The sequence below is a fragment of the Heloderma suspectum genome, chromosome 10 (genome assembly GCF_057233095.1).
Source record: "Heloderma suspectum isolate Gila_16-S chromosome 10, 16-S_ref, whole genome shotgun sequence".
In the NCBI taxonomy this organism is placed as follows: Eukaryota; Metazoa; Chordata; class Lepidosauria; order Squamata; family Helodermatidae; genus Heloderma; species Heloderma suspectum.
The window spans coordinates 29,975,633-30,085,178 of record NC_139467.1 but is presented as its reverse complement, the minus strand read 5'-3'; the positions used below and the strand labels follow the sequence as shown (position 1 = coordinate 30,085,178).

General features: G+C 46.9%; 1 protein-coding gene across 3 annotated transcripts; it reads left to right on the top strand.

The window, feature by feature from the left end:
• Positions 1-24,578: 24,578 nt before the first annotated feature.
• On the top strand, positions 24,579-91,293 carry SESN2 (sestrin 2). 3 transcript variants are annotated; one of them, XM_084815737.1, is made up of 10 exons: positions 24,579-24,683; positions 59,196-59,261; positions 65,890-66,087; positions 67,691-67,873; positions 69,088-69,300; positions 70,955-71,105; positions 72,785-72,900; positions 77,304-77,494; positions 79,087-79,231; positions 81,131-91,293. In XM_084815737.1, the coding sequence occupies exons 1-10, from the start codon at positions 24,594-24,596 to the stop codon at positions 81,215-81,217; spliced, it is 1,440 nt and encodes a 479-aa protein (XP_084671863.1). In that variant the 5' UTR covers positions 24,579-24,593; the 3' UTR covers positions 81,218-91,293. The 3 variants fall into 3 exon arrangements, with proteins under 3 accessions (XP_084671863.1, XP_084671865.1, XP_084671864.1); XM_084815739.1 differs by having other exon boundaries at positions 24,582-24,683; positions 72,782-72,900; XM_084815738.1 differs by lacking the exon at positions 24,579-24,683 and adding an exon at positions 59,002-59,089 and having other exon boundaries at positions 72,782-72,900.
• Positions 91,294-109,546: the final 18,253 nt, after the last annotated feature.

The following is a 109,546-nucleotide window of genomic DNA, read 5'->3' as shown; positions in this document are numbered from 1 at the left end:
GGAGGCTGGACAACACATAGGAAGTGTCACACCAGTGCTTCCGAACTCCCTGCCCCAGCCCGCCCCGTTTCCCCTGGTCCACGCTGCTCTTATGAGCGCAGAGCATGGGACCAATCCGTGCTGCCTACAAGGTGGCATGGGAGGGGGTGGTGGTCGGTTCTCCAGGAACCGACCAATCCTATGGCTGTCTAGCTGCTGACTAGCGGCTTGTGTCCAGTGGCATGACATTCCTTATCCCTGTCCCATTCATGGGCAAGGCCAGCCCTACCACTAGGCAGAGTGGGGCAGCCACCTCAGCCGGTGGATGCTGAGGGGCAGGCAGTTGCAGCGAAGTGCTGGAAGACAGGTGTGCTACATGGCCTGCCTGTTGCTCTCAGGTGCTGTGGAGGACACTCTCTTATCAGTGTGGAAGTAAGATTCGACTGCCAGCCTAGCTGGTTTCTGCATACAGAATGAGACAGGGCACCAATTAGGGTGGCCACTTCCAAACTGCCAAAAAAGAAGAAATGCATCACTAAAAAAGAGAATACCAATCTGCAGAAAATGTGCATGTGTTAATTGAGATAGATAGATGATAGATAGATGATAGATAGATGATAGATAGATGATAGATAGATGATAGATAGATGATAGATAGATGATAGATAGATAGATGATGCAAATTTAGAAATAATTATAATTTAAATAGAAATACAGGACTTCTCACCGTAACTGTGGAAGACTGTGGCCTGCGTACCTGCCTGTTCAGTCTGCTGTCCAACTGCTGATGGGCCACAGTTCTTAATGGCTCTTTATCTTTAAACTGGAATTGGACAGGGCAGCCCTTCAAAGAGAGGACAGTCCTCTGGCAGCCCTTCAAATAGAGGATTGTTCTTTGTAAAAGAAGGCAAATGGCCACCCTACACATCTTGTCCTCTGCCTCAGGACAGGCAACAAGATATCATGGGCTGCTCCAGCTCGTGGGGTGCAATCGTGTGAGAGATGTTCCTGATTCAGGGGTAAAGGGAAACGCCGGACAGGGATGCTCTGACTTGGATTCCTGCATTGAGCAGGGGGTTGGACTCGATGGTCTTATAGGCCCCTTCCATCCCTACTATTCTAAGATTCTATGAAAAGGCCAGGAAGGGGTTGAAGGGAGGCAAAGCAGAACAGAGCTGGGGGAAGTTGCATTGACCCGTTATTCACCTTGCCAAGTTGTGAAGGTTAACTAAGATTTGGGTAACTAACAACCCAAGTAGGTAATGGCCTCCATCCAGAGCCACCATTTTGTGTCTGGCCCCTAGAATTATTTTGCACTTGGCTCTCATTGGTGGACCTCAGTGTTTGATTAAAAAAACAAGAAGGATCTCCCAAACCTGAAGTCTGCTCCCCTGTAGAAATCTGTTCCCTCCCAGGCACAGGTTCATAGCCTACAGTGGCAGTCCTATACACACTTACCTAGGAGTAAGCTCCATTGCACACGTTGGGCCTTATTTCTGAATAAACATGGAGAGGATTGGTCTGAATGTTCTCAGATTTTTATTTTTTAACCACCCGATAGCTGAAGCTCTCTCGGCAATTAAAAAAATTAAAACCACAAAGCACAGCATAAAACAATATAAAATATGAAAGCTCAAAACCACTGTATAACAGTACAACCAGAATAAAACCTAGCTGCAATGCAGAGGTTTAAAACACATATTTAAAACACCAAAGCTAAAAGACTAGGAAGCTAAAATGCTAAAATACTAGGAGACTAAAAAGGTCTTCACCTGGCACTAAAAGGAGTACAACGTAGGTGCTAGGTGAACCTCTCTAGGAAGCTCATTCCACAGCCAGGGTGCCACAGCAGAAAAGGCCCTCTTCCTGGTAGCCACCCGCCTCACTTCCTTTGGTGGGGGCTCACGGAGAAGGACCCCTGAAGATGATCTTAGGGTCTGGGCAGATACATATGGGAGGAGGCGATCCTTCAGATAACCTGGCCCCAAGCCGTTAAGGGCCTTGAATGTTAATACCAGCACTTTGAAGCGGGCTTGGAAACGGACTGGCAGCCGGTGCAGCTGGAAAAGTACCAGTGTAATGTGATCTCATTGGCCAGTCCCTGTTAACAATCTTGCTGCCCTGTTTTGAGCTAGCTGAAGTTCCCGGACTGTTTTCAAAGGCAGCTCCACATATAATGCATTGCAATAATCCAGACAAGAGGTTATCAGAGCATGCATAACTGCAGCTAGGCTATCTCTGTCCAAATAAGGGCATAGTTGGTATACCAGCCTAAGCTGATTACAGGTGCACTGTGCCACCAAGTCCACCTGTGCCTCAAGTGACAGTTCTGGGTCCAAGGCACCCCCAAACTACAAACCTGATCCTTTGGGGGGAGTGCAACCCCCTCCAAGACAGGTTGAACATCAACTAGCCAGGCAGACGAACCACCCACTAACAGAACCGCCACCTTGTCTGGATTGAGTTTCAGTTTATTGGCCCTCATCCAGTCAATTACCATGCCCAGGCACTGATTCAGAACAGCCACTGCCTCACCTGGGTGTGATGAAAAAGAGAGGTAGAGCTGTGTGTCATTTGCATACTGATGGCACTTCAGCCCACACCTCCGGATGACCTCCCCCAGCGGTTTCATGTAGATGTTAAACAGCACGGGGGATAAAATAGAGCCCTGTGGAACCCCATGGCAAAATTGCCATGGTACAGAGCAATAATCCCCCAGCACCACCTTCTGGAATCAACTATCCAGGTAGAGCAGAACCACTGAAGTACTGCCTCCAACTCCCAACCCAGACAACCTATCCAGAAGGATACCATGGTCGATGGTATCGAAAGCCGCTGAGAGGTCCAGGAGAATCAACAGGGTCGCACTCCCCCTGTCCCTCTCCCGGCAGAGGTCATCCCACAGGGCGACCAAGGCAGTTTCCGTTCCAAAACCAGGCCTGAAGCCCGACTGAAATGGATCTAGATAATCCATTAGATAATGCCTGGAGCTGTCCTACAACCACCCGCTCAAGCACCTTGCCCAGGAAGGGGATGTTGGCCACTGGCCTATAATTGTTAACATCCTCTGGGTCCAGGTTAGGCTTTTTCAGGAGTGGCCTGATTACTGCCTCTTTTAAAGAGGCCAGCACCACTCCCTCTCTCAAGGAGGAATTTATAACTTCCTGGACCCAGCCAGACATCCCCTCCTTGTTTGATGTGATAAGCCCAGAAGGGCAAGGGTTGAGCACACAGGTAGTCGACCGGACTTGGCCAAACACCTTGTCCACATCCTCAGGCTTCAATAACTGAAACTCATCCAATCAAACTGGACCAGGTGGTGCTCCGGACTGTCTCTTGGCCACCCTCCCCTCCATAGAGTAGGCTTGATAATAAGCTCTAACCTGTGTTCGATGTTGGATTTATTTCATAACTGTAGATCATTATTTCCCAATTTATTTATTTTTTCCTGAATAAGGGTGCAACCCTATGTATTTTTAAGCAGAAAAAAAGTCCTTCAACTCTCAGTATGCCCCAGCCAGCCATGGGGCATGCTGGGAGTTATAGGCTTTCTTTTCTGCCTAAACATGCACAGGACTGTGTCTTAAGTCTTTTAATAAACGGTCACATAAATACTACCTTTTCTTTTTTCTCCTCAGTGTGCTTTAAAAAAAGCACTTGTACACACCCTCGTTTCCCCCATCCATTCATTTCCAGTTAACGTTTGTGGTGGCCCTTTTAGGACACAATCTTATGCACATTGGGGGGGGGGGAGTCCTACAACTCCTAGCATTCCCCACCCAGCATGGCTGATGGGAATGCTGGGATGGTAGGACTTTTTTCTGTCTAAACATACATAGGATTGCACCCTTAGCAAACTTCTCCTTCACCATAATCCTGTAAAGAAAGACAGTCTGCCTTAATTATGTGCATGAGTTTGATATATATGGTGTAAGTACAGTTATTTGAAACAAGACAGAGATGAGAAAGGGAAGAGATTTTTAAAGGATCGTCCTTGACTAGATTTACTGCAAATTACGTTTATTGCACTACATATACATATGTTACTCCTTAAAATATGGACTTAAAAGGAGATGCAAGATATTTATTTGTTTGTTTGTTTATGGCATGTGCGTATGTGTGTTTGCTTTAGCAGTGTAACACAGCTACTCTGCCACCTCTCTCTCTCTCTCTCTCTCTCTCTCTCTGACATGCACTATATCTTGTGAACACACCTTGACCAGGGGTTTGCCTGCTGCTTCCTGCACATTCTGTACAAAGAAAAACTACAGCTCCCAGCATGCACCAGGGCTCATTCATCTAAGCTACAGTCTCCTTTACCTGTCAGGGCTTGCAGCTCTGCCTCTCTTTTCTCCAACTGCAGAGACAGATGGATTGCATCAGCCAGCCAGAGATGTGGTGTTTTTTTTGCAGCTTCCCTCCGAACAATAGCAAGGATTGGGGGACTTTGGGGCTCACTGTGGGAGGATTGGATGCATGCATGGTCATATCAGCCTGGTGGGTGAACTGCTAGACAGTCGTATCTGCTAACCAGCTTGTCCTATGGTAAGGAACCTGTTATGAGCAATTGCCCGAAGGCAGGGACAGCAGTGCAGAAAGTGGTCCCCTGCGATTCGAGAAAATGGCATGCCTGCCTGTTGCTGGGGTTTCTTTTCATTCCACCATTGATGGTGAAGAAGAAAGCCAGTCTGCCAGGGTTGCTCTGCAAAGCGCCACCCACCAGGACCTGGGAAAGCATCAGGCAATGACCCAGGGCCACCTGGACTCTGCGAAGTGGGTTGGACTCCATAGCCGAGGAGAGAAGACCCGAGGAGAAGCGATGGACACCTTGGCCCAGGCGCTGCTTAGCTGCCTGCCCCAGCACCCTTGCCCGCCCGGAAGCAGCCGGAAAAATCGAGAGTCGTCCGAAGTGACAGCATCAGAACTGCACCGAATGCTGGTGCTCCTGCTGAGGCTCTCCAGAAGTTGCCCTTTCGGAGACCTCCGAGAGCGATGCTTGCAAATGCTACAAGCCGCCCAGGTAAGGTTCCAGATAGGCTGGCTGGATACAGTTTAAAGGCAGCAGAAAGGCCAACATGCAACGACAGGATGAGGCCTTATAAACCATTGGTCTTCAGCTTGTGGGTCGGGAACAGCTACTCGGTCGCAGACTGACCAAAGTGAGTCATGACAGCAGGATTCTCATCATTCAAAGACGTAGTAAAAATTAAATAAAACTTGGGTCCCCAAATACATGTTTGGGCTAAAAGTGGGTTGCAGGTCTGAAAAGGCTGAAGATTACTGTTCTGAACGGTCTGTACAAAATGAGCTTCAGTCCTTTAGTTCACAGCACACGATTTCTGTAAAAATCACTACCCACATGAGAAAAACTGCTCCGAGGCAGAAGCCGGTCTGGAAATGGTGGCTTTAGAGCCAGAAACCTTGCCTCTTTATCTGAGATGTTGTGTTCGAGGTGGACAGTAGTTACTCAGTCCCATGAGGCACCCTGCACATGGTAAGAGGCACTCCAGTATTCGTTCTTGTTCCAAAATCTGACAGGGTTTGTAGCCTAGAACTGGGGGTTCTTCCAGTCCTCACTCAGAATTAAGCTTGCAAATCTTCTGTCCCTTCCTGCCAGCTTCAGCTGCACCATGTCACCACTGGAGATTATATTCTATATTTTAATGGGCATTGTCCACACACTGCTTATATTTGCCGCCAGCCATAAGGGCTAGAAATTTGCTTTTGAAAAAGAAAGAAAGAAAGAAAGAAAGAAAGAAAGAAAGAAAGAAAGAGTTTCTCAAAACGTTGACTGCTTTGGCCAGTATCAGTTTGTCTGTTTGCACAGTGTGCTCAAGAAATCACATAGTCCTTAATATCATAAATCTCCCAGGAGAATATCAGGACTTGGCCAAGAGAAAAAATAGGGGTGCTTTGGTTTTTTCCTCCTGATTGCAGATACGAGTGTCCAGGATCAGACCTGGAAACTTCTCTGCAATACTCCCACGCAGAGAAGAAAGCAGCAACTATTTCATATATCCCCTGTGCAAGGAAATGTGTAAACCAGTAACTAAACTGTGACTGCAAATGTCCTTACATAGCAGGGATAGTATTTTCTAATTCAGGCCTTCCCCAACCTGTTGCCCTTCAGCTGTGTTGGACTACAATCCCCATCAGTCCCAACCAGCATGGTCAATTTGGATGTGGATATGGGAATTGTAGTCCAACACATCTGGAGGGCACCAGACTGGGGAAGGCTGTTCTAGTGAAATAGTCCTGATACATCCGCTACTCCCTATTTTTGCCTGTTTATTTTATTTTCAACACTTATAGCCCGTCTCCCTATAAAGGCTATCCAAGGCAGGATGCTGTGTTAAAATGTTGTTAGGGTGAGTCACAGGAGCTGTCAGCCTTCAGTATTTAGCTCCTTCTGAAGGGTGTCAAGAAGTTAAACTACTTTCTATTTATTGATTAATTCCTTTCTTTATTAGTAATACTTATATACCAGAGAGCTTCAGCTATTGGGCGGTATAGAAATGAAATAAATAAATAAATACCGCTGAATATAATATAATATCTAAGGATGCAATTCTATGTTTAGACAGGGGAAAAAAGTCCTACAACTCCCAGCATTCCCCAGCCGGCACGGGATTGTGCCCTAAACAGTTCACATATTTCTAGTTCACACCAATGCAAATTCTAGTGGACATCACCAAATTCTAGTGGAACCAGGTACTCACAACTGCTCCATACTGTCGTTTCTGTTACCTATACCTGTCGGTCACTGTCTGCATTTTGTCCCTATTGCTATATGTTAAGATGTTGTTAGAGGGAGGTTTCATTCTTCAGTGTTCAGCCCCCTTCCTCAGGGACTTTTAGAAGTTCTATTTCAGGTTGGGATGGGGGGTAAATGCATCTTGACTCTATGTTCATGCAAAAAGCGCATGCATATGAACATGAAGGCCTCCTGCAGTGCACAGCCCACCATATTGAACATTGTGGCTTCCCAGGGGATAAATGAATAGACCATACAAGTAGCAGAACACTAAGTGATGCTTGGGAGGGGTACATCATTTACTTCTATACTGCTTAATATAATAACATCAACAAGATCAGCCTCGGATGGCCTTCTCTGTCCCATCAGCCAGGACAGCTAGGCTGGTGAGGACGAGGGAGAGGGCCTTCTCTGTGGTGGCCCCCACTCTGTGGAACTCCCTAGGGAACTCCGCCATGCCCCCTCTTTAATGAGCTTCTGCCACACGTTGAAAACGTGGTTGTTCAGGCAGGCATTTGGGGTGGTTTAGGGTAATTTTAGAAATATGATGTTTTAATGTGTAATTTTATTGTTTTAAACTGTTTGTATTGTTGTACATCGCCCAGAGTGGCCGGGTGACTGGCCAGTTGGGCGATTAAGAAATTTAATAAATAAATAAATAAAATCTCTAAGCTGCATACACTAAAATGCATATACAATACAAATACAATATCAAATAAGAAATAATTAAAAACACAGGGAAAGCAATAAAACAGAACAGTGTCAGAATCCATGACAGGTCAGGGAAAGCCTGCGTAAACAAATGTTTTCAGGAGGCGTTTGAAACATGCCACAGTTTCGACCTCTCGAAGCACACATGGGAGAGTGTTCCAGAGGGTGGGTGCCACAACTGAGAAGGCCCTCTTACGTGCTGTTACCTGATGACATTCCATTGGTTGTGGAATGATCAGTAAGGCCTCCTCTGAAGATCTCAGGGGTTGACAGGGTATATATAGCGGAAGGTAGTGAGCTAGGATCATCTGCCCCTTCCAAATCCATGCTGGCTCACACCAGCCAGGATGAGAGGTACGGCAATATTTTTCTACCGCGTCAAGCTTGGAACTTTGTTTTTCAAGACAGGCTGGTCATTTTAGTATGTGTTCATTCATTCATTCATTCATTGCATTTCTGTCCTGCTCTTCAGTCAAACGTTTCCCAGAGCAGCTTACAGAATTCGTTACTCAGGCAGTCCCTGACCCCAGACGTGTTTGTTGTTTATTCGTTCAGTTGCTTCCGACTCTTCGTGACTTCATGGACCAGCCCACACCAGAGCTTCCTGCCGGCCGTCACCACCCCCAGCTCCCCCAAGCTCGGGTCTGTCACCTCCAGAATATCCTCCATCCATCTTGCCCTTGGTCGGCCCCTCTTCCTTTTGCCTTCCACTTTCCCTAGCATCAGCATCTTCTCCAGGGTGTCCTGTCTTCTCATGATGTGGCCAAAATACTTCAGTTTTGCCTTTAATATCATTCCCTCAAGTGAGCAGTCTGGCTTTATTTCCTGGAGTATGGACTGGTTTGATCTTCTTGCAGTCCAAGGCACTCTCAGCATTTTCCTCCAGCACCACAGTTCAAAAGCACCTATCTTCCTTCGCTCAGCCTTCCTTATGGTCCAGCTCTCGCAGCCATAGGTTACTACAGGGAATACCATTGCTTTAACTATGCGGACCTTTGTTGTCAGTGTGATGTCTCTGCTCTGAACTATTTTATCAAGATTTGTCATTGCTCTCCTCCCAAGAAGTCAATGTCTTCTGATTTCCTGGCTGCAGTCAGCATCTGCAGTCATCTTTGCGCCTAGAAATATGAAGTCTGTCACTGCCTCCACGTTTTCTCCCTCTATTTGGGAGGGCGTCCCATCAGCAGCGTCTGTCACTCCCTCCAGTTATCAATCAAGCTGGTTGCCGTAATCTTGGTTTTTTTGACAGGAGACACAAGGAAAGTGATTAGGAGGGAGGAGGGAAAAAGCATGATGGTGATGCTCGATCCAGTTGCCCAGATGGAGGGGAATATACCTATTCCCGGAACCAACTGTACTCCGGTTTGCACTGCATCTATTGTCCTGCTGGGCTAGCATGTTCCCATTCCTCTTAGGCTATTGCAGGGTAAAGAAACACAGCAGGTGCACAGAGCCTCCAGCAATGTGCAGTAGTATGTAGGAGGAGTGCGGGTGGAAGGGAGTTTGGACAGTGGTCCTTAGAGTCAGATATTGGGGCAGCCTACCCCAACCTGGCGCCCTCCAGATGTGTTGGACCACAACTCCCATCAAGGGGAGGGGCCGTGGCTCCGATTGGTGGAGCCCCTGCTTTGCATGCACAAGGTCCCAGGTTCAATCCCCGGCATCTCCAGGTAGGGCTGGAAAAACTCCTACCTGAAACCCTGGAGAGCCGCTGCCAGTCAGTGTTGGCAATACTGGGCTAGATGGACCGAGCGTCTGACTCAGTACAAGGCAGCTCCCTATGCTCCTGTTCCCAGCCAGCACAGCTGTTGCAATCCAACAGAGCTGGAAGGCACCAGGCTAGGGAAGGTTATATCGCCTGTGGCAATGTTGGAAGGTATACGAAGATTCCACAATCCAGATAATAGATGTACATATACAGCAGGCCCTCAATTTGGCTGATGCCCTGTTCTATCATAGAGTTGTCCCTTTGCCTGACAAAACATTAGAACAAAAGAGCTGTACTGGATCAGACCAAAGGCCTATCTAGTTCAGCATTCTGTTCCCAAAGGGCTGGATCCAACGTTAGCCCTACTTAGAGCAGACCCACTGAAATCAATGGGACTTACATTAGTCAGGATTAACTTCAGTCCCATTCATTTAAATGGGTCTACTCTAAGTAAGACTACTGGATACAACCCAACGTGGCCAACCAGATTTTTATGCGAAGCCTACAAGTAGGACATGAGTGAAATAGCACATAAGAACACAAGACGAGCAATGCTGGATCAGACCAAGTGTCCATCTAGTCCAGCATTCTGTTCACACAGTGGCCAACCAGCTGCCCACGGGAAACCCACAAGTAGGACATGAGTGCAACAGCACCCTCCCACCCATGTTCCCCAGCAATTGGTGTACATAGGTATACTGCCTCAGTTACTGGAGGTAGCACATAGCCCTCAAGCTATATGCTACCTCCCACTTGCATTCCCCAGCAACTGGTATACTCAGGCATACTGCCTCTGATACTAGAGGTAATATATGGCCATCATGACTAATAGCCATTGATATCCTCTATGAATTTGTCTAATCCCGCTTTAAAGCTGTCCAAATTGGGAGCCATTACTACATCCCAGGTAGCAAATTCCATAGTTTAACTATGTGGTGTGTGAAGAAGTACTTCCTTTTACCTGTCCTGACTGTCCCACCAATCAGTTTTAATTGGATGACCTCGGCCCTTCTTTTATGAGTAGCCACTTAACACATAGCCAAAACAGAGGAAATGCCTCCCCAAGAAGAGGACAAAAGAGTGCACAGATTTGCATAAAATTTGCATGTCCTAATTTATAGGTAAGATGCAGACTTGGAAATAATGACCCTAATTTAAATAGCAGTGCTATACATCTCATCCTAGCAGGGTAGATTATGAGCAGGTGAGCTGTGGGCCTACCTGTTCAGTTTGTGTTCAGGCACTAAGTGTAGGTTGCCACTGCTGCTCTCCCTGCTTACGGATCTTTATCTTTAATCCAGGTTTGGACTGAGCATCCCTTAAAATGCAGGACACCTTCAAATAGAGGACTGTCCTCTGTAAAGTAGGCCACATGACCACCCTGGGGGGGGGAGAGAGAGAGAGAGAGGTCCCTCTCTCTACTTTCTCCACACCATGCATAATTTTATAAACAAACAATTGTGGGCCATTAGCAATTGCAGGCTGAAAGTCAGCAGATGCCCAGTGGAAGAGTACTGATGGGAGAAAAAACTTCAGCTTCCGGCTGTCATGCAACAGTTAAATATATGTGTGTGTGTGCACGCACATGTGCAGTCCGTGGCCACACAGCCAGGGGCCACATCTGGTCCTTGGGGCCAAAAAGATTGCCCATCCCTGGGTTTAAGCATAAAGCCTCTGGCAGGTGCAGGAGATGTCTTGCTTTCCCGTAAGACACTTAGGGAGCAGCCCTATGGCCGCTAGTCAGTGGCTAGATGGCCATAGGATACATTGGTTTCCAGGAACCAACCTCGGAGCTCGCGCTCTGAAGTCGGTTCCCTGAGAACCGATCTCCCGCCGCCCACACTGCCTTGCAGGCAGCTCAGAATAGCCCCGCATGCCGCACTCGGAAGAGGAGTGCGGAGTGGTGAAAATGAGGGCATTCTGGGGGGGTGTTCCAGGGCGGGGAAGGCGGAAATGCTGGTACGACACATCCTATGTGTCGTCTGGCAGCTGCTTCCCCCTCTCCGCCTTCCCGCAGCTAGGCAATCGAAATCGGCTGTCTAGCCGCAAATGCAGACAATCCCCTCCACACTTCTCCAGCCCTGCATTGGATAGGTGATTGCCTCCAAGTTTGGAAGCAACCACCTATCCCAATAGGATTACACCCTAAAGCATTATAACCATTTCCAGAGGGTAGCTGTGTGGTTGGCCTATTGCAGCAAAAACAAAGCATCTTGTCATGGCACCTTAAAGATGAACAAATTTGTTCTGGCATAAACATTCACAGACTGTAGCCCACCTTATCAGATGCATTTATTTTATTTATTTATTTATTGCATTTATACCCCGCCTTTCTCCCTCTCGCAAGGAACTCAAGGCGGCTTACATTATCCTCCTCCTCACCATTGTATCCTCACAACAACAACCCTGTGAGGTAGGTTGGGCTGAGAGTCTGTGACTGGCCCAAAGTCACCCAGTGAGCTTCCATGGCCAAGTGGGGACTAGAACCCAGATCTCCCGGCTCCCAGTCCGTCACTCTCACCACTACACTACACTGGCTCTCTATGCATGGAGTATTATGGAGAGTTTCAGGTTTTTATACAGTAGTTCAGGGGTTCCCAACCTTTTTGGACCCATGGGCACATTTGAGAATTTGAGAAGCTGCTGTGGGCACCACCACAAAATGCCTAATCAGTGGGTTACCACTTTGGTGTCTACCTTTCACGTCTATGGATCTTAGCCTGAGTCTTATTCAGCAAAAAAAAAAAAAAAGTTTGCATCTATTGGACATCACAACTTCTCTTTAATAAGGGGTTATCTAACTTGGCTAATTGCTGGTGGTGCAATACAGCTAATGCTTCTTTTAAACATACGTTTTGACAATGCCCAGAAGTTGCTTCTTTTTGCATGGTGGTTATTACACAGACAAATTTTGTGCTGGAACAGTCTTTAATATTCACTGATGTACATGCTTTGTTAAATTATTTACCTGCTCCATGGAAATTAACAAATAGTCAGTGTTAATGGATTCTCTGCGCCCTTTTGACAGCTAAAGGATTGATGTTACAACTTTGGAAGGATAAACACTCACCTCTTATAATGCAATAGATTGAGGACCTCACAACACTTTCAGTATTTGAACGGGTGGCATGTAGATGTCACCTTCAAATGGATACTTATTGAGATATTTGGTCTACTTTTGTTGCAGCCCATGTATAACTGCTGGAAAGTTGCATGCATTTCATACAAATCCATGTATGTATATCAAAAATTGAAAAGTTTTAAGTTTTTAAGTGGGTGCCTATGGGCACCACATTGGGGACTCACGGGTGCCATGGCAGGGGAGCAGGGGTGGGGGCCTGCATTGGGGACCCCTGCAGTAGGACATGTGGTGGTGGTGGGGACAGAACACTGAGGTCAGAAGGAGATTAAATGTAGAAAGAACGAAGGGTGGCAATCACCTTATTAACAGTGGTCATTTATAGTGCAGTTGTTGCTAAAAACACAAACATCCTGTCCCTAGGTAAACCAATTAACTCATGCAGTGTGATTAAAAAAACAACAACCCTCTATCCTGATTCAAGCCTCTGGCAATAGAATTAAACCTGTGGATGAATTCTAACTCCACCATCTCTCGCTCTAATCTCCCTTTGAAGAGGCTTTGCTTCACAATGGCCCAAACTATGCACAGTGCCTCAATAGAGAGCTCTTTCAGCAATTAGGGCAGCATCTCCCTTGTTCCAACGGGGATGGGGTGTGATGGGAGGCGTGGAGATGGCGTTGATAATGCATGTGGAAAAATCCACGTGCTTCTTTAAAATTCTCCACTGGACTCTTTTTTCTTTCTGTGTGGGTTGGAAAGATGAAAGGCTGAGCTGGCTCTGTGAGCCCCTGGTTCCAGCGAGTCTAGCCAATTCTTTTTGATACCTGATCCTTAACACGGACCGTCTCACACACCCCCTTGACCTGTTGTCCAAGAACAGCCTTTGACCCTAGCAAGGAGAGACAGAACTATGTGGGTGATGGAAAAGAATTCATGATGCTTCAGTTTCTGTGCTTTTAGATTGGTAGTGTTTGCCCTCTAAGAAGCCAGGGTATTTCTGTTCTGATTCAGTGGCATACCACAGCCAGGGCTTGCAGGGACGTGACACCAGCACTGTTTTATTAGCAGGGGAGCTGATGTCATCTGCCACCCACCATAGACTTCCCTGTTCCCTCCGAGCTTAGCTGCAATCCTCACATTAGCTGTGGGGAAATGAATTTTCCCAGCAACAATTTATTGTTCTCTGTTGTAATGCAAAGCATTTTGGGGTGGCTTGGTCTTGAAGGGGCAACCAACAGAACCAACAAAAGTCCTGCTCCCGGTGTAGAGGGAAACTGTTAGAACTGCTTTGTTGATATGGATCAACACAGCAGCCTGAATGTTTGGACTCTCCTTGGGAGTGTGGGGCTGTGGGGACTGTAATGATGACCATCTGCATGTCAACATTCATCACACACCATTGGTCGAGTTAATGGGCCATCAACTCAGTTGTCAAAGGTCTCTGTAAAGTTCATTCTGGTGCGCAGTGGGGGAAAAGCTATGCAGTGATAACAACGGGTTGAATCCAAATGTTGCCTTCCATGAGAGGAAGGGCTCCATTTGCGCAAGGTCCTTCTGCTCCATTTTTGGGGGTTCCCCTTTACCTCCCCAACACACCACAGCTCAGCCCATTCAGCAGGGTCTCCTGACTCTTTGTGTAGCATTTTCAGGGATCTGGAGGGAATGCCGTGTGAAGAAACCAAACCTGGAGCGACTGTGAAGCGTACGCTGCACAAGTCCCTGATTCACAACACCGTACACATGTGCACTGAAACAAGAATCGTGCCAGCAAAGCCTGGCCTTTATGAGTGTGACTGCAGAGAAGCTGTGCCAAAGTGGGATCCTCCCTGACGATCTTTTAGGAGTAGGATATTATTCCATTCCCAGACAAGAGTGGGATGGGCAGTGCTGCACAATGGAGTTTGGGTGGAAGTGACTCTCCCTTACGATGCCCGCTGAACTGTCTTTGTAAACAGTTGTCTCATTCCCCAAAACGTTTGACGTACCACTCCTTGCTTGCTTATTGGGATTAGAGAGTCTTCCAGTCACAACAACAGTGTTCAGAGAGGGCCAGTTGAATCAACACAAAGAAATGAAAGCAGGGGTACGCAACCTGGTGCTTTCTAGATGTTTTGGACTACAACTCCCATAATCCCTGACCATTAGACATGCTGGCTAGGTGTTATGGTGCCCTTCAGATTTTTTAGACTACAACTCCCATAATGCCTGATTATTGGCCATATTTGCCCAGGCTTACAGTGCCCTCCATGTTTTGGACTACAACTCCCATAATCCCTGACCATTAGCCATGCTGGCTAGGTGTTATGGTGCCCTTCAGATGTTTTAGACTACAACTCCCATAATGCCTGATTCTTGGCCATATTGGCCCAGGCTTACAGTGCCCTCCATATGTTTTGGACTACAACTCCCATAATCCCTGACCATTAGCCATGCTGGCTGGGGCTTACACTGCTTACATCTCCAAATGTTTTGGATTACAATGCCCATAATACCTTATCATTGGCCATGTTGGCTAGGGCTTATGGTGTGCTCCAGATGCTTTAGACTACAACTCCCACAATCCCTGGCTCCCACGTACCCTTCAGACATTTTGGACTACAACACCCAGCTGCAATTCTAGCGGTAATCCCTCTCTCAAAGCTGTTACTAGCTCCAAGAGGAAATCTTCCACTGGCACCAATGGGAACTTTCTCCTGAGACTAATAACAGCTCCCTGGGAGCAGGGGAGATTTTTACTGGGACCACGGGGCTGGGGAGGAAGAAAGGGTAACCCCCCCTCCTGGCCAGCCATGGTCCAGATCCTGATCAGCCCCACCCACCCATACCTGCTATTTACCTTTTTTAAAAAACACATGTACAACAAGTGATGCATTTTGCTCTCATTCCGACACTAACGTAAGGAGCACCTGCGCAGCTCCTAGTACAGCCACCAAGCCTCAAGCAAGAGTTTTAGTGGGAGAATGTGCTACATTTCCCCTCCCATTATTCCTCTTGCCTCACACAGGGGAGTTCTGGTTATACAGTCAGGGCCAGAAATATCGGAACAAGGATAACTGTTTTGGCTGTTGGCCTCTGTACACCACTGCATTGAAGTTGAAAGGAAACACACCCAGATGGGAGCGAAGTCAGAAATTTCAGCTGTAATTCAAGGGGTGTGACAAAAGTGGGGCACTAACCATTCAGGAAGTGCAGCGAGGGGCATACACACACCCCATCGTTGGTGGCTTAGAAGTAATGGAACAAACCAACATCATTTCAAACCTAAGGATCGCCTTTAATACCTGGATGAAAATCCTTTGCAGTCAATGACTGCCTGAAGTCTGGAACCCACGGGCATGACCAAATGCTGAGTGTCCTCCCTCGAGATGCTTTGCCAGGCCTTCACTGCAGCTGCCTTCAGCTGCTGCTTGTTTGTGGGTCTTTCTGCCTTCAGTCTTGTCTTCAGTAAGTGAAAAGCATGCTCTATTGGGTTGAGATCAGGTGAGAGACTTGGCCATTGAAGAACATCCCACTTCTTTGCCTTCAGAAACTCTTGGATAGCTTTTGCTGTATGTTTTGGGTCATGATCCATCTGCAATATGAAGCGGCATCCTATCAGTTTGTCAGCATTCGGCTGAATCTGAGCAGAAAGCATAGCCCTATACACTTCAGAATTCATCCTGCTGCTTTTATCAGCAGTCAGGTCATCAATAAACACCAGTGACCTGGTGCCATTGGCAGCCATACATGCCCATGCCATCTGCCTCCACCATGTTTGACAGATGATGTGGTCTGCTTTGGATCATGAGCTGTTCCTTTCCTTCTCCATACGTTTCTCTTCCCATCATTCTGGTACAAGTTAATCTTGGTTTCATCAGTCCAAAGACTCTTATTCCAGAACTGGGCAGGCTTTTTTAGGTATTTGCTGGCAAAGGCTAATCTGGCCTGTCGGTTCTTGAGCGTTACCAGTGGTTTGCACCTTGTTGTGAAGCCTCTGTATTTACATTCATAAAACCGTCTTTTGACTGTAGATGTTGACAATGACATGCCTACCTCCTCAAGAGCGTTCTTGACCTGGCTAGATGTTGTGAAAGGGTTCCTCTTCACCATGAGCAGAATTCTGTGGTCATCCACTTTAGTTGTCTTCTGTGGTCTTCCAGGCCTTTTGCTGTTGCTGAGCTTGCCAGTTAATTCCTTCTTTTTCAGGATGTTCCAGACTGTTGCATTGGCCAGTCCCACTGTTTTTGCTTTCTCTCTGATGGGTTTATTTTGTTTCCTCAGCCTAATGATGGCCTCCTTCACTCGCATGGACACCTCTTTGGACCTCATGTTGGGGGTTCCAGTGAACAGCTACCAAATGCAAATGTCACACTCAGAACCACCTCCAGGCCTTTTATCAGCTTGATTGGTCATGGGGTGCCCAGGAAACAGGCCACACCTGGCCATGCAGCTGCTTGTCAGCCATTCGTTCCATTACTTATGAGCCACCAATGATGGGGGGGCGGTGTATGCCACTGGCTGCACTTCCTGAATGGTTAGTGCCCCACTTTTGTCAAACCCCTTGCATTACAGCTGAAAATCCTGACCTGGCTCCCATCTGGGTGTGTTCCCTTTCAACTTCAATGTGGTGGTGTACAGAGGCCAACTGCCAAAACAGTTATCCTTGTTCCAATATTTCTGGCCCTGGCTGTATATCCCTTCTGCTTTCCTCTGCCCCTTGTAGCAGCAGGTTTAGCAGCAGAGTATGAGGGAATCCTTCTCACATTGTCCTCCTCACATTGGCTAGAATAGATTATGGGCAGGGTTCCCCCGGAGAGAGTGGAGTGGATTGGGAAAAGTTGGCTTTCTTTTTTTTCAAGCAAGCAGATGGGAAGAAGGGGATAATCTTAGACCCCTTTAAACTGCGTTAGATGCAAGGCTGGCCCTACCCTTAGAAAGAGTGAGGCGGCTGCCTCAGGCAGCAGGTGCTGGTGGGCGGCGAGCAGTCGTGAGCTGTAGGAGGACAGAGCTGTGTGGAAGCCATGCTTCCCGCCCTGTGTGCCCTAAGGTATCCTGCTGACCTCAGGTGTGCTGTTGTCAGTGTTGAAATAATGTCAGTGTTGAAATAATGTTCATCCACCAGAAAAAAGAATCAGTTAAGGAGGAAAAGATGGAATAGCTGCACAATGCCTTTTGATTGGTAGTGCTAGGAGGCATCCGTCTGGAAGCATCCCCAGTCAAAAGGGTAAAAAGACCCAGTGAGAGAGAGAGAGAGAGAGAGAGAGAGAGAGTAGGTGGGAGGGCAGGGTGAGCACGCAAATACTTCACGTGGCTCTGGCCCATTAAAAGCTTTGTGTGTCACAACTCTGAACATGCGGACAATGTGCCTTCGCCATCAAGTCTGTCATGGCCAGTGTCAGGGGTAGGCATGGTTGGGCCCCTGCCGAGGGCCCACACCCCAGCAGGGGCCCACTGACAAGAGCCCCCTGAACTTGCTCCTCCTCTTCACCACTGCAATCTGCTTGTTCACCTGCCTCTCGCTCTGGCCCAGAGGAGCAGGAGATGCCATGGCCTGCTTGCTCACTGCCTCTCTTCCTGTCACACAAACAAGTGGTAGCAATGGTGAAAAAGGATGCGACGAGCATGACCTCTGTTGACAATGGCAATGAGAAGGCGGCCCCTGCAAAGGAGCAGCCTGTTGAGAGTGTCTTGCCCAAGGGCCCTCAAGAACCTGGATGCAGCCCTGAAGTCAGTCCCCTCACCTCCTTCTATCCCCCCCCCCCCACACGTTTTTTATATTATCTTGCCCGATGAAGAGATCTGGAAATCTCAAAAGCTTGCACATTTTTTTGTGATTGTTTAGTTGGCCTAATAAAGGTATTACAGTCATATGGATTTTGGAACAATAAATGTGTTCGCTTTTAAGAAGCCACTGGACTCTTGGGTTTTTGTTTTTTTGCTGCGACAGCTTCAGGCAATTGGAAGGTTTCGCCACGACCATTCAGAGAGAGCGGTTGGAACTGGCAACAACAAAACCTTCCTAGCTAGCTTGGGCAAACCCTTGTTGTGCAATGGTGAAGGATGCTTAAAAATAGCTCTTAGGTGCGTGCGCCGTGTGCCCTGCTGCTAATAAGTCAATATGTGAGATGGGACAAGTCTAAGCCAGACCACAAGTTTCCTCTTCTCTCCCCTCCCCACTCTGCCATGTTATTTGCCCAGACTGGCCCAGGAGCCGCCTTTCTCAGCCAACCATGGCTCTGCCATCCGCCTCTCCTGCCTGTTCATTGGCTGTTCTGGGAAGTGCTCTAAGGCAGGGTGCAAAGACATGCTCCTCTCATTGGTAGGCTTCCCTCATTCACGCAGAAGGAGGCTGTTGCTGGGCAAAGCACAAAAAAAAAGGAAGGACCTGGGATGTTTTTTTTGCAGCTATTTCTGTTTTCTGGATTTTGCTGCACGGAACTCTTCAAATCCCAAAGCAGACATTGCTGTCTGATGCTCTTGTCCAGATTTTAACCCCCCCCCTTTCTTGCTGAACCGAAGTGGAAGCTGGAACCGCAGCACTGTGGGGTGTTTTTCTGACTGGATTTTTAAAAATTGAATTATTTCATCCATTAATAATTGGTAAGAGGCAGAACTGGGCTGTGGCACTTCAAGAGATGTGCGGCCCAGCCTCCGGCATGTTTTGTTGTTCAGTTGTTCAGTCGTGTCCGACTCTTCATGACCCCATGGACCGTAGCACGCCAGGCCTTCCTGTCCTGCGCTCTCTCCCGGAGCGTGCTCAAGTCCATATTCATTGCATCAGTGATGCTTTCTAGCCATCTCATCCTCTGCCGTCCCCTTCTCCTTTTGCCTTTGATCTTTCCCAGCATCAGGGTCTTTTCCAGGGAGTTTTCTCTTCGCATTAGGTGGCCAAAATATTTCAGCTTCAGCTTCAGTATCTGTCCTTCCAATGAGCACTCAGGGTTGATTTCCTTCAGGATTGACTGATTTGACCTCCTTGCAGTCCAGGGGACTCGTAAGAGTCTTCTCCAGCACCACAGTTCGAAAGCGTCGATTGTTCGGCGCTCAGCCTTCCTTATAGTCCAGCTCTCACAGCCATACATTGCTATTGGGAAAACCACAGCTTTGATTATACGGATCTTTGTCGGCAAGGTGATGTCTCTGCTTCATGTTTATGGGGAAGCAAACCTCGCTTGCTTTATACACTGGGGCTTACTCCCACGTGAGTGTCCGTACCTTTGCTGCCTGGCTTATACACGCTCACACTGGAATTCTGTCCCATTGAAATGAGTGGGAATGACCGTGGGGTAAACCTGCGCAGGACTGGGCCACACAGCTGCAATCTGATCCACATGTGCTCCAGAGTAACAGTTGCTTTCTGACGAAGGGCACCATCCTCTGCATGTTCAGACAGAAAAAAAAGTCCTACAACTCCTAGTATTCTCCATGCAGGCTGGATTGTGCCCCAGAAAATGCATGAGATAAGCGTTGCAGCTGCATAAATTACTGCTCTTTCTTTTTCTCACTGCATCAACAGGTTTGTCTGTGAACCCATCTTTTAGCCCCCCTTTATTCTTTCCCCTGCTCTCTCTGCACCCCTGTCTTTCAGTTCCTCCTTTTTCTTCCCCAGGTATCCTTTTTGCTCCACTTCTGTCCTCTTTCCCCTCCCCTTTCTCCTACTTCTCCTTGCTGAGTTTAGCATCAGCAAGAACACGCAAGGCTCTCGCTCTCCCAGCAACTGATCCAGGCTCTCGCTCTCCCAGCAACTGATCCAACCAACAGTCCCTCGCTCCCTGCACCACAATACACCCCATTCATCAGGCCCCCTGCCCCTCTGTGTAGCAGGTTGGGCTGGGGGGGCTGGAGGGTTTGCCATGTTATGTAACAACAAGAGACAGGGCTTTCAATTGGTGAAACTCAGGGTTCTAGGAAAAAACAACAATGTAGATCCCATAAGCCTGGGCACCTCAGCATGGGAACGGCTGCTGTAGCCAAATTCCTTCGCTTCCCTCCCCGTCTTTCTGGGTTTTTCTCTCTCTTTCCCCAGCAAATGTGGTGCTGCTGGTATGAACCACCATATTAGCCACATCCCAACATACTAATTGAAAATGAATGCTTTAGACTGCAATCCTATAGATAATTACCTGGGAATAACTTATTTCTCAGTAGACATGCATAGTATTGCACTGTTGAAGAGTATATTGGAGGAAGGGGAAACAGCTCAGTGAAAGAGTGCATGGTTTGCATGCAAAAAGTCCCAGGCTTAATCCTAGCATCCTCAACTAAAATGAACTTGGGTACAAGTGCCAGGAAAGACACCCCAGCCCCCCAGTCAATCCTGGGCAAGATTAATCATGGACTCACTCAATATAAAACAACTGTGGAGCAGAATATTTGATTGTACACCTATATAGAGCAGTTGAGCTATCAGGAAGACATCATCATTTGCACCCCTTCCTGGGGAAGGAGGAGTCATGCCTTAATCATGTCCTGTTTAGACTACTACAATACACCTTTGCATGGGACTGCCCTTGAAGAGTGTTCAGAAACTGTAGTTAGTGCAAAATGTGGCAGCCCAATTGCTTTCTGGTGTGCACTTTGTTGACTGTAGTACACGGATCCTGTATTAGCTGCACTGGTTTCTAATTTGTTTCCAGGTACATTTCAAGGTGCAGGCCCTTACCTATAAAGCCCTAAACAGTTTGGGGCTAGGCTGCCTGAAAGACCATCCCATAAGAACCTGCTGGTAGCTCAGTATCTACTTTGGAGGCCTGGCTATATGTCCCACACTGAGACACGCTAGTTTGTTGAGACCATGGGACAGGGCCTTTTCTGTGGCAGTACCCCAGTTGTAGAACTCCCTCCCTAGGTCAGTTAGACTGGCTCTGTCATTGAAGGGAACTCAGAGATCATCTAGTCCATCCCCCAGGCTCTGCAGTGCAGGGTGCATCTACAGCATCCTGACAGATGGCCATCCAGCCTCTGCTTAAACACCTCCAGCCACAGGTAACCCGCCACCTCCTAAGGAAATCTGTTCAGCTGCTGAACAGCTCTCGCTGTTAGCAAGTTTCTCCTAGTGTTTAGCCAAAATCTGCTTCCCTGCCATTTCCAGCCATTGGTTCCAGTCCTGTTTTGGAGCACAACACAGAACAAGTCTGCTCCATCTTCTGCATGACAGCCTTTCAGATATTTGAAGACAGCCCTCACGACTCTTTTTACTCTTCTCCAGGCTAAACATATCCAGCTCTTTCAACCGTTCCTCATAGGACTTGGTTTCCGGGCCCCTCACCATCCTGGTGAGCTCTAACTTCTCAATGTCCTTCTTAAAATGTTTGTCGCCTTGGGGGACTTTCTTAGGCCCAAAGGTGACTCATAAATAACTTCATAAATAAAAGTAAATGGTTTAGGAGTAGATTCAGAAGTGCCTTTTCAGCACTGTTTACTTTGATGGCAAATTTATGATTCTGGATCAGTGCTTAGAGCCTTCAAGGAACAAATCTTATTTGAACAGTGCTAATCTTCCCCACCCACTCCTACCCTTGTTTTTCCTCCACTGCAGTTGTTTTGCACATTCCAAAAAGAAGAGTGCTACTTGTTCAGTCTATGTTTGTTTTCTTAACTCATCTCAGGAGCTGAACAGAAGAATAGACACCTATGTTGTTTGTTACTCACTGAAAATTTATGTTCCTGGCTTAGTCATAGCAGTGAAATATGGGAAGGCAATTAACTCCCGATGCTTAAAGCAGCAGCTGTCCACCAGCCTTAACTGCAGTTCTAGCTGAGTTTGAATAGTTACAGCTCAGTGGTGTGCATGTTTACTCAGGAGTAAGTCCCACTATGTTCAGCAGGGCTTGCTACTAGGGAAGCATGCATAGGATTGCAGCTGTAGCTGCATAATGCTGCAATCCTATATACGAAGATCCAATGTAAATCAAACGACAAAGGAGTAATGTGGTCTCTATGATGGACACCAAAAACAGTCCAGCTGCAGCATTCTAGACGGTGGTACTTTCTGAATGCTTTTTAGGGGCAGCCCCGCACAGTGTGTGTTACGGTAGTCCATCCTGGATGTGGCCAAGTCATGGGTGACAGTGACGATGAGAACCGTCTAGTTTACATACAGATCCTTCACTGGTTTGTGCCTCACTCTACCTAGATCGCAATCTTAAAACCACATCCTTTGGTTTGTATTGCACATGGATTGAGAATTACGGCATTACCCATTTTAAGGTTATTTTTCTGTGGCTCTGGTCTGATTGTATGACAACTTGCACTGTACTAGTAAAACTACAGTTCTTTATATCTGAGCTGCCCTGAATACTTACATTATAAATAATGTTGGCTGCTTGAAACTGTGGAAATGTGTGCTTTCCCCAAAACACTGAAGATTTTCAATGCAATTCTGTGTACGCTTACTTGAGAATAAGCCCCTCTGAGGTCAAAAAGACTTATTTCTGAGTAACATGCATAGGATTGTGCTGTTATTAGGTAACCATCGCTGCTTTGTTTTAAATGGAGTTCTGTATCTTTTTCACCTTAACTGTCTTGCTTTAAAATCCCTGTAAAACGAAGAAAAGAAAAATGTTTTTCTAATGCCTTTGGCTTCAAAGGCTATTTTAATCCCTGTTGACCAGATTTTGAATTTGGCACAAATTGTGCAGAGATGTCAGATTCTTTCTGACTATGTCCACTGCTTGGGTCAGAGGCAATAACTTTTTCCTTTCTGTTTTCTCAGAAATCGTATATATTTCAGTGACATTTACTTTCAAGTATGTTTAGGACAGTGTTTCCTTCCCTCTTCTGTAACCTTGAGGAGACTGACAGCACAATCCTGTGCGTGTTTACTCAGACATAAGTGCCAGTGAATCCAATGGGGCTTACTCACAGGTAAGTGTGCATAGGATTGGGAGTAAATCCTGTTGGCTATAGTGGGACTTACTTCTGAGTAGACATGCACAGGAATGCACTGTATAAAAAAGAACTCGGGGAACAATCCTATGCAGGTTTAGACAGGACTTTTTTTCTGTCTAAACCTGCATAGGATTGCACTCTCAGTTACAGAGGAATCCTAGATAGGTCTACTCAGAACCAAGTCCCACTAAGTTGATGGGACTTAACTCCCAGGTATGCAGGGATAATTGTAAATTACACAGGGATAATTGTGTAAATGCATGCAAATGTTCCAGTTTCACGCAATCTCTCAACAGGCAGATTGCAAAGGTCTCGAATATATATATAACTGAGTAAGACTCCAATCCTAAACACACCCACCAGGAAGGAAGTCCCACTGAAGAGTGGAACTTACTCCTGAGTAAATGACAGGACTGAGTTACACAGGTCTATTTACAAAGCTGTCTGTTGGCAATGCTTTGCAAGATTATGGCTGCAATCCTATGCATGCATACTTGGGAGTAAGCCCCATTAACATAAATAGACCTTACTCCTGAGTAAACTTTCTTAGTATGGCTCTGCAAGGTTGCAGCCCTATACAGAAGTACCTGGAAGTAAGCCCCATCGAAATAAGTGGGGCTTACCCCCAACTAAACATGCACAGCATTGGGCTCCACACTCTACAAAGACCGCAGTCCGATACGTGGGAGTAAATCCCATTGCAGTCACTGGGACTTCCTCCTGCATAGACGCGCACATGGTTACGCTGTTTTCCAGCCACCTAGAAAAAGTGATCCATAACAGCAGAATCAATTGCTCCGAGTAGCGCGATAGAGCCGGGCCTCGGAAATCACTCCACCTCGTTTGCGCGAACCGGGCGCCGGTCCACCCCGGCAGAAGCAAACACGCCACCCTCTTTTCCACCCCTTTCTCGGGGCCTTAGGAGACAAACAACGTCGGCCGAGACTACACTTCCCATGATCCCAAGCCTGCTTTGTTTCTCTCTATTGGTGAGGAACGTCAGGAGGTGGACGCCTCAGTCTAGGGAAAACTCCGCCCGCTCCGAAGTGATTGGCTTCGTGGGGGGGGGGGCGTGTAGACGCCCCCTCCGGATTTGTCCACGCCCCCTCCCTGCTCCCATCACTATGAAATCAGCAGCTGTTAGGAGGCGGGATCCTTCGGGTTTTTTTTTCTTCTTTAATGTAATGCTCTTGAGAGCGATCACTCGGGAGGGAGCTCGACTCCGGCGCGCGGAAAGCCGCTTGAGCGTTCTAGAACCCTGACGCGCCTGGGCGTTCTAGAACGCTGCCACTTTTCGGGCGTTCTGCGGTGACACTTGCGGGCCCCTGGAGCTTCTGCCTGCGCCGGTTCCGTCGATTCCTCCTCTCTCCGTCCTCACCAGAAGAAGCTAAAAACTCGCCCAGCTTTGGGGGAGGGCAGAGAAAAAACGGCCTGTTTCTTCTCGCCTGCTCCCCCCCTCCCCAAATTGAAAACAACAACAACACGACACCATGATAGTCTCAGAGCCCGACAGTTGCGACCCCTCCGGAGTCCAAGGCTACTTACCGTGCGAGAGCTGCGGGACTTTGAGGAGGAAGGAGGTAACGTAACCGGGGCAGTAGTCGCGTGTCTCTTTTTGTAAAAAAACAACAACAAAAAACAACAAACCCCCCCCCCCGCAATTTTGGGGAGAGGGGGGCTTAAAAGACTCGATTGCCTTTTAGCTGCAGCCCTTAGCGCGGGTCATTTTGAGCCGGCCGATGCTGTTCGTTTTTCTTTTTCCGTCCCTTGCCATTTTAGAGGAGGGGCGGGGGGACCACTTCAGTTGCTGCTGCAGAGTTGCGTAAAGGGCGGTTGTTATGATGACCCTCGGAAGACGACACGTTTAAAGAATCTCGTTGCATCAGCCAGAGAGAGTGATAGAGACAGAGAGCAGTTGGGGCTGAAAAACCAAACCCGGGGCGGTGCGGGGGGAGAGCGCGACAGACAGCGTGGCCGCTTGGAGTACCGCGGCAGGTGCGGGCACTACCGAAGCGAGGTAAAATGATCAAGCGGGATAGGCGAGTTAGCCACCGGCGCGAGTGGAGATCCGGCGCCTCTCCTTCGGGACCGAGCAAAACGGTAAGCGGCTCGATTGCAGCGGGTTTAGTTAGCCGCGTTGGCCCGAACGCCCATGTACTGCGGCACCGCAACGACTAATGGACCTGTTGGGGACTAGACCCCGCTCGATCGGCAGATCCCTCCATAGGAAAGCCCGCTTCGCCCGTTTACCGCGAGGCAAATTGCGCTGACTTTCCGCGGGGTTTAGTTAATAGTTGTTTTCAAGTTCCGACTGACGCGTGGTGGACGATCGCGGCAGGCAGCCTGGGTTTTGGATCTCTTTGCGTGCAGGTCGTCAAGAACGGCTCGACCGGGGCCCCACCGGCTTAATCACAGCTCATCGCGGGAAGAAACGCACCAGTTCCTCTTTTGGCTAGGGTGCCGGTGGTGGGGCGTATGTGTGCGGGCATGCCCCACGGAATATCGGCTTTCCCCCCAACCTGGCGCCCTCCAAGAGGTGTCGGGCCACAACCCCCATTGTCCCCAGCTCTTGAAGGCAGCCAAGTTGGGGGGAAAGGCGCTGCAAGCGCCCTCTTCGGAGGTACCTGCGGGAGGAGAGGGGGCAGTTTAAGGACAGGGTTTGTACATACAAAGACATTGATTCCCAGGGCTAGTGACGCAAGCGTGGGCCACTTTTCTTTCACCAAAAGAAGGGACTGCTGCATTGGTGACCCCAAAACTGTCCTGTTCAGGATCCGCTCGAGTGACTTGCCCCTTTAAATGCACGGTAAGGGGTCTAAAACAGGAGTGAAAAGGGAATCTCTCCTCTTCCTGCCCTCCACCCTTTCTATGTATGCCAGTGGAAATTACAACTCTTTGTCAATATGTAGCGATGTAAAAAGTTCCGAAGGATTCCAGTATTTTAAAAGTGTGTGTAATGTCAGTCCGGTAGTGCGACCCTCCAGATGGTTTGGCCGTGCTGGCTGGGGATGTTGGGAGTTGTAGTAGTGGCTATGCTGTTTCACTCCACTCCCCCCCCCATCAGAATCACAAAGTAGCTCACTATGGATGCCATAAATACCTGATTGACAGGGGCTGTATTTTGAATTGCGCAAATGTTGAGCAAGGACAAGTCTTGGCTTTGCCCTGTTAAGCCCTGTTATGGGGATGGGGCAAAGGGCTCTTTAAAACCTCTGCTCTGTGCTGCAGAGCACTGCAGAGGTTTGGGGGTGAGCCTTCGCCTGGTAGTACAGCTCGAGTGTGGTGTAGTGGGTTGAGTGTTGGACTGGAAGCCGGGAGATCCGGGTTCTCGTCCCCACTTGGCCATGAAGCTCACTGGGTGACTTTGGGCCAGTCACAGACTCTCGGCTTAGCCTACCTCATCGAGTTGTTGTGAGGATAAAATGGAGAGGAGGAGGATAATGTAAGCCGCCTTGGGTTCCTTGCAAGAGGGGGAAAGGCAGGACAGCAATGTCATACTAAAATAAACAAAATAAAACAATAATAAAACTTTAAAGTCTTATTGCCTCTTTTACTTGCCATAGTGGGGAAAAAGAAAGGAAAGGTTCCTCCTGTACAAGCACCGGGTCATTACTGACCCCTAGAGGGACGCCGCTTGCGCTGGCGTTTTCATGGCAGACTATGGCAGGGTGGTTTGCCATTGCCTTCCCCAGTCGTGACTACCTTTCCCCCAGCAAGCTGGGTCCTCATTTTACCGACCTCGGAAGGATGGAAGGCTGAGTTGACCTGAGCTGGCTACCCGAGACCCAGCTTCCGCTGGGATCAAACTCAGGTCGTGGGGAGAGTTTTGGTTGCAATGCTGCCACCTACCACTCTGCACCACACGAGACAGTCCATCAATTCCCCTGGTGCTCCAGCAGATGATGTCATTGTTCCTGCTCTGAAAAGAGGTCCCAGAGCTGCGCTCCCCTGCTCCTCCCCCCCCCCACTAGTACACTACTGATTTATTGTATGCAATTTTACATGTTTTTACTTGTTGGGTAAGAAAGAATGAGATTGTTCGATATTTGCCCCCTTGAAACCACTATGGATCCCTGGTGACAGGAGAGAAATTAAATCAAGATGTGAACAAATAACAGAGTGGGCGTTCTCTTCAGTGGCCCCACACCTTTGGAACAAGTTGCCATTGGAGGCCCACTATACTCCATCACTGCAGGCCTTGAAAACTTATTATTTTACCGTGGCCTTCTCTTGATATGACAGCTGTTGTTGCTGTGGTTGTTGGTTTGATTGATGGCTTTTATTGTTGCTTTTATTGCTATTTTATTGTGTTTCTGTTTTGGGGGGGTTGGACTCGATGGCCTTGTAGGCCCCTTCCAACCCTACTATTCTATGATTGCTTTTAATATTTTAACTGTTTTTATGTATTTTATTGCTTTGAGATGCCTTTGGAGGGCTTCTGCACCCAAAGGCGGCCAAGAAATTTTTAAAATGAAAATAAAAAATAAAGCGCTTTCTAAGCCATTCATACTCTTCGACTCCCACTGACCCTCAACTGTAACAGAGGCTCTGACTGGGCTCAGGCGATCACAGCAAGGGAAGAGGCCATCGTGCTGCATTTGCATTATTCCCCACAATGCGGCGTGGGTTGGAGGGTTGTCCAAACCCGGCATGCGACGCAGCACGGGAGGTGTAGTACCCACCCTACAAACTACGCTGTGGGTTGGAGGGTGGGTACGATGCATGTGCCGTGCCCCAGGTTCAGACAACCTGCCAACCTGCGCTGCAGCACAGGGAATAATGCAAATGGCAGGTGCACGCACAGGGGCAGGGAAGCAGCCGCAATGGTTTCTTCCCTCACTGTGATTGTCTGAACGTGGCCCCTGTCAGAATCCACCCATGCATGTCAAAGAGGGCTGAGGTGCAATAAAAAAAAAGCTGCTGTTGCAGCTCATCCAACAAATATATGTGCCTGTGACAGTGGGTGGAGTGTTGAGCCTCTTGTATTTTTATTTATTTGTTGTTGCATTTATATCCCACCTTTTCTCCTCTTGCAAAGAACCCAAGGCAGCTTACGTAGTCACCCTCCTCTCTGTTATCCCCACTATTGCGAGGTAGTTTAGGCAGAGAGTTAGTAACTGGCCCAGAGTCACCCAGTGAGCTTCATTGTCGACTGGGGACCAGAACCCGGATCGCCGGAGTCCCAGTCCAGCATTCTAACCACTACACCACACTGGTTTGCAAACTGGTTCTCACACTGTTCATGACAGATTAGCATAGAGGAAATGAGAGAGGAAAACAACCAAGCAGCGGCTGGATAATTCTTTCCTTTTCTTTGTTGTGGTTCCTACTTCGTACTAGCAGTTTAGTTGGCAACACTTCTTTGCAAGGTTGTTTGCATTTCTTATTGAAAGCTAAAGGTTGCACTGCAGTGTGTTTTACAAGCTGAAGTCTATGCAATCAGAAGCTATGTGGAAGTAACCATAGTTCTCTGGGAATAAATTCAACAGAGTAAGTTCAATGGAGAAGCACCATAGTTATCTAGGAGTAAGTTCAATAGAACTTTACTCCCAGATAATAAACTATAGAATTTGCAATCACACTCCGTAAACCTAGTTGTGAGCTGTTATTAATTTGGTTTTTGGATGTCTGTTTTATGATGTTTTTAATCAGCGTATTGGTTCCTTTGAGTATACATAATAGAAAAGCAGGCATAAAATATATATCCTGGAGGTGTGACTATGGATTTTTGTTGAAGGCATAGCTATGAGGTGTCATGATGAGTTCCTGCATTTAAAATTTACCACTATACCACTTGTAGCAATAAAATACTAATCCATTTTTTTCATCAGTTGAACAGTCACTTTGTGTTTTAAAAAGTTCAGGCCAGGCTCCCAACTGTCTGTTGGAATAAATATTTTAAGTGCTTACTATTCTTTTATAAGAAAAAATTGAGCTGGCCTGATAAATGTTTCTGGGAAAGGAATTTCAAGACCCTGGTGCCACCACTAAGAAAGCCTAGTCTTTCATCCCAACTTGGAGAGGTGCCTCTTCTGCTAATTTTAGTACATTGGGGTGGGGGGTTGGCGTGGTAATGTAGCATTAGGTGCTCTTGGAGAGATCTTGGTCCCAGACCAGCTGGGGCTTTAAAAGTTGAACTGCACCGTGAAACACACTGGGACCCTGTGCAGTTCTTTCAGTACAACATTGTGATATACACTTTGAACTTCTGTTTATGGCGTTACATATATTGCACAATAAAGGAAAAAAGGGGTTGTTATCGCCATCACTGTGCGCTATGCTGTACAGGGTACAAGAGGACAGGTCTCTGCCCTGAGGAGCTTACAGTCTAAAAACTGTCATAGGATAAATGAAAGGGTCAGGAGAGGGAAGTGGAGGCAGGGGTAAACAGGGAAGCAAAATGTGTTTGCTTCAGTTGCACCTGCTTAGTCCAGATTACAGGCTGAGTTAAACGTAGAATGTGGAGTTTGTGCCAAGGGCTTCATGAAAAAGGTGGGTTTTAAAGAGGGAATTGAAAGATGTAAAAGGTGGCATTGCACAGCTGTTCTGGGAGGCAGTTCTAGGTATAAGGGGCAGCAAGGGAGAAAGGGCAGTGAACGGTGGTAGGGCCGGAGGAGGAAAGCTGGGTTTTCTTTTGTCAGTCATTTTGCTTTACTTGACTATGGTTGCTTTATTTTCCTGACCATTGGGTAGCCCTTTATTTTTCAGGTTTGCGAATAGCTTGGTGGGCTTTTCTTCTTGAATAATGTTGTTTTAAGATAACACCTTTAAGTTGAGCAATCGTCATTTCAACATCAGACTGCTTGCATTTGCAGTTTTGCCATTTCATATCGATTTAGCATTGTTTAAGCCGTCCCGTTCAACTTTTCTTGCCCTTTGCTCCTGTATGGTTAAAGAGGGAGGAAGGTTAAGATGAGGTTGGGAGGAAAGCTTAGGAACTGATATGGAATAGCAGGGCTTGAGCGGGAGAGATTAGCAGCAAAATCCTGGCCGCTTCAACGATGCCGGTGTGCCTGTCTAAAGTTATTCCAAGATGCATTTCAAGGATATTGTAATAATGGGGTGGGCAGACTTCAGGCTAATAGGATCTGCTTTGTTGTTCCTTACTATAACCCTGAGATTCACCAACCGGAGCCTGGTGCAAAAGACATAAGTGTAGAATTCAAGACCTGAGCCCAGGAATGTGTTTGGAGCTCCAGAAGTGAATGGAGCTCACAGTCCTTCAACACAAAAATCCATTCTGGGTCACTCCCCACCCCCAGGGTTCTTCATTTCAGCAGTATAATTTAGTGCTGGAGGAGGTCATTTTGTTGCTGCTGTTGTTAATCTGTAGGGAGTCAGAAATCCTTGCTGATTTATTGCAGATCCCCCAGAGTTGTCCGAGGACATCCTGACTTAGCTTCTGCACACTCGTGTTGTAAGTGTAACTAATACAAGGCAGTCAGCAAAGGCCTTTTTGAGGAGAAACTGATGGGGCAGGGGGGAATCAAGGCCTGAAGTTAATGATCAAGCAAACAAGCTAACTGTTCTTGCACCTCTTAAATCTGGCGGGCAACCTGCGCCCGCCCAGATATCGCTGGACTCCACCCCTGATGATTGGCCATGCTTGCTGGATCTGAGCTGGAGTTCTGGGCACTGCACTTTAAGAAGGATGCGGACATGCTGGAGAAGGTTCAGAGGAGGGCAACAAAGAAGATCAGGGGACTGGAAACAAAGCCCTATGAAGAGAGACTGAAAGAACGGGGCATGTTTAGCCTTGAGAAGAGAAGACTGAGGGGAGATAGGATAGCGCTCTTCAAGTACTTGAAAGGGTGTCACAGAGAGGAAAGCCAGGATCTCTTCTCAGTCATCCCAGAGTGCAGGACACGGAATAATGGGCTCAAGTGACAGGAAGCCAGATTCCGGCTGAACATCAGGAAAAACGTCCTGACTGTTAGAACAATACGACAATGGAACCCATTCCCTAGGGAGGTGGTGGGCTCTCCCACACTGGAGGCATTCAAGATGAGGCTGGACAGCCATCTGTCAGGGATGCTCTGACTTGGATTCCTGCATTGAGCATGGGGTTGGACTCAGTGGTCTTATAGGCCCCTTCCAACCCTACTATTCTATGATTCTATTATTCTATGACAGTTGTTGGAGTCCAATGATATCTAGAGCACCATAGCAATTTCTCCATGGACTGCTGCTAGGGGTGCTGGAGAAATCCACAACGGATTCAAATGAGTTTGGATTTCTATGACTCCAACCTGTGGATTCCACAGTGGACTGTTGTTTTCCGAGCTGTCAAGATTCTGCGGACGTATGGACCAGTTTTTCCCTTTTGGGGGGATTTGCACAAATGCATTCTTGTGCAAGTGTGCACTTGCATAAATGCGCTAATGCGCATTAGCAGAAGTAGAAGGAAGTTCTGATTTTTAAAAAAATGATTGCATCAATGAGCAGACAATGGAACAAAATATGCCTTACAATCACCAAGGCACAGACATCCCTATCTGCCAGTGTCTTAAATGGAGGGAGAGTGTGGTAGAGAATAAAACTGAAGAAGGTGTAACAGAATCAAAATAGTTTGGTTCTATTTACTGGGATGCAACTTCTACAGATGGTCTTAAAGGGAACTGTGGGGCTAAACATCTTTCTATATGGGAAGAGGGAAAAACAGGGAGAGAATTAAGATAAGATGGGGATGGGTGGAGCCCAACATACAAAAACAAAAAACAAACCCCAGGATATTGTAGCTTCAAGTCCTTACTGCCAGTACCTAAGCCATAGGAGAGTCATTTCAATCTTTTAGAATGGGGAAAAACTGTACAAAAATCAGGAAACCACCAAACTATCAGTGGCTTGGGGGAATGGGAGTGTGGCCAAGGGACAGGGGTGTGGTCGCCTGGGAAACATCAGATTTGGCTCCTAAGAGAGAGGGGTTTGGCGCCTGGCCCTGATGTTCCGCACCTCTCTTGTAGACAGAATCAACTGTCCAGCATTTCGCAGGGTCCTCAGTTTGTTTAGAACTCTTTCAACAGAACAGAGAGATCGTTTTCAATTCCTTATTTAAGAGTTCTCCACGGAATATAGTGGCATTATTCTATTTGCAGGGCATTTCTTGTTGTGGGGGAACCTTAAAATACTAGCAGGTTAATCACAATAAGGAGAGTTGATCAGCAGGGCATTGAAAGTGGAGCAACTGTGGAATGAATATGCCAAGGGAAAAGGGAGAACTTCTGTAAATATGATTGTAGCAAACCCCAGAAGATGCTTCAGCCAAGGGCTTCTGTGTCTCAAGCCCTGCATAGCAAAATCATTGTTTCTATTTTTTTTTTTAACCCAGAGCAAACCCTAGCTATCCTTATATCCACCTTCCCCAACCTGGCGCCCTCCAGGAGGGTTGGACTACAACTCCCAGCATCCCCAGCCAGTTGGAGGGTGCCAGGTTGGGTGGGGAAGGCTGCTTTTTGCATTCACTAACTATGCACAGTTGCAGTTGTCCTGCTGTGATCCTCAAACTGGTTTGCTCGGGACATTTTAAATTCAAGGAAGAAGAAGCACTGTCCAAGGCTCAATATTTACTTAAAACAACAACAAAGAAGCCAAAACAGGTATGTCCTTGCAGCTTTATGTGGGGGAAACAATCGTGAGCAGAAGCTTTTGTTTCTGCTTCATCTCTGAAGCCATGCATGTTTACTCACTTTTTCACTTTTATTACCCCAATTTTACAGAAAATTTCTGGTAGATCTGATGTATTTTTTTAATCATATCTTTTGTCTGATCAGGTTCCTCAGGTCACAGTGAAAGTGGCTGGTTTCTATACAGCTGCTATCGCTTGTCGGAGGAGGATCATAAAATAATAGTTTACCATTTTATCAAGTTTTTTATATTGGGGTTTGTACGTTCTTGTACTGTTTTGCCGTTATTTGGCCTCGATTCCTTGTATACTGTCTTTTTAGTACTTTGTATTTTACATGTGCTGGTCTATGACCAAAATAAACAATCTGAATGCAGATCACTGGTAAGTCCCTCTGAGTTCAATGGAGCTTACCCCCAAGTGTGCGTAGAGTTGCGGGCCCATAGTCAGAAAGCTTCTTCTCCGCTTGAGGCTTTTATAACTCAGCCAGTAATTTTTCCCATTCTGGAGTTGCTGCTTCTAAGGATTGTATTACCTGTTACGGCTTTATTGCAGCCTTCCAACCAAGTCTGCCAAAGTTAATAGCTCACAAATGTTTATTAGGCTGTCTTAGGCTACAGATACCTGTGTTAGTCATTTATGGCACATCAATGGCCTGAAAAAGAGTTGGGCCAGACTGGGTGTGAGGGGGTTGCTCCTTTCCACCTGTAAAAGCTTGTTGGCTTCGTTAGGAACATAGGAAGCTGCCTTATACTGAGTCAGGCCCTTGGTCCATCTTGCCCAGTATTGTCGACACTGACTGGCAGCGGCTGTCCAGGGATTCAGGCAGGATTCTTTCCACACCCTACCTGGAGAAGCCAGGGATCGAACCTGGGACCTTCTGTGTGCAAAGCGTGTGCTCTTTCACACTGAGCTATGTCCCTTCCTGCTTAGAAGTGTTTCTCATGTGCCACAGGTTAACCAGGGGAGGAAGTATTTACAAACCTGCTTAGTGGGCAGCTGCCTTCTACATTGCAGGTTACAGGGCTGACGTCAAGGGTAGGCATGGTTGGGCACCTGCCAAGGGCCCACGCCCCAAACAAGAGCCCACTAACAGGAGCCCCCTGGAGTTGTTCCTCCTCTCCATCCTTGCTTGTTCACCTGCCTCTCCCAGGTGGGCCAGACAATGGTGGCAGTGGTGAGCCCAGGAGATGTCGGTGCCTATTTGCTCACTGCCTGCCAAGCAAGCAAATGGGAGATGACCCATCGAGGGAGTCTTGCCCGAGGGCCCTCCAAAACCTGGAGTCAGCACTGGCAGGTTGCACACACTTTTGCTAGGTGTACAATGTAGGAACCTGCCATGGAACAAACTTTCCCCAACCTAGTACCCTCCAAATGTTTTGGACAGCAACTCCCAGCTTTCCTGAGCATTGGCCGTGCTGGCTTGGGGGGATAGGAGCTGAAGTCCAAAACATCTGGAGGGCACCAGGTTGGGGACTGCTGTTATAGAGAAATGTAGAGAAGAAAGGATCTGAAAGGTGCACTTGAAACAGTTCATTCAGGCCAGAATGCTTACTGAGTCTGGGGGGACTCTTGTAGGGAGGACCACTGACCCAGTTCCTGCAAGGGATGGATACGGCCATTTTGCAGGCTATCTGATGCTGTAAAGAAGACTTCATCAGATAGCTTGCAAAATGGCCGTTTCCATCCCTGGCAGAAGTCGATCTAGTCTTCCATCCAGCTCAAAACATGAAGCAGAGCTCACTGCATGGTTTTCAAGTTCGTCTCTGGAGGTGTCCTAGTTTCCTCATTCCTGCACTGGCATCTTCCCTCTTTCTTTTCTTTTTAATTTCCTCCTGTATTCAGCAGAGAGCCACAACTGGATGGTATCCAATGCTGCCCTTGCGCTAGCTGGAATGACCACTAGTGCAACAGGAAGCTAGCACCTCATAGTGCAACTAGGGATGGCGGAGAATTTCTCCCCGAAACTTCGGGGGGCCGAGCGCCAACGTGTTCGGCCCCCCGAACAAGTTTCGGGGAGAAATCCTCCCTGCCCCCCGCACCCCCCCCCCGGGACGGGACTTACCTTCGCCGAATGTCCCTCCCGGCGGTGGGTCCGGCTGGCGGTTCGGCGGGTGTTTGAGCGGGGTGGGAGCGGCAGCCGGTCTTTCGACCGGCTGCCGCCCCCGCCATTCCAATAAAAGAAAGAAAAAAAAAACCGCCCCCGTGATAGGCTACGTGACGATTAACGTAGCCTATCACAGCTAGATTTGCAAAGTCAGCCGTGATAGGCTACGTTAATCGTCACGTAGCCTATCACAGGTGACTTAAAAAAAAAAAAAGCGCGTACGGATAATGGCGGCCCCCATAGGGAGCCACCATTCCCGTTCCTTATTTGGTCGCTGTAGTCTACGTAAAGATTTACGTAGACTACGGCGAAAATAAGGGCAACGCTATTTGCGTTGCCCTTATTTTCGCCGTAGTCTACGTAAACATTTACGTAGACTACAGCGACCAAATAAGGAACGGGAATGGCGGCTCCCTATGGGGGCCGCCATTAGCGTACGTGCTTTTTTTTTTTTTTTTAAGTCACCCGTGATAGGCTACGTGACGATTAACGTAGCCTATCACGGCTGACTTTGCAGATCTAGCCGTGATAGGCTACGTTAATCGTCATGTAGCCTATCACGGGGGCGTTTTTTTTAAAAAAAAAAATGGAGTTCGCGGCCGGGCGAGGTGGGAAGCCTCCTCCCCGGCCTGAATTTCGGCCGGGCGAGGCGGGAAGCCTCCCCCCCAGCATGAATTTCGGCCGGGGCGAGGCGGGAAGCCTCCCCCCCGGCCTGAAGTTCGCGGGGGGAGCCACGAAGCGCCTCCCCCCCACCGCGAACAAGCTTCGACGAAAGGTAAGTGCCTTTCGTCCACCCCAAAGTGGCTCAGACTAGCACTTCCAGAATGGGACAAGTCAGCGGAGCTTGTAGAAGGAACTTTCACTGACTTCTCCCGTTCCACAAGCGCTAGTTTCCAGGGTTGCACTATGAAGTCCCAGCTTCCCTTTGTGCTAGTGGTACTTCCACGTAGTGCAGTGTGGTTGGTGCTGGTGGACTGCCCTGTGCTGTAAAGCAAGGGTGCAGAACGTCAGGCCTGGAGACCAAATCTGGCCCTCTGGGTATCCCAGGCTGGCTACATCCCTTCCCCTGGCCTCCCCCCCTTTCTCCCAACCCTCAACTGTTTGATGGTTACCCAGTTTTTGTTCAGTTTCTCCCCATCTAAAAGGTTGAAACGCCTCTCCTAAGGTTTTGTTACAGGCAGCAAGAACTTTAACCTAAAATATGTTGGCAGTTTTGTATTTCAGCCCTGCCCCTTTTGCCCCACCCACCACTGGAATGTGGCCCCAGAGAGCTTCTCTAAAATGCAGTTCGGTCCTCTGGCTGAAGGACGTTCTGCACCCCTGCTGTAACAGGTGAAGTGGCACGCGGGGGAGAGTGAATGGGAGGTAACCTGGTGTCCTCCGGATGTTTTGGAACACAACTGTCTGCCATAATTCTTGACCATTGGTTATGTTGGCTAGGGCTTATGGGAATTGTAGTCCAAAACATCAGGAGGATACCCAGTTGCCTAGTACCAGTGTAAGCCATATATAACAACTGGATTCTCTCCAATCTGGAAAGTGCATTTACCTCAGGTAGGATCACCTGAGAGTTGAGCTCTGGTGATGGGTTCTGCCAGTATGAAGCAGAAGCAGCTGTAAAGCACACTGATTGGCTGTGTATCTGCAACATCATGAAGTAGCCCCTCCCTGGAACAGGTTTTTTTCACATTATTATACCTGCCTTTCTCCTTTTGCGAAGAACCCGAGACAGCTTACAGAATCTTCCTCCTCTCCATTTTATTCTTACAACAGCTCTGTGACATAGGTTAGGCTGAGAGTCAGTGACTCACACAAAGTGGGCTTCATTGCCGAGTGGAGACTAGTTTCTTTTTTACATGAGACTTTTAATCTGTACCTTTACCGGGGCTTCTGCTGCCAAATTCTTTGCAAGATTGAGATCAGCTCTTTTATGCATGTTTTTTCCCCAAGGGGTTTCTTTCTATATGTTTCAGTACACAACCACTAGATGGTGCTGTGGTACAGCAGAATTACGCTATTACATGAGTCTCATTCCGCCATTTCTAAATAGTACCGCACTTTTCTTGATCTAAAAAAGCCAGGGAAATGTTTGCAAAGAGCAGGAGAGGCCCTGGAGGAGGAGGATGTCTTGTAAAGGACCTGCAAGCTACTATGAGTGAGCAAGCACAAGCACACAGTAACAGCATCATGCAGAAAGGCTCTAGAACCTGGGTCTCCAGAGTCCCACTTGAACATTCTAACCATTACAACACACTGGCTCTTAGAAGCAAAGGACTGGGTTAACATGTCAGGTGTCATATGAGTGTGTTGAAACATAGAAATAATACTTTAGGCCAAAGCGGTGGGTGGGAGGGAGAGGTGCAAAGTACATCAGAGGCATGGTGGGTGATAGAGCCCACTGGGGAGAAATGCCATGTTTCTTGTGGAGGCAGTAACGTGTGCCGTTGACAGAGAAAAGACAGATGGAAACCAGTCTCACCCCCACAGTGGTAACGAACTGTGCTGGCTCCTGGTTTCTCTACATCTGTGGGGGACCCAGCAGCTTTCCAAGGCAAGTGTGTAATATTGGTGGTGCTTCAGAACTGGGCAGGAGTTAAGCCTGCTTGGCCATCTCCTCCTTCCTTTGATGCATCCAATTTTGCAAGCGGGTCCTGGACTTCATTGGGTCATTTCCCTTCCCAATCTGGGTTCATCCCCCACTTCAGCCATTAGTCTAGTTTGGACAGCTTTTTCCAGCCTCCTGCCCTCCAGATGTGTTGGACTACACTTTCCATCATCCCCAGCCAACTTTCTGTCTGTAAAGGCTCATATTTACTAGACGTATATCCCACCCTTTCAGCTAACAGTTCCCTGAAAGTAGCAAGCTGAGTGGCTTTGGGTTAAGTCCTTTATCTGCCAATAGAGATTTATTAGGTCAAAGTTAGCCTCTCGGATAGCTTACCAGAATGCTTCTGGGACCAATGCAGTTGCGCAAGCACTGTTGGGGTATGTTGGCGCCTGGATTGCAGCATCCTGTACCTCTTGCAATTGCTGAACTGTCTTCATGTAGGGATGCTGGAGAAATTAGAGATGGACTAAAACGAGCTCGGATTTCCATGAATCCGACCTGCGGAATCCGCTGCGGAGCGCCGCCCTCAGGCCGCCTGGAGTCTGTGGACTTTCAGATGAATTTTTTACTTTCCCGAAATCTACGCATATGAATTTGTAAGAAAATCCGTAAGTTTCTGCTGAGGAAACGTTGACTGGAATAGGGGACAGTACGCTAAATGTTATGTACTAAGGTAAATTAAGTAAATACTTATGGAAATACTTACATAATTATTTATGTATTTTTCTGCATGACGAAAGAAAAAATTTGCATCCTCCTGTGAGCAGACACTGAAACAAAAGGCACCTGACAATCTGCGAAACACAGACGGAGCGGATTTTACACAGTTCGGTGTGGTGTAGTGGTTAGAGTGTTGGACTGGGAGCTGGGAGATCCGGGTTCCAGTCCCCACTCACCATGGAAGCTCACTAGGTGACTTTGGGCCCATCACAGACTCTCTCAGCCTAACCTACCTCACAGGGTTGTTGTTATGAGAATAAAATAGAGAGGAGGATAATGTAAGCCGCCTTGGGTTCCTTGCAAGAAGAAAAAAGGCAGGATATAAAGGCAAGAAATAAATCCCTGTCTTTATGGGCAAACCCACACAGAGTGCCTGAAATAGCTTAACCTAAGGCATGGAGAACGGTGGTCAGTTCTCCAAATTTCCAGCAGAGGGCACAGCTCTGAACATGGAGGTTCTATTTAGCTGCCATGTCTAATAGGCATAGACCAAGTGGACCTGCAATAAAACGTTGCTGTATGGTCTGCTTCTGTTCATGCCCCTTTCCGAGTGACTCCATTCCATCACCCCATACACACCTCCAACAGTTAAGTCAGCATTCAGTAGCCACTGAGCATGTTCAGTCCTTATTAGGCTGTGCGTGTGTTGCCTTGTCAGGTTTTTTTTTTTTTTTACTAGTTGTACTTCTGCAAACCTTGAGTTCCCCCGAGCCTACCAGTCCCTCCCTCTTGTGTGTGGGTGATGCCATTTCGGCTAAATAAGGCGCTCACAGCCTGAACATCGGAAATAGAAGGAAAGACAATATGAAAGAGACCTATTATAATGCATTCAAGTGCATTGACTACAGACCCCAGATACTTATTTTGCAGTGGTTAAATAACCAGCTCAATGGTTTAATTTTTTTTTTTTTAGATGGACAGCTCTTCTGAATAAAAAGTATTCATCTAACATGCAACTTTACATGGTATTTCTTTTGGGAGGGGCTGTAACTCAGTGTAGCGCACCTGCTTTGCATGCAAAAATTCAGTCCCTACCATCTCCAAGTAAGCCTGGCAAAGACCCCTGTCAGAAACACGGGAGAGTTGCTACCAGGCAGTGTAGAACAGGGATGGGCAGAAGGCAGATCTCCAAATGTTTTACACTTCAACTGCCAGAAGTTCCTGCCAGTATGGCCAATGATCAGGAATACTGGGAGCTGAAGTCCAAAACATCTGGAGATCTCCTTTCTATCCACCTCTGGTGTAGAAGACAGTACTGACCTAGATGGACCAAGGACCTGACTCCAAATAAGGCAGTTCCAAGCTCAAAATTTGGCTGTGCTTCTCAATATTGAGTAAAAGTGAAATCCTAAACACACTCAGGGTGCAATCCTATGCATTGTTGTTGTTCAGTCGTTCAGTCATGTCCGACTCTTCATGACCCCATGGACCATAGCACGCCAGGCCTTCCTGTCCTGCGCTCCCTCCTGGGGCGTGCTCAAGTCCATAAATCCTATGCATGCTTAGACAGAAAGAAGTTCTACAACTTCCAGCATTCCCCAGCCAGCATGACTGGCTGGGGAATGGTTGGTGTTGTCTTTTTTCTGTCTAAGCATGCATAGGATTGTGCCCAAAACTTGGGATGTAAGGGCACCTACTTCCAAGTAACATTGTGCTGCATGGCTGCAATTGTGTACATGGTTAAGAGTTAGTCCCACAGTACTGAGCATATTACATCAAAAATTTTAACAGCTTCACTGCCTCCCAATTGGGCCCAGTTCACAAAGTGCTAGTTCTTGACCTTTGTAGTTCTCCTAAATGGTCTGGGTCTTGCCTACTTGGAAAGATCATCTTCCACAGGAGCTTTGCCCCACACATTAAGAGCTGCCTTGGGGTGGCGGGTGGAGCTCTGCATCCCCACTCTGTCTGAAGTACAGTCTTTGACACGCAACGCAGGGCCTTCTCAGTGGTGGTGCTTTTACACTCTTCCTGTATGGGGATGCAGGCCTTCCATTTTCCCTGGCTGAGGGCTTAGATGGCTCTAAAAACAAATCCATGGGGGGAAAGTCTTATCAATTGCTACCAGTCATCATGACTGTCTGCAACCTCTAGGTCAGCCTTCTCCAAGATGTGTTAGACTGCAACTCTCATTATTCCCAGCCAGCAGGGCTGATCATGAGAGCTGTAGACCAAAACATCTGGAGGGCACCAGGTTGCCTACCCTTGCTCTAGGTTCAGGGGCTGGTATGCCACTGAGTGCCAGTTGCTGAGGAAGATGAAATAGCTGAGAAGGACCTTTCCTGTCACATCCTGCTTGTGGGCAGCCCTAGAAGCATCTGGTTGGCCACTGTTGGGAAACAGGATGCTGAACCAGGTGGGCATCTGAACCAGGTAGATGTCTTGTCTGAGCCAGTTGTCTGCAAGGCGGCTGGCTAAGACTGGCATGCTTTGGGACCAGTAAGACATCTACCATGGACCCATGTTAATTGCTGCAGTTCTGATGAGTGACTGTTGTTCTTGCTGTTGGCCAGTGCTGGCTGAAGATGATAGGAGTTGTAGTCCATTGGCCAACGATGATAAAGGTTGTAGTCCACTGGCAATGCTGGCTGAGAATGATCGGGGTTGTAGTCCAACAGATCTGGAAGGCACCTGGTTAGGGAAGGCTGTTGTAGGGTTCTATTGGCGTGTGTGTCTTGTTTTTAACGTTAGCTCCCTTGTAAATTTTTATTGCATTTTAACTGAAAGGCGGGATCTGGCTATTGGAATAAATAAAACGAAGTGTCCCTGGCAGATGGAAAGAGCTGGCTCAACTGATTCGCTTTCGCCATATCAGCTCCGACAGCTTGAGAAGAAGAAGCCTTTGGCCTCTCCGCGTTTGTGACGGTATAATAACCTTGTTTTTGTAGCGCGGCAGCTTGTAATTTACTTAACCTCTCCTGACTTGCTTATCAAGTATGCTTCTGCCAATTCCTGACTAAGCGTGAGCTGGTCGGCTGCAGCGTCACTACCTAGTCAGCACACTGGCTCTTGCTTGCTCACTTGGGTACCCGATACTGGCTCTTTCGGGGCAGATGGGGGGAGGATGGAGCCACTTCCCAGGCTCAAATCCGCACACTTAGATGTCAGATCGCCTGGCAGAGGCGTGCCCTGTGGGATTAGATATACTGACACAATAGCCCTCTACCTCAGTGCAGATATTGTAGCCAGAGGAGGATGTCGAGGAGGTTAATTAGTTTTAATAACCCTTAATTATTACTGAGGACTTATTTTCATAAACCTAACCACCATCCTTCGACGCTTTGCTGTGCAGTTTGTATACTGAGGGGTGGGAATATAATTGTACTTGACTTCAGGTGGCCTGTGATCCTGTGCTTTTAAAATAGTTAGTGGTTAAGACGCTGAACTGCAGACCGGAAGGTCGGCAGGACAGCAGTTTGAGACCCGAGTGCCGCGTGACGGAGTGAGCTCCCGTCTTCAGTCCCAGCTCCTGCCAACCTAGCAGTTCGAAAGCAAGAAATTGCAAGTAGATAAATAGGTACCGCCTCGGCGGGAAAGGTAACAGCGCTCCGTGCACCTCGGTGTTCAGTCATGCCGGCCACATGACCACGGAAGCGTCTTCGGACAGCGCTGGCTCTTCGGCTTAGAAACGGGGATGAGCACCGCACCCTAGAGTCGGACACGACTGGTTGGGGACACCTTTACCTTTTTAGAGATCTTAAAAACTTAAATGATGGGGGAAGGAATTCATTGTGCTAGTTTTCCAGCTTAATATTTACTATTATTTATTTGTTACATATATATCCCTCCTTTTTTCCTCTTGCAAGGAACCCAAGGTGGCTTACGTGGTCCTCCTCTCCAGTTTATCCTCACAACAACTCTGTGAGGTAGGTTAGGCTGAGAGTCAGTGACTGGCCCAAAGTCACCCAGTGAGCTTCATGGAAGAGATAATTGTTTTAAATTTTTGTACATTAAAGATTTTACATTATGTTTTTATTATGTTGGTTTTGCAGGGTTTTCATTTTTGTGAACTGCCCACAGAGCTTTGGCTACTGAGTGGTAGAGAAATGAAATGAAAAACGATGGAGATGTGAAATAAGAGGAAAGGGACAGGTTGCGAAGAGAGTGTTGAGGAAACGGAGAGGGTAAGATGGTCAGAACAATGGGCAAGGAAGAAAAGACAAGCAGCGGAATTAACAACAGACATGTTCAATGTATAAAGTGCTTTATGTTTGTTTTTTTTTAAAATTGGTAGACGCACGCCCAAGGCAATTGTAATCATTGTAATTGCTTTTTCAAACTGAAAGCGCAATCCTATGCATATTTAGGCAGGAAAAAAAGGCCCACAACTGCCAGCATGCCCCAGATCTGATTTTGGAAATACAAAAACAAATGTCAAAAATGACTGGGGGGAAAGGGGCATCTGCTTGAAGAGTCTTTCCCAAAATAAATGTATTTGTCTTTAAGGTGCTGCAAGATTCTTGTTTGTTTTTTCTGCAATAGACTGGCTGGCTGGGGCATGCTGGGAGTTGTGGGACTTTCTTCTGTCTATACATGCGCAGGATTGCACTCTCAGAGATGCTGTTCAAGTTGGCCTCTGTCTTTCCACCCTTTATTAATGCTAGATATTTATCAAGCCTGTATGGGTGGCCTTGGAAGACCAGGATGGCTATAGGATATGTGAGTGGGGTTTGTTTTTTCACAGAGAAGGTGGGGACATTTGGCTCTGCAGTTGTGTAAGTGGGAGGCTGCAGGATTACATTAATCAGACATGAAGAGAGGAGGTAAACGGTTAACTCCCTCCCTCCCACCCAGGGAATCTGCAGTCAGAGTGTTCTCCTTTTTGGAGAACCATCTGGTCCTGTTGTCTTGCCTGCTTTCTGGACCTGTTCTCTGTGCGTGTGTTTCAACACTTTTTTTCTCACTTGGTAGAAATGGGTTGCATCACAGAGAGCCAGTCTGTGACGTGAGGCACGTGTGGGCAGACAGAGACCTATTAAAAGATAGAGTGTGTTAGAACAGGAAGCTCAGCCGCCACTGAGGCTAGGAAGGGATCAGATCTAAGCTGTGCGTGTTGAAAGTGCCAGAAGGCAAAGGGAAACTTTTCTAAAGAGAGAGAGAAAGACGGTCCGAAATCAAGGTAGGTCTGTCTGACTGGGTTGTCGGGAGGGCGGGGAAGAAATATAACTCATCTGCTTTGCGTCGGGGATGCGAGTTCGAAAGGGAGAGACCTGGTTGGCTGGGGCTGGCCTCCATTGGGATAGAGATGCCGCAGCAATCCACTTAACTCTGAACTGGTTTATGAATTTGAATAGGAACACTCAGGAGTAAATGGGGGGTTGTGTAAGTTATGACTGGGGACCCTTCATCCGACAGGATGGAGAGACAACAAGAGGCACTGCAGAAGATGTCGTGATGGCCGTCAACTTGGACTGCTTTAAAAGGAGATGAGTCGAAATTGTGGAGGAGAAGGCTATCAATGGCTACTAGCCAGGATAACTGTATATGACCTCCAGTATCAGGGGCAGTGTGCCTCTGTATACCAGTTGCTGGGGGACGTGAGTGGGAGGAGGCTGTTGCGTGCAGGTCTTGCTTGTGGGCTTCCCATTGGGGCAGCTGGCTGGCCACTGTGGGAACAAAATGCTTTGTCAGAGAGGCCTTCGGTCTGGCCCAGCACAGCTGTTCTTACATTCAGCTCTGCAGGAGAGCGCTTTTCAGACTTGGGACACAGCTTTTAACCCTAACATGGGACACCCTTCTAACTTCTGACCCTTCTATGTCTGCATCTCTCCTCTTCCTCTATTCATTTTTTCCTTGTGTGTCTTTTTCTCCCTCTCAAACTGATAAGCAAAGGGAATCATGGTGGGACCACTAGCATGACCCACCTGAAGTCATGCTGTGACCAAATAGTGGGTCACAGCTCCACCACTGCCTTCCAGGGGATGGGGAGGACAAAGACAAAGGAAACGTTCGCTTAGGGTGCAAGCCTATGCACGTTTGTTGTTCAATCATTAAGTCGTATCCGACTCTTCGTGACCCCATGGACCATAGCATGCCGGGCCTTCCTGTCCTCCGCTCTCTCCCGGAGCGTGCTCAAGTTCATATTCATTGCATCCGTGATGCTATCTAGCCATCTCATCCTCTGCCGTCCCCTTCTCCTTTTGCCTTCGATCTTTCCCAGCATCAGGGTCTTTTCCAGGGAGTTTTCTCTTCGCATTAGGTGGCCAAAATATTGGAGCTTCACCTTCAGTATCTGTCCTTCCAATGAGCACTCAGGGTTGATTTCCTTTAGGATGGACTGATTTGACCTCCTTGCATTCCAGGGGACTCGTAAGAGTCTTCTCCAGAACCACAGTTAGAAAGCATCAATTCTTCGGCGCTCAGCCTTCCTTATAGTCCAGCTCTCACAGCCATATGTTACTACTGGGAAAACCATAGCTTTGATTATACGGACCTTTGTCGGCAAGGTGATGTCTCTGCTTCTTACTATGCTGTCTAGGTTTGCCATAGCTTTCCTCCCAAGGAGCAAGCGTCTTTTAATTTCATGGCTACAATCACCATCTGCGGTGATCTTGGAGCCGAAGAAAATAAAATCTGTCACTGCTTCCATTTCTTCCCCTTCTATATGCCAGGAAGTGATGGGGCCAGATGCCCTGATCTTAGTTTTTTTAAAGTTGAGTTTCAAACCAGCCTTTGCACTCTCCTCTTTCACCCTCAACAAGAGGCTCTTTCGATCCCCTTTGCTTTCTGCCATTAGGGTGGTATTGTCTGTGTATCTGAGGTTGTTGATAATTCTCCTGGTAATCTTAATTCCAACCTGTGATTCATCCAACCCGGCGTTTCTCATGAGGTACTCTGCATATAAATTAAATAAGCAGGGTGACAATATGCAGCCTTGTTGTATTCCTTTACCAATTTTGAACCACTCGGTTGTTCCATGTCCGGTTCTTACTGTTGCTTCTTGACCCTCGTACAGGTTTCTCAGGAGACAGGTAAGGTGGTCTGGTACTCGCATCTCTTTCAGAATTTGCCACAGTTTGTTGTGATCCACACAATCAAAGGCTTTAGCGTAGTCAATGAAGCAGAAATAGATGTTTTTCTGGAATTCTCTTGCTTTCTCCATGATCCAGCGAATGTTGGCGATTTGATCTCTAGTTCCTCTGCCTCTTCGAAACCCCGCTTGTACTTCCGGTAGTTCTCGGTTCGCATATTGCTGAAGCCTAGCTTGTAGGATTTTGAGCATCACCTTGTTGGCATGTGAAATGAGCGCAATTGTACGGTAGTTTGAACACTCTTTGGCATTGCCCTTCTTTGGAATTGGAATGTAAACTGACCTTTTCCAATCTTGTGGCCACTGTTGAGTGTTCCAAATTTGTTGGCATATTGAATGCAGCACTTTAACAGCATCATCTTTTAGGATCTTAAATAGCTCAGCTGGAATACTGTCATCTCCGCTAGCTTTGTTGTTACTAATGCTTCCTAAGGCCCACTTGACTTCACTCTCTAGGATGTCCGGCTCGAGTTCAGTGACCGCACTCTCAAGGCTATCAAGGACATTAAGATCTTTCCTGTGTAGTTCTTCTGTGTATTCTTTCCACCTCTTCTTAATCTCATCTGCTTCTTTTAGGTCCCTGCCTTCTTTGTCTAATGCTAAAGTAGGAAGTCAAGAAATCACCGGGATAACAGGCAGGCATGGCCTTGGTGTACAAAATGAAGCAGGACAAAAGCTAATAGAGTTTTGCCAACAGAACATGCTGATCATAGCAAACACTCTTTTCCAACAGCACAAGAGGCGACTCTACACATGGACGTCACCAGATGGTCAATATCGAAATCAGATTGATTATGTCCTTTGCAGCCAAAGATGGAGAAGCTCCATACAGTCAGTAAAAACAAGACCTGGAGCTGACTGTGGCTCAGATCATCAGCTGCTTCTTGCAAAATTTCGGCTTAAATTGAAGAACGTCGGGAAAACCACTAAACCGTTCAGGTATGACCTAAATCATATCCCTGATGAATATACAGTGGAGGTGAGGAATAGATTTCAGGGATTAGACCTGATAGACAGAGTGCCTGAAGAACTATGGACGGAGGTCCGTAACATTGTTCAGGAGGCAGCAACAAAATCCGTCCCAAAGAAAAAGAAATGCAAGAAAGCCAAGTGGCTGTCTGATGAGGCTTTACAAGTAGCTCACGAAAGAAGGGAAGCGAAAAGCAAGGGAGAAAGGGGAAGATATACCCAACTGAATGCAGAGTTCCAGAGAATAGCAAGGAGAGACAAGAAGGCCCTCTTAAATGAACAATGCAAAGAAATCGAGGAAAACAACAGAATGGGAAAGACTAGAGATCTCTTCAAGAAAATTGGAGATCTCAAGGGAACGTTTTGTGCAAAGACGGGCATGATAAAGGACAAAGAAGGCAGGGACCTAACAGAAGCAGATGAGATTAAGAAGAGGTGGCAAGAATACACAGAAGAACTATACAGGAACGATCTGGATGTCCCTGATAGCCATGAGAGTGCAGTCACTGAACTTGAGCTGGACATCCTCGAGAGTGAAGTCAAGTGGGCCTTAGGAAGCATTAGTAACAACAAAGCTAGCGGAGATGACAGTTTCCCAGCTGAGCTATTTAAAATCCTAAAAGATGATGCTGTTAAAGTGCTGCATTCAATATGCCAACAAATCTGGAACACTCAACAGTGGCCACAAGACTGGAAAAGGTCAGTTTACATTCCAATTCCAAAGAAGGGCAACGCCAAAGAGTGTTCAAACTACCGCACAATTGCGCTCATTTCACATGCCAGTAAGGTGATGCTCAAAATCCTACAAGCTAGGCTTCAGCAATATGCGAACCGAGAACTACCGGAAGTACAAGCGGGGTTTAGAAGAGGCAGAGGAACTAGAGATCAAATCGCCAACATTCGCTGGATCATGGAGAAAGCAAGAGAATTCCAGAAAAACGTCTATTTCTGCTTCATTGACTACGCTAAAGCCTTTGATTGTGTGGATCACAACAAACTATGGCAAATTCTTAAAGTGATGGGAGTACCAGACCACCTTACCTGTCTCCTGAGAAACCTGTACGAGGGTCAAGAAGCAACAGTAAGAACCAGACATGGAACAACCGAGTGGTTCAAAATTGGGAAAGGAATACAACAAGGCTGCATATTGTCACCCTGCTTATTTAACTTATATGCAGAGTACATCATGAGAAATGCCGGATTGGATGAATCAGAGGTCGGAATTAAGATTGCCGGGAGAATTATCAACAACCTCCGATATGCAGACGATACCACCCTAATGGCAGAAAGCGAAGAGGATCTCAAGAGCCTCTTGTTGAGGGTGAAAGAGGAGAGTGCAAAAGCTGGTTTGAAACTCAACATTAAAAAAACTAAGATCATGGCATCTGGCCCTATCACTTCCTGGCATATAGAAGGGGAAGAAATGGAAGCAGTGACAGATTTTACTTTCTTGGGCTCCAAGATCACCGCAGATGGTGACTGTAGCCATGAAATTAAAAGACGCTTGCTCCTTGGGAGGAAAGCTATGGCCAACCTAGACAGCATAGTAAGAAGCAGAGACATCACCTTGCCGACAAAGGTCCGTCTAATCAAAGCTATGGTTTTCCCAGTAGTAATGTATGGCTGTGAGAGCTGGACTATAAGGAAGGCTGAGCGCCGAAGAATTGATGCTTTCGAACTGTGGTTCTGGAGAAGACTCTTACGAGTGCCCTGGACTGCAAGGAGGTCAAATCAGTCCATCCTAAAGGAAATCAACCCTGAGTGCTCATTGGAAGGACAGATACTGAAGGTGAAGCTCCAATATTTTGGCCACCTAATGCGAAGAGAAAACTCCCTGGAAAAGACCCTGATGCTGGGAAAGACTGAAGGCAAAAGGAGAAGGGGACGGCAGAGGATGAGATGGCTAGATAGCATCACGGATGCAATGAATATGAACTTGAGCACACTCCGGGAGAGAGCGCAGGACAGGAAGGCCTGGCGTGCTATGGTCCATGGGGTCACGAAGAGTCGGACACGACTGAACGACTGAACAACAACAACAAGCAGTGGGCAAATTGTGGCTTTCTAGATGTTTTGGCCTACCGTTCCCATCAGCACTAGCCTGCATAACCTATGGTGAGAGGTGGGGGAAGATGTAGGCCAAAATATCTGGAGGGCCACAAGTTGCTCATCCTTGATTTATGATTTCAGAGCATTCATCCTATTGTTGAGAGAAGGTTGCTCTCTGCATCCCAGTGTCTGGTCAGTAACAGCTTGCTGTCAAGAACTAAATGCCCAGAAAGATCAGGACATCATTAATAGTCTGAGATTCTCTCTCAGTCATGACAAGTTTACCATTAATTTCGTAAGCGCCTAAAAGAAACTAGGCACGATGCAGCATTGAACAAGAGCAGGCAACTTGGTGTTCTCAAGATGTTTTGGACAACAACTCCCATAACCAGCATGCCCAACGGTCAGGGTAATGGGAATTGTAGTCCAAAACATCCAGAGGTCACCAGGTTGCTTACCCCTGGTATAAAACATAGAATTAACCATGGCAGAACCTATAGTGCAGGCGTTCAATGTGAGTGAACAGGCCCAGGAGGAAAAGGAAGGAAGAAGTGGATAAGGCAAGTAAAAAGACTTCTGAAATTGGATTAGAATATTGCAATGTATGTATCTGAATTCACGATTTTTCCTCTGAGAAGGGCACCTGTGGCAATCGGCTTTCATATAATGCCATCTGCTTATCTGGAGGAAAGATATGCAAACAACCAGTGTGGTGGAGTGGTTAGAGTGTTGGGCTGGGACTTGGGAGACCTGGGTTTTTGTCCTCATTCAGCCACAGAAGCTCACTGGGTGACTGCGGGCCAGTCATTGACTCTCAGCCTAACCTACCTCAGAGGGTTGTTGTGAAGATAAAGTGGAGAGGAGGACCATATAAACTGCCTTGGGTTCCTTCCAACATGAAGAAAGGCAGGATATAAATGTAATAAATAAATGCATACATACTCTTGTAAACTGCTGCATTTGCAGTCTTCAGGAGGGAAAGAATCTTGTCCATGATCTGTTGCACTGTCCAATATTATCCCTCTCCCCTAGACCAAGAAAATTTTGGCAGCATTTCTAGACAGAATGGCTAAAAAAAACCCCTCACTCTTCTTGCTGATGGGTACAAATATGTGGACTTGTGACATTTGGCTCTCTTTTCATTGGCAGAGCAAAAGCTTAGAAATGCAATCGCTTTGCAAACTGTGATCGGGTATTACCAGGACCAGCTTATCTAATGGCATAGAGGCCAGACTGTTGTCTGATGTTGTGATGATGTTTGTTTTTATACTGTAATCTTTATAAGCTGGTTCAGTGTTTTTTAAGGAGTGTTTGATATGCTGTATTGTAAGCCCAAGACTTATTTCCCTGTTTTGCAGTGGCCAAGGGTCACAAGCAAATGAACTAGTGACCGGCTAATCTGGAGTGGGTAATTTCCATGTTTTACCCTGGATGTAGAAAATGGGAGAGGGGGCAACACCAGCAATCACACCTAAAACACTGGAGAGGGGGCATATGACAAGTTTTAAAATGGAAGAGTAGACAATTTTAGTCACAATGATTGCTCCTGAAAAATTGAATATCTTGCTCTTTGAAAGTATATGGGCAGTTTCCCCCAAGCTGGTGCCCTCCAGGTGGTTTGGACTACATCTCCCATAAGCATCACATGGTATGGGCGATGGTCAGGGATGATGGGATTTGTAATGCAAAACATCTGGAGGGCACCAGTTTGGGGAAGGCTGACATACGGTTAAGACAGAAGTTTGTCCAACATTAAAAGTTGCTAGTTAAGTGATGCGTTTCACATATTTCCTGGCAGTTGCCAAACTACACCCTTACGGTTGCATCCTCTCTGTGGAGACTGCTCAAATGGCTTCTGCAAAACAATAAGGAGAGAAAGAGAGAGAGAGAGATGCTAGGTTCATGGTATGCGAAGCATTGCTTATTCTATCCCCATGAATTAATGTTCAAGTCTGCAAGATACCACCGTCCTAAACGTTTGTTTTGCAGTCTTAGCCCTATATAGCCCTGGACTATTGATTATGGTGAGAATGGCATTTTAGATGGAGTGATTGTGGCATGGAACATTATTCTGGAATAATAACATCTGCTAAAATAGTAGGGGCGTACCATAACTTTGAATTCATTTTTTTCTGTTCAGAAAAATAGCCCAGAAGCTCTGTAGATTAATCTGTAAGGAGCTTCTAGTGATCTCCTGATCCATCTTGGCCCTCAATGCGCTTATAGTCCAGATCGCTTAAACAGCTTATTTACCCCTGGATATCCCCAAATAGCTCTGAAGTATATGAAGCAGAGTGGTTGGAAGATGTTAAGAGGTAAAGAATGGGGAAAGGGTGGACGGCTTTCCCAGTTCTTATCCATACCTGTTGGTCAGGAGGGGATTGACATGATAAATGTGAATTGCGCATATATAACTAGTGGGAGGGGTGGCAGTTATTTCAGGTAGAATGTACAGAGCAGAAGAGTACGATCTTGGGACATGTCTGTGGTGATTGCAATCTGAGACTGCTGAGGCATTTGCGCCCTTGGTCTTAACGTTGCCTTTGCACCCTTGGTCTTAACGCTGCCGTCAGCCATTCAACACAGCCGAGTCACGCTTGAGCAAGGATGTGGACAGCGCTGGGCCAAGACATTTTGCTACCTGTGGTGAAGAACAAGATGGTGTCCACTCCTAGGCCATGTACAAAAGCCAGCTTGACTAGCAGATGAATCTTACTTTAATACAGGGGATGGAACATCCTCCTCCACGGCATGTGAAGACAACTGGCTAGCTGAGGGGGTTCAGGGAAAGCCACGTGGCCCACAGTTCTCTCCTCCGACACTTTCCTGCCTCCTCCCAGCATCTGCCACCTGAAGCAACTGCCTCACCCTCCGAATGGTAGGGCCAGCCCTGGATGTGGAACCTCTGGTCCCGCGGAGGTTCTGCATCCAGCCCATTGGGATCTTCCAGGGGGTGCAGCTTGGCCTCTAAGCCCCGCCCATTGGAGAAATCTGGGCTGTTATCTCCGATCTGAGATTGGAGATAACAGTGGGGACGCAAGCAGCGGGGGTACTCCGCCAACGCTGGGAGGAGCAGCCACCCTTCTAGCACTGGCTGTATGTCTTTGTGCTGTGCATAACGCCCCTATGAGGACGACATTTGCTGTGTGAAGCCAGGGACTCGGTCAGCACTGGGGAGAGCGGCCACTCCCCCCAGCACCACCGAGTCCTTTCGTGCAGCTCATGCCACCTCCACGAGGCCTGTGCATGCCGCACAACGCCAAGGATTCTGCACTGGTTTCTTGTTAGGTGGAGAATAATTATTTAAAGTAGAGATAATTTGGAAAAGGCCTAGATGAGTGGAATAATAGACAATATATCCTAGGTAATCACACATAAGATGTAAATAGATACAATATAATAAGCTAGGCTGAGCAAAGGGCTGGATGCATCTGATTTTAGAAGCTAAGCAGGGTCAGCCCTGGTTAATACTTGGATGGGGGACCGCCTGGGAATAAGGCTTCCTGCACTGAGCAGGGGGTTAGACTCGATGACCTTGTAGGACCCTTCCAACCCTACGGTTCTATGATATTCTATGGAGCTGTAATAACCACTTCTTAAACAGCCTCTTTGGAAGCTCAAGCCATTATGAAATAACATTGGTTTAAGATCTCGTTATGCTCTTTGCTGTGACTGGCTCCCTCGAGTATCTGGTGATAAAGGAATACAGTTTAACTCGCTGTACAGTTTAACTTGCTGTTTGGCAAGATGAACTGCCTCCGGCAATCGCCCTACGAAGCCTGACCTTCCCGTTTCTGCCTCCCCCACCCCACCCGCTTCCCTTGCTGTGGACCTTCTATCATGCTCACTTTATCAGAGAAAGAGAGAGTGCGTCTCTCTCTCTCCGGGGCTGGAAAAAAGCCTACAGAATCAGCAGTTTTGGAGAGCTTTATTTTCCAGCTGAGTTAGACTTGCTCGATTAGGGTGTGTGCATGTCGGGGGTGGGGGGAGGAGAAGGAGGAAGAAGAGTGGCAAAGGTTAGTCCCTCAGAACATCTTGCATGCGCCTCTGGATGTGGGCTTTTGGCTCGTGTCCATTTTTTTTTTTTTTTGTAGTCATCCAAGAGTCAGCAGTTTTGGAGACTGACAAACAAGGGAGCTTTTCTTTAACCCATGTATAAACATATTGATAAGTGGGAGACCTCTCTATCTCTCTCTCTTTTTAACTCTGTTGTGTCTTTTTCTTTAATAATGTGATGTGTAATGAAAGCCTCCTAAGGGAATGACCAGAATAAATAGCCACCACTCCACCTCTCCAAACATACATGTTCTGTTTGCACAGCATCGCTTAGAACAAGGGTGGGCAGAAGGTAGATTTGGATCTGCTGATCTCTGGGTGATTTATGGTAGAGGATTTCAGCAAGGATTCCTGGCTCTCGATGATTCTAACGATAGCAACAAAATGACTCCTTCCCCCACCCCCCCAACACACACACACACACACACACACACACACATTATCCTGCTGCAATGAAGAAAATGTGGGGTAACTAGGAGTGGATTTTTATGTAGAAGGTAAAGCTGAGATCTGTTCTTCTATTCAAAACAAATTCCTTGGCTCGGGATTTTTTTATTCGCAGTGTATTAATTCTTTTGAACAAGTCTCCGGTTGGTGGATCTTGGAGGTCTAGTAAAAACGAAACCCAACAAAGTAGATTCTGCAAGCCTGAAGTCTGCCCACCCCTGGTTTAGAATTCTCATGACTTGTCCAGGGAATATTTAGGGCAGGTTCATACATTACGCACCAGCACATCCAGGTTCACCACTTTTGAGCATGCACTCAGCAGGGAGCAGGAGCCAATCCCAGCACTCTGATGAACGCGCCTGTATGAGACGTGTGTCTTACAACAGGTTTGCCACTTTCACATGCCACATTTTTTAAGGTCTGCTTTTTAAAAAGTAATATAAACGGTCCCAGAGAGAGCTCTTTCTGTAGGCTTTAACTGTGGGCACCTTTTAATGACTCCCTGCGTGAGAAATATGGGGTGCTTGAAGAGCTTTTCTACATGAGGCTGTTAATCCACTATATCTGCTTTCAGTTTTGTCGCAGAATTGAGATCCAACCACCAGAGGAAGAGCGTTTCCATTCCGTTCCTGCTTTTCTGCTGCATAACTTCTAGGTGGCGCTGTGCTATAGTGAAGTAGTGCAAACACACAAGAGGAAATCGCACTTTCTTTCACATTCACAATTAAATGCGACATTTTCCCTGCTCTAAAAAAAAAAAAACTTGCCAAAAGTGCTAGTTAGACACAGAAGCAAAACTGGAGGGCACTACGTCATCTCAAGAACCTGTAAACCGTGAGTAGGGAATGACGAGGCACAATAAATGCCTCATGTAGAAAAGCCCCCAGACTTACAGTGCTTAATAATAAAATCATTACGTTTCCACAGTAAGATAACAAGTGGGATTGCAATTGACAGCCCAGACTTCAGGGGGTCTAGGACTCTTTTACTGTGTGTATCTCGCTGTGTCCTGTCCTTACATAAGTTGTGCAATTGCAACAACAGCAACAAATTGATTTAAAAAGGGTGTCTGCAGCACAGGGCAAGAGGATTGCAGTTAAACTTACTTACAGGTAAACATGGCCAGGAACCAGGCTAAATGTCCCATCAATTTTACCAGAGAATGCCCTTCTCTACTCTAGTCAGTTTCACAACTGGATCTAATGAGACAACCTGATCTTGAGCATTACCAATCAAAGGACATCTTGGAGCTATTCCATCTTTCTCTCTTTAAGGGGTTTTCCCTGGTAAGAATAAAGACGGAAAAAGCAATGGGAAAATACGAGTACCTCGTAAAATGCATTTGCAGGATAACTCATCTAGAAGCATCCCTCCCAGTTAGTTTTAAAAAACAACAACACCAACTTGGCAGCTTGATTTTCCCGGCTTGTTACTTTTGCTAAACAGGGCAAGCGATAGAGCAGGGGTGGGCAAGTTGTGGACTTCCAGATGTTTTGGCCGAGAACTCCCGTGACCCTTCACCATTGGCTGTGCTGGCTGGGGCTGATGGGACTTGTTAGGCAAAACATCTGGAGGGCCACAAGTTGCCCACATCTGCAGTAGAGAAAGGAGAGGCATCCCCAACACATCCTCCACCTTTCTCAAGGACATCTCTTCCCACTGCACCTCAGCTGCACCCTTCTTTATACACACCTGCAAAGAGATTGAGCTGCTGTGCTGTTCTTTCTGTCCTTAATGGGATTTCTTCAGTAAGATAAGAAAAAAAAAAGTTGGAAGAAGGGGTAAGAAAACATGGGAGGATCATGGCTGGTTTACAGTGTTGTCTGGACACCGCTGTTAAATTGGATGAAGGAGGGCATAGTGATTTCACATTGAAAACCTTATCAGGAAGCATCCTTAGAGTAGGGAAAATCCAGCTTTTAAAAACTGTGTATGTATATTCTTACAGTCTTAAGGAAACCCCTGAGTTTCTTATTAACTTGCCTGTGGTTTTCCTAATAGTGCATCTTGGGGCCATCATTCTCACTTCTAAATCAAGGGTGGGGAGCATGCTGTCCTCCACATGTTGTTAGATTGCAACTCCCATCAGCCCTAAGCCAGCATAGCCAATGGTCAGGGATGCTGGGAGTTGTAGGCCAAAACCTTTGGAGAGCCTCAAGTGCCGCCCCCCCCCCCCGTTCTAAATGGAAGTCAGAATAGAACAAGCCCATCTTCATCGTGATTTCTAAAGGGTGTCATACAGCTTTCCCCACCCTGGTGCCCTCCAGATGTCTTGGACGACAACTCCCATTGTCCCTAACTGGGTATGCTGGGGATTGTAATCCAACTCAACTGTAAGGTACCAAGTTGGGGAAGGTTGGTATACTGCGCTTGGCGATCTTTGTTGGGGGATCTTATAGAAGCCACCATGAGTGTGAATCATGCCGGGATAATGGAGGCTGCTTCTCCTGGTTATGGGCGTAGTTTCTGAGCTTTGGAAGGTTCTTACATGGCATTCTTTTGGCTTGTTTTATAAATGTACCAAGCTGGCCTGCTGAAGGTGCCCAGAGTTTTGATTCTGGGAAGTTCGAAAGCACTTGGCGGTCAACGTGCAGGGGAATTCCTTTATAGTGTCTTCATTGTGAACGTCTCTTGGTTGATTGTTTTTATGGATCTGATGGTAGGAAATACAAAAGCAAATTTCAAAAATGCAGGAAAATGGTGTTGACTGGAGAGGGGTGGAAATGGGCATCTGCCCTGAAGATTCATGTAAGGAATAACACATCCCAGAATGAATGTATTAGTCTTCAAGGTGCCGCAAGGTTCTTGGTTGTTTTTGCTGCAACAGACTAACATGGGTACCCTCTGGAAATTGCTCTGAACAGGGCGCATTTGCCAGTATGTGCCACTCACAGGGAGATTTAAAGGCTGTAGCTTATGTTCCATTGGGGAATGCGTCATGCCTTGTCACTTTTCTCTCCCCATAACCGAAGATTTTTTTTAAAAAAAGTTTCTTCCACCTCTTCTAATTACATCTCTTCTAATTACATTTCTCTATTTCATACTGAGCAGTTTGTTTGGTTCTAACAGCCGCATCAAACAAAGCATAATAAGCCCGCGGGCCTATTAACTTCGCATACTATTGCTGGATGTAATTAACTTCTTGGGAAAAAATCCACCTCAGCGAAAGAGATGGGAAGCTGCGGTTGCCGGGTGCATAGAGGTGATGCTTGTTCTGGAATTGCCTTATGCGCAAAAACGTTTCCACATGAGAGGGCTGGTTTAGCATTGTGGTTAAGCATATAGGTGTGAGCCAAGAGTTTTCCAGTTCAAATCTCAACTCTGCCGCAGATTAATCTGGGTGGCCTTAGTGTGTTCCTGTTGTCAGCTTCAGGGCCCCATTTGCAATATGCGAGTGAATACCGGCCTACTCTGCAGGTTGTTTTAAAGATTATTGGGATAATATAAGTGAAGTGATTTGAACCCTTGAGTGATGTAATAACAATCCAGAGTATGGGTTGTTATTGAATCATGAGCTGGTGTTGAATTGTGGATTGTCATTACATGCCAACCTTGCACTATGTTTTAACTATGGATTGTGAACCACAAACAACCCCGGAGTTCACAACCCAACAGCAAACCACAGGTTGTCTTCCTGGGTTGTTCCTGGTTAACAACCCATACTTAAACTGCACTGCAGGGTTCACACATGACAACAGCCCACAATTCAACGACAACTCATACTCTGGATTATCGTTATGTGCAAACTAGGGCCACATGTGAAAAATGCTATATAAATTCTTATATGTAGCAGTGCAGTGCTAAATTTTGTAGTGCAGGTGTTTATCATGACAGTTTCCATAGCCATGCTCCTCAAGGTGAGTCCAAAAATTCAGGTAGCTGTGTGGATCCATATCAATAAACCAGTGTCAATAAACCTACCCTGATAGAGTGGCCATGTGTCATACTTTACTGAGGACAGTCCTCTATTTTGAAGGCATCCTCTACAATGTTGTAGTGGTAAATTTTGAAGTGCAGATGCTCATCATGACAATCCCCCTAGCCACACCCCCAAGGAGACTCCTAAAGTTCAGGCAGCTGTTGTGTTGATCTATATCAACAAACCAGGCAGTCTTCATCTCCACCACAAGCAGGTCTTTTGTAAAGCTAATGGGTCTTTATTGCCCATTCAAGACCAAACCACACCAAAATACTTTGCACTACAACAGGGATAGCTCACAACAATATATTTTTCCTGGGAAAATCCATTTCCCCCAAGCTATGGTGAGGATTGCTGCTAAGCTCCCTAATAATTCTGAAGGGGGTAGCAGATGATGTAATCATCCCTTCTAATCAAAAAGTCCCCACACCCTGACCCTGTGAACCCTGGCTGCACTACACCATTGCTTATATGTGAATGCTAAGACACTGAACAATTAGATCCTAGTTAAAAGTAAATTATCTGCCTTATGGTGCAATCCTGTTGCTCTGAGCCTCAGAGTCATCCATAAAATGGAGAGACATCTCGTGACCTTCCTTCAAGGTGTTTCCAGGGCTCATTACACCATTGGGGAGAGTCCCAAGCCTTCCCTACATTCCAAACCAATGGCGACCTAGCAGGTGCATTTGCTGACAGTGGCGTAGTGGTAAGTTTTGGAGTGCAGGTGCTGGTCATGGCAGTCCCCACAGCCACACACCCCAAGGAGAATCCAAAGCATTCAGGCTGCTGTGTTGATTCATATCAACAAATCAGTTCTAGGAGTTTTCGTCTGCACCAGGAGCAGGTGTTTTTGTAAGGCGAATGGGTCTTGATTGTTCATTCAAGGCCAAGCCACTCAAATACTTTACATTGCAACAAGGAACATTGTATAGCTGCTGGGAACATTCATTTCCTGCCAGCTACGCGGGGAATCGCAGCTGAACTCGGAGAGGACATGGAATTCTGAGCAGGGTGGGCGATGACATCAGCGCCCCTGCTAATTTTTTAAAAAGTCCCAGCACTGCATCCCAGCGAGCCGCGGCTCCACTATGCATCTCTTTGTCAGCCTTTGCCTGGGTCAGTGCCCAGTTTTCCACATAGAAACCATTGCTCATAGCAGCAGTAGCCAATCTCTCTGGCAAACCTGAAGCATAGGAACAGTGCCCGTCTGCTATGTACTGCAGGGTATAATAATACCCATTTAGGCCTCCTTTGGGTTTGCTTCTCCCATACTGACCCAAGGAGCAGAGAACAGCGCAGCCCCGGGATGAAAGCCTGACTCTGCTTCACACAGGCCTCCAAACCCGCCACATACCTCTTCCCCCCGCCACCGCCCGCCCAGGTGGTGGGGCGGAAAGAGCTCGGAGGAGTTACAGCAGTAGCTGGTTTTGGTGGGCTCCTTCAGTGAAATGTTTCCTGGAGCAGCTGCCTTAAAAGCACATCCCCGAAATGGTGAGTGCTGAGCTGGGTTGGTGGAGTCAGCAAAGGGCATCGTGTCTGTTTCTGGCTGTCTCCCTGTCTCTCTGTCTCTCTCTCTCTGTCTCCCTGTCTCTCTCTCTCTCCACCCCGTCTGTCTCTCCCTGTCTCTCTCTCCCTGTCTGTCTCTCCCTGTCTCTCTCTCTCTCTCTCTCTCTCTCTCTCTCCCCCTGTCTCTCTCTCCCTGTCTCTCTCCCTGTCTCTGTCTCTCTCTCTCTCAAATTTTGCTTTCTCCTTCCCTAGTCATGGAGTTCAGCGAGTGATCGCGGATCCCTAGGCTCAGCTGTTTAGCTAGTCCCGTCCCGCAGCCCTGCGGCTCTTTACTTTGGCACCACCTGTCTGTGGAATAGGAAAGAGGAAACTAGGTTAAAGAACCCTTCCTCCCCATGCCCCCCCAGGGGTGGGTGGGCAAAAGATGAAGAGAGATCTCTGCTGATCTCAGCCCAGACTCTAGTTGCAGGGAGAGATCTCTCCCTGTAATGGGCTGTGCTGTTTTGATCAGGCACCGGGAGTCCTGCATCCTTATAGCACGGAGGTGGCAGGGGATAACCAGCCAGCTCACCCTTTTAGACCTTGGGGCTCAGTGGGTGGGAGGAGGACCCTCATCCATTGTCCTCCTGTCCAGGTGCCTCGCCACAAGGATCACCGGGGCAAGCTCGAGCGAGTAGTGAATCCCAGAGCTTTGCGCCGGGCTCACCCGTTCTGGGCAGGTGTGTCTGATGCAATCCTTCCGGGGCTATTGCTGCGAGTGGTTTTGTGGGTGGGATTGAGGCTGAGAAAGAGAGCGAGGCAGTGTTGAAAAGACGTCTGATCAGCAGAGCCTTGCTGAGAACACGGCAGCCGTTGCTCTAGGCTTCCTCTTGCCTGCCTCTGGTGTTATCGCGCCGCCTTCTTCCTACAGCTGCGCCTTGCAATGCACGGCCCCTGGCTGATCTTCTCCTGGCCAGGTGGCGCCCAGGGGTGGGGGGTGGGGAGTTCCCCTTTGAAGTCCGGACAGTGGCGGGCGTGTATGCGACAGGAGTGTTCAGTAACGTCCATTCTTTTCATTCCCAGGACAGAGGCATAAAAATCCCCCGGCAGTTGGGAAGAGGCCCGAGTTTGTTCATCCCTGTGGAAGAGGTAAGATGCACCTTTGGTAACTTTGCTCATTTCTCTGTCTTCCCGGGCCGGGCTTCTTTTCTTGCGAAAAGGCCAGCTTGGAACTGTTGATGTGCAAGCAGGTGCTGGGAGACCTGTGGTCGTTTGCGGATCAGGGGCCTGGGCTGATGGCCCATGTTAGACCTACTCAGAGTATACCCATTGAAATGCATGGGACTTGAGTTAGCCATGATAATCTTAAGTTCCATTCATTTCAAGGGGTCTGCTCTAAGTAGGACAAATGTTGGATGCTTACCCCTGGGGTTTGATCACTGGAAAGGTTTGGAGTGATGCAGGGAAGCATCTCCTGACCCAGCGAAGTCTGCCTTGTGTGCTGGGAAAAGAGCCAAGTGCTTTAAATTAATGTTAATTTAATTAAATAATAAATAATAAGTGAGACAGGCAACAAAATGTTGCAGTCTGTCAGTACCTCTGATCAGCAGTGCTCCCTTTCAGGGCGCCAGCCAGCCGCGGTGCCCTTGTTTTTTTGCTATCTTGAGTTTTCTGTTTGTTTCTTTAAGTGTGTGTGTGGGGGGGTACTTTTCAAGCCTCAAAATTCCCCCAAGCATGCTGATAGCTTCTCTCTCACCACCTTTGGGCTCCATTTCTGTCGGCACGCACCACCTGAGTGCACTATTAGAGGGAGCACTCATTTGGAATGGGAATGTTGTAGATTCAGAAACTGGAGCTGGATTTCTGTTGGGGAAGGAGCAGACCCTCAGCATTCCTTTCCAGTCCTTGGCACTTCTGGTCTGCCTTAAGAAGTAGAAGGTGTATCTTTGTGCGCATGCACCGTGAAGCAAGAGGTGTATAATGCCTGAGCACAGGGAGACCAGACTGGGTTCCATCGCTGTTACAGATGAATATGTGTAAAGTAATCCTCTGTTCTCCCTTGTGTCAACTGGGGATAAATACACTGAGCAACCGGATATTCCAAAAAACTGTTGGGCAAAGCACATGATATTCTTGTAGTGCTGATATGTAAAAAGTGCAGTGGCAGATCATAAGAAAGGGTACACCCTTAGTCCAACCCAGTGCAAGAGCTTACAGTTGCAGAGATAGACCGAGGACTCTTTCTAGTGCCACCTTCCCGACCGGGTGTCTGCCAGATGTGTTGGACTACAACTCCCATCAGGGCCTGCCACATTGCTGGGAGTTGGGGTGATGGGAGTAGAAGTCCAACACATCCGGAGGACGCCAGGTTGGGGAAAGGCTGTTCTAGTGTGTAGAGTCTGCACCGCCTTCCCTGACCTAGGGCCTTCCAGATGTGTTGGTCTGGTCAACCATTGGCCATGCTGGCTGGGGAGGATGGGAATTGCAGTCCAACATATCCAGAGGCTGCCAGGTCAGGGAAGGCTGCCATGGACACTACCTGCCACATGTGTTCTCCACCCTTGCCCTTCCTGGCTTCTTCCAGCTAGCCAGGAGGGGACCGGATGGATCGAGGGAGTGGTGAGCACATCACTGTGTGCTAGTGTGCGGTATGCGCTGCCTTAAAGGAGGTGGTGGTGTGACCGCTCCTGGAAAAACCCTCCCTGGACCCAGAGATTCATGCCAACTATCATCTGGTTACAAATACCCCCTTTCTGGGTACGGTGCTCAAGAGAGTGGTGGCCTCTCGGCCGCAGGTGCTCTTGAATGAAACCGAGTATCTGGATCCACTCCAGTTTGGATTCAGGCCCAGTTTGGGGGTGGAATTGGTCTGGGTCGCCCTGGTGATCTTCTTCGGGAAAGGGACAGGCGGAGTACAACTCGGTTAATTCATCTCACTCTCTCATCGGCTGATACCATTGATCACGGTATCCTCCTGGACCAATGCTGGGAGTTGGCCCACTGTTCTACAGCGGTTCAGCTCTTACTTATGGAGTTGGTTCCAGAGCGTAGCACTCGGTGACTGTGCCTCAGCCCCCTGGCAGCTGACCTGTGGGGTGCCACAGGGCACAATTTTGTCCCCGGTGTTATTTAATATCTATATGAGCGGTTATTAGAAGATTTGGGGCAAGGTGTCACCAGTATGCTGATGACAACCAGCTCGGATCTCTGAATCAGGAGAGGCTGTTTACGTTCTGAACCGGTGCCTGGATGGAGTTATGGGTTGGATGAGGGCTAATAAATGGAATCCAAATCCTGATAAGACAGAGACTGTGTGGGTGGGTGGTTCCCAGGTCTGGGAATTGGGGTGCTTGCCTGTTCTGTATGGGCTTGTACTCCCTCTGAAGGAGCAGGTATGTAGTTTGTGGCCCACTGTCACTCTTGGTGGTATTCTTGAGCAGCTGCCAGGCCTCACTGCTGACGCCTGCCCTGTGTGCACATCCCTTGCCCCTTAATTCTGTTCTAGCCCTGCGTTAGGAACACTGCTGAGTGGCTGGACCTAAAAGCCACCCTTTGAATTTCCCACAATGCCTCTGACCTGTCATTGCTCTGGGGAATTGTGGGAAATTGAAAGCATAGCTGGACACTGTTGCCAAGCACTGGTTTGTTTATTGCCACCACAGCCAGGACCACCTACCCCTCAAACCTGGAGCAGGAAGGGGAGCGGCAGAAGAAATGGCAAGGCTTTTCTGGCAACAGAAGAGTAAGCAGAGGGAGCAAAATGAATGGAACATTTGTAGGGTGTCTGTGTATATGGCCACTGTGGATAGTTGGGGAAGTGGCTTTTACTCTGTTTTTTTTACTATCTGAATTAGCCCTACTATTAGGTTACACGCAGCAGGTATTTGCCCCAATGCGATTTGCGCTCTGAAGTTATCAGAAACGTTGCTAAGAGCACCACAATTGCCTTCAGTGTGCCAATTTTGAAGAAGGTGAATGCAACGAAGGTAGCGAGTGATAGAGTCCTTTTGAACTACAACATGCATCCGTGGCTCTTTTCATCTGACTTGCAACTGCAGAACTGTTCATAGGATTTCTTGGGACATCTGCGCTGCAAACCTACCCCAGTCTTAACTATCACGGCTTGCCCTCCGCTGAACTCTATGGATTACATTCCTTGAAGAGAACTAGAAATGTCCAATCCAGCTTCTTAGCTTCTCCATGGAATTCTGATTCCCAGGGATAAATTACGGCACTTAAAAACTGGTTTGTAGTTCCCTGCTACTGACAACACAAATAGTTTTGTTCTTCTGGGGACCTGAGAAATGTTTATTTTACAAGTGGGACCTGCAACGAAACATTGCAGTGTGGAAGGGAGCCGGCCAGCCAACCATGCCCTTTGCTGGGATATTCCATTCCATTCCACCTCCACTTCAGTTTTCTACACCCCCCACAACAGTCAATAAACATTCCATGCCTACTGAGCATACACAGTCCTGTGTATTGGGTCCCACCTCTCATGCCCTTAGAGGTTTCCCCCCTAAATATTTTTTTCTACTTCTACAAAACTTGGGGTTCCCTTGAGCCTGCTAATCTCTCCCTCTTATGAGTGGATGGTGTCATTTTGGCTACATGAGTATAGGTACTTTGGAGTATGAGTTCTCTGATAGTATACAGGGTGTGTGTGTGTATTGAAGTATTCCTTCAGGGGAACATTCCTGGGAGACCCCCCCCACACACACACACTGTTTAACAGGATGGGGGCAAAGAGGTTGCAAACTAAAATCAACTCTCCCTCACCCCCCCAAAATCTTAATTTCCTTTGTTTTCTGTGGGCCTTGAAGAACCTTTTCCTATTTGGCTATCATTTCCTTGCCTAAAGCAATGGAGATGATGTCTTGTTTGTTTGTCTGAGGTGATGTAATAGAGCAATGCAGTGCGGTAGATTCGGGAGGCTTTGAGGTGTTAATTCACCACCCCCACCCTCTGTATTTTTTTGGGAGGCAGCCAGCCAGTTTTGTAGCTGGGCATCTCTTAACATAGTCTTGCAGGATGGTGTTTGCTTATTGCAGCACCAAAGTCCTTGGCTTCCCCTTTTTTTCTCCCTCCCTCCCTCCCTCCCTCCCTCCCTCCCTCCCTCCCTGTGCGATGGGAGTGACACATGTGTGAGCATTGCCCTGTGGTGTCGTCACCTCCTTATTTATCAGGCAACCTTCCCTCCCTGCATGCACAAACAACATTTTGGAGAGCCCGCGTCGGCGACGACCTCTCCCCGTCGGATTCCGTTGGCCGCCTTTCAAGCCCCGGAGGGTCCCGTCTGGCAGTGTAACTAATCAAACCTTCATGGCTTGTCTGCTTGTTCCGCTGTTGTTGCTTTCCTCTTCCTAGCCTGGCAGTTGCCTCCTTCCACTTTCTCTGACTCTGTGCCAGCTCCTCCACCTCTTTTCCAGGGTGCCCTGCTGAGCCCCCGGCTGTTTGGCTGTGGAAACGCTATTTGTGTGTGTTCCTGGACAGCTCTGTGGTGCTGGCTGCACGGATGGTTTCTGCTTCCAAAGACGTCACCAGGAAGGGTTTTTTCTGCCCCCCCTCTCTGCAGGAACATAGCACCATGTTTTTGAAACTCCCCTGCTGAGCAGGGAGGTGTGTGAAGGGCTGGATTGGGTGGTCAGGAGCATTTAGTTTTTTGGCCTGGAAACCTAACAAACAGCAGGGTTGCATCAGACAGCTGAGCGCTTTTTGCTGCTATGGGAAATGGATCACCTCCTTGTCTTTTTTCTTCTTTTATGTTGACTGCCGTTGGGCAGGGTGGGCAGAAGGTAGATCTGGATCCATCGCTAGATCTCTGGGTGATTTGTGGTAGATTGACAAGGATTTCTGACTCCCAGTTGTTTAGCAGCAGCAGCAGCAGATGACCCCCCTGAAATGAGAGTAACCACCGGTAACCAGGGGTGGATTCTTGTGCATGGAAGGACTCTGAGTTCCATGCAGTTTTGTTCCTCAAAACAAATTCCTGGACTCAGGATTTTTAAATACTAAGTTTACATCATTTGCACCAGGCTCTGGTTGGGGGATCTTGGGGCTCCAGGAAAAAACAAAGTGGATCCTGCAAGCCTGAATTCTTCCTATCCCTGTCCTGGAGGAATCAGGAGAATTGCGTTCTCCCATTTTTAATGGGGGAGGTTGAATACCATTTCAAGACCTCTGCTTCACTTACCATAGCTTGCCCAAGCTGCTCTAGAAACTGTAGCATTTGCTGAAGAGTATGTCAGATTCTGCCCCTCAACCCTAAATCTTTTCACAGAATTACCGTTGTCAGGATTCCTTAAAGAAAAGCTGTGAGGGTTAAATTGGGATGGGCAGACTTCAGCTTGCAGGATCCACTGTGTATGTTTTTCAACCAGAACCAACTGAAGCCATGTGCATAATATTGGTGCCGGCAGATATACGCTAAGAGTGTAGGAACAGGGTGCCTCTGAGTACATGCTCAGCCCAGGAACTTGTGATCGGTGCTGGAACCATGCTCACAAGTCCTTTCACAGACAAGAATTACCATATCCCGAGTCATCAGCAACCTCATTTAAGAAGGAACGGCTTTTTAGTTGTTGGCGTTCTTAAGTTACATGGAGTCGGAAACCCTTGTTGGTCTACTGCAAATCACCTGGAGATCTACCGGTAGATCCTGATCGACCTTCTACCCACCCATGAGTTAAATGCATTTGTAGTGAGTTCTCTGTGAACTGGCACTTGAAATGGTCTCTGCTGTATATGAACCTTGGAGAGGAATTGGTCTAAAAGGGTGAGTTAGTATGGCATGAGCTTTCTGTAAAGAGCCTACTTCATGGGAGGCATCCAGATGACTGCACAAGTTGTGTTTTCTGTTTTATTAAACAAAGGGGGAGAATTACAAATAACAATGAAAACACACACATATACCCCTATATAGAAATAACATTGAATCCTTCCTGCCTTCATTCTGGAGACTCCTTGGATGCACCCGCTCTCTGCAACCATCATCAAATTTCACAAGACAGACCTTTAACTGGTGTGAATCTTTCTTGATCCTATCACACTTGCACTGATGAAATTCATTTTAAATCTTCACACCCCTGAGCTCATCAGGGGTCCTTGAGCAAGCCAAACTCTCTCCCCATCCTTGGCCCCATTTGCAATATAGAAGTCATGGTGATCATTTACCAGACAGGGTTGTTTTTGTAAAGATTACTGACATCATGTGTATGGTGTACTTTCTTCTTAAGGTGCCATCTCCTTTTGGAGGTTAGCTATCATTACAGCTATTTTTGTTTTTTGACACAGCTGCTCTGAATAGTTGTACAGAAATACAGCTGAACTATTCCCTCAAATTCTTTAACCATGATATTTGTCTTCTCCCTATTGATCTTTTTCCTTCAATTTTCCTTTGTATAATGAGTTGGGAGTATGGTGTATTTTTCCGCCTCGGATAATATGACCAAGGTTTTGTAACTTTCTCCTTCTGATGGCCTTTACCAATTCTGTTTGTTTGCTCACACTACATAGTACGTTCTCATGGGTTACTCGATCAGTCCACGGTATTTTCAGCATGTGTCAGTATATCCACATTTCAAAGGATTCGATTTTCCTCAGGTTGTTCTTCTTAAGCGTCCAAACCTCCACTCCGTAAAATAATATTGAGAACACGTAGCATCTTACCATCCAAATCCTTACTGCAAGATTAAGGTCCCGAGTACATAATAATTATTTAGCAAAAACTGTTCAAACACATGCTAAGTTATCTCCCCCCCCTTTCAACTTCCTGCAGATCCTCCAAGAAGGAGTAGAGCGCGCCCAGCGGCGCCTCTTCGTGGAGGCCTTCATTTCGACGGGCAGGGTAGACAACATTACCATGGTGATGGGGCTGCATCCAGAGTACTTGACAAGCTTTTGGAAGACTCAGTACCTGTTGCTGCGGATGGACGGACCTCTGCCATATCACAAGCGCCACTACATTGCGATCATGGTGAGTGAGTGAACGAGTGAGGAGAAAGGGAATCTGGTCTGCCAGGGGTAGAATTCAAAAAACCTTCCTTAATTTTTTTCCTCTGCCCTCACCCTCCTTTTTTCCTTGTGCATGTCATATCTTTTTTAGATTGTAAGCCTGCAGGCAGGGACTGTCTTCTTTAACCGATCATATGTAAGGCTCTCCGGGAGCCTCTCTGGCTGAGAAATGGGGTAAAAAAAAAATTTCAGGGGAAAGAACATAGCTCAATGGTAGAGCACTTGCTTTGCATGCAAAAGGTCCCAGGTTCAGTCCCCAGGATCTCCAGAGAGGGCTGGGAAAGATGTCCGTCTGAAACCCTGGACAGCCGCTGCCAGTCAGTGTCGACAATACTGGGCTAGGCGGACCCGTGGTCCGAATTGAAATAAGGCTGTTTCCTGTGTGTTCGATTTTTCCAGAATTAAGGACTGTCCAGAGATACTTGTGAAGAGAGCCTTGTATGTCTTTGAACCACTGTGCTGATTGAGAATCCCCAAAATACTGTGCTCTTGGGGTTTCTTATAGGTGGTGTCTTTCTTTCTTTCTTTTCTTTTTTACATGGTATTTTGTTTTATTTCAAAATAAAGTTGACAAAAGAAAGGCAACAAATAGGCATGGGCATGTTTAGCCTTGAGAAGATAAGACTGAGAGGAGATATGATAGCGCTCTTCAAGTACTTGAAAGTTGCCACAGAGAGGAAGGCCAGGATCTCTTCTCGATCATCCCAGAGTGCAGGACATGGAATCATGGGCTCAAGTGACAGGAAGCCAGATTTCGGCTGAACATCAGGAGAAACTTCCTGACTGTTAGAGCAATACAACAATGGAACCAGTTACCTAGGGAGGTGGTGGGATCTCCCACACCGGAGCCATTCAAGATGAAGCTGGACAGCCATCTGTCAGGATGCTCTGACTTGGATTCCTGCATTGAGCATGGGGTTGGACTCAATGGTCTTATAGGCCCCTTCCAACCCTACTATTCTATGATTCCAGGAAAAACATACATAATCAATCAAGATCACTAAAGAAACAAAGGAATTCACTAGTTCTAGTTCTTCGTCTATAACGGATATGCTTATGGAACATCTACAGTAAAACAGCCTACGTACGAGCTCAATACCTAATGAAAGCGTAAAAATACAATTTATATAATGCATAAAAGGAGTGTCTGTGAGTGTGTGTTATCTTATGTATATATGGGTTATTAGTCGAAAAAAATATAGGCAACTGTACTTGGTTGGAATGTGATCAAAAGTTTGAAGAGCATCAGTATGGGAAATAAATGGAAAGCAAGGTGCCAGAATATCTTTCTTAAAATTAGGATTCCTTGCTTGCTGTGTAAGTTTATGCACAGTCATAGTCTTCCAAATGTTATTAATCCACCGCTCTTCAGTTGGTTGCTTTGGGGACTTCCATTTGCATGCTATACATGACTTTGCAGCTGTATACAGCTTCTTAAGAAGGTCTTTATGCAGGAGTCCAGGATCACTAGGTACAAAAAGAGAAGAAGCATAGCTTTAGGAGTTACCAGTGGTCTAATGTATCTCCCCTCCCCCGCCCCCCCATCCCGTTTTCCATTTTCTCAGGCTGCTGCTAGACATCAATGTTCCTACCTGGTTGGATTCCACATGGGGGAGTTCCTGCAGGTGGGTGGGGATCCCGAGTGGCTGCGTGGCTTGCAGTTCGCCCCACAGAAGCTGAGGAACCTCAACGAAATTAACAAGATTCTGGCCCACCGGCCCTGGCTCATTACTAAGGAGCACATCGAGGTGAGTACTAGAGGAGGGGTGTTGAACCTCTCTCGGCCCGATGACCAGATTTAATTTTGGAGAAGCTCTCCGAGGCCCAAATAACAGAAATTTTATTTATTTAGTTAGTTAGTTACAACATTTATATACCACTCCACATCTAAACAGATTCCAGAGCAGGGAACAATAAAAGATAAAAAAGAATAAAACATCATATTGAAAGTATCCTTTTAAAAACAGAGTGCCAATAAAAACTGAGGCTGGTTAACCAAAGAAAACTTCCTGGAATAGAGCTGTTTTCAGGAGGCACTGGAAGCAACACAGTGTTGGCACCTGCTTGACCTCCAGAGGCAGAGAGTTCCATAGAAAGGGGGCCACCACACTGAAGGCTCTTCCCTGGGTGGACTCCAGTTGGGCCATAGGTCCATGCAAACCCACCAGGAGCATGCCTTCTGATGAGCAGATACCAAAAACATCAGCATATTTCAGCTTAAAGCTCTTACTGCCAGAAATTAAACTTTAGGAGAGGCATTTCAACCCTTTAGAATGGGGGGGAAACTGGGCAGAAGCCGGGAAAGCAACCATTGATGGTTGGGAGTAAGGGGGTGGGACCAGGGGAAGGAGGCATGGCTATCTGGGGAACCCAAGCAGGCTGTATTTGGCCCATGGGCCTGAGGTTTAACACCCTTGCACAAGGGGATTGGAGATTCAAGCCCTGCAGTTAATAATAGTCCCATGGCTATTTCAGTTCCATAGGGTTTGGGAAAGGCAGCAAACTCACATGAGACAATGTGGTGCAGTGCAGGGAAGTTGCTGTTGTCCTCCAACTCCCATCAGCCCCAGCCAGCAGGGCTGGTGGTCAGGGATGATGGGAGTTGTAGTCCAACAGCATCTGGAAGGCCAACAGTTTCCCCACCCCTGGCAATGCAGCCAGAGTGTTGTTGGATATGGACCAGGAAGCGCTTTGTTGGGAGTTGTAGTCCAATACATCTGGAGGGCCCCAGGTTTGGGAACGCTGACCTAGACGATCTTGGGCCCATCTTGGCCTAACTCCCGTGTGTGCCATCCGGAGCTCCTCCAAAGAATGTGAGGAGGATGTAACCGTGAGAAATACATGCTGATTTAGGCAAGTTCAACTGAGTCACCTGTTAAGAGGGGGAATACGCAGGAGAGAGGATCGGTTCTCTTTTAGCACATGGATCTCAATGGGGAATCCTTTGGGTCTTTGTTGACAGGCGCTCCTGAAAACGGGGGAGAACAATTGGTCCCTGGCAGAACTCATCCAGGCCTTGGTGCTCCTCACGCATTACCACTCGCTGGCCTCCTTTGTGTTCGGCTGTGGCATCAATCTGGAGATCGACCAGGAAGGAGGCCATGCTTTCCGGCCACCTTCTCCACGCAGTTGCGATAGCAGCCCGGGATCAGAGGATGGGGTGAACAGTTCCAATGTAAGTGGTGGGAGTGGGCTGGTGGGTGGCAGTCTCCCCCTTTTTTCTTAATGATATTATTATTATTATTATTATTATTATTATTATTATTATTATTATTATATTTTTTATTTTTATTTCATTTCTATACTGCCCAATAACTGAAGCTTCCTGGGTGATTCACAACAATGTAGGGCTATAAAGGCCTGGGAAAATATGATCCAAGATGTTGGGCCAATTGAAGGGCTACCAGTTCCCCACCCCTGAAGTAGGAATAGCAGGGCTTCCCTTGAACTGTGGCTGAGTAACAGTGCAGCCTCTTTTTACTTCACAGGGGAAATAATCCCCTGGTGGAGTTTTGGCATGGGTCTACGCCAGCCTGCCCCAACCTGATGTCCTCCAGAAGTTTGCAACTACAGCTCCCATGATCCCTGCCCGTCGGCCATGGCGGCTGAGAATGATGGGAGTTGCAGTCCAAGAGGGCACCAAGTTGGGAAAAGCTGAGGAAACTTGAAAGCATTCCCTGAAGAAGCATTTTTATTTTTATCATGTTTTTAAAAATTTGTTTGTTGATTTCCTATTGGGCTTCCAAACACCATGATGGAGGGCTGTGGTAGTGGGGAGGGGTGCAGCTTGTGCTGGATCCTTCATCTGCTGGCAGGATCAGTGCTGTTCCAACTCCAAAATCAGGGCTGTAGGAGAATAACTGTTTTTACATATACGTTGTCTGTGTGCCTTCTATCCATTTGTTTTTATGTAAATACTTTTGCACTTTGCATAATATATTTTTGAATGGTTTTTAGTTTTTGTGAACCACCCAGAGAGCTTTGGCTATGGGGTGGTATAGAAATATAAAAAGTGAATGAAATGAATGAATAATTGATGTAGCCCTTACCAGTCGTCTGTACCGAGGCCAAGAGTGTAGGTCACGTGGACTCATTTTGCCTATTTTTATGTTGTTGTTTTTCCTTTTTACCTGGGTTTCATCAGTGATGCATTGTGCAGGACTCCAGGTCATAATGCATTACTAGAATAGCAATGCAGAAGCTCCAATAATAATAATAATAATAATAATAATAATAATAATAATTTTTATTATTATTATTATTATTACTATTATTATTATTATTTCATTTCTATACCACCCAATAGCCAAAGCTCTCTGGGTGGTTCACAGAAAATGCACATCATAATACAAGATAATAAAAACATAATATAAAATCTCTAACGTACCATATTTAAAACAATGTAAGCAGCGAAAACATTTACAGTAAGATACTGGACCTGATAGAAACAACTGATATAAGTGTCCCATCATAGGCCATCAAATGCCTGGGAGTAGAGGACAGTCTTAACTTGGTGCCAAAAAGATGACAGTGTTGGCAGCAGGCAGAACTCAGTGGGGAGAGCATTCCATAATCCCCGTACCTTAGAAATGCCTAGAGATGTGAAGGCTTGGGGGGGGGGGAGCAAAAAAAATCAGGGGATAAACCCCTTGTTTATTTTCTTCAAAAAATCCATTGGGAAAAACAAAACACATATCCTTTCATCCGTCTGTCCCCCGCTTCAGTTTTTCTCCCAGATCTTGGGGTGGGTGGGACATGAAGCTATGCATGTCCATCCATCTCCCGCCATCATTCCCTGAACTGACCCTTTTTTGTCCCCACTATCTCAGGGCACGGATGCTATGGAAGAGGTGGAGGTGCTGATGGAGAGGATGAAGCTGCTTCAGGAGTGCCAGTTGGAAGAGGAAGGAGTCACCCAGGAGGAGATGGAGACCCGCTTTGAGATGGAAAAGAGAGAGAGCCTCCTTGATACACCTTCGGGTAAGCTGGAGGCACGCTGTCGGCTGGGATTAGTGCTGTGAGAGCAGACGGTTTCCTAGGACTCTCCGCTACTGAGCTTGGGAAGGATGGGGGAAATCTTCCAGGTGGCTGTGCGAACGTGGAATCGAGACCCATTGTCCTCTTATTTTTTAAAAAAACAAAACCATAAATAAGAAGAAATATGGCCTTAAAGGGGGACGGTGTTTGAGTGGAGAAGTGGTGGCAGGAGGGAGATGGTGCTTAACCCTTTTCCCAATCTGCAACTTCTTGGTTCCAAATCCCCCATGCCAAGTGGTGCTTTCCCCTTCAAGGGTTCAAAGCACAGGTACGTGTGTGCCCTGAACTCTTGCAGGAGGAAGAGGGGTGGGGGTGGGGGTGGGGTGCTTGGGCCAGAACAGCGTCAGGCAGGGAAAGGATGAAGCACTGTTGCTTCTCCACTGAAAAACACCCCCTCACAAATACGGGGGGGAATCAGGGGTTCTGTTAACCATTTTGCATCAAATGTGTCATTTAGCCCATGAAGCTAGGAAATAGAGGGTTGTTTGCTCCAGAAGAGGAGGATGGTACAGGTGAACTGTAGTTCTGGCCCAGTCTCCTGTTGGCAAAGTACATCTCCTTATGATCTATTGAGAAGACATGACAACCTTCTATTACACATCTTTTTTTAAGTTTCTAGTCCCCAAATCCTTTTGACCTTTTGATACAGTGGCTGCTTCTGCACAGCACTTAACCAGAGTTTAGCGTGACATGCACAAGCAGGAAAAAGCCTGCAGTGAATCTTGGCCCTGTGCCCCTCCTCCCCCCCCTTCCCCACTTTCTCTTAACCATGGTTTGTTGTATCATCCAGACTGACAAAATGTGGTTAACATTAACTGTGGTTAGTTTCAGACAAGCCGACTTCAAACTATAGTGACCAAAGCTGGCTTGCTTGAATTAATCATAGTTAAGTTGAACCATAGTTCTCGGTCCAGGTGACATGGCAAGCTGGGCTTCATGGGATGTGGAAGCATCCAGTCTCCTCCTCCCAGCTGCACAGGAAAATGAGCACTCAGGATGCTAGCCAGATGCTCAGTGCAGCTCATCCTTGCTCATGCGTGTCATGCTAAATTATGTTTCAGCACAGGGTCCAGTACCTCTTTCAGTCCGAGAGCCAAATTCCATTTCAGAGAAGCTCTCAGGGGCCATGTTCCAGTGTTGGGTGGGGCCAGTGGCAAAAGGGGGGGGTCCAAAAATGCAATCCCCACCCCACCCAGCCTATTTTAGCTTAAAGCTCTTACTGCTGGTCACTAAGCCTTAGGAGAGGCGTTTCAACCTTTTAGAATAGGGGAAAAACTGCACAAAAGACAGGAAGCCACCAAACGATCAGTGGTCCAGGGAAAGAGGGTGGAGCCAGGAAAAAGGACACCTGGCCATCTGGGGAACCCTGGAGGGCTGCATTTGGCCCCCAGGGCTGAGTTTCTGCACCCCTGTGCAAATGCAGCCAATGAGAATATGGTTAATGGGTTTCTCATAGGATGCAACTCTGTGAACGGCACATAGTTTAGTTGTACCCAGTGGCTTCTCTAGTTCAAGACAACACTTCTTAGAGAGGAATAGTGGAGCGATGGTGGAAGGCCAGTTCTCAGTGACATCTTTGTTCCTCTCGTGTTATCTCTCCTTTTTGCTCTTGTCTCCAGTAGATATTGCTGAACACTCCCTGCCTCCCAACATCCTCTGCTTTGTGGAGGATCCAGAGTTTGGATACAAGGATTTCACTAGGAGAGGAGAACAGACGCCCCCAACTTTCCGAGCTCAGGTATCTTGTCTGTTCAAGATCTATGCTTTGTGTGCATGTAAATAGAATCATAGAATAGTAGTAGAATCATAGAATTGTAGGGTTGGAAGGGGCCTACAAGGCCATCTAGTCCAACCCCCTGCTCAATGAAGGGATCCAAGTCAGAGCATCCCCGACAGCTGGCTGTCCAGCCTCATCTTGAAGGCCTCCAGTGTGGGAGAGCCCACCACCTCTGCCACACTGCAGAGTTAGTGGACTCTCACAAATAGCCTCTGCCAAAACAAAAGAACGAAAAACGACCAACACCAAATCCTGTCTTTAGTATAAATCCTGCAGATCGCATGTTAGCTTATTTTGTATGCTTCAGTCCAGCAGTTCTCAAAAGAATGTCTGTCCGTCCAGTTCTTTCCTTCTACCTGCCATTGTTATCAACAATTGAATGGGCCTTTATTCTAGATATGCATGCCCAAGACTTGCACATCTTTGCTTTAAAAAATGTCTCTCCAGTATGAGCTAAGAGAACTACTATACTGATAACAAATGTGTTGCTTAACTTGAAATAAAGTTTTGTTTTTATCTTGACCGTGCCCAAGAGCAGGTTGTTGAACCTTGCTGTGAATCTTCCCCCTGACACTCCTGGTTTTGGGGGAGGACCCTCAGGAAGCAAAAGGCCTTGTAAACATAGGGCTACCCACTACCCCTTTATCTTGCTTCTTGGACCTCTGGTACTATGCCTTTTAGAAGGCAGTGTTTTGGCATTTTGTCTCCCCTTCCACTGAGCAACCAACTCTACTCTAATGTGTGTTACCACTTCCTACTGCCCCGTCAGGGCTGAATTGTGCAGTCTTTCACCTGCAGCGCTGTGCCATGTGATTATTCTGAATGTGAAGGTTTCTGATCTGTGTTGACACTTCTTAATCTGAACTTGAGAGGCAAGGTGGCAATCTTGCAGTTCTGGGAAATCTTTTTATCAGGGTTGTTGTTGGGGAGGGGCAAAAGTAATGGGGTAGTCCTGTAGAGTCAGAGCTTAGCTTAGCTACGTACTGCTAATGATGCTGCAAGTGGGTTTAGCAACTATACAGTTACTGTAGAATATAGGAATCCTTGAGCTCTCAAGTACCACCTGTAGGACGGGTGTAAGATTTTCATTTCAAGTAGGGACATGCTGAAGATACACACACCCTAAGTCTGTTCTGGATGGGCAGAGTTGTTGTTGTTGTTCAGTCGTTCAGTCGTGTCCGACTCTTCGTGATCCCATGGACCATAGCATGCCAGGCCTTCCTGGCCTGCGCTCTCTCCCGGAGTGTGCTCAAGTCCATATTCATTGCATCGGTGATGCTATCTAGCCGTCTCATCCTCTGCCATCGCCTTCTCCTTTTGCCTTCAATTTTTCCCAGCATCAGGGTCTTTTCCAGTGACCTTTCTCTTCGCATTAGGTGGCCAAAATATCTGAGCTTCAGCTTCAGTATCTGTCCTTCCAATGAGCACTCAGGGTTGATTTCCTTTAGGATGGACTGATTTGACCTCCTTGCAGTCCAGGGGACTCGTAAGAGTCTTCTTCAGCACCACAGTTCGAAAGCATCGATTCTTCGGCGCTCAGCCTTCCTTACAGTCCAGCTCTCACAGCCATACGTTGCTACTGGGAAAACCATAGCTTTGATTATACGAACCTTTGTCGGCAAGGTGATGTCTCTGCTTTTTACTATGCTGTCTAGGTTTGCCATAGCTTTCCTCCCAAGGAGCAAGTGTCTTAATTTCATGGCTACAGTCACCATCTGCGGTGATCTTGGAGCCCAAGAAAATAAAATCTGTCACTGCTTCCATTTCTTCCCCTTCTATATGCCAGCAAGTGATGGGGCCAGATGCCCTGATCTTAGTTTTTTTAATGTTGAGTTTCAAACCAGCCTTTGCACTCTCCACTTTCACCCTCAACAAGAGGCTCTTTTGATCCTCTTTGCTTTCTGCCATTAGGGTGGTATCGTCTGCGTATCTGAGGTTGTTGATAATTCTCACGACAATCTTAATACCAACTTGTGATTCATCCAACCCAGCATTTCTCAGGAGGTACTCTGCATATAAATTAAATAAGCAGGGTGACAATATGCAGCCTTGTCATACTCCTTTCCCAATTTTGAACCAATCAGTTGTTCCATGTCCGGTTCTTACTGTTGCTTCTTGACCCTCATACAGGTTTCTCAGGAGACAGGTAAGGTGGTCTGGTACCCCCATCTCTTTAAGAATTTGCCACAGTTTGTTGTGATCCTCACAATCAAAGGCTTTAGCGTAGTCAATGAAGCAGAAATAGACATTTTTCTGGAATTCTCTTGCTTTCTCCATGATCCAGCAAATGTTGGCGATTTGATCTCTAGTTCCCCTGCCTCTTCGAAACCCAGCTTGTCTTTCCGGTAGTTCTCGGTTCACCTACTGCTGAAGCCTAGCTTGTAGGATTTTGAGCATAATCTTGCTGGCATGTGAAATGAGCGCAATTGTACGGTAGTTTGAACACTCTTTGGCATTGCCCTTCTTTGGAATTGGAATGTAAATAGCCATGATGTAACCACTATCATGGCTATCAGGGACATTAAGATCTTTCCTGTATAGTTTGTCTGTATATTATTCTTCTTCTGTGTATTCTTTCCACCTCTTCTTAATGTCATCTGCTTCTGTTAGGTCCCTGCCTTCTTTGTCCTTTATCATACCTGTCTTTGCACAAAATATTCCCTTGAGATCTCCGATTTTCTTGAAGAGATCTCTAGTCTTTCCCATTCTATTGTTTTCTTCGATTTCTTTGCATTGTTCATTTAAGAAGGCCTTCTTGTCTCTCCTTGCTATTCTCTGGAACTCTGCATTCAGTTGGGTATATCTTCCCCTTTCTCCCTTGCTTTTCGCTTCCCTTCTTTCCTCAGCTACTTGTAAAGCCTCATCAGACAGCCGCTTTGCTTTCTTGCATTTCTTTTTCTTTGAGATGGATTGAGTTGCTGCCTCCTGAACAATGTTAGGGACCTCCGTCCATAGTTCCTCAGGCACTCTGTCTATCAGGTCTAATCCCTTAAATCTATTCCTCACCTCTACTGTATATTCATAAGGGATATGATTTAGGTCATACCTGAATGGTTTAGTGGTTTTCCCTACGTTCTTCAATTTAAGCTGAAATTTTGCAAGAAGCAGCTCATGATCTGAGCCACAGTCAGCTCCAGGTCTTGTTTTTACTGACTGTATAGAGCTTCTCCATCTTTGGCTGCAAAGTCCATAATCAATCTGATTTCAATATTGACCATCTGATGATGTCCATGTGTAGAGTCGCCTCTTGTGCTGTTGGAAAAGAGTGTTTGCTATGATCTGCATGTTCTCTTGGCAAACCTCTATTAGCCTTTGTCCTGCTTCATTTTGTACACCAAGGCCATGCTTGCCTGTTATCCCGGTGATTTCTTGACTTCCTACTTTGGCATTCCAATCCCCTATGATGAAAAGGACATTTTTTTTGGTGTTAGTTCTAGAAGGTGTTGTAGGTCTTCATAGAACCAATCAACCTCAGCTTCTTCGGCATCAGTGGTTGGGGCATAGACTTGAATTACTGTGATGTTGAATGGTTTGCCTTGGATTCGTACTGAGATCATTCTATCGTTTTTGAGATTGTACCCCAGGACTGCTTTTCCCACCCTTTTGTTGACTATGAGTGCTACTGTATTTCTTCTAAGGGATTCTTGCCCACAGTAGTAGATATAATGGTCACCTGAATTAAATTCGCCCATGCTTGTCCATTTTAGTTCGCTGATTCCCAAGATGTCGATGTTCAGTCTTGCCATCTCATGTTTGACCACCTCCAGCTTACCTTGATTCATTGATCTAACATTCCAGGTTCCTAAACAATATTGTTCTTTACAGCATTGGATTTTCTTTTCACCACCAGACACATCCACAGCTGAGTGTCCTTTCGGCTTTGGCCCAGCCGCTTCACTCTTTCTGGCGCTACTTGGAAATACCCTCTGCTCTTCCCCAGTAGTGTATTGGACACCTTCCGACCTGAGGGGCTCATCTTCCGGCGTCATATCTTTTAGCTTTGTGATACGTTTCATGGGGTTTTCTTGGCAAGAGTACTGGAGTGGGTTGCCATTTCCTTCTCCAGTGGACCACATTTTGTCAGAACTCTCCACCATGACCTGTCTGTCTTGGGTGGCCCTGCACGGCATAGCTTATGGCTTCACTGAGTTACGCAAGCCCCTTTGCCACAACAAGGCAGTGATCCATGAAGAAGGATGGGCAGAGTACCAACAAGCAAATGTAATATCTGTGAACCCTACAATACTGGCTGTTATTTTTAAAGTTCTCCTTTAGAGTAATGCATGTCAAAACAGTGGACAGCTTACAATATCAGCTGGTTTTCTGTCACCGAGGCACCAATGAAATAATTTCCTTCTGTATAGGACTACACCTGGGAAGACCATGGCTACTCACTCATCAACCGCTTGTATCCTGATGTGGGGCAGTTACTCGATGAGAAATTCCAGGTGGTCTATAACTTGACGTATAACACCATAGCTATGCACAGTGGGGTGGACACATCCATGCTCCGGAGGGCCATCTGGAATTACGTTCACTGCATCTTTGGCATTCGGTAGGTCATTTGTGTCCTGCCCCTCCCCACCCCTGCCCAATTAACTGTTATGTCTCATCAAGGCAAACTTCCTAGAAGTCTTGGTCTATGGGAGGAATGGAGACATCTTTTGCTGGCTAACTGCTGTTGTGTCCCTTCTCCTAACATTTTGTTGGTCCATCCTCTCTCTCTCTCTCTCTCTCTCTCTGTCTCTCTTTGGAGTGGGGGTTGATCCATTCTGCTAAATCTCAGTTTACCAAAAAGACTACATCCACCCTGTTCTTTCAGCTTCTGCCTTCCCATTTCCATACCACTACTTGACTGGATTATTAATTCTGAGAAAGGAAAATACTGAGCCGATTTGCATCAGCTCAGTATTTGCCAAGAGGCAAATTCCAAAGTATTTGCAAAGAGGCAATGCCAAGAGGTGGTGGTGGTATTATTATTACTATTCGATGACTGCCTCTCTCTCTCTCTCTCTCTCTCTCTCTCTCACACACACACACACACACACACACACAGACTCAAGGTGACTTAAAATATAATTAAAATGTACAAAATTTTAAAACTGCTACAACAATTATCCATTAAAATACAACCACATCATAAAAGAACTAAAACATCAGTGACAACCATAAACTATTTGACTGACGCATTAAACAGCCCATCAGATGCCTGGGAATAGAGCGAAGTCTTAACCTGGCACTGAAAAGATGACAACATTAGTGCCAGGAGGACTTCGCTGGGAAATGTATTCCGTAATGTGCGGAAGGGAGGGCACTCCCCAATTTGATGCTATGGCGATGAGCCCTGTGTTTGCCTACTGCCTCCTTTCCTCACAGCTTTGCTTAATTAGTTGCCGTCATTTGCTGTTTCAGCAGTAATGGCTGAACTACAGCTTGCTGTTGCATGTGAACTAGCAAACCATGGCAAACCTGGCTATTGCATGTGAACCAATTTCCCAAGAAGCATTGTCCTTTTAAACCAGTTGCTTGGCTTTGTATACGTGTGTGCACGCGTGCATGTGTGTGTGCATGGGAGAGAGAGAGAGAATCTGTTGTGTGTTTTTGGCAAGTTGCGTTTGGATGAGGCCCTGCCACGTGGACGGCCTTGCTTGGATCTTGCCAAACTGGTGTGATGAAGGGACTGAGTCATCTGATTTATAGAGAGGTCGGATGTTAGGCACTCTTGAACAATGTGGGAGGATGCGTCCTGCTGGGCCTGCCATGTGAACAGAAGGATTCACTTAGAGGAAGAGCAACGGTGCGTTTGGCTTGATGGGGCTGAAGAAGCTGTTGTCCCCTAGGAAGGTCTGTAGGTCCGTGGCAGGGCGCATGATTTGCATGCAGAAGGTCCCAGATTCAGTCCCCGCTGCCTCCTCACCCAAGAGCAGAGGTAAGTGAACAGGCGCCCTCCAGATGTTTTGGACTACAACTCCCATCAGCCCCAGCCAGTGTAGCCAAAGGTAATGGATTATGGAAGTTGTAGTCTAAAAATATCTAGAGGGCCCCAGGTTGCCTCCTCCTGTCTTCAGTGATTAGCAGCCCTTCTCTTGGCCAGCTGGTCTGACTTGGTGTAAGGCTCATATGTTAAATATCTCCACCGCTTTCCAGGTACGACGACTATGATTACAGGGAGGTGAACCAGCTTTTGGAGCGCAGTTTAAAAATCTACATCAAAACCGTGGCCTGCTACCCAGAGAAAGCCACCAAGCGAATGTACACACACTTCTGGAGACATTTCAAGCATTCTGAGAAGGTAAAGGGCGCACGCTTCTGTAGATGGCAGAACAGGGGCTGTTTTCCTGTTGCTTCTTCTGGGCCGTGAAGACAGTATAGGCCTGGGGTCTCCACTGTGATGCCTGTGGACAGCTTTCACGGTGCCCACCAGGCTCCCTGCCTCTCCCAAATTTTCATTTTATTTCTTCAGATTTCTTTTTAATTACACTTTTTTTAAGAAGTGGGAGGCTGGGATACTGCAAAGTAAAGTGCCGCCCTCTAGCACCATCTTTATTTGGATTCGAAAGAGTGGTTTTGTGTTTTGGAGCTCAGACCCCCACCTCTGCCCTGTACTTAGGGTCTTGGGAAAGTTACTTTTCTTTTAGTCTCACCAGTTTGCCTTCTGGGAAATGAGTGTTTTGTGATGGGCCATGACCACCATAGTAACCATTTATGACTGGGCAAGCCCTGCCTATGGCAGCCATTTTGAGAGTGCCCTCAAAATTCCAAATGTGCCCACCAACCCAAAAGGCTTGGGGACCTCTGGTAAGGTATGGCTGCACCCTAACATGCTGTCCAAAGAATTCTCAAATCAGCTGGTTTTATTTTTTCTTCCTTGTTGATTTTAACCTTCCCCCCTTTCTGTGTTTTACTTGGTATGGTGTACTTATTTCCCTGTTCAGGCCTACTAACCGCCCAAGAGTTGTGTGCATACATATATCACCCCTGGTTTATGTAGCACATATAAGTTTGCATGATTTGGTTCTTGGGACACTAAGCCCAGGGCTGGGTGTACTAAATGCTAAATATTTTAAATTCTTTACTGAGAGGCAAATTGCACCAAGCTACGTGATTTCTCATTTTGCACAGTTTTGCAACTTTTTGTTCCTACTACTTTGCGCAGTTCTGGTTGTGCTAATCTTTTTGGGAGGGCCAAGAATATGTACAGGATACTGAAGCCTCTACTACCTCCCCACCCCCAGAAATCCTACTTGACTACCTCTCTGACTTTGCCCACATTTTCAAGCATATCTTGATAGCTATCAGGGCTAGAAACTTGCTTTATCATTTTGAATGAAAGTGGAGATTCTCAAGAAGCTCAGTTCTGTGCTTCTGCGGAATCTTAGCATATATACCATCCTAAAGGAGAGGGACACCTGGGCATTAAGTTGATCTTGCATGTTGACTCACGAAAGTGCATTTGCTTTCAAAATGGCCTGGATAATTTATATATGTATTTTTATCCTACCCTAAAGCTCAGGCTGAAATGCGGCTTGAGTGGGAACCACATGTAACAACCCTGTGCAATGTGTTAGGATGGGAAATAGGGACTGGCCCAACGTCACCTGGTGAGCTCCATGGCTGAGCAAGGATTTGAACTCAGATCTCGCTGTGCACTAGTCCAGCGCACTAGCTGTCGCACCACACTGCCTCTTGCGGTAATTCTTATTTATTGGTAGGCAGAGAGTAGTACAGAATTCTGCTCAGAGGCCAAGAAGAGAAGGGAGAACATCAAGGCCACCTCTGGGTTTTAAGGGGTTCTTGGCAAAGGGCCTCTCCTTCCTTGGTGGGTACTGGCGCTGGAGGTGAGCAGAAGCGATGCTCTGAATCCGTGCTGGGCTCCAAGCCAAGGGTTCACTGAGTGCCACTATTTACATTTCCCACAATGCCCCAGGGCAACACTATCAGGGCATTGTAGGAAATTAAAATGGTGCCATATGGCACCCAGGCCTGATTGGAGCAGCAGTTATCAGAAAAATAAAAGGGAGCTGAAGGACAGGTGTTCATCGGTGGGCCCCGCTGGGGCCTCAGCAGCTGCTTGAAGATGCTGCCTCCTCACAACTGGCCCAAAGCGAGTGTTGCCTGTGGTCATGGTAATCCTTCTGTGGCTCTCTCCGTGTCCCCTTTCCGTTCTGACGAATCCCTCCTTGTCTTCCAGGTGCACGTCAACCTACTTCTCCTGGAGGCCCGCATGCAGGCTGCCCTGCTCTATGCGCTGCGCGCCATCACCCGCTACATGACCTGATGAGATGGTGCTCCCCCTTGTCCCGGAAGGGGCAGACTCACTGTTGGAGAGGGGAGCTTTCTTCTATAGACTCATTCCTGGAACACATTGTGAAAAACGTTCGTTACCTCACCCTTACCTGTGGCTTTTGGGAGAGAGGCGCACGTGCGTGTGTGTGTTTTGAGGGTGTTTTGAGCACCTCCTGCCAAGAGACAGACCAAGAGGCAGCGCTGAGGAGGGGTGGAAACCAAAGCTGTTCAGCTACACGTGAGGTGATGGCCAACGTTGGCCATGCCTGGCCTTCTCTCCTGAGACTGTGGAGCCATCCTCTCGGCTTGCTGTGTGGTTTGTTGGCTGTGCCGCTGCTGAACCCAAGGGTCAAGGTTTGATGCTTGGCTTGCCAGCCCGCTGTCTGGAAGACTTGTTTTGCCCAAGCCAATGTCCCTGTGTCAGCCTGGCAGGTGTCAAAATCTGTGGCGACTTTTGGCCATGGCTGCTCCCAGCTACCTCCCCTTCCCCCCGCCTCCCCCCCAAAACCCTGGTGATTCAGTGCAATGAATTCAGAGCTTGTGGCTGCAAACTTTGCAGCCACCAAACCAGCTGAGGCGAACGAACACTCGATCAACTAAGGAGGGAGATCTCTTGGCTGGGACATGGCGTTCTTTCCCTGTGGCCTCTACCTGCTGTCGGATGTTGAATGTAGGACTTTGAAAGTTCAAGCAGATCACCCTTGTCTTGCTTTTTAAAGGAGGTTTAAGGTGACTGGCTAACAAGACTCAGAAAGGCGATGGACGGGGGACTAGATGAACCTAAAACAAAGCCGTCTGCCACGGCGATTGGCGACTACACTACGTTTCTCTTTTCTTCGCTTCGCGCCTGAGATAGCTGCACTCCAACCGCTCTCCTTGTTTCACAGATAGACATGGGAGTCTCCTGGCCACTGAGAAAATGGCAGCTGGCTTACAGAAGTCAAATTGGTTAAAGAATAGAGGGTTGAGGATATGGTTGGCAAATCATCTTTCTGTTGTCGTTGTCGTTGCCACCAAAAACGGGGAGTCTTCTCCAGGCAGTGGGTGGCAAACTCTCCCAGCTGAAGAAACCAATTTGGAGAACACAGGTCTCTGGCTCTTATCCAGAATGGAAGGATGCTCCACTTGTCAAAATGGGGATATGGAAGGGGCTGTCCTACCATGCTACAGTCCCTTTATCAAAAGCTACCTCTCCTGATGGAAAGGAGTGTGCTGTCTCACAGATCCCAGCCTTTGCTCTTGCTCAAACGTTTGAGCTTTTGGCATTGTGAAGCTGTTATCTTCTCTCCATCCTGAGCCTGCCACTCAAAAAGCCCGAATTGTTAGCTTTAGAAATGGGAATGTCTCCCTCTCTCTGAAGCTTCTCTGCTTTTTTTTTTTTGGATTAGGCAATAATGCTGCCGCTCTAAGTGACCCAAGGTTGGAGATTCAACAGAAATTCTGGAAAGAACCAGGCCTGGTCTCTTCATGAGACAGAATGAGGGAGCAGGCTTGCGAGGTAATAGAATGGTCTGTACCACTTCAGATTACAGGTGTGACAGTCGCCATTTTAAAATACGTTCTACCTGTAAAAGAAAAACCATTTCCCCTGCAATTGGATGACCAGTGTGAAGGGAGCAGGCTTGGTTTGACTTTCTCTCCCTGATGTGCTAGTTCTTTACCTCCAGGGATTTCTTACATAGTGGGTGCCTGCAGAGATATGGTCCCTCGCTGGCAGGCAGCAGTGGTATAGCCCATTCTAATGCCTCAATTCTGCATGTGTAGAGCAGGCCTTCATCCATGGCCAAAACAGTCCCCTAAAAGTATGGACTTGGAGAGTGGGGAGGATATAAGCAGCCAGCCTTGATGTTCCCTCCTGCAGTTTCATTCCCATCTCAAGTTAAAAGGCTCTGCAAGTTAACAGAGTCCACAGTCTTATATCTGCCTTAACTGGTTTCTCTTGTAGTTCTGCTTGTCTCAATAAGAAGAGAGTAGATCACAAAACTGTGAAGAAAAGAGGTGGCTTTAAAAAAACACAAGCCTACTCCTATCGGGTCTTTCAAGCCACTTACCTTTCGCCACCACCGCCACACACCCTTTCTACTTCAAGAAGGAACTAAGTGTCCATTATTTCAAAAAGTTAATGCCTTAAAGGGGCAATCTTATGCATCTTTAGACAGAAAAAAGTCCTACAACTCCCAGCATTCCCCAGCCAGCATAGCTGGCTGGGGAATGCTGGGAGTTGTAGGACTTTTTTTCCTATCTAAGCATGCATAGGATTGTGACCTAAGGCAAGGGTAGTGAACCCCTCCAGATGTTGGCAGACAACACCTCCCATTGTCCCATGGTGGCTGAGGCTGGTGAGATTTAGAGCCCAGCAATTCTCTCATTTCACAATCTTGACATTTACCTCTTGGGTTGTTCACGCGCGACAGTTAACGTCGAACTCCGGGAGAATGCCTGCAATACTTTTGTTTGCTCACTCGCTTGTTCTGTATGTCATACCGGCTCCTCTTTAAAAAAAAAAATCTAGGAATTAAAATCTCAGAGGACTACTAAACCCTGAGCTCCTGGGAAACGAGCAAGAAATCCCCCTCTCCCCTCGCGGTTGCCACTTGGCAAGAACCAGCCGAGAATAGTACCTACAAAGATGGGTCCCCAAGAAAATGTGAATCTTCCAGGCATTGCTGAAATATTGGAAAGAGTCCTTTTGGAGCAAGCAACTCAGGTTACAAGAGCTAAATTTAACCATTGCAGGCATGGGCAGAGCTTGCCAAGGCTAAGCAATTTGGAGATGCGGGGAGACATTGACTCCAAAAGCCAAGTCTGCCCTGTTTGGCTTTCCCTCAGTGCAGGGGTTGGTCAGGTCAGAAGTTGGCTGGGGTCCCACACTATGAGTGATCCCTAGACATTCCAGTTAGCTGTCCAAAGATTGGCAGTGTATGCTGATTGTCAGTACAAGCCCTAGGAAAAAGTTACGATGCCATGAAGCCAGTGCACCCAGGGAAATGCTGAAGGAGAACTTGCAGGCCCCAGAAATATTACCCGGGATTAATTTGCTGGAGCCTTTCCTACAATACTCAAAACAGTTCTGTCTACCAAATGCCACCCAAAAGGGTGTTTGCAGTAGCCTTTGGTACAGAGCCTTGGTTTCCTTTTTTTAGGAATGCCAGTTGGCGTGTAGAATTAATAATTATTTTTGGTGCTTGCTTGTTTTTTTTGTGTTCCCTTGTTAAACTCTCGATCGCTGAATTGTAGCTTGCCTGATTCTGTAAATGCCTTGAGAAACTGCAAAGGCGATAGTTTTCTTTTAACGGAAACTTCTTACTCCCTAGATTGAGGTGGGGGGCGGGGGAGGAAACCAACCCCAAAGGCTGGAGTTTACATTTGGCTGCTTGGTTTACTCCGCTTCAAGACACTGTACAATCGCTGTGTGTTTAACTTTTGTACACATCCTGTGCTACAAAGACAGACTCCTGTCTTTCTGTACTCGGAGGCTTGGCTCTGCGAGAATCTGTACGTCTGGGCTGAGAGATCTTAAGGTCAAGTCGCCCCCCCCATCACTTTTCACAGGGAGAAGCATTGGGGCTTCTCTGCAGAAATGAAGTTGCTGTTCTCGTTGCCCATGGCAGTATTGCGCACCGTGGTGGCAAATGCACTGTGAAATTCAAATGCTAGCTTGTCTCTCGTGGCTAGACAGAGCTGGACTCGGCTCTGAAGCTGGTTTTGATATCCTTTTTTTCTCTCCCTCCCGACCGTGGCTTTCCAAGCTGAAATATTCTGCCCACTTTTCCTGAAATTGTGTAAAAAACAGCAACAACCCTGGACTGCTTCTGTCTGTATCCAAATGTTGTTCCCTTTTGTTTTATCCTGTGTCAAGCTTTGCCCACTTCCATGTTTTGACCTTGAGATGGACTGGGGCAGTATAAGATGGGGTGGTGGGTTGGGAGGGAGAGCAGAAGGCCTGTAGCTTTTGCCTGGGTGTGCCCCCACATTTCGCACTCGTGCCAGTCTCCATGAAATGACCCTTATCGAATCGCTTTTCCATCTGGTATCCTTTCTCTCCCACCCACTTCCTCTCTCTCTCTCCCTCTCCCCCTTCCTCCCCTGGAGTCGAACAGTAATACAGGCCCAGCCACCTCTGCCACCTGGACTGAACCTCCGTTCCATATAAGTTATGTTGTTGTTTTTAAATGTATTTACTCTTGACTGTACCAATGTTGTGACTTTGCTACCAGTTCTTGTTGTTGTTGTTTTCCCCGGGGGTGGGGCAGAAATAAAGTTGCCTTCTTGTTTTCCAAAGATCTCTTCTAATTTAATTCTTTATCAGTGACATGTAGAACGATTTTTTTTAAAGGGAGAGCTCAATTTAAGAACATAATGCTTTGTTGGATCAAATCAAGGTTTGTCGAGTTCAGTGTTCTGTTTGGAATGACAGCTGTGCTTCTTCCGCTCTGTATCCTGCTGGTTCAGGGGCCATGACAATTGAGCCTTACCTTGTCCCCATAACAACCCTGCTGGATAACTGGTTCTAATCCACATGTGCCTGCAAAGGGCTGCTGTAGCTGTCCCTCACCAGAACAAGCCAGTCTGCTCCATACTTCTAGGGACATGAGCCAACCGTGGGATGTGCTGCAGAAAAGGCAAATGCTATTTTGGGTGGCATTAATAGAAGCATAGCTTCCAAATCCCGGGAAGTACTAGTTCCCCTCTACTTGGTACTGGTTAGGCCTCATCTGGAGTACTGTGTCCAGTTCTGGGCACCACACTTTAAAAAGGATACAGACAAGCTGGAGAGGGTTCAGAGGAGGGCAACAAAGATGATCAGGGGACTGGAAACAAAGCCCTGTGAGGAGAGACTGAAAGAACTGGGCATGTTTAGCCTTGAGAGGAGAAAACTGAGGGGAGATAGTGTCAGGGTTGGACCTGAGCCCATAGAGTCCCAAAACACCTCTGATTCTGAGGAGGAGATACAATCCGTGGAACTCTCTCAGATTTCAGAGACGCAGCTGGAGGTGGAGCCCCCCCCCCGCTCACATTCCTGGGAGTGACAGTGACCCTGGCATGGAAAGGGAGGGACAACTTGAGCTTTTAGATGCCAGATGCAGGCGCAGGCACAAGCGAGAGGTTGCTGAGGCTGAGCTTAGGCACTCAGCCCGATTGGCTCGACATCAACAGCTGCGCCCTGAGGCCCCACGGGAGAGGGGGAGGTCTTCCCCTCCCACTCCTTAAGTTCAGAGAGTTGCCGCGCTTTTCTCCAAATGGAGACCAACTGATGTCCTAACTCTTAGAAACCCCTAGTTGGCTCTTCCTTTGAATTTCCTGAGTCTCAGGCAATTAGCATCTGTAAGCTTCATTAGACTGAATGGAATTAATGCCTTGGAAAGCTGCCCCTTTGTCTGAGTGTTGATTCTGGCTATTGGAGGATTCAGTAGGCAACAGGGGCATTCCTGACAGGATAGCGCTCTTCAAGTACTTGAAAGGTGGTCACAGAGAGGAAGGCCAGGATCTCTTCTCAATCATCCCAGAGTGCAGGACACGGAATAATGGGCTCAAGTGACAGGAAGCCAGATTCCGGCTGAACATCAGGAGAAACTTCCTGACTGTTACAGCAACATGTCAGTGCAACTCAGTTACCAAGGGAGGTGGTGGGCTCTCCCACACTGGAGGCATTCAAGACGAGGCTGGACAGCCATCTGTCGGGGATGCTCTGACTTGGATTCCTGCATTGAGCAGCGGGTTGGACTCGATGGTCTTGTAGGCCCCTTCCAACCCTACCATTCTATGATTCTATGAACATGGGAAGCTGCCTTATACTGAGTCAGACCTTTGGTCCATCTAGCCCTGTGTTGTCGACACCAACTGACAACAGTGGCTCTCCAGGGTTTCGGGCAGGATTCTTTCTTTGCCCTACCTGGAGAAGCTGGGGATCGAACCTGGGACCTTCTGCATGCAAAGCATGTGCTCTATCACCCTGAGCTACAGCCCCCATTCTACTCTGCATCTTGTCCCTGTTTGACCTGTGGGACTTGTCATCCTTTTAAATAAAAAAGAAGATACTAAGCCTGCAATGCTTCACACACACACACACACACACACACACACACACACACACACTATAAGAAGAGCCCTGCTGAATCAGACCAAAGGTCTGTCTCGGCGGTGGGGAAGCTCTTTCAGCCCGAGGGTCGAACGCCATTTCAGAGAAACTCTCGAGGGCCACATTCCAGTAGCAGGCGGAACCAAAGACAAAAGAGGTGAGACTAACAAAAAGCTTAGCTTGGCTTGAAGCTCTTACTGCCCAGTAACTCAGCCTTCGGAGAGAGGTGTTTCAATGGGGAGAAAACTGCAGAAAAGCCAGGAAACCATCAAATGATTGGTGGCCAAGGGAAAGGGTATGTGGCCATCTGAGGAACCCAGGAGGGCAGGATTTGACCCCTAGACATTCTGTATACATCATGGACAGCCACCTGCCTGTGGGAAGTGCACAACTGGGTCATGAGTGCAATACCTTCCTCTTGTGTTCCCCAGCAACTAGTATACGGAGGCATTGGATACTGGAGGTAGCATATAGCCATCAGGACTTCTTGGTCAATAGCCTACTTTTGCCATCAAAATAGCCATCAATAGCCTACGTTTAAAGCCATCCATGCTGTTGCTCGTCACTACATCTGGCAGTAGGGAATTCCACGATTTTAGTATGTGCTGTGAAGATGTCCTGAATCCCACTAATCGGGGAGAAAACTGTCTCCCTATCGACTTCCTCCACACCATCTGTAATCTTGCACACCTCTATCATGTCTCGCCTTTTCCCCAGCTAAACACACCAAACAGTAAGTCCCATGGAAGTCAGTGGAGTCTACTTCTGAGTAGACACCTATGGGATAGCATTGTAATACCCCTATTATGTGGCTGCAGCAATGCACCAGTAAAAGGAACAGAGAATTCTTGCACACTTAAAAAACTGACAGGTTGTATTACGGCAGCAAGTTTTCAGTGAAAAGCTTTCCCCGATCCTATTTGACACGAATAGGATTGTGTTTTCCAACCTGCCACTTCTCCGCACCTCCTCTCCCTGCCCTCCACCCCGCCCCCGCCCCCTCACCCCCCGCTGGCTGTATCAGTGCAAATTGCACTACTGGGTGGTGATGCTCTTGCACTGGATTTTCATTTTCAAGCTGCTTGTACTTGGCACAGTGGAACCTTTGGAGCAGGCTAGCAGACAGAGTGATTTCATGGCATGCATTCAAAATTTCAGGTTCTGGGTGATTCTTACAACAGCCCTATAAAATGCTAGTATTATCCCGATATTGCAGATGAGGGACTGGGGTTGAGAGGCCACCCACTTCATTACACAATCATGACCAAGGTGACACATGTCCGTCGTTTCTGCCACTATTTCCCTACTTTGCGTTCTGAAAACTTAGGAAATCCTGCATGCACATGCATCTGTATTTTGACTGCTGAATGATTTATTTATTTTTAGAATCCACAGTGGGGCAGTGCCTTTATTGGGACTCACCGAAGTTCCACCAAAATGTGCAAGCTTTCGATTTCTCCAGAACTCTTCATTGGGCTAGGTGTTACAGCAAGCAGGGAGGATGGAGGAAGGAGCAGAAAAGTCCAAAACTTGGGCCAGACATTGTGGCCATGAGTGCTGCAGTTTAGATAGACCTGGTCTCAAAATGGCAATTGGCAGTCTGAATGAATTAGTTGGTGGCAGGTGTTGCAGGGACTGGATTACACCTAGTGATGCATTTTGGGACAGAGAAGGAATGACTGATCTCTATTTCTGGAGACACAAATGCCAGCTGTAACTCTGCTTTGAATGACGTGCATGCACGCGCACGCACACATTGCTAATATGGGTGTAGCCAGATCTGACCGTAGCACAGGTCAGCTTCCAGAAAGGTAGCTGTGTTAGCTAGATGCAACAAAAACAGTATTATTTGTTTGTTTATTAGATTTCTTAATTGCCCATCTGGCCAGTCACCCGGCCACTCTGGGCAATGTACAATAATACAAACAGTTTAAAAACAATAAAATTACACAGTAAAACATCATTTTCTAAAATTTCCCTAACCCACCCCAAATGCCTGCCTGAACAACCACGTTTTCAACACGTGGCGGAAGCTCATTAAAGAGGGAGCACAACGAAGTTCCCTAGGGAGGGAGTTCCACAGAGTGGGGGCCACCACAGAGAAGGCCCTCTCCCTCATCCTCACCAGCCTAGCTGCCCTGGCTGATGGGACAGAGAGAAGGCCATATGAGGCTGATCTTGTTGAGCGGCCTGTCTGGTGTTGCTGGAGGCGCTCCTTGAGATAGGCTGGGCTGGAGTCATATAGGGTTTTAAAGGTCAAAACCAACACCTTGAATTTGGCCCGGAAAACAAGTCTTGAAAGATGCAGAAATATATAGCTGCATAATAGCTTTCATGGGTCACAGTCCACTTCATTGCCTGCATGAAGAAAGTTCTAGGAGTTTTGCTAGATGCAATGTTTTGCTCCTGCATGACCATACAGTACAGTCATGGCTCTGCAGCCGTTTTCTGTATGCTTGTTCAGAAAAATGAATTGGAGTGGGGTGGTGTATTGGCCCCAGGAGCGTAGCCAAGTCATTTATAGCGTTAGAGGGGCCTAGAGAGCCATAATGCTTGCTTAAGTTCATTATTGGTGTAATTCCCAGCTAGTAAGCGTCTGAGCATGTGCAGATGAGTCAAGAGGCCTATAACAGCCTTCTTGGTGCATTCCTTGCTAATGAGGAGAGTCTTTATCTCCAATGTGCCTGGGAAGCAAAATCTGTTTACAGGTGGCTGTGCCTGAGAACCAAACACTGCTAGCCTATGCTGAGAATGAACGTGAGGGGCGCGTGCTGCTGTATTGCTGCCTATTGCTAACATGTATGGTATAAGACCCATTGTACCCCATGGCTCGTGGTTCAGAGAAGCTGTCTGATCCAACCATTGGGTACGCCTGTGTGCTGTAAGTTACTCAATAAAGTACTCCTTGTAAGTAAATCTTTGAGTCTGATTTATCACTATCTTGGCACCTCTAACCTTTCAATGCCCATGGCCGGGGCAACATAGGTGGGGAGACAGAAGATAGCTCTGGAAGCTGCCTTGAGTTCCCCTACCTGGTATTTCAATGCAGGCCTTGCACATCTAGTCATTGGCTGCATTCATGGGCTGCATTCGTTATGTCTTAATCTACACCAGTTTACAAACTATGGTTTGTGAGGGACCACCAAACCATGATTTGAAGATGGTTCGCAAACCACCCGCCAGTGTGCTTTGCTGTTTTATGTCTGAATTCATAAACTATTGATAAAGCTAGAGTGATGGTCTTTGCTCTCTCTCGTAGCTACTGCACCATAAAAAGAGGAACAGAAAGCTGAGTGCTGAGCAGATGACAAACAAAAACAGACAAGCAGCTCTTAATCAAAGTTTGTCTATGGCAACTTTCCCCAACCTGGCTCCCTCCAGGAGTGTGTGGATTACAACTCCCATCATCTTTGATTGTGGTGGCTGGTGAGTGATGGGACTTGTAATCCCACACATCTGGAGGGCACCAGATAGGGGAAGACTGGCTTATAGTATGACTGGAGGCTCAAACCATTGTGCAGGTCCTTAACTGTGGCGTTCACACAACAAGGTTTGGATGCTGTCTAGATTGTGCCATATATTCGGTGCACTGCACTTATACCTCCTTGGAAGTAATTAAGGGCCAGTTAGGGTGGCCATGTGTCCTCTTTTACAGAGGACAGTCCCCTATTTGAAGGGATGTCTGGTCTAAGTCTGGTCTAAAGATAAAGAACCATCAGAATTTTTGCCCATCGACAGTTAGCCTGGTCACCTGGTCACAGCCTTCCACGCGATGGTGAGATGTAGTGTATATCTATTTAAATTACAAAAATTATTTCTGAAGCTGTATCCTTACCTATAAATTAATATATGCACATTTTATGCAAATCCCCCCTCCTCTTTTTTCCATGGTGTCTTTCCTATTTTGTGGGGGGCAATTCATAAGTGGCCATCTTAGGGCCAGTCCTGCTTTTGTCTATATCTTGCATGCAACTGAGCAATGATCTCCATCCTCTGGAAAAATGCGAATGTCTTGGAACACATGATTTGAGGGGGGGGGGGAGTTGTAGTACTGCCACACTAGTTGAAATGCCTACAAAGCCGTGAAGGAATTGGTGGAAGGTTCACTTGCCATTTGAAAGCTGCCAAGGCTTTGGGGGCTCCGTTTCCCAGCAGGCTGCTTGCGCCGAGTGCTGCCGGTAGCAAGAGCAGACCACGAGAGCAGCTGTGGGTGCTGGCTTCCAAGGATTCTCTGCCCTCGTTTGGTTTGGTTGCGGGAGTTGCTCAACACCAGTTTTGTAAGCGCTTCTGGGATAACAGACTTTATCAGTGGTGGGCAGCACAGACAGAGAGGCAGAGGACGTGCCGTGCTCTGTGTGAAAGCACGACTGGTGAGTTGCAGATAAGAGCCAAGCTAAATTGGTGTTTTGAACCTCGTTTGTGGCACTTGAAAGGGGCTCTGACGACTGCCTCTTTTGTCCCCACTGGAAGCTGACTTGAACCACATCACATCTTCGGCTTCCCCAGTGCCATAAACACACCAACACTGCGCATATGGGATCCCTTTATACCTCCCCTCCAAATATGCTGAGGGCATTGTTTGAAAACAAAGGGCAGGGAAAGCCTTTCTAAAGGCAACAGAAGTCCATTCCTGAAGGGACTGTTGAAAGTATTGCCCTCTCTTTAAAAAGGCTGAACTATGGGGAAAATGCTTGCAATTGGTAGGCATGTACATTTTCACAACAACAATTCTGAGGCAGTGGCAGAGCGAAGCAGAAGGTGATATATATGCTTAAAACAAACAAGCAAAGCAGGACAGAACAGCCTATTGCCGAACAAATGAATGCAGAACAAAGCCCAAAGTAGAGCCCTCAGGATGATCCCCTTCATGGATCACTGCCTTGTTGTGGCGAAGGGGCTTGCGTAACTCAGTGAAGCCATAAGCTATGCCGTGCAGGGCCACCCAAGACGGACAGGTCATGGCAGAGAGTTCTGACAAAATGTGGTCCACTGGAGAAGGAAATGGCAACCCATTCCAGTATTCTTGCCAAGAAAACCCCATGGAACGTATTACAAGGCTAAAAGATATGACGCCGGAAGATGAGCCCCTCAGGTCGGAAGGTGTCCAATATACTACTGGGGAAGAGCAGAGGGCATTTGCAAGTAGTGCCAGAAAGAGTGAAGCGGCTGAGCCAAAGCCGAAAGGACACTCAGCTGTGGATGTGTCTGGTGGTGAAAAGAAAATCCAATGCTGTAAAGAACAATATTGTTTAGGAACCTGGAATGTTAGATCAATGAATCAAGGTAAGCTGGAGGTGGTCAAACATGAGATGGCAAGACTGAACATCGACATCTTGGGAATCAGCAAACTAAAATGGACAGGCATGGGCGACCATCATATCTACTATTGTGGGCAAGAATCCCTTAGAAGAAATGGAGTAGCACTCATAGTCAACAAAAGGGTGGGAAAAGCAGTACTGGGGTACAATCTTAAAAATGATAGAATGATCTCAGTACGAATCCAAGGCAAACCATTCAACATCACAGTAATTCAAGTCTATGCCCCAACCACTGAGGCCGAAGAAACTGAGGTTGATCGGTTCTATGAAGACCTACAACACCTTCTAGAACTAACACCAAAAAAAGATGTCCTCTTCATCATAGGGGATTGGAATGCTAAAGTAGGAAGTCAAGAAATCACCGGGATAACAGGCAGGCATGGCCTTGGTGTACAAAATGAAGCAAATGAAGCTAATAGAGTTTTGCCAAGAGAACATGCTGATCATAGCAAACACTCTTTTCCAACAGCACAAGAGGCGACTCTACACATGGACATCACCAGATGGTCAATATCAAAATCAGATTGATTATGTCCTTTGCAGCCAAAGATGGAGAAGCTCCATACAGTCAGTAAAAACAAGACCTGGAGCTGACTGTGGCTCAGATCATCAGCTGCTTCTTGCAAAATTTCGGCTTAAATTGAAGAATGTAAGGAAAACCATTCAGGTATGACCTAAATCATATCCCTGATGAATATACAGTGGAGGTGAGGAATAGATTTCAGGGATTAGACCTGATAGACAGAGTGTCTGAGGAACTATGGACGGAGGTCCGTAACATTGTTCAGGAGGCAGCAACGAAATCCATCCCAAAGGAAAAGAAATGCAAGAAAGCCAAGTGGCTGTCTGATGAGGCTTTACAAGTAGCTGAGGAAAGAAGGGAAGCGAAAAGCAAGGGAGAAAGGGGAAGATATATCCAACTGAATGCAGAGTTCCAGAGAATAGCAAGGAGAGACAAGAAGGCCTTCTTAAATGAACAATGCAAAGAAATCGAGGAAAACAACAGAATGGGAAAGACTAGAGATCTCTTCAAGAAAATTGGAGATCTCAAGGGAACATTTTGTGCAAAGACGGGCATTATAAAGGACAAAGAAGGCAGGGACCTAACAGAAGCAGATGAGATTAAGAAGAGGTGGAAAGAATACACAGAAGAACTATACAGGAAAGATCTTAATGTCCCTGATAGCCATGATAGTGCGGTCACTGAACTCGAGCCGGACATGCTAGAGAGTGAAGTCAAGTGGGCCTTAGGAAGCATTAGTAACAACAAAGCTAGTGGAGATGACAGTATTCCAGCTGAGCTATTTAAAATCCTAAAAGATGATGCTGTTAAAGTGCTGCATTCAATATGCCAACAAATCTGGAACACTCAACAATGGCCGCAAGACTGGAAAAGGTCAGTTTACATTCCAATTCCAAAGAAGGGCAACGCCAAAGAGTGTTCAAATTACCGCACAATTGCACTCATTTCACATGCCAGCAAGGTGATGCTCAAAATCCTACAAGCTAGGCTTCAGCAGTATGCGAACTGAGAACTACCGGAAGTACAAGCTGGGTTTCGAAGAGGCAGAGGAACTTGAGATCAAATCGCCAACATTCGCTGCATCATGGAGAAAGCAAGAGAATTCCAGAAAAACGTCTATTTCTGCTTCATTGACTACGCTAAAGCCTTTGATTGTGTGGATCACAACAAACTGTGGCAAATTCTGAAAGAGATGGGAGTACCAGACCACCTTACCTGTCTCCTGAGAAACCTGTCCGAGGGTCAAGAAGCAACAGTAAGAACCAGACATGGAACAACCGAGTGGTTCAAAACTGGGAAAGGAGTACGACAAGGCTGCATATTGTCACCCTGCTTATTTAACTTATATGCAGAGTACATCATGAGAAATGCTGGGTAGGATGAATCACAGTTCGGAATTAAGATTGCTGGGAGAATTATCAACAACCTCTGATATGCAGACGATACCACCCTAATGGCAGAAAGCGAAGAGGATCTCAAGAGCCTCTTGTTGAGGGTGAAAGAGGAGAGTGCAAAAGCTGGTTTGAAACTCAACATTAAAAAAACTAAGATCATGGCATCTGGCCCCATCACTTCCTGGCATATAGAAGGGGAAGAAATGGAAGCAGTGACAGATTTTATTTTCTTGGGCTCCAAGATCACCACAGACGGTGACTGTAGCCATGAAATTAAAAGACGCTTGCTCCTTGGGAGGAAAGCTATGGCAAACCTAGACAGCATAGTAAGAAGCAGAGACATCACCTTGCTGACAAAGGTCCATCTAATCAAAGCTATGGTTTTCCCAGTAGTAACGTATGGCTGTGAGAGCTGGACTATAAGGAAGGCTGAGCGCCGAAGAATTGATGCTTTCGAACTGTGGTGCTGGAGAAGACTCTTACGAGTCCCCTGGACTGCAAGGAGGTCAAATCAGTCCATCCTAAAGGAAATCAACCCTGAGTGCTCATTGGAAGGACAGATACTGAAGCTGAAGCTCAAATATTTTGGCCACCTAATGCGAAGAGAAAACTCTCTGGAAAAGACCCTGATGCTGGGAAAGACTGAAGGCCAAAGGAGAAGGGGACGGCAGAGGATGAGATGGCTAGATAGCATCACGGATGCAATGAATATGAACTTGAGCACACTCCGGGAGAGAGCGCAGGACAGGAAGGCCTGGCGTGCTATGGTCCATGGGGTCACGAAGAGTCGGACACGACTGAACGACTGAACAACAACAACAGAGCCCTCAGGAGCAAGGCCGGCCACACCGTTTGGCAGAATGAGGCAGTTGCCTCAGGCGACAGATGCTGGGAGATGGCAGCAAGGTGTTGGAGGAGCAAACTGTGTGCCATGGAGCTTAGGGAAAAGTTGCACAAACCACAGTGAAACATGGCATATTTTCCAGTTTCAGCTTTCCATGATTCAGGCTTTGTGCTAAAACACCAGCTCCTGGCCATGCCCTGAATGAAGTCAAGCAACCATCACTTTACAACAGCAACATGAAAGATGCGCATCATGGGAAACATCAGAAGCTGCTTTATTCTGCATTCATTTGTTCTTCAATAGACTGCTCTGGAATGCTTTAAATGCCAAAGGGCTTTCAGGGATTTTGTTGTTGTTTTCTTTGTTTTAAGCATGTATATGCCATCTTTCAGATATACAGCCTCCCAAAGTGGTTTAAAAAGTATTGGGGGAGGGAGGAGGGATCAAGCATAGACAGTCCTGAGCTAGGTGGACCAAGGTGGACCAAGGTGGACCAAGGTGGACCATAGACAGTCCTGAGCTAGGTGGACCCAGGGTCTGACTCTGTATAAGGCCGCTTCCTATGTTCATGATACTACATATCTTTTAGCTGCTTGCCTACAATTATTATTTATCTTGCCAGTCTCGCTGCAAAAGGACCTGAGCAATTGCCTGCGGCAAAGCTTATCTTTTGCTTTCCCTCAATGCCATGAATAAACATTTGAATGCTTTAGATGAAATTCATCAGCACCAAAACGCAAACTTTCATGGTGATAAGAGCAAAGCGGTGTAGTGCAGGTCATCTGTGGGCTCACACGTGAATGTTCCTCAGTAGTTAATGTGACTGTGGTATCATAATGACGTCTGTGTCAACCAGCACAGATAAAATTCTGCAGACGGGGCATTAATATCACCTTAAATGAGGCGGGTACTTCCATCTCGGGCCTACTCATTGGTTCTACACGCCGAGTAGAGGGATAAATTATTAAAGGTACTAGATATGTAAGCCAAAGGCACACATCCATTTGCTTTCAAGAAACATTTGCTGCTTCTTTATTATTTTATTTTATTTTATTTTATTTGTAACCCAAAACAAGGGATGGTGATTGTCGTATTGCTCCTATTATTATGAGGCATGAAACAAATGATGACAACATTATGGTCTTGAAAATAAGCCACTTCTGGGCAATTTAACCTTGAGTGTGCCTGGGGTGGCCGCATATGCAGTGCTAGAAAAGAGGACACGCATCACAAAAGAGGACACAGATCTGCATAAAATCTGCATGTGCTAATTTATCCATATTGATGCAAATTTGGAAATAATTACTGTAATTTAAGTAGAAATAAAATACATCTCATGACTGGGGAAGGCTGTGACCAAGTGACTTGTGTGCCTGCCTGCTCAGTCTCTTGTCCAGGTGTGAACTGAGGATGGGAAAATTCGAGGTCCCTGATCTGCTTTCCCTTCTTAGGGTAGCTTATCTTTAAACCAGAGTTGGATAGGACAACCCTTCAAATGGTGGGATGTCCTTCGATACCCCTCAAATAGAGGACTGTCCTCTGTAAAGTAGGACACATGCATACCCTAAGTGTACCCAGGACCAGGTCTTTGGCTTTTACTGGGCAAATTCGCACGATCACCGGCAGCCACCCACTGTGAATATTCAAGCTGCGGCAGGCAGTCACCACAGCTTATCATGACTTGTGAATTGGGACAGTGTGGCTTATCGCCATGGTTAATAAGCCACCCAAGAACCCTACTGCAGCCCATGGGTTCTGGGTGGCTTGGTATCCATGGCAACAAGCCAGCCTGCCCAGGTTTTCACATCACGATAAGCTGCAGCACCCACTGGCCCCAAGTTGAATATTCACAATGGTGGCTGGCAAGTGCCGGAACCCATCTTGACTTATTTAAGCCACAGCGATCATGCAAACCGGCCCAGTAAAAACCAAAGGCCTCCTCCTGGGTACTCTTTGGGTCTGTATTTGTCCTACTTTGCAGAGGCACTGGTGATTGTGCAAACCAAGTGGCTGACTCTGTCCCCCGACCTCTTGAGACTGCACTCCTGCTTTTCAATTGAGGCATTCCGCTGTACATTATTAGATAATACAGAATGGTGCATTTGTGAAACAGATATGATGCTCACTATGGGGCCAGATTAAGCTTTTCAGGGGGGCCTTATGCACCTTGGCTTAGGAAGGTCCCCCCGCCCCAAAAGTGCCTCAGGGTGGAAGGTGAAGGCATGGTAAAAAGGTCTTCAGGCACATAAACGAAGGGAATGCCCTAGAGTTCCCTTTATCATCATAGAGGAATCCAGAGGAAGTGCGTGCGTGCGTGTGTGAGAAAGACAGAGACAGGGGTGGGAGAGAGATAGAGAGAGGAATCCAGTGGGGCTTGCTGGCATGGCATCCTCAGTGGGTGCCCCTAACCTGGAAGGATGGGACATGCAAAGTGAGAATTTTCTGAGGCTGCATCTGATCTTGGATACTCTGTGCAAAGTCAACGTGGTAGCATCTTCGGGGCAGTATGGGCCCTCTGCTGGTCTTGGAACCCTGGCAAATGTCCAAGCTTGCTGACCTCCAGAGCCTGCCTTGGGGAAATCTAGTGGCGCTTTGAGCTCACCAGAGCCTGAGATGGTCAGAGACCACATTTGCCACCTCTGACCCAACTTGGCCTTGTCCCCAGTGAGAGCCAAGGTGGCAGCAGGTGTTCCTGGCAAGCAGGGCCCTTAATGGGTGAGGGGGCACCAGGAACGTCTTGACACTGCCAACCTCCAAGGCCAACCACAGGCTGGTAGATATAGTATGTTGTCTTTGGAAGAGGAATGGAGGCCCTACCCTGATAGGGTGTTCATGTGTCATACTTTAGCAAGGATAGTCCTCTGTTTTGAAGACATCCTCTACAATGGCATAGTGGCAATTTTGAAGTGCAGATGCTCATCATGACAGTCCCCTTAGCCACACCCCCAAGGAGAATCGCAAAATTCAGGCGGCTATTGTGTTAGCCTCTTATCAGCAAACCAGTTCTGGCAGTTTTCATCTCCCCGGGAGCAGGTCTTTTGTAAAGCTGTTGGTTCTAAATTGCCCCTCCAAGACCAAGCCACCCCAAAATACTTTGCATGACAAGAGGGAACGATATATTGTTGCTGGGAACATTCATTCCCCTCCAGCTACTGTGAAGATTGGAGTGAAGCTCAGTTGCAATAGGGAAGTCTGGAGGGGCGGTGGGGGCAGTGGCAGATGAGGTCAGCATCCCTGCTAATAAAAAAAAAGCCCCAGTACTGCATCCCTGTTTAAATTAAAACACACACACACACACACTACAAAAGAAGAGCAGGGGTCTTGAAATTGCAAGTCATCCATTGTTAGCACCTGGATAGCAAACTGAGCAGGCAGGCACATAGGTCACGGTCTCCTCCTCTGCTGTGGTGAGGAGTATTGCATTTTTATTTAAATTATAGTAATTATTTTTAAATTTGCATATGCAAACGCGTGCGCGCACACACATGCAAATATGAAAATAATTACTATAATTGAGCCAGAGAGAGAGAGATGCAAATGTTATGCAAATCCACATCCCCTTTTGCCCATTTTTGGTGATGCGTTTCCTCTGTTGGGCGGATGTGCCAGAGGCCAGCCTAGACTGGAGCTGATTCGGGTGGCCTTGGCTCCATCATGGCCTCTCTCCGGTCACGAATACACGAGATACAAGTAGCCAACCTCCACTCCTGCAGTGATTAGTTCAACAAGGGCAGCCTTGTCTCCGGTTGACAGCTACTGTTTGCACGTATTAAAAAGGTTCCTGCTGACAGAGCTGATACGTGCTGGGAGTCTCAAATATTACCAGGGGACCACGGAATCGTTTTGATCAGCACGTGACTCTGCCATTAGTTTGCTCCATTGCTTTGGGCTCAGGAGGAGGAGGGTCCCCCCCTGAATCAATGGATGCTTAATCACACGTTGAGCAATGAGGCCTATTGGCAAAGCGGGATTCAAAGATAGGAGACCTAATCTCAGTGTGAGAATTACTGTTTGCACTGGCTGATTTTTGTATGCGTGGAACCGTGCATCGTGATGGATAAAAAGTAGGCTAATATTATTTAGGGTGGCCATGTGTTCTCTTAGACAGAGGACAGTCCTCTATTGGAAGGCTATTTGAGGGGCTGTCCAGTCCAAGTCTGGTTTAAAGATAAAGATCCATAGGAAGGGAGAGGAGCAGGGGCCTTGAAGTTGCCCATCTGCAGTTAGCACCTGGACACCAGACATGAGCAGCGGGCACACAGATCACCTCGTCACAGTTATCCCCACTCTGATGAGTTGTATTGTATTTTTATTTAAATAATAGTCATAAATGTGCATCTCTCCCTCCCTCCCTCCCTCCCTCCCTCCCTCCCTCCCTCCCTCAGCATATGTATATTTCATAGAAATCTGTGTCCTATGTCACCTGTTTTGGGGGTGATGCATTGCCTCCTTTTTATCATGTGTAACTGACTATCCTGCTAATAACTCATAAATAGAAAGGCAATGAGTGGGCAAAGTTAACAGCCTGACATATCAGATACCCCTTTTATTTCTTTCATTTTTGTTTGTTTGACATTTTTGTCCCACCCCTGCTCCAAGGAGCTCGGGGTGATGTGGATGCCGATTTCTGCCCTCCCCTTTTTATCTTCAAAACAACCCTGCAAGGTAGGCTAGGCTGAGAGTCTGTGGCTGGCCCAAGGTCACCCATGAGCTTCATGGATGAGCAGGGATTTAAATCTGGGTCATAATACATCAAATCACCCTAGTTTCCTCTTTCAGCTGTGAGATGTCACCTTTTTTCATTAACTGAGCTTACTTCTGGCTTCTGGATCTAGCTGTGTGGTTTAAAATATCCTGGAGTTCATTTACAGGGGAGAATGGGAAGGGGTATTATTTATTTATTGCTTAGATTTATTAGATACAGTATAAAACAGATTATGTACACATTGTACAAATGGTAAAAAGAAATCAAATAAAACAGAATACCAAAACAAACAAACAAAAAACACCTCAGGATACAAATCTTTAAAAAAAATTATTTTAAGACCCAGAACTTCTGGCTGAACATCAGGAAAAACTTCCTGACTGTTAGAGCAGTACGACAATGGAACCAATTACCTAGGGAGGTGGTGGTGGGCTCTACACACTGGAGGCGTTCAAGACGAGGCTGGACAGCCACCTGTCAGGGATACTCTGACTTGCATATTTGAATTGAGCAGGGGGTTGGACTCGATGGTCTTATAGGCCCCTTCCAACCCTACTATTCTATGAGTCTATGATTCTGTGAACTAAAATGCAATTACCAGCACAATATCTAATATATAAATCACACGACCTAAATCCACAGAAGCAAATAACAGAAGATCAAACCACCATCAGTTCCACCTGCTGGTTAAGCACTGAAGCACCCCTTCTGCTTGCTGGTTCTGCCCTGCAAGTGCCCTCACGTGTGTAATCCTGCCCTCAGGCTCCCTGATATTGTCAATGTGCAAGATGCCATGCCAATCATCTTGCCACATACATTATAAATGCAGCAATTTGCATCTCAGGAAAATCGGGAAGAAGACTAGGTTATAAGCCTTCGCTCCCTGATATACTAGTGTTCCATGTGGTTATAGGGTTTTTGACTGCGGAGGAGCATTCAGGCTCTCCCCAACCCCAGGACTTCCAAACACTATTCCAGAAACGGTGGCAGTCCATCATAATGAAAGCAACAAAAGGAGCTTCCAGTCAGCCGGCTCCTAGTGCTACCAATGAAAAGACGTTGTGCAGTTATTTTGCCTTTCCCCCCTTAGAGGATTTTCTACAGTAGGGAAAAAAAAAGGTTGAAGAAGCAGTGGGAGAAACATGGGAGGGTTTCAAATGGAAATGATGTAGTCTGGAAACTCTGCATGCACACCCCACCCCAATAAAGTTCTGTGAATGAGGCAGGATGATTGCACAATAAAAAGCCCCGTCTGGAAGCATCCAAAGGGTCCTGTGTTATTTAAAGAGTAACATTTATGGTAGCATACGCTGTTGCGGGTTGGAAGCTACCTCATCATATTCGTGAGTTGACGTCTTGATGACATACATAGGTATAGGTGGGTGGCGAGTTGTAGAGGTCATGAAATTTATTTATCTTGTATACGTCTGGATTTTGCATAATCTTGTATACCTTTGGGCTTTGCACACAAAGGACACAGAGGCTGTGTTCGAATATGCTACGCAGTGTGGGTTGTTTGCGGAACAGCCTACAGTGTGCCCAACAGACGGTCAGGCTCACAATGAGTTGTTTTCTCCCTCCTTCCCCCTTGGTCCTCTGTCCAGTATCCAAGTGTCCTGCATGGCAGAACCTGTCTTGTCTGCCCATCCTGTCCCCATCCTCGCTCCAGTCGCAACCCCTTTTCATTCCCCAGCTTTTTATTATTATTCTTTTCTGCCCCAGAAATGTGCACAAACGAGGTCATAATATATTTTGTATTATTGTTTTTTCAGTCCCAGAAATTTGCACAAATGGGATCGTATTGTTGTTGTTGTTGGTGGTGGTGGTGGTGTCATCTTTGACATGGTGTCTTTGGGAGGTATGCAAGTGCGCACTTATGGCTGTCCAATATGTATAGCTTTCCCTTGTCAATGTCCTTGTATGTTTCAGCTGTCAAAGGGAGTGAGGAAACTTGCAAGGACATTGACAAGGCAAGACCGCATGGAGGCTGCTTTGCTTGCTGTTGACAGGGACAGGGAGAAATACCTGCACCAAAAAGGGGTGGGGAGAAAAGGGGGTGGGGACAATGAGTGTCAGCCCCTCCAAAGTGCTGTTTGGGCATTGTTGGAGGGGCAGTCACTGGCGAGGAGGGCTTGGGGTAGCACAGGCGGGCACAATCAGAAAGATCAGCAGTGGGGGGGTTGCCACTCTTGCCAAGCTGCTCCATGCCTGATTGCCACAACCCATAATGGGTTGGCTCTGCCAGGACTGGACACCAATCCATCATGGGTAGAACAACCCGTAGAACAAGTCATGGGTTGTCAGCGTGGCTTGTTGCCCCAAAATAAGCCACTCTGCAGGAAGATGTCTGTGTTCAGACAACACAACAACCAACCATGGCTACTTACCCACAATGGGTTGTTGTGTCTCCACCTCTTGCATTTCATGGCCCTTTATACCATGTTAATGTTTCTCTTCCTCTGTACTATGTATGGATAGATGAAACCTGTCGAGTGAGGATACCCTTCATACATCTGATGAAGGAGGTTCTACACCAGCCTTCTCCACCCTGGTGCTCTCCAGACCCGTTGTGCCACAACTCCCATCATCCCCAGCTACCTGGCTGGGGATGATGGGAGTTGTGGCCCAACAAGTCTGGAGGGCACCAGGGTGGAGAAGGCTGCTCTGATCCATGAAAGTTTCCACTGCAAGTAACCTGTTAGCTTTTAAAGGTGCCACAAGGTGGAGTTCGGGGGTTGGGGAGTCCTCTTTCTTAGAGGGCCAGCCCTACCATTAGGCAGAGTCAGGAGACTGCCTAAAGCACCATGATGGCCAAATCTGTCAATTCTGTTTCTGTTCAGTTTCTCATTTTTCTGACCTCACGTTCAGTTTGGCCTGGATCCTCATCAATTTTCAAATTTTACTTTTAAAAGTCTGCACAAAAATTGGTATGCATTGTTGCGCATGCTTCTCCTACTATAAACAAGCCTTTCCTGACTGACCAGCCATGGTTTTATTGGCATAATCTGATTTTAAATATTTAAGTTCTGTATTCTGATTCTTTTTCCTTTCTTCTATTGTGCACCGCTCAGGAAACTTTTTAAATATAGAGCGGCATATAAACCCTGTGAATAAATAAACTCATATATACATTTCTGTGTGTGCCTTACGCTAATGTACACATTTTTGCAAGCTATTTTTCTAAAATAATGTGCTTCTGTGCTTCTATTTTCACTACTGTGTGCCTTTTTGTGCACACTTTTCCATAGGGTATGGATGTTTATGTGTACCTTTTCCTGATGTGCGGGGTTTTTTGTGTGCATTTTTTTTTTTTAGTGGAGAGCTGTAGCGCTAACATCAGGAAAGTGTGAATTTCCATATGCAACTCTGTTCCAGTTCACCCAGTGGTTCAACAGGTATCAATTCTTGTAAAAATTCAGATGAAATTATTTTCTCACCCATCCTTACTCAGGCAGTAGCCCCCTCACCCCCACCTTCAGATCTTCCTCCTGAGCCCTTGGCCATTCTCTTCTGTTAGAGGACAGAGTTGTGTATGCCACACAGCCTATTCTGGGTCCCATAAACCAGCAAGCTGCTTCAGTTGCTGTGGAGGACACTGTGTCGAAACCCCTCCTCTCTTCACCCAGCCCATGGCCCCTCAAGACGAGGGGGGGGTCTTTGCTTTTACCTAGGCAGGTTATTCCCACCCACCTCAGGTTTCTGCCTGTTACTCCCTTTCTTATACTCCTTTGTTTTTCTAGAGTATAATTGTGTGAGAGAGTTGTGCCCTTTTTTAACTTCTCCCTAGGTTCAGTATAAGTAATGTGATGAAGACTTCAGTCCAGACTTGATGTAAAAGAATCAAAATAAATTAGATTATTATACAGACTGAACTTTAAAAGAGTTCTCTTAACTTAACCTATGCTAAACTAAGGCCTAAAACCACTAAGCACCTCTCTCTATCCCCAGGAGATGTTTTAACTAAGAGATCTAAGAGCCCCACGTATAACGCATTGCAGTAGTCCAGACAAGAAGTTATCAGAGCATGGATAACTGTAGTATTCCTGTTTAAATTATAATAATAATTTCTAAATTTGCATCTGTACATATAAATTAGCCCATGGGATTTTTTTGCAAATCACTGCCCCCTTTGGCCTCTTTTTTTGGTGAAGCATTTCTACTTTGGGGGCAATTCATACTTATGAATTGTCCCACCCTACCTTCCACCTCAGGCGACAAAATGTCTTGGTCCAGCCCTTCTTTGTTATGTTCAGCAGAGAGTACAGATTCTGGTTCCAAGAGGATTCTCCAGTTCTCGACCCTGTCTGGTCAACTGGCCAACAAAACCACACCAAACTTGTGATGCATTCAGAAGAACAGAGCATTCAGAAGAACAGAATTCAGAAGAACAGAAGAACAGAGCACAGCACAGCTTAGCTGTAACTGCAAAGTGTACTAATCTACCCAGAGGAGGCTCGTGGCTCTGATGTCAGTGGGGCGGTGGATCTGCTCTGGGTTTCAGTCAGAACCAATCAAAGCCCTAAAGGAGCTATCCAAAGTGCGACTGAAGCCCAGAGTGGATTCACTGCCTCACTGACAAGGGAGCTACCAGCCTCCACTGAATCCACCCACGGCTGAGGCCTATTGGGGTTGTCATCTACCAAGCCGCGCGAATCTCCCTCTCCTGAGTGCTGTGGGGAGGCGGAGTGCCTCTTGTTTGTTCCATGTAAGGGAGCTCAAGGCCTCCCTTGCAGCTTGTTTTCCTGATCTCCCTGTTGCCTAGGATGATAAACAGCTTTGAATGGAGGATTGTTTGCCAAGAGTTATCTCCAGTGGGTTACTCATCAATCTTTAGGGAGAGTCCCTGGCAGAGCAAAGGGGCAGGTGTGTGAGAAACGTGAGGGGTGGGCAGTGGTGGATGGGGTAAGCTGAGCTTTACTAAGTTGTTGTTTATTCAAGGAACATTGACATGCTTTGTAAGGGCTGTAGCTCAGGAGTGGAGCACCTGCTTTGCATGCAAAAGGTCCCAGGTTCAGTTGGCGGCGTCTCCAGGTAGGGCTGGGAAAGACCCTGTCTGAAACCCTGGAGAATCGTAGAATCATAGAATAGTAGGGTTGGAAGGGGCCTACAAGGCCATTGAGTCCAACCCCCTGCTCAATGCAAGAATCCAAGTCAGAGCATCCCTGGCAGAGGGCTGTCCAGCCTCGTCTTGATGCCTCCAGTGTGGGAGAGCCCACCACCTCCCTAGGTAACTGGTTCCATTGTCGTATTGCTCTAACAGTCAGGACGTTTCTCCTGATGTTCAGCCGGAATCTGGCTTCCTGTAACTTGAGCCCATGATTCCGTGTCCTGCACTCTGGCATGATCGAGAAGAGATCCTGGCCTTCCTCTCTGTGACAACTGTTCAAGTACGTGAAGAGCACTATCATCTCTCCCCTCAGCCTTCTCTTCTCAAGGCTAAACATGCCCAGTTCTTTCAGTCTCTCTTCATAGGGCTTTGTTTCCAGTCCCCTGATCATCTTCGTTGCCCTCCTCTGAACCTTTTCCAGTTTGTCTGCATCCTTCTTAAAGTGTGGTGCCCAGAACTGGACACAGTACTCCAGATGAGGCCTAACCAGTGCTGAGTAGAAGGGAACTAGTACTTCCCAGATTTGGAAGCTATGCTTCTATTAATGCAGTCCAAAAAGAGCATTTGCCTTTTTTGCAGCCACATCACATTGTTGGCTCATATTCAGCTTGTGATCGACAACAGTTCCAAGAACCTTCTCGCTTGTAGTGTTGTTGAGCCACATGTCCCCCATCTTGTAACTGTGCATTTGTTTTCTTTTTCATAGGTGCAGAACTTGGCATTTACCCTTATTAAATGTCATTCTGTTGTTTTCTGCCCAGCGCTCCAGTCTATCCAGATCACTTTGGATTTTGTTTCTGTCTTCCAAAGTATTAGCTATCCCGCCCAATTTTGTGTCATCTGCAAATTTGATCAGCATTCCCTGCACCTCCTCCTCCAAGTCATGAATAAAAATGTGGAAGAGCACTGGGCCCAGGATTGAGCCCTGCGGTACCCGGCTCGTTACCTCTCCCCAGTTTGAGAAGGTCCCATTGATGAGCACTCTTTGAGTCCGATTCTGTAGCCAACTGTGGATCCACCAGATCGTTGTTTCATCTAGCCCACTTTGAGCTAGTTTGCTCATCAGGATATCATGGGGCACTTTGTCGAAAGCTTTGCTGAAGTTGAGATATATTATGTCCACAGCATTCCCACAGTCCACTAGCGAGGTTACCTGTTCAAAAAATGAGATCAGATTCATCTGGCAGGATTTGTTCTTGACAAATCCATGTTGGCTTCGAGTAATCACTGCATTGTTTTCAAGGTGCTTACAGATGGATTGCTTTATCACCTGCTCCAGAATTTTCCCAGGGATTGATGTCAGACTGACTGGTCTGTAGTTCCCAGGTTCCTCCTTTTTACCCTTTTTGAAGATAGGGACAACATTAGCCCTCCTCCAGTCATCTGGCACTTCACCCGTCCTTCATGATTTCTCAAAGAGAATAGACAGTGGCTCTGAGAGTTCTTCTGCCAGTTCCATTATTACTCTAGGGTGCAGTTCATCTGGCCCTGGAGATTTGAACTCATTCAAAGTAATTAGGCGTTCCTTGACCTATCGATCTCAAGCTGCAATCCTGCCCCTTCAGCCTGTACTTCGCCTTTGCCAGGGGGGTCATAGACCCTCTTTTGGGAGAAGACTGAGCCAAAGTAGGAATTGAGCACCTCTGCCTTTTCTTTGTCATCTGTTATCATTTTTGCCATTCTTATTTAATAGCTGAACAACCATTTCTTTCCTCTGCCTTTTACTATGCACGTAACTGAAGAAAGCCTTTTTGTTGTTTTTAGCATCCCTTGCTAATCTCAGCTCGTTCTCAGCTTTAGCCTTCCTGATGCCATCCCTTCAATTCTGTGCTACCTGCCTGTACTCTTCCTTTGTTACTTGTCCTTCTTTCCACTTCCTATATGTGTCCTTTTTTGTTTTCAGGGCATCTCTAAGCTTTTTGTGAAGCCACATTGGCTTCTTCTGTTGTCTTCCACCTTTTCTTCTTGTTGGAATTGTTTGTAATTGTGCCTTGAGAATTTCCTTTTTTAAAAGCTCCCACCCATCTTGGACTCCTTTTCTCATTAGAGTCACTTGCCATGGGACCTTACTGATCATTGTTCTGAGTTTATTAAAATCAGCTTTCCTAAAATCCAGGGTACGCGTTTGACTACACTCGGGTTTTGCTTCCCTTAGAACCAAGAACTCAAGTACCACATGGTTGCTTTCCCCCAGAATTCCTGTAGCTGCTACTTTATCCACTAAGTCATCTCTGTTGGTTAGGGTCAAGTCAAGGATAGGTGATCCTCTAGTTCCTTCCTCTACTTTCTGTAGGAGGAAGTTATCCACCACACAAGTCAGGAATTTCCTGGAGGGGCCATGCCCATGAGAGCTACTCATTCCCTGAGAGCTACTGCCCATCAGTTAGACCAGCTTTCCTCAACTTGGTGCCCTCCAGATGTTTTAAACTTCAGCTCCTATCAGCCCCAGCCGGCATAGCCAGTGGTCAGGAATCCTGAGAGTTGTAGACCAAAACATCTGGAGTGGAAAGCACCAGGTTGGGCAAGGTCGGTGTAGACTGTGCTGGACTAGGTGGACCCGTTGTCTGACTAGGTATAAGGCATATTCCTGTTTAAATCAATCTTTTATTCAGAACCATGAGGGCTGGAACCTTACTTTATTTTTTAGGGGAAAGACCATAGCTCAGTAGCAGAGCTCCTGCTTTGCAAGCAAAAGGTCCCCAGTTAAAATCGCCTGCCTGGGAAAAATGCTTGCCTGAAACCCTGTCAAACAGCTGCCAGTCACTGTCAACAATACTGAGCTAGGTGCACCAATGGGCTATCTGAAGGCAGTTTCTGATGTTCCTACAAATACACATCTTCCAAGTTGCTGGTGTAATGTGATGGGTTGCTTGACTTTCATAGCATGGCCAGAAGTTAGTATCTGAGTGCAAAACCAGAAGTCTGAGAAGCAGAACTTGGAAGAGGTGCCATATTTCACAGGGGTTTGTGTGCAATCTTTCCCTAGGTGGATGGTTTTGAGCAGAACAGTTCTCTCAGTTGGTTGCCATCAGTTGAAGCTTTGCTGATCATTACAGCTGTTGGTGACCCCGCTCCTCAATATTTCATGGAGACAGCACTTTCTCCCGTATCAACCCACCCAGTCACTGAAGTCATTAGAGGACATGCTCATGGTGGTTCCATACAGACCTATGGCCCAATTGGAGTCCAACTGGAGAAGAGCCTTCAGTGTGGTGGCCCCCTTCCTATGGGACTTCCTGCCTCCGGAGGTCAGGCAGGCATCAATGCTGTGCTGTTTCTGGAGCCTCCTGAAAACATCTTTATTTCAGGAAGCCTTCCTTGACTAGCCACCTATGCTTTAAGTGGAATTCTGTTTCAATAATAATAATAATAATAATAATAATAATAATGATTTTAACATCGAGTTTTATTCTTTTATCTTAACTTGTATCTTTTATTGCTCATTGCTCCAGAATCTGTCTAGATGTAGAGCGGTATACAAACAAACAAACAAACAAATAAATGGGCCATGCCTGTAATGTTCTGCCCCCAGTGTTACAGATGGCTCCTTAGCTTCAGCCACCAACAGATTGCCTGACCCGAAAGGAAAAGTTGATCAACGTCAAGCTATAATGATCCCCAGTGTAAAACATAGCTAACTTGACTTGGATTCCTGCACTGAGCAGGGGGTTGGACTCGATGGTCTTATGGGCCCCTTCTAACCCTACTATTCTATGAGTCTATGATTCTATGATTGAGTTCCTTGTGGTTGGAAAATCCAGGCCACTGAGACAAAATCAGACTGCCGCAATGGGCTTTCCCATCCAGCATTGTGTTTGTTTGATTTTTAGAAGCAGCACTCGTATGTTGGGCAAATGAAAAGCTCGATGCCTATCTTTCCAGGAGCTGTGCGTACTTCTGACAATGCCACAAAATGTCAGACATTCTAGAGCGGTGTGGTTATGATGATCAGACTTGAAAGGCCTGCTCCTCCCCCATTGGTACGCAGTTTATAACTTGGCAGATCTTCGGATGCCACCATCACCTAGATATTGGCTGTTCTACCCTCTTAGTAACGGGCATTTCCTGACTGTTAGGGGATACACAGGCGACACATCTCACGACTGGCTGGGTTCACAGCTCATCTGCCAGATGGGCTTTTGATGTGCACCCACACACATGTGTGTGTCCCAGTCCCCTCCACTTCTGGAAAGAGAGTGTGTCATCTGTTGTTCTTGGCCCAGAAACCATCAGCAGCACCTCTAAGAGGATTTAGATGAACATCTTGTTCTGCTCTTGCAACCTCAACCAGTATTCTCAGCAATTAAGGCTGATTTACACTACATGGCAGGCACATTTGCCAGGCTAGAAT

Excerpts from the sequence above, each read along its gene's own strand:
- SESN2 (XM_084815739.1), top strand. The coding sequence starts at position 24,594 with ATGATAGTCTCAGAGCCCGACAGTTGCGACCCCTCCGGAGTCCAAGGC. Across the intron at positions 24,684-59,195 it reads GGACTTTGAGGAGGAAGGAG|GACAGAGGCATAAAAATCCC; the intron begins GTAACGTAACCG and ends TTTCATTCCCAG. Across the intron at positions 67,874-69,087 it reads TTACTAAGGAGCACATCGAG|GCGCTCCTGAAAACGGGGGA; the intron begins GTGAGTACTAGA and ends CTTTGTTGACAG.